Raw genomic sequence first — 118,985 nt, forward strand, 5'->3', positions numbered from 1 at the left:
TAAGTTCTGGTCAAAGTAAAATGAGTCTTCAAACCCAATCCTGAAGTTGAACCATAAATGCATTTAAGAGACTGACAAAAAAGGGGGTGGGCGGGAGGTTACAAAAATCCTGATCTAAATCTAGACAATATTCTAAAGCCATCAAAATTAAATAAAAAATATAAAAAGATGAATGACAATTTGATATGTGCCATAAGGAGAATAAAAAATATGATGCCAAACTTCTTTTTCTACCTTAATTCTTCTCCTTTCTAATTTTTCTACACTTTTAAACCTTTAGAACCCCACAAAAAGATCTTATAAATATCTTAGGATCATAATTCACAACCCCCACACCATCCCTACTTCGATGAAGGTGTAAAGACCCGGCAATTATGCATGAACACGACTGAATAGACAAAGATTCAGCAGTTGAAAACACTTAATCAGGTCAACATATCACTAGGAGTGAACGTTAAACATGATTTGTGCGTTATAGTTTCCTTATCACCATTATTGTACCATCACCTGAGTTTGGAAATGCAAGGCATGCCTGACATTTTCTTTTGGGAAAACATTTTCTTTTGCCTTACATAGAGTTAAGAGTCTTAAATAACAAAATGGTCTATTTTAAAAGTTCATTTTTCACTTTGGTTTAATTAAGTAAAATAATTACATATGCATCAATAACTAGTGTTTACGTCCAAAATGCCCTCCAAACACTTATTCCAAAATACTAAAAATTATTCTCCTTAAATCAAGTACTTTCTTAAAATAATTTGTTTGCTTGAAAATTTTAGGAAATCAAGATTTTTGCTTTAACTTTGCGCTGCTACTTTCATATATATATATATATAGGCACGAGAACTTATACAAATAATAAAAAAGATTCAATATAGTAAAAAATGGGACAATCAAAGGTTAGTCCCCAAAAAGAAAAATATAATTAAACTCAAGAATATATAAATCGTCTTTGCTGTGGTGAATGCCTTGCGATGATCATCAATATTTTGGCTCAATTAATTACACTTGTTTTATTAAAAAAAAATATATTGATTGCTGGTGTACCATTTATTTTTTTTTATGATCTCCCTCTCCATGCGTGTATACTGTGTGTGTGTGTGTGTCTATATTTTTTTTCTTTTCATAGGAAAGTTTTCACATTTGCAGGTTTATATTGGTATGAATTAGGAGATAAGGTTAAAGTTATGTGCACATAAAATTATATATATATAGGATGAATTTCCACTTACCGAAATAAAAAAATCTATATATAATGAATTTTCACTAAATTATTTGTATATTTCTAAATTGACATTTGCAGGTTTGAACCCATATAGATTAGGAGATACCGTTAAAGTTTTTTGCACAAAATGCATATAATATATATATAGATGTCGTTTTTATTTTATTTATTTTGGTAATATATACACCATATGCAAAAATGTCAAGTTGAAAGCCAACTCAAAAATCATATTTTTCTAAATTTCATGAATGAAAGAATTATTTGATTTAGGAAGGATATTTTGGTATTTTGAAATAAGAGCTTGGAGGGTATTTTGGACTTAAATAATAGTTTTTAATGCATATGTAATTATTTTACCTAACTCGATCAAATTGAAAAATTAAATTTAAAAGTAAACTGATTTGTTATTTAAGGCTCCTAAATCTAGTTAAGTGTAGTTTTCCCTTTTCTTTTAGTATAAAGAGCTTTAGAAACAAAGGGAAATTAAGGAACCTAAAGATTCTGAAAGAAACAGACAAATATACAAAAATCTTGGGCTAATAAAGGAAGACATACTCAAGTGTACTACACTTGTCTGGATCAAGAGGCAGTATCTAGAGGGCTTAAGGAGCTTGGTGGGTGATTAAAATAGGTCACAACGCTTTAAAAAATAACTGGTAATTCGAAACCATTCCTTGAATTTATACCAGAGACATCTAAAGGAATGTGGACCAAGCTGTAACCCAAGATCTCGATGTGATTCCCACGAGGTCAACTTATAAGATTATTTTTGTTATGAATGATGGACCTATGCTTTACAAGGGTCCACTGACAGAACCTTGATAATTACATTAGGACCCCATATTAATCTTTGGGCACTGTTATTCAGAGGTCATGATGGGATATGCATCGGATTATCATCCTTCAATTAAAAGGGATGATGTAAAATGTCAGTACATCACTATCATAAAGCCCTGGGTTATGTGCATCATCTCATTATTATTAATGCGTCATGATGTGAAATGCGTGCACATCATGATCGGGTTTGTCATCAGGTAGTAAATCCATTCATGGCCTACTGACGGGAATCAAGGGTTCATATGGCTTGGTGGCTTGGATCAAGGGTTCCAAAAACTGTGACCAGAAGACTAAGCATTGTGCATTAAAGAGATTGGGAATTTAGCCCACAAACTCAAGTCTCTCCCTATGGTCTTCTACCTTCCACAGGTCCTGAAATTTCCTTGTCTGGTATTAATTGTATTGCAACAAACTTCTCCTCCCAGTTGCACCTCCCATCCCCACGGATAAGAGAAACATTACAAGTTGTTGATTGCAATTTCAACAATTAAAGTAAAACTGTAGAATTGTGTTGTCCAACTCTGAATAAAATAATCTGAATACATACTTATACAATAACCACAATTATTATCTACATTAAGAGGAAAATCTTGACAACTATTTATCACAGTCATTTTATCAGTCAAACAAGACTGAATGAGCAAAATAAGCAAATTAATACCAAGGAACTGATCATATCTTTACTTATTAAAAAAAAAAAGAACTGATTATATCTTACAGGACAAATCAACAGCTGCAACATAAACAGGACGAGCCTCCACTGCTTCTTCCTCGGATCCTTCCACTAGAAAATTAAAAATAAATAAAATACATAATTGATCTAGAACACACAAACACAATAAAAAGAATAAGAAAAACTAAAAAACCCATAGTTCTGTTGAACAATGCCAACATAATTGAAAATCCTAAATCTACAAAACTTGTTATTTCAAGGCCAAGGTAAGCTACCAGTAACTTCCGCCCCCAATAAGAATTCAACTGGTTGGGATAATTTAATGTAGTTTTTTTTTCCTTCAGAAAGCAAATAATAATAGTAAAAGAAATATAAAATTCAAAGTTCACTTACTTTTTGCTTTCCTTGGTTCTCTCAGCAACCAAACAGAGCAAAATAAAACTATTTAGGTTTCAATTGATTTAAGTAATGGAAATTGTTTGGCAAATGGCAAGTGTGTATATACAGCAACCAACGCAAACACATACGCACAATTGCTATAAGCATACAAATTATAAAACCGTGGCGTTACCAGGCAATTCGAGATCTATGAAAGAGGACATGTTCTCGGGACAGGACTGAGGGAGAGAGTAGCGAGCGATGGCCTTAGAGGAGAGGCCGTTGAGTGTTCCGCAAAGAGAGCAAGACCAGGCCCACTGATCCTGATCGCAGTAGGTGTTGTAGTAGGCCCAGCAGTTCTCGCACCGCGGCAGCAGGTGGCCGTCCGATCCGTACACCGGGGTGTTGCCGTTCTCGTCCTTCGCCGCGAACGGCATCACCGTCACGCCCCAAGGCAGACCCGACGAATCCAACGCGTCGGGATCCAACGGGAACCGAGCGACCGTTGCCCTAACCGCCATTGATGAGGACTTTGCTCAGAATTTTGCAGAAATGGAGAATTTCGAGGTTTAGTGCAATTGTTTTTTCGCACATTACTGAAGAGGGGGTGTAGGTTAGGAGAGTCAGTCCTCAAGCGCACGTTAGAGGTCTGCTAGACGTGTTTCAGCATACGATGGACCAGTTGCGTTGTGCCACCTCAGCTTTTTAATTACCGGACTATTAACGAAAATGATAATACCGTCCATTTAAATGTGACAGCAAAAGATTACTGTGTAGGGGTTATATAGCATAAGTGAATTTGAGTAATTAAAATCTATATCTATGTTTATATCTAGGGTAAATTACCCTGATATCCCTTGAGGGGCTTCGGTCAATGCAAGTTAAAGATTTTTTTTATAATGATATCCCTGTGATTTCAAATATCATAATTGTCTCTAATTATTTTATTCAATTAACTTATAAAATATTAGTTTATTAATTGATAAAACTACCCTCATTATTAAACTTTTTTCTCTATTATAATCTCTAACTACTCTTCTTCTTCCTTTTTTCTTTTTTGCTTTTTTTTTTTTTTCAATTTTAGCACCTAACCGCCTACACTCGCTGTCTCCCACTTCCCAATCACGGGCATGGCTTTTTTTTATTAATTTTTTTCCTGTTGTGGTGGGTTTGGGCTGACCATGACTTTTTTTTTTTTTTTTTTACAATCTGGTGATGGTTGTTGGGGTATTGATTGGATGTGGTTGTTATTATGATGTCTAGGTTATTAGGGTGTTTTAATTTTTTTTTTTTATTTTTTTATTTTTTGCAATGGTGGTAGTGGTTATGTTAGCATTTGGGTGTGATGGTGGTGGTGGTGACGTGTAGGACGCATAAGTATGCATGGCTGTTTTCAATTTTTTTTTCTATTGTGTGGTGTTTGGGTGTGGTTGTTGTTACGGTGGTATACAATTATCTGACTATTTTAAAAAAATAACAATTTTCTTTTTTATTTTTATGTTGTGACTTGGTTACGGTGGTATAAATATAGGGGTGGCAATTTTTACCGACCCGTTCCGCCCCATTAATAACAGATATGGAAACAACTTTTATACCGTTGGGACATGCATGTATACAAATTTTGAACCCGTCACGGGTCATGGGGTAAGGACGGGTTCTGATACACATTCGCCCCACCCCGCCCTGCCGTAATTCTATTATATATATATATAAGTTATAAGTTACAACTCTAACTGAAGTGATACTATACTACAGCGAGCGGCGCATCAAAGTAATATGTCCTCTCTCTCACTTTCTCTCTCTCTCGTGACTTGTGGTTCTGATACTGTAATTGGTCACACAAAGATCACAATCTTTGTGGTTGCTCTCGCCTTAACACATTATTTGGTTGGCCGTGAAACAAAACACATGGAGTAAAATTAGGTAGTACTATTTAAGCAATCTTTCTTCATCTTCCAACGCTAAGTCCTAATTATATATCTTTTTGGCTTTCCAAGTTGCATTAATCTTCAAACTGTTCATTTATTTGTAATGTAAATTATTCATCTGTGATTCATTAATTTCATAGATGAAGATATGTTCTTATGATATATAACATTATGTATAAATTATGATGATGATTAGTCTGCAACGATCCGAAATTACAACGTTTTCTCTTAACACCGGTATGGTGCCTGCCAAACAACCTCCGATGGCTAAGTCAGTTTACAGAAGAAAATAAATTAAGCAATTGATGAAGTGGAGTTCAATATTGCTTGTACCTTATTGATTAATGGGAGTTTGTTTTTATAGCTAGCTGAGCTGAGTGTTTGTTGCAATATTTAAGGAGAGGTTTTGTCGATAATTTGAATTTCATATAATCAAATCAAAACAACTTTTCGAATTTTATTACCTCATCACCTTATCATCTTATCCGTTTGTTTAGCCTCTTTTGTTGATTTCCTCATCATATTGTTTTTCCTAATTTTTCTGCTTGTATTAAATATCAAATTTTATCAAAATCTACCTATCATTTTCTTTAAAAAAAAATTATAAATTTGTAAATCTTGAAATTTCATGTTTTATTTAGTAGATTTATTCATTAAAAAAATCATAAAGTTAGTGAAAAAATTTGTTAACGAGGGGCAAGCACGGGGCACAACATTCCCCAACGAGGTGGGGATGGATATGAAAATCCAACCTGTCGCGGGGCAGGGAGCGGGCATGGACTTGCCAATAATTAAATGAGGCATAGATAGATTTAGGTAAACCCGCTCCAATCCCGCCCCGTTGCCATCCTTATATGAGTATTATTATATATAAATTATATCTATACGTGTAGAAGAGATGAAGATGCTAATTTGGTCCATTAAATTTAGTTAATGTGTTAAATTTGTAATTGCATTATTTAAGTGGAGTTGTTGACAAGTCAAAGGGTTAAAAGATAATCTCATATGATTTAAAAGGTTTGAAGGGGCATATTGTTGAAACTTAAGGGGTGTTAATGTACAAAAAATGATTGATCGTTGAGTAACATTGACCAAAATCTCGAGATAGTCAGTCCAATTTACCCCTATATCTATGATGTAATAGAATTTTTTAACATTTTTTTTTTTTTTTTTGAAATAAAACTTTAGAGATATTTATTGTGTTGTGCGTTGGTCCATATTAGACAATTTTAAGATTTGTACATATAAAAAAGTCAACAATGCTACATATCATCAATTAATTATATTTTGTCATATAAATAAAAATAATATATTTATATTAATTCTATTTATTAAGTGTTAGTATTTTAGTTAGTATTCTATTAAAATTTAAAAGTGATTTTATCCAAAAATTAAAGAGAAGAAGAGTTTTGAGAGCATGCAAGAGATGGAGAGCTTCCCTGTTGGACTACCAATATTTTATTCTGAACAATTTTACATTTTCACCAGTCTAGTTCTTCTAAACATAAATATAATGATGTCCTACATTTATTTATTCACGTTGAAAAAGAAAATTATTATTATTATTATTACTTTGTCTTGACAAATAACTTTTGTACTCATGGTCAGATTTTAGCATATATCATTAAACTGCAAATTCTTAGGAATGAGAAATTATTATATCATCTACACCATTCAATTGCAATATGATATGTGTTGATGGTAGTTCGTGATGGTATGAGGAGATCGTTCCACGTCTGTCGGGAATGCTGAGATCAGAGGCTAAGTGGAGCTCCAAACTAGCACAAGGGATTCTCCGTAGAGGAGATTGAGAAAGAGAAGACAGATTTGTTTAACATCCTATGGTAGCTTGAGCCTTAGAGGACCATTCTTTATGGTTATGGTTGTGCATACGTATTTTTCCACCTCCCTAAATAGTGAGAGTTAAGCCCTATTTATATTACTTTTATTTGGGTAAGGACCCTTGGTCATAAGAGCCAACTCCCTCTTTATCCAATGGTCGTTTTACTTAGGTAAGGACCCTTGGTAACAAGGGTAGCTCAGTTATTATCCAATGGTAATTCTGTGAGATATATTTTTAATATATTATGTGGTCTCTATTACTCGAGCTCAACTATTGTGTATTAAACATTCTCTCCCACTTGTGTAGACTTCGGAGTGAGGCGATTCCTTGGAACTCAGCCACCTAACCACTGATACTAAGATTCCCGCAACTGGAGATAGGGAAAGGGCCTTCCTCTGGGTTCCGCCTTCTCGGCCCCGCAGGTTCTATCCTGGATCTGCACCTCGATGTCCTACAGTTAAAAGGGAGCTCAAGAAGAGAAAAATGGCTGAGGTTATGCCTGCAGGAAGCAACCTCGGAAAGGAAAGGAGGAGGGCCCATCCGATTGGAGCGGGGCGCCTCCACAGTAGGGGAAGGGTAGCGACCCCTTCCTCAGTTAGTAAATTCAGTTATATGATGAGTAGCTCGAGGATACCTAGTCCTTTCAGGAGCACGCCAGATAAGTACTGGCCAGGTGTGCTTATTTTCAGAGATGGTGCCACTCCAGCAGACGTCATGGCACGTATATCAACATTTTGCCCCCTGCTCGAGGTAGCGAGGAAAGAACTCGAGCAAAAGACTGTAGGTAAGAGGAAAATATTCGTGGAGATGATCTCAATCAACTCATTGAGGTTTATCCGTAGAGATGAACTCCTCATTCTTTTTCTTTTAGCCAGAACCAAGACTTATCAGTGCTCAGCTGTCAATTATTATTATTATTATTATTATTATAATATATGTTTGTGTGCTTAAAGTTCCTTCTGGATGGCATAGGGATCCCATGGAGCTTCGGCCTTTATTATATATAGGTGCACCCCGAGTCAGTGTACTAAGTGATGGTAAAATATATGCTACATGTAACATTTAAGATATAACAAACCTTATACTAATATGTCATGAGATAATTAACAATATGCTAAGAAATTATTAATTAAATATGCAACTCTATATTTAATTAAATATGCAAAATAAATTAATAAAATAATAATTATAAATAAAGAACCTGGATCAAGGCTAGTATTGGATATTATGTCCTTAAGACAGATTCGCCCCGCTATGGTGCTAACGAACTTAGTGGCGTCTATTTCCCAGGATACAACGGTCTACATCCACCAGTAGTAGCACTACAAACTCGTGGATACGGCGAACCTTCTCCGTGTAATACTCTTTCTGACTCAAAAATGTATCTATGCTATATAAATACTGAATTGGGTGCAATTCGAATCAAATGATTCGAACCAATCTTAATATGGCTCGATGAAATTGGATTAAGGTCTAAGTGGTTCGGACCACTTAACCTATGGTTTGAACCCACTTGGGTTGGGTTCAAGTCTAAAGAGGGAGATAGAAGAAAATGAAAATGAACAACTTGCAATTGATCCAAAGGGGGGTATTTATAGAAACAGAAATGCCTTTTCGGATTGGGTGTATTTCTTCATTATTGGACACAACCATTGCAATAGGTTGCAATGGTTCACATGGTGTTTGTTCACCACTAGACACATCTATTCCAATAGGTTGCAATGGTTCACATGGTGTCTGTTCATCAATAGACACATCCATTTCAATAGGTTGCAATGTGCCTTTTCGAGTGGGTGCAACCATAGGTTATGATGGTTCGGAAAAAGGTATAACCCATTGAAAAAACTAAAAAGTGGTTTTTTAATTTAAAAGGTGTAACCCTTTAGAAAAACTAAAATATGGTTTTTTAATTTAAAAGGCGTAACCTTTTAGAAAAACTAAAAAGTAATTTTTTTAATTCAAAAAACCAACCACCCAAAAAACCCACCCATTTGTGAAACCCATTTAAATTAGGCCCAATCCAAAATTCCAAAAAAGAATAATCTGGACTTTACAATTAGGCCCAAGCCCAAGCCCAAGCCCAAATCCTAAACTCAGCTTATTTAAATTTCAATTTGTTTCAACATTTTTTTATTCATGTGGGACAAACACTTCCCACATTTTGCATACCTATTTAAGTTTATCAAAACACCACACTTTAGAGCTAATTTCTCATTCACCCAAAAAACGAATTTGAGAAAGTAAATATACCACATTCATCTCCTTACGGAGAGAAATGCGCTCATCTAGAGATCCGCAAAAAATTATTAGTAAAATCTATTCCAAATATCATCCAAAGTTTATGTTTTTAATGCCCCTGTTTCCAACACTAAGTACATGTTATCCAAGTTGAGATGTTCCTTGCACAACAAAATCATATTGTTAGAAAATAGGTTGTAATGAAATGCAGTAATTAATAAAATAATTCTATCTTGATCCCAAGGTTATATGGTGTAATTTGCATCACCTAGTAAAGTCATGAAATATTGCGAGATGCAGTTTTTTATATCATTAATGTTAATTAGAATGAATTTTTATTATTATCATTTTTTTAAAACAAAATGAATTAATAATTGTAGCTCATAAACTTTGACTCCAAAATAAAGAGAAATAATTAAGAACATAAACATTATAATGCGGTAATAAAAACATGACATAATAAAGAAATAAAAAGAAAAAAGTAATTAACAGTGAGTCAAATTAAATAAAATAAAAGGAAGTATGGACATATTGGGACGCATTAGATGTGCCATGCAATGTTGACCCGATGCAAGTGAGAGATGTTGTCTTAAGATGCAAAGGCACTGAGCGAGAAGGTGCCGATTTGAAGTTGCACTCGAGGTACAAGGGGTACTCGAGTGAGAAATTTATTTTGTGAGGTGAACACTAGTATCGATCAAAAAAGAAAACAAGGATAATCAAACACCGAAAAGAAACGGTAATCAAACACCTCACTCGAAGGAAAAAAAATATTTGATCTCGTAATATTAAAGTAATTATAATTTATTTATTATTATTTTTTTGAAAAAAAGACCCTCAAAGAGATACATCAAGAAAAAAAAAAAAACATTCAAGGACAACACAGAATAGGTCTTAGTCCCTTGCTCCCCTTTGTCTGGTAGAAATGTTGGCACAACACTTCTAACAGACAAAAGGGATAAAATTATCTTAAGTAAAGAAAAATAGTTATGTGAAGGTGAGCTAATTGAAGGGAGCTCATTGAGGAGGTCAACTTTTGTGGAGGTGAGAGGTGGGAGCTCACTGGAAGATTAAATTTTGTGAGAGTGATCTTATAGAAGGAAATTATCTAGATAACCCGAAGTTTTGGCAAACACTAATAATTTGTTAAGGATTGAGCTCGTGGAGGCTGGAGCTCTAAGACTTGGAAATATATCTTGAGCATGAGCATAGCACGAGGCACATCTCTAATTCGTGAAGAGTTTACTTAGAAGATAAAGTAGCAGACATATAAGGTTCCAAGTTTAAGTGACCAAAAATAGATCAATAAAATTAAATTAATAAAAAGTTGATAGTAAGTGAATAGACCACTTAAAAAAATTATAATAAGTCGAGTCACCTGTTGGTGAATCATCGTAAAAAAATAAATAACATGTATATATATATATATATGATAGAAAGAGTCCTCTTTGATAAAGCTCACAAGATTATAAAAAGAAATATATTACTATTTTTGAAATAGCTTCTCTAGGAAGTGCTAGTCGCGGTGCTCAAGCAGCACAAGTTGATATGAAATAGCACTCGAGCTACGACAAAATGTTAATCTGAAGCATTGCTCGAGCCTTTATAGGAAGAGATTTTTTTTAAGGTCAAGCAACCTCGTGCAGAAGTCTCCAGAAATTGATGGGTCGAAATAGGGGTTAATATATTGGTGAAAGCTAGCTTAAAGAGATTTCAATCGAAGGGTAGGTTACCTAGTTCATATTAAGGATGGACCAACATTTTAAGACTCAATTCTAGAGGGGTCTATTGTATTTTTTTGATTTGTTACGACGCTTCCCGCGACGATTTAGAATGCATATATAGAGGGGATAGTTAAGGTGAGTGCTCTGGAAAAAGATCACCAAAAGTTGTGATTGCTCGAAGATTCAAAGGTCAAAAAGTGAATGACCGCTACCCAATAAATTAGCTGGAGGTCGATATACGTGGGTGGTAATGTTTGAGGGTACGAAGATGTACAAAGCTTGTGTTTGAAATAATTTGACCGGCGGTTCTTTGAGGGGAATCGATGGTGTGTCGTGCTCGAAGACATGCCAAACTCTAGGCTCGAGTTTGAAAGGAGTTGGGAGGTATTCTTAGAAAGTTGGCAGGCACACTTATTTGAGGCCGGATTCAAAGAGGTAACACATTCGAGCTTCAAAGGAGTAGGGCGAGGTTTTTTGTTTTGCCCTATGCAGTTTATTCGAGGTGCTACAAGAAGTTTAGTTGGACGTGCGGTGCAAGATCTCACCTCGAGAAGGGTGGTCGGGTGGCAGTCAGTGTTAGGTAGGTTCATTGTTATTTGTAGACAGAAGCAAGGAAAATAAATAAGTTTGCTTTGTTGGTTCAAATGGTTTCATGACCATGTTGATCTACATGGTGCCGAGCGAGGGGGGAAAAAGGGTTAGAAAGAAATAAAAAGAAGAATAATAAAAAAAAAATGGAAAGAGTCGTCGAATTATTGACAACATTCACAACTGATAACTCATGTTCAAGCCACAACAAAGTTTTGCCCGGGAGTAGCACTCGAGCTATGGAGCAAGTGTCCGAGTAACTACCAGGGACGCTGACCTGAAATGGGTCACTGTAGGATGAGTTTTTTTTTAATTTTATTTTATTACTGTAATATTATTATTTAAATGTAATAATATATTTCCATATAGCATGTTATCTCCCACTTTAGTATAGACTTAAAGATGAAGTCAGAATAAAGTTTCTGACTGAAGCAATGTTAGTATGTAAAAACTAAAAAGACAAAGATGTGATAACTCAATAACAAAGCTGACAAAATTGATGGTGCCTTGAAAACAACAATCAGAAAGAAGATTTGATGTGATAATGATACACAAATAAATAAATTAATTAAAAGTTATCTTTTATGTGCTCAAGATTATGACTTTGTCCTCTTGTAGACATAAGTGACATGTACTATCGCTACTACTAAAATATAGAGTCAAGTGAGTAATTATATATACATACATATATACTTAAGTATATATATATATTAACGATGAATTCTAATTAGACTTAACAATAATGGAACGGTTAAACTGAAAACAAATAAAGTCAGGTGCATAAATGGTAAAAGGAAAAAAAATGTTTCATCCCATAGCAAAGGCTGTAGAACAATAATAAAATTAAGAAAGAAATTTATTTTCACTTCTATTTTTATTTATTATACATTTAAAAAAAAAAAAAAAAAACTATTACGCTATAGTAACTATAAGGATGCAATAACTATAAGACTATCAACTTTGAATAAGGTGTGCACAACATTTGATATAACCAATTACATTGTATAATAACTTGCCTGGTCACCTCATGGTGTGACTATGTCGGCCTTTGGAACCGCATTGTCACCGAAAAAAGTAAAAAAACACTCAGTCTAGTGTAAGAATAGAGTGGGTAATGATGCTATCGGATTATCATACCTTTGAAATATCTACCACCCTATCATTATTATATTGATATATTTGTAGATATATATAACACATGCATATATGGTATATATACAAATCTTAAGATTACGGTTTTTTTTTATAATATATATAGATATATATACATATATACACACATATATAAGCATAGATCGTAGTTTAAAGCTCTTAGACTTTGTAGTGTAGGCAGTGAAATGAAAAATAAAGTTGCTTGTAAAAATAAATAAATAAATAAAATAATAATAATAATAATAACTAATAAAAGTGTACATGAACACCAAAGAAATGAAAGATTGATGGTAACCGTGTGAAAAACAATAGAGTATGATCAAAGTGGGTTAACTGTTTTAGTATGAAACTTGTACCATTATTAAAGTTCCTTATGCAAAAGGATACAGTGAAGAATGCATAAATGGCTGTGCGAGTTAACAAATGTCAGTGACTTAAAAAAGATAAAGCGTAATAGGTTGTAATTTATAGTGGAAAGTCAACGGAATAATAGGGTAGGTGGATATGGCAATGAAATATTCTATAAAATATTCCTAACAACAACTGGAGAAAAGTCAGGGGGTTTGAAGTTAACAAAGGAATTAAAGTGGGTCTCCTCGGCTTTCAAAACTAAATAGATCATGACATATCCATTCGAGGAAACAAAATAGGTCCGAGCAAGGGGACCACATCGAGGAACAAGAGAGGGTATCTCTCGACCCCATGTAATGGTGAGGTTTGAAGGACGAGGGGACATGAGTTGTCCATGCCGGGGGTAGCTAAACAAGTTTTCAGAGGACCCATTACAATAGTAAAGATGTTTGTAACTTTGAAATTGGTTGGAAACCTATTGTTTGGCAATAAAATGTTTGATTTTTTTTTTTTTTTTTTTTTTTTTTTTTTTTTTTAACTCTTGAAAAGCGTCAACTCAAGTGAGGAACTTGGGTTATATTTTAAGATAAATCTACACTAGAAAAGGCATTCAATGCATATAAGACACACTTTATGTTCTTGATCAGACCTGATCCATGAAGATGATATATGAATAATAAAGATCATCAATAGTAACTAACTATTCAGTATAAAGATGAGTATGAGTTTAGAGCGAGGTAGAAGGTCGATCTCATGCAAGCTCGACATTGATGGAATGCTCCTCCCCAACGGAGTCGCTAAAATGTTAATGGTAGTTCGTGATGGTATGAGGAGATCGTTCCACGTCTGTCAGGAATGCTGAGAGGAGCTCCAAGCTAGCACAAGGGATTTTTCGTAGAGCAGATTAAGAGAGAGATAGCAGATTTGTTTAACACCCTATGGTAGCTCGAGCCCCAGAGGACCATTTTCTATGGTTATAGTTGTGCATATGTATTTTTTCACCACCCTAAATGGTGAGAGTTAAACCTTATTTATACTACTTTCATTTAGGTAAGGACCCTTGGTCATAAGAGCCAACTCTCTTTTTATCCAATGGTCGCTTTACCTAGGTAAGGACCCTTGGTAACAAAGGTAGCTCATTCATTATCCAATGGTAATTCTGTGAGATATATTTTTAATATATTATGTGGTCTCTTTTACTCGAGCTCAGTTATTGGGTATTAAACATTCTTTCCCCCTTGTGTAGACCTCGAAGTGAGGCGATTCCTTAGAACTCAGCTACCTAACCATTAACACTCAGATTCCCGCAACTGGAGATAGGGAAAGAGCCTTCCTCGGGGTTCCGCCTTCTTGGCCCCGCGGGTTAAAAATGGATCTGCATCTCGATGTCCCTACAGTTAAAAAGGAGCTCGAGAAGAAAAAAATGCCCGAGGTAAAAAAAATGCCCGAGGTTACGCCTGTAGGAAGCAACCTCGGAAAGAAAAGGGATGAGGGGCCCATCCGACTGGAGTGGGGCGCCTCTACAGGAGAGGAAGGGTAGCGACCCCTTCCTCGGTCAGTAAATTCAGTTATAGGACGAGTAGCTCGAGGATACTTAGTTCTTTCAGGAGCACGCCTGATAAGTACTGGCCAGGTGTGCTTATTTTCAGAGATGGTGCCACTTGAGCAGATGTCGTGGCACGTATATCAACAATATGCAAATAAAAATTCGAACAAACCTAATATATTTATTTATATGTCAAGTTGTGATCGGTCATAAAATTCAGAACCGTGTAATTTCGAGCATCTAAAAATTTCTGATAGCAGGCCCAAAAAATTCGAGGGCTTATGTCCCACTTTGTTGGCACTTGAAAAACGTGTAAATTGTGATAAATGGGCTTCAAATTTGTTCCCAATACTGAACTAAGGGCTGGGCTGTTCAAGCTAAATAGGTAGGCTTACTTCACAAGTTGGGCTTGATTGGGCGATAGATTGGGCCTAACAAGTTATTTTGTTTTAGGCAACCGAATCGGTCCATTTGTCGAATCGAACAACTAGTAGCTTCCTTCTGCTCTGGGTAAAGTGAGCATTTAAAAGCCCCAAACCCTGTATAGAAAGCAACGTATTCCATTTCCTTATTCAATTTCTCTCTCTAGATTCTCTCTCTAGACGACATACTCTCTCTACACCTGCAAGCGTTCGTAAGCATTTTCGCTGAATTGAACCTCTTCGATTTAATATCTGCTTATATATACATATGAGTATACAGAATGCCTACTACATTAGGGTTTGTATACATATTAGTGACCTTAATGGTAATACAGTAGCTGTTTGTGTTCTTGTTGGCGATTTCAAGTTTTCTGAGGGCTTTTACAGATTTTCTTCAACATTTCTTGTATGGTTTCTCTTAGTTTGTGCTTTTAACGAAGAGAATTGTTCAATCTATGGAACAATCAATATATTATGCATATGTGTGTTTCTTTAAAAGTTTGTTCGAATTTTAGTGGTTTGCTTATCTGTGTATATATATAGAATGGCTATTAGCTGGTCCTACATTAGGGTTTGAATACATATTAGTGACCTCAATCGTAATACAGTAGCTGTTTTTGCTCTTTTTTGACTAGTACAAGTTTTGTGAGACCTTCTGCAGATTTCCTTTTAACATTTCTTGTATCGTTTCTTTTATTGTGTACTTTTAATGAAGTGAATAGCTCAATCTATGGAACAGTCCATATTTTAGGCAGATGCGTGTGTTTCTTTTAAAGTTTTGTTTGAATTTTAGTGATTTGGTTCGTTCCTATTTGATTTTGTGTGTGATTTGTTGATGAAGCTCGTAATACAGCAGTAGTTTTGTTCCTTGTTGACGAGTACAAGTTTTCTGAGTCCTTTTGCAGATTTTCTATAACATTTATTTTATCATCTATTTTAGTTTGTGCTTTTAATGAAGTGAATAGCTCAATCTATGGAACAATTCATATATTTTGCATATGTATGTGTTTCTTTGAAAGTTTTGTTCGAATTTTATTGGTTTGGTTCGTTCTTATATGTAGCCTATTGATTCAACAGAAGCATTCATCATCTTTGTAAATTCCTATCTATATTTATTTCTCATATGTATGTGTATTTACATTACTTACCTGTGTATCAACCTTTGGTGTGGATTTCCTTGCTGTTATTGCTGTATTTATAAAGATTTTTTTTATTGAGTTTAAAAGATATTTTGAACAGTGGAGATTTTGCTAGATTTTACCACGGTTCTAATGTAGAAAACCTGAAACTTGTTCAATGTGTTGTTTGATTATGGAGAACTCATAGGAAAAGGGAATAAAACTTGGAATGACCAGTGTTCATTTCCTTCCTACGTTTTATGAACCTTAAATGGTGTGTTAAGAAACAGTACCAGTCACTACTTAAGATGGATTTGATAAATCATTTAATCTCTCAAGGAAAATGTAGTACTATAATTTTGATGATCTAATTTGTCCTTGTTAAAGTTGGTATACTTTACCCAAATGCTCTGGGATGAAGTCTAATTTTCCAATATGATGTGTGATAAACTAAGTCATGACTATTCACTTATCCTGAAAGAAATATTTATGAAGAATGGCATCACGTTAATATCTGAGAGATGATGCAGATCTCTTCATTATCATGTATTTGACATTTGCTACCAATATTAATAATTATACATATCTTGCACATGCCTGAAGGGCCGGGACATAGGTGTGAGACAAAAGCTTCAGTGAGAGCTACTAAAACAGCACTTTGAAGGAGAAAAATCCTTCAGGAAGGAACAAACATGATAAAAGAAATGGTACAAAGGAATAATCTCCTTACAAGAGGATTGTTGCGATGTATTTTAAACAGAAAATTTATGTGCTTTTGTTTAATAGATGGAACATTCATGGATAGGCTAGTTTTTGTGCCTTTTAAATTAAGCTTTCATTTGTAATGATCTGTCATCATGTCTACCGACTGATCTGGTTAAATAAATTAATCCTGCAAATCGTTTTTCATTTTTTGACCATTTACCAAATCAAGTCTCTTGAAGCAAATAGATTTTCAAGAACATTATTGGTTGTTAGCCAGACGTACGATACAGAGGCGCATTTTCTTATGTTTAACTTGGATAGTTATTGCGTGCCAATATTTGTTGATAATAAGAGTCTCAAATATTATTAGTCCCAGAAATTTATAGTTTTAGCTTCATTAATCTTGATGAATGAGACTTTGTTTTTGCAGCTGGACTTATTTTTTTATTAAAAAAATCTAAGTTTTTATTGTAATTTTTAAGAAGTCTACTAGAAAACTAATTATAGAGAGAAACAATTAGAGAACATGATGAAGTCTCTCTATTTCCATGTTTATGTCTTTCTTCTCCACCGAGTTACTTGAAGTGGAGCATATAATCTTTTGAAGGGGATGAATTCTGCTAGTTTTGGACATCTAATAGCGCTCACCTCCCATTCAGAATCTCTGGCTAAAATATGCAGATATATTAGTGCACATTTGATCAGATTACAGAGTTCCCTTCCCCTTCTTCTGCTATTTCCCTTATTTAATTTTTATTAGTATTATTTCTTTTTGAAAATTTGAAGTTTTCTCTTTGAAAATTGGTGGAGTTGTAGTACTGTGGCTATGCATCTAACATGACGACCACGTATATCATCGAAAAGAATGAGCCACACTGGTAGAAGAATAATGGGTCATTTTCCTCCTTTGCTATTTAATAGCCGCCAAAGACGTTACAAATTTTTTGATTGTTTATGTGCACCTATTCAGGCTGAAACCACTTAAGTCTGCTTCTTTGCTTTAAAAAAAGTTTTATGGTCTCAGAATATAGTATCAACTTAGGGTTTCATGGACTTGTAAATGTTGTAGTGGCCACCAAAATCTACTTCTCTGTGGTGGCATTTGTCGACATATGTATTTAGAAGCCAGCAATTTGAATTGGTGACCCACCTATGTTCTGGGCTAGATCTGCTTATGTTTTGGCAATATTGAAATGCTTTTGCTTAGAATGATAATTCCCACATTTCGGGAAGTGCGCTTTTTCCCAATTATGGTGTTTTTGTATCATTGTATGAGATTTGCATGACATTGAATTTCTGCTTGTGGATATGTTATTGAGTCAAGTGAGTAGCTGTTGGTGGAATTTAATGATGAATTGTGTTTTGAAGGGAAAGTACTACTGCCATGGCAACGAGGATTGCTGCCAGATATGTCTCGCGTAGGCTCTCAAGTGGTGGCAAAATACTGAGTGAGGAGGAAAAGGCTGCTGAAAATGTCTACATTAAGGTAATCACTAAGTTTTTCCGTTGATATACTCTCCTGTTATTCTCTTTTTGTCAGTGTTGTTATTGCATTTCTGCTTTGCAATTTTGTTCATTTCATTCCAACTGGATGACGTTATCACTGTTTTAATATCGAGCTTGGGTTTTGGGTAAATATTGCATTGTTTTCTTTTTGCTCGGTTTTGAACTTATCTGCCTAGTGTTTATGGATGTCTTCTTTAGATGGTTCTTCCATTTCTTTTTTTCTTTGATTTGCAATTTTAATTGTTTGGTATTTAGGAAGTCATAGGTTAAAATGACATAGTAATATTTTCAATTTCATGGATATTGAGGTACAATAAAATTTTCTACAATTTCAATCATATTTGAAGTGAGAAGTGTCAAGATTACATTATATCTTTTTGTTAGTTACAAAAACACACAAGTCGTGTTTTATGTCGGTGCCAAATTCGTATTCTGGTTATGAAACTGTGAGGTGTTATCTTTGTTTCTGGTCAGCTATATATATATATATATATATATATATATATATATATATATATATAATATAAGTATTCTGATCAGCTATATTTGGTTGCTATCTGATGTAATTTTTTTTTTTTTAAATGTTGTAGAAACTCCAGTTGATTAGATTCAAATATTTGTGTGTTTCTATTTTTAATTTCTTGTCTATTGTTTTATATACATTCTCTATTCAGTTTCATTTAAAAGGTTGGTAGTATAATTCATATTGAGCACATTATATCTAAAAGTCTAAATAATAAATGTTCTTATGGTCCGTGCCTGTCTAAACTGCAAATAAGATCTTTGTCACGCAAAGCTGTGCTGTTCTGCATGTTTCCAAGTTTTATTGTGGTAGGCATGTTTGTTTCTTAATAAATAGGCATAGGAGAGTATTGTGTATATATATGTAAATGTGGCTGAAAATTTAAAGATCTATAGTACTGGGGAACTTGTTTCTCAGGTATGGGCTCTTCCAGCAGTTCATCTGTATCTCCTGAAAGAGTTCCCAATACATGAAGAAACACATGGGAAACACAACTTTGATTTACCAAAATAACCTAATACATGTACTTACATTTGTATGTTTATTTGTATTTTGATATTGACAGAGAATATGTATGTCAATTTAACGGTGGATTTACATGCTCCAAGTATATTTGTGTTTGTTAAAGGGATGGCATACAAGTCTATTTTGTTAAAGAAAAGGCGTACATGTCTATTTTATTTTGCTAATGTCGATGGATGGTAATATTACTTTTTGATTACCAAAGTTCTTTTATTTCCCTGTAATGATTTTGGAAGGGGGAAGAGATTGCCGTTTTGCTAGAAGATTATTTATCAGCGTCTAAGATGCATATATGTTCAGTTTGAACTGTTAGACGCTAATGTTGGTATGATGGTAATGTTACTGTCTGGTTCAGATATCATGTTTCTTATGTTTTTATGCACTTCCAGTAATTGAATTGCAGTCAAATTTTACATTGTATATCCACTGGTTGCAACTTGCAACAACAATATCAAACTTTTGGTCTGTGTGCGCGCTCCCACCCCTACCATTCCAATAAAAAGACCAAAAAAGGGAAGGAAAAAAAAAAAAAAAACTGAGTTGGTAACATTTCTACTCTTTGTAGGGGAGAATGGAGTGGGCATCAGGATCCCTTGGATATTAGTTGTTAATGTGTTAATGTCATCGACTTAGCCATTAAACAAATAAATCTTGGAAGAGTCTGGTTAATTTAATTTCATGCAGACATTAATTTATGACAGAAAGTTGTAGCTGTGATTTATATACTTTCAACGTAGGATTATTTTTTTTCCATATGCTAATCCTATAGCAGTATTATTTTTTCCCCGAAGTAGAAGTCTACAGTTGGGTCATGGGTTTATGTGTTGTGGATTAAGAAATCACAACTACAGTTTCCAAATTGGTATATCCAACAGAAGGGGATAGTGAAAAGAAGTAGCACCTTGTTAAGTTTTCTTAAATTACATGTGCCGCAGTTTCATTTTCTGAAGAATGTATGGTATGTGTATTGAACATTGCACCCCACATGACCACAGTGATTGATTTGAGAAAAAAACAAGGTGAGTGACACAGCATTTATCACCTCGGAAACCTTGCATATTACTATTTATAACTCCCTCGCTCTCTCTCTCTCTATATATATAATATGTCTCCATTCGTTATATCTCCATATGAATGTGTACATGTGAAGTGTTTCTGCTTTTTCATTACGTCTGTTGTGATAACTTTTAACTGTTGAAACTATATGTGTCGCAGAAAATTGAACAAGAGAAGTTGGAGAAGCTTGCCAGGAAGGTATGTTTTCCTCTCTCTTTTTGGGGTTGGTGTTTGCGAATTGTCATTAAGTGGTCTTCAGTCCTCCCCCTTTCTCCATGGCAGTTAGCCTAATTTTGGGTTGAGAGTACCAAGTCTGCGGTTACTGTATCACGTTAAGTTATGATACTGTGTTCATATAATATATTTTACGTTATATTACAGCTATAGTAACATATTTGATATATAACATTTGTTCAAGTTAATTACCTAACTATTCTTGGTTATAAGAGTTGCAAAGAACATACTTATCAAGTTGGCTCTATTTTGCTTGTGTTGTTGACTTAAGCTTAGAAGTTTAGTTTTCACTTTCTGCCTTATATTTTCTTGGTACGTAGGTGGGTTGAGTTGTTATATTAAAACCCGGCAAGTCGTGGTTGATTGTTTTTGATTGCTTTCAGGGCCCTAAACCAGAAGAAAAACCAGCAGCAAGCTCAGGGGGGACTACATCTGATGTTAAACCAAGTGCTCCCACCTCCTCCTCAACATCTGGAACTTCAACTGACAAGTACCGAAACTATGCAGTTGTTGGTGGTGTGTTGACTGGTTTTGCTGCTTTGGGATGGTACCTGCAATCACGCGGGAAGAAGGCTGAAGAAGTCCAGGATTGAGATTTCTAATATGCTAATGAACGATCAGGTGAACAGGTCGTCAATAGTTGCACTTACATAACTGGGTTTCCAGATGCTACTCGGATAAAAATAAATCAGACCCTTTTTTTATGAAATTCTATTGTTGTTGCATCATATTTTTTTTGTCCATATTAGATGGAGATACGAGAATTTTATCCACCGACTGAGTCACAGATTTGAGCTGTGTTTTCCTCACTGTTATATATACTTGTTTCTACTGTTCTTTTTTTGGAAAAGGTTTTGATTGTTTAGTGGATCAGCAATATTCCTTGGATGGAATAGGCAAATGATGATATTTTTACTAGCGCCTAACAGCAAAGAAAAGGCTGTTTGAGCTTACCAGGAAACTTGAAAAACAGGTAAATCAGAGACGGTAGCTGAACTATTTAACATGGAGATCTATTGTTATCGTGACAATTTTTTGGTTCTGACTCGTGAGTAATGGGGAATATAAATGAGTACCAGGGCACAATCCCAACTCTGTGTTTCATGATCTACTAGTGTTTAAGATTTGCATGTTTGTACACACGCACGCCATCGTTTTTCATTTTACATTTTTGAGCAAAATTATTCAGGCACAAAGAGAGAAGTCTGCTGTCATGTCATGAGTTCATCTTTGTTTATGTGCGGGCGTGCTCACATGCACAAACTAACGGTAAAAGAAACAAAGCTCCGTTGGTCCTATGTTTCTCACACATCATATCCTCTGTAGAGAGGAGACTTGAACCCTGGAGTTGTAACAGTAGTACAAAAAGCCTGGAATTATCATCTTAGATTCAACATATGAAAATTCACAATACACTATGGCCCTTCTCTACGGGTACATATTGGATGAGACGAGTATTCCATGTCATTGATTTGTCTACTCAATAAAAATGCATCATGTTGGTTTGTTAAAGAGCAATTTTAGTCCATAGGTAGGACAAAATTCGTTTTATGGTGCATTTCAATTGGGTGAGCATGTTAATAACGTTGTATGCCCGACTCTACTCATCCTCTGCACAATGCAAGTTCTTTGGGAGAGAGATCACTGTTTTGAAAGAGTAGTACCATTGTGTGTGTCATTTACCTTCCATTCATGTTGCAATATTACCATTATGACAGAACGACAGATCAATCTATTCAATGTGATTATCTAAATTAACTTAAAAAACTAGCATTGTAATGTAAACGAGTTTTGCAGCATACCATACCACAAATACCTCAAAAACACCACACACACACACACACACAAATTAAAATGTGCACATGGCATCACGCTCCCTTCAACTTCTTGACAATGGCAAATATGGCTCCAATCACTGCAACAACGATGCCAGAAATTATAACTGCCGATTTGAGGGTTTGATGATCATCTTTATCATCCTTCTTTGGAGCCTTGCCTTGTTCCTTCAACAAAAAGAAGGGGAAAAAAATACAATAAAAGAAATAACCTAACATTAAATTCAAAAGTATAATTGTAAAGCTTGTGATTCGTACTAGTAACTTGGGATCAAACTAATTGTTAAAGAAAGTATATGAGCATGCCATAGGTATGGTGTCAAACTAATTGTTAAAGAATCAGACGAGCATGCCATATGTATGGTGTCAGTAATAACTTCGTTTTTTATTTTTTATTTTATTTTTAGGTTGAAGCTTTCATAGATGAGCACCGATATTCTGTTGGACCTTTTTGTGCAGTGTCCTGAATAAATTGATAGTGCTCATGCTAGAAAAGCTTCAATTTTAACATAATTTGAAATATTGCATCAAGGAGTTGAGATCAGGTGCACTGCAGCACAAGTGTTGTACTGCATCCAACGATCCACATCACACACACATGTGACCGTGTGCGCACACATGTGAGTGATTAGGACCCTTGGATGCAGTACAACACTTATGCTGTAATGCAAATGATTCGGACTCGAGTAAATAATAACACCAATAAGAGTAGAAGTCTACGGTATTTCTCCATCTTCTACCACTCTACCCCAAGAATGAATATGTTATATTTCTCAAGAATTTCTTTTTTCCTTTAATTTTTCAAAACAAGAACCCACAAGTTGAAAACTGTTAAAAGTAACCTTTTCCCTTCTTTAAATTTTCTAGCTGAAAGGTCTAAATATAAGTTAAAGAACTCCTAATTAATCCCATGGACCTTCCTTTCAAAGGGAGAAGTATTCTATAAAGCTTTTACAATATATAATTTCAAAGGAGCTTTAAAAATTATTCAAGAAAGAAATAACACAAGTAATGTAAATTATGTTATTGTCATATCTCTAGATCCAACATGACCTCTTAGGTCACTTCTAGATGAACCGGGATCCCCTCCCCTCCAGTGCCACTTATCAGCCCATTATATCGTCTATACAACACATTGCATATGCTACAATTTTACATTGTTCAACAACATACCGCTTATGTAATAGCAACAATTTTATTTATATGTTACATGACAATATATTGTGTTGCACTAACAATCTACATGTATCACAAGACCAAGGCACATAATCCCCCACGAGGAAGGATTCGAGGGGCGCAGAGGAGGGATTCTGATTCCTACTAGATCTTGCACAAAAAAAAAAAAAAAAAAAAAAAAAAAAGATTCCTACTAGATCCATCACATAGGAATGCATATCCTATTTTGGGCTGTGCACACGATTGAAAGCAATAATTTTTGAGTTTTGTGATTGCTTTCAACCGAAGGTCGTTCTAGACTAGCCTTGGCTTAAAATTAGGTCAGTTTTAAGTAATTCAACTTAATACCTAGATTTTTCTAGACATCTGAATCTAATCAGGCCAATTTTAACCAGTTAATTAACCTAGGATTTTCTAGATATCCGAGTCTAATTAGGTTAGTTTTAACCAGTTGAGCCTAAAATCTAGATTTTCCTAGACAACCGAGTCCAATTAAGCTATTAATGGTGAACAATCACCTCAAAAATTGCAATTTGACACCTTATTTCACGCTATGAATGAACCTGCATTCCTAAAGTTTCTGCTTAAGAAAATTGAATATCCTTTTAATTTCAGGTTTTGAACTTTTAAATGTTTTAAAATCCGAGCTAAACCTCAAATTTTAGCCCACGACATCTAAGGTTCGCTCTAAATTCATAAGATAATCGGGATTAAGCTAAAAGAGGATGGGATACCATTAAGGCACGAGACCACAAGCCTTGGTCACAACTCACACACCTAGTACGGTGAGAGAATCATTTTTCTTATTTAAAATATTAGAATATGCATTTTTCATATATATTACACATCGAGTGACAAGTATGGGACGGTGAAAACATTACCTTGTGTTGTTTAGAAGCTGCATCCATCGGATAACCGGTGTCAAGTTTGGGGTCGGATTCTCCGTCAGCAAAAGCCTCCTCAGGCTGTGTCAGATCGGAGGCTGCCGGAGCTTGGTGTGGTGGTTGCTCCTTTTTCTTGACATGCACCTCACGTGTTGCTTCAAAGCTGGCCATTCTCTTCACCGGAAAAAAGTGGTCTGCTCACCTTTCTTTCTTCAAAGCATGCAATGGGTATTTTACAGAGTCGGAGAAACCACCATATGTAGTGGGGGACTAAAGTCAAGTAAACACGTGGGCTACACGTGGCATCCTTGTAGGGCACGTGTCATCTTCCTTGTCCAACACGTGCCTCGCAGAAGAAGGGTCCAATGACAGCTTAAAACGTAGGTTTGGATAACTAATAATAACATAAGATAATAAAAAAACAGAACAGACGAGTGTATTATTAATAAATAAAATAAACATAATTATTAGGCAAGCGACTGAAATTGAGTTTCCCAAAGGAATAGAACGAAACTGCAAATTTTTTCAAAACCAAAGATAGGAATTAAAAAAAAAACGTAAAATTACAAATTTTTAAAAAAAATATTATTTTGGAACAAAATATTTCTTTAAAAAGAGAAGAGAAATGCTAGGTAAAATGTAACAACCCATCATATTTCGAAACAATATTTTTTTATTTTTAGCTTGCCTGCATCATAGACTTCTAAAGGTCACTCATCCGGTACTACTCTAAGTTGAGTAGATTTAACTTTGAAATTTTGATGGGTTGTCATAAAAAGATGTTGAATCAACATATAACACCTGCTCTACCGAAATGATATAAAATTATGCATTAATAACTCGTCCGATGTGATAACCTACTGATATCATTTGTACGCACAAAGTGGCCACATAAAATAAAACAAATAAAATCTAGCCAGCTTTCTCCTCTTACGGAGAGATTGTGATTCTAAGAACTGAGCTTTGGTGGGGGGGCAAAAATAGTGGGTGTAAAATGGGAAAGAAGATATTAACATTTACTTGGTGGAGTGAAAGTGAATATATAAGGGGACAACTTTTCAATTTTGGTAAGATGACAAAAAAAATAATAATAATAATAATAAATAAATAAATAAAAGGGCGGCTTTTTACAACAAAAAGTTACTCAACACAAACCCCCTATTGATCCGGTTGCGCAGCCCGTGTCAAGTTTGTGCTTGTGGTGAGACAGACTGATAGTGTGTGAGCGCTCTTTTGGAATTTTGAGGGCATGGAGGGAAGGAAAGTGGTTGTCTCAGCTCTGCAATTCGCTTGCACCGACGATGTATCCACTAACGTCGATAAAGCCGAAAGGTTCATCTTCCTCTTCTTCTTCTTTTTCCATTTCTATGTCTATTTACTTATTAGTTCATGTAATCTGATATAAAAAATAAAAAAACAAACAAACAAACAAACAAAAGAAAAGTGAGACCACCCATTTCTTTACTTGTCCTTATCAATTAAATTTAGGGTCTTGCTATTGATTCAATAACAATTCAGTAACCCATCTGTTTGTGAATTTGATGTTGTGTTCTAATTCCGCAAAATCCTTTTGTGTAATCTAAACGTTTATATTATTTAACTGCTCTACTCTGTATGATTGACAATGAATTCTTAGTGGTGGAATCCAAAAAAAAATTCAGTATAAGATGATTTTTTTTTTTTTTTTTTTTCTTGTAATGTACCCATTGTTGGTCATTGAGGTTATATTTCTATTTTTTTTGGAATGAGCCTGTATAAAGGTTTTGATCCACTACCGAAAACAATAATTTATCTTCGTCAGAGTAGGGGATTTAGGCTTAGTTATCAACTTCTCATACAGTGACTTAACCTACAAACCACTTATTCCCTTTGTTATGAACTGATTTTTTGGTGTCTGAAGATTGTGAATTACTTATTTATGCAAGAATCAAGTTATCCTAATATAGGAACCACTAGGCCCATGGCTCCCAAAGTGGAGGTGAGGGTTCGAGCCCCATAGAGGGGCATTTGTGGGTGTGTGTGAGAGTATTTTTACCTAACGGAAAAAAAAAAAGGAAGAAGAAAAGTTAACCTATAGGACATACCTAATGATAATGAACCTAAAATAGGATATCCCTGATGATAATGAATTAGCAAAGTAATTTATCACTAGATTAACAAAAAAGAAACAATGATCTTGTAGTGAATAATCTGTTATATAAGATGATATACAATTTTCTCTGCATGTAGATTGTATGAAATTGACGTTTTATAGGCTTTGCTACCAGACCAAAACACATCTAGCATCCCGTAATTATGTGGTTTTTAGTGGCTTCTACTGGATTTTGTTATATAATTGTAGATGAATCAATATGAGTAATGGCTAATACATTGAATTTTAATTCGTTGGCAACAAATCAGTATATACTAGGCATGTCGGTAATTATTAAATAATTGCTACTAATAGGGATGGGAATTTCTCTTGATATTTTGTTTTTGTGGCACTGTATCCAGCATTTATAATTCTAATTAATGCAGGCTGGTTAGAGCTGCTCATGGGAAGGGTGCTAACATCATTCTTATTCAGGTTTTTGCTCTTGAAAATTCGAACATGTACTGTTTAAGCTGTTGTAGAATTATCGCATCATGCCCACTTTTCTTTTAGAACATTTTTTCAACACTTATTGTACCTTCTGTATGAATTTTTATGCTTATTATGACTTTAAACTTATCTGTACTTGTGAAGTTCTACCATTCTTGAAGATTGTTTTTAAACTTTTGCTCCAAAATAATTTATCCTTTCTGCAAATTAGAAAATTGAGGAGCCTGGAATTGGTGGACAAGAAGGATTTTTTTTTTTTTTTTTTTTTTAAGAGTTACAGCACATATGGCATGAAGGTCTCCTCTTCAAGCCGAATTCAGGCTGCTGTTATGCGAGAGATCCTAAGAGACTTGTGTGAATAGTTTGGTGGTGTTTTAGTGTCTTTCTTCTTTTTGCTTGCTCTTCTATCTTTTTTAGTGAAGTTTCTGTATGCACTTTGCTTGGATCTACTATAAAATGATGATATCCTAGTGAATTGTGTTTTGAAATGCATGTTCCAAAACTCGTGTACTTCTGTTCCAGGACACTAAATTTAGCAATCCAAAACATGTTTTCCCCTCTTTGCTTTCTGAATTTTCTTCGTATGATGAAACCCCAAAAAATATAGAATTGAGATCTAAAAGTACAGCAATTCATAGTTGAAGATCGAGGAAAGTGCCATAACACACATCAATAGCTCAGGTTTTATAGGATGCACTTGGTCTATATTCTTACATGATATTTTCCAATACAGCGAATTTCCACAAGTGAACAGGGAGTTTGTGGATTCTAATTGTGTTATACTGCAACAATCATGTACTTTTTAAAAGAAGAAATTCTTGCGTATAGCCATCAAAGTTTAACGACATTCTTTCCATCTCCTTTTTGTTCCACATGATGAAAAGATCTGCATTGCAAGTAACATTTATTGTGCTCTTCAATGTCCCATCTACTTCATCCACTTAGTGATTATTGCTACCTGACTTACTTATTCCTCTGTGAATCTTGATATCGTTAAGCATTTATTACTTATAAAAATACATTTTGTAAGCATTTATTGTTCTGCCCTCATGGGTGTGTTCAGGAACTATTTGAAGGTTATTACTTCTGTCAAGCACAAAGAGAGGATTTCTTTCAGCGGGCCAAGCCATATAAGGGTCACCCAACTATTTTGAGGTAGCTGTGCACATTGTAATTGGCTTATGGAGTTTGTTTAGCTAATTAAATGCTTCTGTCTTGTGTTCTAATGAGCCTGGGGTCATTTCCTATCAAAGCAAAAGGGTCATTACCCAAGTTTTGGTCCCCAGTAAATGAGGGTGTATGGGAGGGGTGGATTGGGCACTGACCTAGCTTTGGCACATTGCACTAAGAGGCTGCCTTTGGACTTGAACCAGCATTTTCATGCTTGGCTGCCTGAGCTGTTATCATTGTGTAAAGCAATGGACCTAGCTATTACCTTAGGAGCAAAAAGATGTCTTCACTACCAACTTGATAAACAATTTAATCCAGTAAAACATATTTATATGTCTGTCCATGCCATGCAGGATGCAGAAACTTGCAAAAGAGTTGGGGGTTGTGATACCAGTTAGCTTCTTTGAAGAGGCAAATAATGCCCACTACAATTCAATAGCCATAATTGATGCTGATGGGACTGATCTTGGTCTCTACAGAAAGTCCCATATTCCAGATGGACCAGGTTTATGAAACAAAGGGATATGTTAACTTGATTCTGATATGTTCTATTTAGTTTGATGACAAACTTCTTGTTCTTACCTTCAGGCTACCAGGAAAAATTTTACTTTAATCCAGGCGACACTGGCTTTAAGGTGAATGAAATAATTAAGATCCAAAATTCAAATATATTCTTTGGTGGTAATAAATTTACTTTGACTAGTGAACTTATAATAACTGTGCTGGTGTTGGTAAACAGGTGTTCCAAACTAAATTTGCAAAAATTGGAGTTGGTAAGATTTTTGTTGAATTGTATTTTCAAGGAACTGTTATTTATATTTTGCGCATAGCAATTGTAATATTATTTAGATGACTTGCTTGGCAATTCTTGTTTTTGCGCATAGCAATTGTAATATTATTTAGATGACTTGCTTGGCAATTCTTGTTTGTGCATTGGGTCTAATCATTGCAGTGTGATTATGTTGGCAAGACATGAATAACCGAAAGCTTGTGTTGTTTCATCATCTTACATGCGGAGGTGGTGAAGATAGGGAAGAATAATGCAACTTAAGCATATATTTTGTCTTTTTTGTCAGCAATTTGCTGGGATCAGTGGTTTCCAGAGGCAGCCCGAGCTATGGTTCTTCAAGGTGCAGAAATATTGTTTTACCCTACTGCTATCGGCTCTGAACCTCAAGATGAAGGACTTGATTCTTGTGATCACTGGAAGCGAGTGATGCAAGGGCATGCTGGTGCTAATTTGGTAATTTATAGATTCTGGGAATCTTATTTCAACCTTTGACTTGGTTAATTCTTAGGATTCGTGTCCTGATCCCGATTTACATATTCTTTTTGTATAGTGGATAATTTGCAGCCTGCTTTATTTATATACTTGCTTCCTAGAGCCGATATTTGTCCAACCAATGATCTACCAGTTTTCATTTAGCAACAAAACATTATTATGAAAGACATGGACATGCTTCCAAGCAATCTTTGTTCCCTGTTGTTAATTTGGGCGATTACAGCTACGGACTTGTCGTAGAGTGTGACATTTTCACAATATGACACTAATCGTTTATTTTTTAATATATTTAGGTGCCTCTAGTTGCTTGCAACCGGATAGGGAAGGAGATAATCCCGACAGAGCATGGAAACAGTGAGATCACATTCTATGGCAACTCCTTTATAGCAGGTATTCCATCAATCAAGTTACTGGTTTTGTTAGAGTCAATAGTATGTTCATATCATTATATGCATGTATTTCTATCCCTTAATAGATTTGTTTTGATGTTCATACTTTGATGAACAGGACCTTCCGGAGAAATTGTTGCTGCTGCTGATGATAAAAAGGAAGCTGTTCTTGTAGCAGAATTTGATCTAGCTAAAATCAAATCCAAAAGACATGGCTGGGGGGTATTTCGAGATCGGCGTCCAGATTTATACAAGGTGCTTCTGACATTAGATGGCAGCAACCCCTCACTATGATTCAATGTATCTTAACCTCTTTGTGTCATGCTGTTTAGGTGCTTAAGAGAAATCATTTTATAACATCCATCTCATGCTTTTCTCTTTCTCCTTTTAAAACAGAGGAAATGAAAATATTGACCTTCATAAATATTTTTTACATATAACTGAAGCAAAATTTGAATAAAATATTATTATGTTGTATGTCCGCCTCAAACCTGAAAAAAAGTCTATCAAGCATTATCACTCTTATATGCTGCATGTGGCATGTGTGTTGACTGACTTGCCACTAGGGGATCCCCATCTAGATAATCGCCTATTCCAAACAGCTATATGTATGAACGCATTTAGAACCATCTGATATTGAGATTTCTTGTCAAGTGAGAGCAGTATCAGATGGTCCAGAAATATCTGTCATCCTTGACCCTCTTAGTATATAAGTTAGCACTTAATTGATTTTGGCCCACCATTCTGTTTGTTTTAGTTTTAGAGAAATAATGAGAAGATGAAAACATTCCATGGTGTATGTTATTTGTGGATGACTTAGTTTTAATAGATACTTCTAAGGAAGCCTTAACAACAAACTTAGAAATATGGAGAAAGACATTACAAGCAAAAGGCTTAAAATTTAGTAAAACTAAGACAAAATATATGGTATGTAAATTTGATAAAGTAATAAATGTTGACAATATAAGTATTACAATTTAAGACCAAAGATTTACTCGAAATAACTTTTTTCGTTACCTAGGATCAATAATACAAAAGGAAGGGGAGATAGATGGAGATGTAGTAAGTAGGATTAGAGCAGGGTGGACAAATTGGAGGCAAGCTTGTTGTATCCTTTGTGACAAAAGAATACCAAATAAATTAGAAGGAAAATTCTATAAAACAGTTATTAGACCAGCTATATTATATGGATCGGAGTGTTGGGCGCTGAAAAAGACACAAGAACAATAGGATTAACTAGAAGAGAGAAGATTTATAATGAATGTGTGGGGGAAATACTAGGTATGGTGCCTATAAATGTTAAAATTAGAGGAAGTAGACTTAGTTGGTATGACCATATTCAATGTAGACCTGATGATGCACCTGTTAATAGTGGGAAAGTAGTTTGCCTAGAAGGTAAGCGACAAAGATGCAGACTACAACCAAAACTTACATGGGATGAAATAAATTTTTTTTTTTTTTTTGATAAGTGAAATAATAAATAATGACTAAAAAAATTAAATCTAAGAGAAGACATGGTATAGAATAGAAAATAATGGAAAAAGAGAATTCACGTGGCCGATTCCATCCACACGATGATGATGATGATGATTTTGTTTGCACTTTGCATGCAATTGTTGTAGATATTTGATGTGCAGTTCAGTTAGTGTGTTAGATTCCTTTTTCTTTCTTTTTTATTCAGCATCTTGAAGATTTATAGTACAGATATTTTGTGCTCGTCCACCAGGTAGGATTCATAAGATGAAACAATTAAGAAAAAAATACCGTTAGCATAGAGTTGCAATTTATGATTTAAAAATTTGTATATATGGTTACAGTACTTGATACCATGGATATACTCACTGATACCTTCCACCTAGCAGATGAACCACATGAAGTGGTTGGCATGCAATCTTGGGGATTGGGAGAGCCACATGAAAGCACTGTGGCCTCAGATTGCAACACGTAGAGTTTTTAGCACATTCAATATACTGGTGAAGGTAATAGGAAGTTTCTGATCTTTAGAAGATTTGGGAACTGTCTTGCCATGTGTCTGGTAGAGAATTCTTCTTTTTTCGTCCGTAAGATTATGATTTACTGATTTAGTAGAAGTATCTATACAAAAGTATCTGTCATTGTTTTGTGGTGGTGCTTTTCATGTGATACAGCTGCAAATCGAAGAATCTTTTATTGACCAGAATCAAGGGTTCTTTAGTCTCTGTGTTGGTCCATCCTGTTATGCCTACTTTTCTTATTTTAGCTTGGTAGGTATATTTCCTCATCTATGTTATAGGACGTCCTAGCAAAGCTTTTAGTCTGGAACAAAATTTATTCGTCTTCTTGAATTTTGAGTGGTTTTTTGAACTTCAGTTTAATTTACTCCCATTTAATGATTTTTAAATTGTCTTTTTCTTCTATTTGACGACAAATGGGTAGATCAGGACCACCATGACTGTGTTTTCGACTATTTACATGTGTGCTTTTTGGGCCACATCTAATGAGCCAAAGGCTGGAGCTATTAGTTCTTTCTCATTGGATAAAAAGGTCCTCCCCTGCTGCACATCATGATTTGGATTGTGTTTACTGATGTGTGTTTTTCCAGTATTGTTCACTTATTGGCTCTTTTTTCTCAATGCCAGGGTAAAAACATTCCAGTGTCAACTTCAGTTTCATTTCTTTTTGTGCATTTTTCAAACCCTAATTACTTCCTAGGAATTAGGAATTCCTGAAAGGTGTCTCATGGTGGTCGTCATCATCAGCATCGGCATGATGTATCCCAGCTGAATTTGTGCTTGATTGACGGAACAACCCTTCATTTCCCATCTGTTTTTACTTTTTAATTATTTCATGCTCTTCATGAATCATAACAATTACTGTTGTCCTCATCATCATCCTCTTAATCCTATATGAATGGAGTCGGTAACATGAATTCTTTGTCTCCATTCTTTTGTATTACACACGAATGCATGTGTCTAAACCATCTAGGTCTATTTACATATTCGAGCAGCAGACATGGCAACCAGGTTTTCAGTTTCATGCTCATTTCTAAGACCATGGTACCCTTATTGTTAGTTGATGGCAACACTTGAAGCATTGTCATTAGAGCATAGGCCATGCGACACACACATTCAGACACACATAACATAAGCATTTTCACCTCAACATGGGTCACAGTGGCACACAACAAACTAGTGGGTATGCAAAATGCATCGACTCAAAGAACATTCATGGTGTGCTTGAGGTTGGTTCATCTTTTGTTTTGTGAAGAACTGATATAGAAGGATAAAAAAAGAAAAAGAAGAAGAAGAAGAAGAAAGAAGAAGAAGAAGAAGAAGAAATTACTCAAGGTATATCAACTTGTTAGATTTAGGGTGACTGAATAATGTAAAAAACTCACACTTTTCGATGTATAAGGTTGATGACTCGTTGATTCAAGTTCCCATAGAAAGTTGGGGCGTGACCGATTGAAATGCCTAGGTTAACCGATTAAAATGCTGAGAAACAGAAAATTAAAAATGTGGAAATTCTCAAAAAGATTGAATTTCCATATTCCCGTGGAATGCCAATGCTTTCTTTTATTTGGATTTCATAAAAGAAAGTGAATTTAATGCCAAATGGTTTAAAAAGTGAAAAAGGAGCAAAAAGGAAAAATAAAAAAGAGACCACAAAAACGAAAAGGGTGAAAACCCTACCCAGCACTATTAAAAGGCACAAGAAGACAATGCTTTGTAAATACTATAAATTTAATCTGCTCTAAAACTACTTGGCAAAACGAAAGAAATTATTTGGAAGTGTTCTTAATTATTTGAGATTGTTCTAAAACATCAGAGTCAAATTCTTCTCCCTTTTTTTTTTTTTTTTTTTTTTTAAACTATTTTCTAATTGGAAAATGAAAACAAGAACTTGAAATCTTTTTGCAACTCAGGCATGCAAAATCAATCAAACCCTGATTTTTTTTTCTTCTTCCATTCTATTTGTCAAGAGTTGCCTCCAACGTCACACCTCTATTGATCTCAACAATCTCATTTTCCTTCTTCCCACTTTCCCTATAATCCTCGTCAATACTACCACCATCTATTTCTTCATTTCTTTGTTCCTCATCTTGCTCTTCTTCGTCTTCTTCCTCCTTATCTTCAAGAATCTCATCGTCCGAATGCACGAACCGCAGCTTCAACCGGCCATCTTCCCGGCATGCATGCAGGAACTCCTGTGTCGGGATCCTTACCTCCTTGAGCACGAACCGGCCCTCTTGCCGATAAGACTTGAAGCACACCCAAGGCTTCCCGGTCTTGCCAATACAAGAAATAGGTGGAGGAAATGCTCCTCCACTCATCCTTGACCTCCTCAACTCTCCACACAAATATTCGGATGGCGGCGGTGGCGGCGTATGCTTGGTGGTGGTGGTGGTGGCTCTTCTCTCCTCTTGATTAAGCCAATCATCATTCACGTCACTCTTCAAGTCCTCAACATCACCAGAGCTCTCGAACCCGAGACCTTCCGTGCATAGCTGCAAACTCTCCGAATTCATGGATGAATAGCTGTTGATGTTCCTGGGAGACCCCAGGTATTGTTTTTGATGGGTTGTTGGAGAATAATCAAATGATGGACTCTTGTTCCCTCCATTGTTGTTGTTGTTGTTATGATTGTTCTTGAGGAGGTTTTCGAGTCCGTTTGGTTGCGGGTTGAAATCTATGAGGAATGATGGAGAGGAAAGAGGAAGGGAAGAGGAGGATGAAGAGGAAGAGTGTGGTTTTTCTTTGAAATGCAGTTCACCAAAGATCTCTGTAAAAGAAGAGTCTTCAAGGGGTTTCATAGATTTAATCTGATTCCATGATGTGAGAGAATCAAGAAGTGTTGGATTCTCGGGCAATGGTTTCTCAAAGATGTGTTGAAGGCTTCCACAGGCTGCCATGGCTTGGCTGGCTCTCCTGTATTTTGTTGGATGACGATGATGATGATATTGTTGGAACACACAAAAAGAAAAGGAAAAAAAAAAAAAAAAAAAAAAAAAAAAAAAGAAAAAGAAAAAGAAAAAAAGGAGGCAAAAACAGGTGTTTTAGAGAGAGAAAGAGGAGAGAGAGGCTGAGGAGGATGAGATACACGAGATCGGCATGGATTGGTGATAAAGTCAAGGGAAGTTGCTATTTAATAGGGGATGGAGTTCTGTTTGTGTAATTTCTCTCAGTTGGGAAGTGTGAATAAGATGATGGGTGGTTACAAATCTTGCTATCAATTTTGGTGGTCATTATTTTTAGTGCATATATATAGCTTTATCTTTTAGTCATCATGTAAAAAGATGGCACAAACCCACACAACAATCTCTTATCAACAAAAGATATGTTTCACACCCACAACCTCACAGAAAGCAATGCCCACCCTTTTCTAGTTGCTCGTGGCCTCTATGACTTTATTAGGGTTTCACAAACCCTTTTTCTATGGTGCTGCATAAATATCAAATATTGGCAACTCCAAATTTCCTTCCTCATTCAGACTATTACGGGTCAATTTCGCGTGAAATTTGATCTTAATTTAATTTGTCTGCATCCGAAATTAGGGTTTACTCAATGAGTGAGGATTGACAGTGCCTATTTTAAGGATATTCACAATTTTGGCTTCCACTCCTGTACCTGTCAATGCCAGAGACGCAAGGATATTCTAATCTGATCCTTTTTTTGTTGTCCAGTCTTTTCTGGGAAAATGATTGGAAGCTATTTATCATTACCAATTGATTATCAAATTTTGATATAAAGTAACATCTGATGTGCACTTTCCTGGAAAGTAGCTAGTAACATTCTAGCCACAGGACTCCATTGCTGTGATGGTGTGTGGTACTGCATCAAAAAAAAAATCATATAGCTAACTATGTGGTCCTCATGGATAGGAAGGTACATACATATACTACCACCATTGGCAATTCTCTGAAAAATAAGAAAGACGCATCTTCCTACAATCTCCACAACAGTGCATGTATATGCTAGGCTCCACTTCAAAAAAAAAAGCAGTCGTTCATATCATATATAGGTTATGGGAGATGATATTTCATAGATTGTGGGGTAAAAATAAAACGCACGAAAACAAGTTGGGCGTGTATTTTCCGAAAACAGATTGTTAAAAGTGTTTGGTACCATGGAAATGTCACAACATTAACAGGTTAAAGAAAACAACATTGAAATAAAGAAAAGACTTTTCACAATTTCCAAATCAAACGGGATCTGCTTTGTCACCTTGTGGTAGAATCAATCAGGGCCGTCCTTCAACACCATGCTTCAATTCGCTCTGTACTTAAGTTTATACGGCTTAAATTGCTCATTTCTTTGCTCTTTTTAACTGGTCCGACTACCAGATCTACAGGTTGCTGCCCCTTAATTTTTCCAGCACCTGTGCTAAGATTTGGATTACTTGATGGGCCGATTTTGCTCACACTGATGTCCTCCTGAACCCTAGTTTTTGGACCATCAACCGTACCTGCTGCTTCTGTTTCATAAATGGTGGTTTCAACTTGCAAACAAGAATCACAATCTCCATATGGTTCCTCAACAGAAGTCGAATCACTATAAGCTTCACCATCAGTTATGCAATCAAGTTCATTCGAGTCAGAATCATTTTCTGGAACAGGTTCTTCAGCAATAAAGACCAGCTCTGTCTCTTCATTTTCTTGCGCAGTATTTTCTACACAGCGCTGTGAAGGACTCTGGTGTCCATTCTCATCAGAAGGCTCTGGGCAGGAAGCAGCTGGTTCTATCATGGAATCTTCTCTTTCTCGTAGTGTCTTCACAATGAGTGTCTTGAGGAAGTTCATCACTCGAACTGCATACATCAGTGCAGTCAATGGATCAGCCATCTGCAATCAATAAACAAGCCATAAAAAACTGTCAACAAACCAACCATTGGGTAGATCTGCATCTGCACTGCTGCCATATTTTCTCCAGAGTCAAGCAGAATATATGCCATGAACAGTTGAAAATCATTTGACAAAATCAGTTTGGTGAATCCCATTCGTTTAATCTGGTTTAAAGTACCGGTATACCTTTCTCATGGTGGTTTTCTAAGAAGCACGGACACGGGTACGATATGGCAAATTTTTAAAAAATAGGACACGGACACGGCATGGTTACGGCAATAAAATAATAATATAATTTTTTATTATATATATAAAAAATAAAATTTTGCTCAATTAATACACACACACACACACACATTAATACAGATAAGTCATTTAACTTAGGCCTAGTGCCCAAATTTCATTATAATACATAAATATATTTATATAATCTACAAAAGAAGATAAGGAAGCCCAACACACAATCTTTGTGGCCAAACACAATCTTGGCATGTAAGATGTGTGGCCAAACAATCCGCAAAAGAAGATAAAATGGAATCCTTCTCTCTCTTACTCTGTTTCTACACCATCTCTATGCTCCATTGCTCCCTCACTTCCGCCCACTTCTCCCTCCGCCCTCCATCTCTCTATTTCATCCCTTTCATCACTTTTCAGATCTGATCAGTGATTCTTTTTTGCTCTTCATTCTTTATTCCATCACTTTTCATATACCCACATGAACTATCAAAACCAATCTTCTACTTACTGATTAGATCTGGCTCCTCCTCCATCTTCTTCCTCTATATTTTAAAAACTAAAGTCCTCCAGCATGTCGCAGCGGTGTCAGCAGCGTGTCCAATGTATTAAATTTTAAAATAAAAAATTGGACACCGGTGAGGAGCATCAGACGCGCGTGTCCAACACTGGTATGGCTGCTTCATAGGTGGTTTTGGTCTTAACTCCCAAGCCCTAGGTCAATGTTTAGAGAGGAAAGAAAAAATCTGGTTTAAAGTAGAATTCCGCTGTTCGTACTATGTATGTCCTCCACATATTGTCGTCTACGTTTAGATAACTTGCAAAGTACTTAAGATGCCGTTCAGTGTATTGGTTTAAGATGTAAAAACGGATCCTTCTTTTATGACCCCTTTTCTTATACAAAAACAAGATTTTAGAAAGTGTTTTATTTATTTAAAAAAAAGAAGGGAAAACAAACATAGATTAATTAATAAAGAAGTACAGCAAGAATTTATAACCCACTCTGTCAAGATATGCAAGAGATGCAATTGGTGGAAAAACCTCATTTACCATTCTGGATTACAATAAAGATTGAATAAAAAAGGCTAAAAAAAGACTTGCAGAAGGAAACTTCGATCACAAAATAACACTGAGGTGTTTAGATGACCACACAAAATATTGAGTCCATCCACTGCATCTTACATAGCATTCAACATGAATGGGCTCTGTAAAATACAGTATCACTATCACTGTACCAACTAGAATATAGTTTACTTAATTGAAACTAATTGCCCATATTCAAAAGGTATGTTAAATGAAAATAGGATCTTTTAGATACAATGGACATGGTCCTTACAAACCCTATATGAGACGCATTGCAATTATTCGAATTCCATGAGATATAAAATGCCATAATTGTTTAATAATAAGAAAAGAAAACTACATTTTTTTTTTTTTAATTCTTTTTTTTTTTTTTTTTTTTATGGCTATAATGTCTCTTGGCACCAAAATTCTTTTCGAACTCACCTGTGTCATGTTCGGTGCAAACACAGTTGCAATGTTGTGTGCATTCATCTTGTTCAGATGTTCCCATTGGACAACATCAGCCATCAGATTGATGGCCCAATTAAATAGAGCAGCTTCTGTTGGGGGTAAACGCCTCACAAGTGCAGTACAATCATCTTCTGACTGGGACTGCATTACCTCCTCAGGCGAAAGAGAATCCAATATCCCAGTTGGGAGTTCTCTGAACCAAGCCTGCAGAATCAAATAAACTTTATGTTGAAATAGTACGCAAACCATTTTCTTCAAATATGCAAAATGCACCACGGGCATTCTAATAAAAGTGATGCATCGGAGATGTCTTAAAGCAGATAGTTGGGGGATCAAAGCCCAAGTTGTTTCCTAAAATATTTAACGTGTGTCAATCTTGATAATACAACCAAAAAAAAAAAAAATGCGCAAGGCAATTTGGTGTAAGAGTGTCTTCTTGTCATGTGTGCTATGTGAACCAATAATCCATAAGTAACTAGGATTATTAGAGGCAATCACTTGATCGCCACACAGTAACTATTGCAAGAAGACAAGTTAGTGTTCCTCCCAAGCATCATGGAATTGATGACCATACCATACATTCAGCACCAGATTCAGTAGATAAGAAGCATAATCTTGATGCATTTGGCTCATAGATTCTACAACAAAGATACTTCCCAAAGTTTGAGAAGAGGGAAAAAAAATCAAGCCTTTTTGTCATGCTTATTTACTATCATTTGAATTGCAATAGATTAATATGAAACTAGGCTTAATATATAGAAATAAATAAATCAATCACATTTACACCTTTTGTCTTCATTAAAATCAAGATAAGATGTCCTCAATTAGATAACTGGCCAATAATGATATTCTGCTCCAACAATTTACTGTACCACACCATCATCATCATCATCGCCTTTGTCCCATATGAATGGGATTGGCCACATGAATTCTCTTTTTCCATTCTTCCTATTACAAACCATGCCCCTTGCAATATTTAGCTTTTAAAAATCCTTTTTAACTACTTCCTCCCATATAAGTTTTTGCGGTCCTCTGTCTCTTATTTTCTAGGCACACAACCCTTCCTCTCCTAACCGGTGCATCTTCCGCTCTACGTTGTATATGACCATACCACCTAAGACTACTTTCTTTAATTTTATTACTAATAGGAGCTACTCCCAGCTTATCCCTCTCCTATTCGTTACTAATCCTCTCTCTTCTAGACTTATAGTTACTCGTATCATCCATTGTAGCATCCTCATTTCCGCTACATGATTGTTCTTGTTTCTTTTTGAACGCCCAACACACTTCTCCATACAACATAGCTGGCCTAATAACCGTCCTGTAGAGTTTTTCTTTCTATTTATTTGAGATTCGCTTGCCACATAAGATGCAACTAGCTTGCCTCCATTTTGTCCATTTTACTTTAATCCTACTTACTATATCACCATCTATCTCTACATCTTCTTGTAATATTGAACCCAAATAGCGAAAGTAATTATTTTGAGTAAATATTTGGTCTTGAATTTTAATATTTATATTATCTTCTTCAGTTGCTTTATCAAATTTCTCATATACTCTGTTTTAGTTTTACTAATTTTTAGACCTTTTGCTTCTAAAGTTTTTCTCCATGTTTCTAATTTGTTGCTAAAATGCAACAGATTGCATTATTAGTGCATGCGGCATCCACATATATCTGTATATAAATAAGAGTAAATACATATAAGAATACAAAAGGGGGTGCAACCAATGCACATGCAATATATATAACAGCAACCAAAAATACAATCATCCATTGAAAAGCTCAGAGTCAGTGAACTTTCCTAGGAGCAGAAGCTTTAACTAACAGATTTCAATTTACAGATAGACTGGCAACTCTACATTCTAAAAGTCATGACAGTTTCTTTCCTTCCAAGCACACCACATCAGACACAAGGTCATTATATCTTATTCTTGCCTAACTCTTTTCCACAGCCTTCCTACTAGTAACCAAATAAATCAACAACCAAGCACAGCATGGTCCAGAGAATGAAAAACAAAGAAAGCAGGAAACACCAAAGTCTAACCATCTCATACTAAATCAATAATTGATTAACAGTCTTCTCTGCTTTCTTATGCACCTAGAACCAATTTAGGAACCTTTTTTCCCCAAAGCCCGGAATATCAACAGTCAATATTCCCACCAAAGCTGCAGTAAAATGGAAAGAGACGATTGGAAAGGCAGTTGACACATCAAATGCCTTTCCAAGGAATCTTTGCATTCCACCACACACACAATAATACTTTATAAATTGTATAGACTACAGACTATTATAGATATAAGAAATATTTTACAGAATTAAATTTCTTTCTGCTTTTCCGACAGGACTTTTCTTTGTCCAAAGAGCGGACCCCCGCAAGATCCGAAGGAGTGATCTCACCAACTGATAATTATATAATAATAGTAGTCAGAGGGTAATTCATTGACAAAGCCTCTTTCGCGCATCGGTTGTTCAATCTGCATCAGCGTCAGTATTCGTAGGACGAATTGCCTACACTAGTCTATTCCTCGTGTGTGGGAATGTTAATCAATCATCTTGCTTGTTGGGTTGCCCGCTCTTTGGAATTTCTTCTTCAGGTCTGTCGGACCTCTTTTTCATACTTATTAGCAATCCTGTCTCCAACAGCGCCTCGGTCACAGGAATAGACAAATCACGAGCTACACTTAATTAACACTAACGATAGCCCAACAAATGTAGTAATAAATCCTTGAGCTGGCTTGGAACTCTTCACCTTTTATATTTGTACAGAAAAGTAGCATACACTTCTTGTTTTCTTTTTGATCTACATGCACCAACGTGTATATTTTTCAATCTCGCCAATATTATATGCTTGAATGAAACTGAAGTGTATCATCAAGTAATGTTAATTTTTAAGTGGTAGGTATGATCCTTTTATGCATAAAAACAATCCATATGATGGTTACCAGATGTATAAAATACACCTAATCATTTGGGATTAGTTTGCTGTCTGCACGATATCCCATTGACATTTTCCAAAAGGAAAAATCATTATTAATGATTGATAAACAATTTTCTCCAATCAAATGAAAAAGTGCAATACATTCCAAGGTTTAATTTATACTGGATTGCACATTTCCTTCACTTTCATATTATAATTAGATATGAAACAAATGGGTAGAAACAAGTATACAATGTAGGTTCATAAAATGCAACTGAATTGTACTAATCAAGAACCAACAAAAGGCACGCCCCCCCCCCCCCCCCCCCCAAAAAAAAAAATTTCATATATCATACACAATTGTAACCATAGTTTAGTACTTTAGTACATCCCTGTAGCTGAATTTAAATTTGTTGAAGCCAAGATTTAACAATAAGGAATTAAGGCTGAGCTCTGATTGATAATATAAATAGATAGCCAAACACCCTAAGTCAGTAATGACAGAGAAGATATATATACTTTAAAATAAATAAATACATAAAGAATTGAACTGTGATTGTATTGCAAAGATATACCTTGATAAGACCCGCCAAACAGTGTACATCAATTCCTTCTGGAACCACTCCCCTGTTTAATTGATCCCTGACACACTCTTCTTGGCTGTTTTCTGCATTGATTCTGAAAATCCCTTCCGCCTGCACATGTGAATTCAGAAGTTCAACAGAATTTATAAGGACATTGAACTCTATAACATAACCAAGATTCTAATTAACAAAGCTTTTAACCAAACAATCAGGGGTTACATGAATGATATCTCGCGATTTTCAGTACATTTCAATTTGAGAGAAATTTTCTATTTCTTTTTTATTGGGTGAGGAGGGGACGCACCTGTAGGCCACCTTGAGCATACAACTGTCTTTGCATCAGGAGAAGTATAGTTGGGACAATGTTCCCTATAGGGTCATAAGACAACTGCATGGATTCCGTGGAAACTCCAAAAACAGTAGCACTACAAATGAAAAATTAAGGTTAATAAAAATTCACACAAAACAGTTGGCAATATGCTAGTACAACAGTTGAATAATTACAAGCAAGGTGAAGTGCTGATGTGGAATGGTTACAAATCTTTTGCAACTCCAAGGCAACACATCATATAATACATCTTGATGACTGCATGAACTAAGTTAATGCGGGTTCCATAAAATTGAATGAATAACTTATTAGCTTGCTATTTGTTGGACTATCTATAAGCTTGCATCAGCCTGCCAGAGAAATGACAAAAAAAAACCCCATGGGTCTATCCTGGAATCAGATAATTGTCGAATATAGTGGCACAGTTCTGCATTCCAGTGGCAGAATTATGGCCCGAGCCTTTCAAATGCCATATCCCATTGTCAGAATTCTATATCAATTCTTCCACGAGCCTCGAAAAGCATTTCCACATGCAATGCCTTAAAATGTATAAGCATCATTCAACATTTACAACTTTTTTTAGGAATTTAACTAGGAACAACTTTATATTGCATAAACCATAAAACTTTAAAAAAAAAATTGAAACATCAAAAAGAAAAATCCTTTCCAAATTCTCTGCAACAAGAGCAACTTTCAACAGCATTCCCATGAATCAGTAAACAAAACCCAACAATCAAGTGCAACAAAACATTCACAATTTCAAAGACTGCGCAACACAATAGACTGGAACATCAAAAAAAGTAAAGCACATTCCGAAATTTCCACTAATCAGATTAACATCCATCAATCAACATTCCAAAAATCAACGCCAAAAAAAAAAAAAAAATTTAGAGCAAGAAATTCAGCATTTCAAGAATTGGGTTAGCCATAATAAAACATCAAAATCAAAACCCCATTCAGAATTTCCACAAAGAGTGAATGTACCTGGCACTAGGGGCCCTCCTGGGCACTTCAGGCTCAAACTCAACAGGCAAACCCAAGAACCCATCAAACCTATCGAACGTAACGTGCGCAACATGGCGCACATTAGTGGGCCACCCGATCTCCATAGCACAAATCTCCTCCCTATCAGTCTTGCAAGCAACCCAAAAGGACTTCCTGAAGAGGGTCACCAGAAGGGCCAACAGAGACAACTCCTGATCCCCGTTTTTGTTTGTCTCCTTCACTTCATCCCTTGTGTCACACTCCCTAACCCTAACCCTAGAATACCCCTCCTCTTCTTCATCTACGGACTGGGTTTCGAACCACGCGTCATTGTGTGTTGGTGTAGGTAAGGATAGGGAAGAAGAAGAAGAAGAGGGTGAGGAGTGGAGGACCTCTGTCATGGCTGTCAAACGAACTAGGGTTTCGTTTTCTTTTTTGTGAAAACTGATTAGAAAATTATTATTTGAGATTTTTCGGAGATTAAAGAATCAAAAAAGATGTTTGTGGAAGAGAGAGAGTGATTTGAGAAAAAATCAGAGGGAAAATTCGAAGGCGGCAGAGCGGGATTGGATGAAATATGATGAACGTGAGAATCATGAAGTTATACTAATATTATTTTTTGTGTTGCTGGTATGCACCGGCTTTTGTTGGGCATTGATGTAGATTTGGATGGGGCGTTGAAGGAGCAGTGGGGAGAGAGAGGGAGAGGGAGAGAGACAGAGACGAGAGAGCCTTCTCTCAGTTCTCTCTATTAATTTGTTTGGTTTTAAAATTTAACCAGTGCTAGCTGGAGGTTTGGCTCCAAATGAATTTTGTACTTTGCTACGGAGGCCCACGCTTGCCCAACATTTTAACCGATGTTGGTTTCACTTTTAATAAATTCCATGGCCAGGATGCATTAACTGAAATGCTTGATCCAAAAAGCATTTTTTTATTAACTTTTGCCTACCATAAAGTGTGTGGGGGCATTATTATTATTATTATTATTATCATCATCCTAATTCAATATAGATCGAGTCAGTTACATAAATTATTTTCTCCTATTACATTTCATTAAACTTTCTTATTATAAGTCAATTCACCTCCTATATTTTATCATTATTATTATTCTTGGCTTTATAGCTTATACCAACCAAACAAGTATAAAATTTAGTTATTTTTTATTTTATTTTTAAATTTATAAGAAAATTTCTATATAATGTCCCGCTAAAATTTAAATTTCTAAAATTATCTCCTAGAGTTTTCTTTCTTCTCTTTTTTGCTCTTAAAATTCATTTGATTTCCTTAAAAATAAAAAAAGATTAATTTTTTCTTCTTCAATCAAAGTCTAATTTTTTTTTTTTTTTTTCCTTTCAAAGTTTTCATTTTTCTTTCCTATTTTTGTTTTCCTACTTAAAATAATTATTTGACTTTCGAATGATATATAGTACCTAATATTTTATCTCGTATCCTTAATTAAATTTCTTACCCTAATTTATGAAGTTAATGGGTGGTATAATTTTCATGCATAACTTTCAAAACACAAAGACCTACAACTATATTCAATGAAAATATGAATTAATAAACAAAGTTCTAGTTCTTATATTAATCAAGTTCTTATCATTTGAACAATCTATATTTGCCATGTTTGTTGAATATATATATATATATTTAATCTTTTTTCATTATGACTCCGTTTATTTCGATATAAAATATCTTACTTAAAAAATATTTTCCTTTATGTTAGGTAAAATATTGTTTTTTATTTTTATTTTTTTATGTTTGACAGGTCTAGGTTGAGGTCGAGAGTCTATCAGGTGGGTAGTATAAAATAACTTGTTGAAAATTGATGGGTAAATTATTATTTTTAAGTTCTAATATTTTTTTCTTTGACAACTAACACAAAAAAATTTATAAATAAAATAAAAAAATAAAATATTTTACATCCAAACAAACATTGCTTGTAAGTCATATCTTCTACTCAATTAAATTCGGTCATCCTCTTTGTCTCTTATATGAAAATCATTCTTCCTCACCTCATGTGTTCATCTTCTATACATAAATGTTGAATATGCTCATATCGCTTAAGTCTACTCTCTCTTATTTTCTTGTCAATAGGTGTTGCACCTAATCTCCCCCCTAATCGTTTGATTATTGTGGGGGCAAAAATCTCCCCTTCCAATTAAGATAAGACACGTCAGCATATAAGGGGACCATCACAAGTATTGAGACTATACAACTTTCATATTGGGCTTCTACAAGAAGTTTGGGGCGGGTCAACTAATCACAATGGGCTGAACTCATTAAGAAGGTCCGAGATGATGAGACCCGAGCCCATATACGAGTATATTACTAAACTCATTTTAGTAATAGTTCTATTAGAAGAAGAATTATAATTTATGGAAACCAAATAATGTAAATTCTTGTTATAAGGAAAGTATGATGTAATTAAGATTCTTAAGGGACAAGCAATACGAGTCTTAAAAGGAATCCATTAAGGTTTTTGCTATATAAAAAGTGCTCAGGACCCTCAAGAGAGGAGGGAGAGAGAAAAAGGGCAAGACCCTAAGAATAGAGATCCAATTCTCATCAACAGAACTACGTTCCGGCCTGATTTTCAATATTATTATTTGAATTTTTGCACCTACAATTATTAATCCTATATTTCTAAGCTATTCCTACCATCCAATTTAACAACCACATTTTCCACATTCTGTACCATAAAACATAATCGATTTAATCAATAATCATTGTCCTATATACTTTCCCTTTTAATTTATTTGGCATCCGTTTTCCACTTGGTCTAATTAGCCGGTTCAATTCATTCTTCTACTTACATCGTTGTCAATCTCTCTACCGTGATGATAACCTCATCCCTTATTATTTTGGCCACCTTCTTTATTTAATTTCTATTATAACTAGTCTTCTACTAACAGATCAATAGATCTTAAATATATAAGTCAAAACCATCTAAGTTATTTTCTCGAATTGTCTCACCAATAAGTGTTACACCTAATTTTCCTCTATACTTTAATTAATGACTCTATCTCTTCTAATCATTCCACATCCACTTTTAACTTTCTCACTTATGTTTACATGAAAGGGTTGTTCTTTTATTTATTTATTTTTACTTTTTTATATTCTAATCATTCCCTGCATCCATTTTAACTCTCACTTCTGTTTACATGAAGGGGTTGTTCCTTTTTTTTTTTTTTTATTTTTTTTTTTTTTTTGGATTTTTTTATGGTACAAAACTCCGCTTCATAAAACATAGTTGATTTAATAGCAGTTCTATAAATTCTATAAATTTTCGTTTTATCCTATCTGTTATATCCGGATGCAAAAATAATTATCTCCAATTTATAGAATTCCATATCATACATGGTAGTTTTTCTGTATTTTATGGATGCAGGATGAACATATTTTAATGTAATGACATGAATATGTTATCCCTATTTTTAGGAGAAAAGGATAAAATTAGAACCAAATAAACACAATGAAGTTATGAACAAATAAATAGGTATAAATTATTACATCAGTTTTTATTCAAAGTATTGATCTACTCGTATGAAATAAGAACCACTAGATGGTGATTTTTATTTTATTTTATATACTAGTAGTACTTTTCTATTAAAATAACAATATTTTAATTCTCATTGGAGCATTTTCTTTTTATTTTTGACCAATCATTTGTATGGATCTAATCGATAAAATTAGAGTCAGAGTACTTATTTCTTTTCCAAATTATGGGAGTGAACTTGGTTACTATTTTATAAGTATCTCATCATTAGTCAGATAAGGAGAGATTGTGAAACCAGTGAGATTGTTGGCATTACAAAATATTGATCAACCATAACACATACACATTCTTGATTCAACCATAACAAAGTATTTTATTAGTACTACTGATTCAACCATAACACATTCTTGGGAGGGAACATACAATACACATACACTATACATTTCTTAAGCAATTAAAATATCCATCTCCGATTTATTTTCCTGATCTACCACATCAAGAAACACAGGATCAACAACGATGTGACTATCCACGTGGACCTTAAACTTGTGGTCCCACCACAACACCTTAGCCGCGCCCTCGATATCCACAGTGGCATCCAGAGCCATCTCTCGGCGGCGTAGGTCGGCGAGGAACTGGGCGGCGTGATGGGCCAGCCCGAGGCCGCTGAGCTTAGCCGGGAGGTGGAGGACCTGGCAGGAGCACGCTGGTTGGGAGCCGGCGCTGACGCAAGCGGAGCCGATGAGGGAGCCGGCGTAGAAGATAGACATCTCGGTGGACTGGTAGTGGATGGGGACGATGTTGGGGTTGGTGACGTGTACGGTGAGCATGAGCTCGGCCTCGGCGTCGAGAGCAGCAAGGTTCGGCTTGAAGGAAGTGAGGGTGATTGATATTACGTGGAACTTGGGGTCTCTCGGCTTACAAGTGATAATCGCCGTCGTAGCTGTGGCGGACGCCGCCCCGATTAGGGCGGAGGTCCAGCTCCATTTTACATTTTTACCCATGAGATCCAATCAAAATTGCGGCTGCTTCTGGATTGCAGAATTAAAAGAGGCGGCCTTGGTTATAGAATGGATGGTTGGAGAGAGACGATGTAAGAAGCGTGTGGACTTTGGTCTACTGAGGAGGTTGATGAGATGACGCTTATGTCCCTACCTTTTTAGTTTTGTATTTCTAATATCAGTAAATTACGGAGTATTTTTTTATCATCATTAGACAAATTACACGTAGATTATTCAACCTTAATTATTTTGACTTTTTTTTTTTGGAGGTTTGGGGTGTATGCTTAGTAACATTCTTTAGTATTTTTTTTCCGTCAAATTTGTTGGTCAAATTTTATAAAATGATAATTTTATTGTATAAAATATAATATAATATAATGATATAATTGTTTTTTCAATTATTTTTCATAGTTTGCCAACAAATTTAGGAAATGTCAACGTTCATATAGCCGTAACAATCCTCAGGACGGTTAGTTTACTTTATTCTAATATTGATGGTGGAGGAACCAGAAGGATTAAGAGCGACTTCCAATATTAATAATTAAAAAGCACTCTATTTTTTTATCCTAACTTAAAATTTTAAAACAAAATAGTAGCATTTTATAGTTTTTTTTATTTTTATTTTTTATTTTTTTATTTTTTAAATCCAAATAAAAAAATTGTTCTTTTAAAAATACTTCCATCACTTAAGCAAGTTGGATGTATCAAAATTATAACATTCTTAATTATAATCAGGTCATTTTGAGAAAATATGCTTCCGGTTGATATGTTTTCCTAAATTATGTTGTATGGCTGATAGCTCGACTATAAAGAACGTTTTCGTGAGCCCTATTTTGGGGCTTACATAAATTTTTGTGTGTACTTAAATTTGCAGATTGCCGTTTGAAATAACATAATTTTTTAAATAAGCATTGAATTGGGTGGAAATAAATTTGGAATTGCTAAAGCTATGCATGTAATGGTTGCAAAAATATTTTGGTTTCATTATTCTGCTAATGTGTTCGGTCTAAATATCATGCTTTAGTAAAATATAAACCCGCTTGACCAAAAAACAATAAATGTAATTGGATATGGTGTGTAAAATTTTTCTATTAAAAATCACTTTGGACTAGTTAGATTAAGTTTTTTTATTTTTATTTTTTATTTTTTTTCAAACTTAAAAAAATAAAATCAAGAAGCTTGGTTGTGGCATGTCTCTTTCTATCCTGCACTACCGTGGTACAATGACTTCAACGTGCAAGAGACATGAGTGCACGTTCCATGACAACCTCTTACAGTAGGTAGAATGAACCCCAATTACAGATGTTTCTGAACATCATTATTTTCAACTCCTCACTTCATTTTTCCTTATAAATAAGAGACAAAGATTTGAGCTCTTCCATGTTCAATATTCGATAAAAAGAGAAGTACTTGAAAATGTCGAAAACAGCTGCAGTGGCTCTAGTCCTTGGACTCATCTTCTTGAACCTCTCAGACCAGTGCTATGGCCAACTGCAAGTTGGGTTCTACAAGGGCAAATGTAGGACTGCCGATGTCGAGGCTCTTGTAGGCCGTGTTATTTTGGCAAGGTTCATCAAGGACCCGACCATCGTGGCCGCCCTCCTACGCATGCAATTCCATGATTGCTTTGTCAACGTAAGAAACTTTCGTACGCTTTTTTCTTTTTTCTTTTTGAAAGTTCAAACGAACACACATGCACCTACAATATATTCTTTAGCAGGCTCGAACACTTAACCTCTTTCTTTGATGATAACATATGGGCTAACGCTACTTTGGTTTGTAGGATAATATTTTTGGCCTAGATCATTGACCATCTTAACCTACTCTATATGATCATATCACTTTAATTGAATAAAGGTGTAGAATAATTTTTTTTTTCTTTTCTTTTTCAAGTAGGTACCATGAAAAAGATTAATTCTCATATAGCATTGTAGTAAATGTTATCAGTGCATATGAACTAATGCATGTCATTCTTATGATGAGAAGGGGTGTGATGCATCTATTCTACTAGATGGGAGCAATAGTGAGAAAACTGCACCTCCTAATCTAAGTGTGAGGGGCTATGATCTCATTGATGCTGCAAAGGCTGCTGTGGAAGCAGTCTGTCCCGGAGTAGTCTCTTGCGCTGATATCATCGCCATGGCCACCAGAGACACCGTCTTCTTGGTCAGTAATATATCCTTTTTCTCTCTTCATTGCATTGAATTATTATGAAAATATGTAATGGTGAAGCAAAGTAATGGGTGGTTCTATGTTAGTATTATGTAATGATAACGTGCTAAAAATGAGACTCATCATATAATCAGAGTGGAGGAGGTCGATACAATGTACAAACAGGGCGAAAAGATGGCTTTGTATCTCTTGCCAGCAACGTGAACCTCCCGGCTCCTTCAATCTCAGTGTCGGATTCCATAGCAGCATTTGCCAAGAAAGGACTCGGTGCCATTGACATGGTTTATCTTCTCGGTACTACTCATATAAGCCTCCTTTACTCATCCTCACAATTAAATCTTCAACTGTTTGATTTGAGTTTTTGTCACTCTTCAATACATAGGTGGTCACACTGTTGGTGTAGCACACTGTTCTCTCTTCAAAGACCGGCTCTACAATTTCCAGAACACTGGAAAACCTGACCCAACTATGAGTCCTTTGCTGCTAATGTCTTTGAGACTCAGGTGTCCTCAAAATGCAGCATCTGATGGCACTGCTAATCTGGACCAGAACCCTTTTAGTTCTCTCATTGTTGACAACTCTTATTACCGGCAAATAATGCTGCTTAAAGGGGTTCTTCAAATCGACCAGGAGTTGGCATTGGATCCGCTAACCAATGCCACAGTGGCAACGATAGCCAGGGGCTTCGACTTCTCCACAAGATTTGGTCAGGCCATGGTCAAGTTGGGTGCAGTTGAAGTCCTTACCGGCACACAAGGGGAGATTAGGACATCATGCAGAGCCATCAATAAACCAATGGTTAACAATTCTCAGAATGGTCCTCAGACCTAATAATCCAACCGAGAATGCTAGCTGAAGGATTTCTATCCCTTGGATGCATTGGATCGGCTAGCATTGTCCTAAACCAAATATTTAATGTGTTCTGGTCTTTCTTCTTTGTTTTATTTTCTATTCTTGATTGATGAGAGTTACTCTATTCAACTCGACGAAGCCTTGATCCTACCATTTGCATTCAGCTAAGAGAGAGTTTCAGAGTTTGTAATTTGCTTTTTCAGTTTAGTTTGTTTAATTTTGGTTTCTGTAGTTTTTTATCTTCAAATTCATTTTGATCGATGTTGAATTGTATGGGATAGTCACTGAAACTTCTGTTTCAATCCAAGACAATAAAGATGAAACTGTTAATTTTGTGCACATTGGGGTGTAACTTTTCATTAGGGTGGCTTGTGGATCTATACTGTTTTGTGATATTGAACAAAAGTACAACTGATAAATGTGAGTTTGTTTGTTGCTCTGGACATCAAACATTGGCCTCGTTCTGTCCTCGACCTCACACCACACCTTCATCTAAGTATATAAGTTGCTTAATCATAAAAAGTAATAAATTGAAATGAATTTTATTTGATCATGTACAAATTGTCACACAACTCGTACTCTCTCATTTCCTTCAGGTATTATTAGTGAAAAAATTAAAAATTCATAAATAGTTCTTAGTATTAAGTACTAGTAAATTAGAGAAATGAGAATGGAAATAATGGTAAAAATGCTTTGGACCGTGCTTTGAACTAAGCCTTGGGTGCGAGACCCGCCTTGATCTTCTGAATGGTAGTAACATCAGTTTTAAAGGACTTGGCCAGAATTCCATCATCAATGCCAGTGGCAAAGAGAGTGGCAGGAAGAGCAGCAGTCCCGGCATTTGCACTACCAAAGGCGGAGATGGCTATGGCTTGTACTTGGCCATCAGCATTGTATTGATAGTGAATTAGTCCTTTAGGGAACACAAACATGTCCCCCATTTGGAGCTTTTGAGTGAAGAGTTTGTTCGAGGTGTCAACGAATCCCACTTCAAGACTACCTACCACGACGAAAAGAAGATCTGCAGAGCGCGGATGGCTGTGAGGTGGGTTAACAGCACCAGCTGGGAACTGAAGCACGGCTTGTGAGACACTCTGCCCATTCAGAGCCGGGAACTCTGCCATGCTAGCTTTCGTTACCTTAAAGTATGGCGGGGCTGGGACTCCCGGCTCATCAAATATTCCGTGCATTCCTGTGAAGGTGAAGAAACTACCGTTAATGCTGTTGGAGTTTCCTGGGACTATGCTTGGACCATCCAGGATCCAACCACCATTGCTGAAAGGAACAGCAGAACATGTCTGAACAATATTGAGGCCATTGTTGGCTGTTTGATTAGAAGAAAATATTAGTACCGTGTAAAACTGTTTTTGATGATTTGCTTTAACTTGACAATCAATTTATAGCATTCGTATTTAGCTTTGTCCCAACATCAGACAACGCGCAGATACAGTGACCGGCATGGTTTGATATTCGCAAAGCTTGTCTTTTTTAATTTCTTCAATGGCGTGTGGACAACTGACTGGTTAACAAGTGCCACTTGATGTTATCGACCATGTGAACGCGTTAACCAAAGCTTAGAAATTGCTTGGAAGTTGACACTTAGAGCTTGGTACACAGACTAATTAAGCAATTATGGATTGTTGGCTAAGTAATGAATATGGAGTGACAAAAAAGTGTGTAAGTACAACATTTTAGCAATTAAAAGTTTTGGGAGACAAAATGGAGAACACAATGTAATGGGGCTTCCACATTGACGCATTTTTTAATGAATTTTGGCATTGTTTACTAGCCAAATTAAAAAATCAAACTGTGACAACAATGACATTGTCAACTACACATTTAGCTGTCACACAGCAGGCCTGCAGAGAACACAAACTTCATCATTTTTTAGATTCCACTCCCTATAAATAGTGCCTCCCTCTCAGCCTAAGAACCGTGCTCAGTAACTCAGGCATTTGTCTTGTGAACATACAAGTTATAAGCCTAAAAGCAAATCATGGCAAGTACTAAAATCTTCCTACTACTAGCAGCTTCACTCGCTGTTGTCCAAATTGCAGTGGCTGGTGATGCTGACATTAACACCGACTTCGTGGTGCCATCAAATGTGAGCAATGTTGATGGGAACTTCTTCACATTCACAGGCATGGGGGTACTAGTTGGGGGAGCCCCACCAACAGCCTTTCAGGTTCTGAAAGCAAGCATGGCCGAGTTCCCAGCTCTGAATGGGCAGAGTGTTTCTTATGCTGTCCTTCAGTTCCCATCTGGCACTGTCAACCCTCCTCACACCCATCCTCGCTCTGCAGAGCTACTCTTTCTTGTTGCTGGCACGCTGCAAGTGGGCGTTGTCGATACAACCAACAAGCTCTTCACCCAAACACTGAAAACTGGGGACATGTTTGTGTTCCCTAAGGGACTTGTCCACTTCCAGTACAATCCAGATTCCCAAAATGCTGCCTTGGCAATCTCCGCTTTCGGTAGTTCTAATGCAGGGACTGCATCAGTTCCTAACAATGTGTTCACACCTGGCATTGATGATATCATTTTGGCTAAGTCTTTCAAAACTGATGTTGCCACCATACAGAAAATCAAGGCTGGTCTTGCACCTAAGGTCTGAAAGGGAATAAGCTCACCACTAGCATATTTGTTCAGCTAATGCACATTAAGCCTTTATTCTTTGTAATGCTCTTCATTTTTCTGTTTCAGCATTGAATAATTATCATTCCTAATTGTAAGGATGCTTCATATATTAATAGTTGACAGTCTTTATTTATATTTATTATTATGGTCATAAAATTATACTCTCCTTTTAATTATGTTTTCTAAAGACAATGATACTGTGACAATTCGGATTTTTTTTTAAGATTTTAATTGATTTCATTATTTTTAGTTGTTATAATTAAATATTTAATTATGATTGAAGGTTTATCAATTGGAGACTGATTATTTGATTTGGTTATTATGCAATTGTATGTGTATATGTGTGTGTGTGTGTGTGTGTGTGTATATTGTGCAAATGTGATGCAAAGGAGTTGCACTGCCAGACGAAATTAGAAGAAAAGACTGGAATTGGTTATGTGGGAGGCGGGTCTTTGATTTTTGTTTTGTTATATATATATATATATATATATATGTATAATGTCTGTGATGATGGAAGGAGGTGCACCTGACCGATTTTAAAAAGGTGAGCAGATTTGTTATGTTATCAAATGAAGATAGGAATGGGAATGGGAATGGGATTTTTGCATGGGTCCCACTTGAATAACTTTTTGGCCACAATTCTTTGGGCTTCACGTGGGTTGGTCTGGTGAAGTGAAATTGTGTTGTTGTGTATGGAATGATAAAGATAGAGAAAAAGCATTAATAAAAAGGTAGCGGCGGGACTCACCATTAATTCAAATATGTAATGACCCAATTACAAACCATCAGTTCTTTCATCTCTCTCTCACGCAGGATCGATCTCTCTCCCCGTCGGCCTCCATTTTTTTATTTTTATTTTTTTATATTTTTCTTCCATAAAAGCTTAGATTAAAGCCACACCATTAAAAATTTGATAGTGCCGTTTGCGGCAAAACGAATAGTTCGGCGAGATCTAAGTGGGTGCAAACAATTTCAGTTTTGGTGCATCCTAAAATTTGCGAAATTAGGACACGAAATTAAGGATTTTTTTCATTTTGGAGGTAGGGGTGTTTAATCTACAATCTTTTGATTCTTGGTGAATTAATCTCTCTTAATTTGTAGTATAATATGTTAAAATTATGATTAATTCATACTAAATTGTCTTGATGTTATGTGTATGAGTTATAATTCCATATATATTTCATATTTAGTGATGTGTATGTTGATTGTTGATGAAAAATAATATAGACATGCTTAAATGATTATATTTTTAATTTAAATGTGTGATTGTTAGATTGTGCTAAGTGTAAGCATGTTAAGTTTTGTATAAAATTCCTTATTAAGCATGTAAGTTATTAAGGTTGAATTGTATAAGTTATGTGAATTTCATGCTTAAATGGTTTCCATAATTGTTTTGTTGAAGGGACATGACAAAGGCATGCTTAAATGATTATGTTCTTAATTTAAATATGTTGTTGTTGAAAATTGTACTAATTGTGAGTATGGGATGTGGTGTGTGAATTTTTTTATTAAGCATGCAAGGTTGTTAAAGTAGAATTATAAAATTTTATGATACATTCATGCATAAGCATTGGGAAGAAATGGGAAAATGATTTAAAAAGGAAAGAAAATAATTTTGAGAAAAAGGTTTTTGACGTAAGGTTTGCGAAAACCTGGCCGCCTAGGAGTTGCCTAGGGACTGTGAGGTTAATGTGACCTAGAGGGAATTAGGGAGATTGCCCTCGCATGGTTGAGTTAATTGGTCCCAAATGACGCCCTAGAGTTGCCTTTGTTGGGATTTATATGCCTTGGTATAGCAAATTCCTATTTGGATTAAAGTGACATAAGTTCCTGACGTTTCTGAAATATTTATGTTTTATACAATTGGTAAATTCAATGTATTATGTTTCGATTCATTATAGAATTGATAGTGTCCACTTGATTATAAAAGATATTTATATATGTATGTGATGGCGATCAATACATGAATATAAATAGTAATCATAAATGGTTCATAGTCGGTAATTATGGATGGATTCATAATTAATTAAGACTTGAACTGGATTCGCTTTAGGTTGAGATATATTGCGAGAGCCGTCGTATGCAATTGCTTTCTATCACCGTCATGACATTTGACTCTTAAATATGAGAAAAGTATAGACTCTTTTATTAATTAATAATTACTTTGATTTGTTCGGCGGATTCTTCGGGATCCTTAGACCGACACTTTGGGTAGTTATGTAATTAATAGTTAGAGGGTTATTGTAATACCCCGATATTGTAAAAATGATTTCTTAATTAAATTAATTTATATTATATTTATTTTTAAGTGATTTGTTTTATTTAATTAGGTGCTTGATAGTTGTGATTTGTTTTATTTAATTAAGTGCGTAGGTAAATTGTATTGTTTTAATTAAATTATATATTTTGTAATTTTATTTGTTAAATTTATACGGTGTTTGATTTGTGGAATGCTAGTTAGTGAAGTGTTTATTTGATTTGCGTGATTTTATGTTGGTGTACCTTTATTGTTAATTATTGGTAGCTATTAAATTTAATTTCATTATTTTAGGTGTTTAAGTTATTTGTATTGGGATTAAAGGAAGTTGGACCAACGGATGTGGTATTGGGCTTGAAGGAAGCCTTTTTGGGTTAATTGGTAAAGGCCCGTGGTTGTGAGGATATTTAATAATTATCTTTGCATAATGATACCTATATAATTACATGTGTATATTAATTCATTATTAAATCATGTGGAGGGGTATATATGTCAATATAATTATATATTGATATATATAGGTATATATAATTTATTTAACTAATGGTTATATATGGAAGGTAATATATATATGTTTATAGTAAAATATATGTATGTATATATATTATTTACAAGATAAATATTATTTATTTTATATGATAATCCTAATGGGAAAAGGATTTAGTTTTTGTATGTATATAAATAGACACATAGGACTCTAGGGTTAGGAGTTTTTCCACGTTAGAAAAATAAGAGAATTAGAGAGAGAAGAAGAAGGGCTAACGAAGAGGAGGCCGGATCAAAGAACGTAAGAGGAGACCGGATTTGGAAAGGAAAAGGCGAGTTCTTCTCTACTTCTCCTCTTAGAACTCATAAGCTTATCACCTTAATTATCGAAATTTTAATTTTAACTTATTAAATCAAATTGTTAATCAGTGTAGATCAGCATGTTTATTCTTTACAAAATTATAAATTTAAGCATGTGAATATATGTATGAATTGTTCTGAATATTTAAATATTGTATGTGGGGTTAGGTTAATTAAATTTTATTTCTGAAATTTTTTATAGTTTGCTTTAACCTTGTGTGGTATGATGAATTAAATTAAATAGATCTTAATTTAATTATATATGTTTAATTATGCCCAAAATAATAAATAAAGCTTTTGGGATTTTTTTAGGATTTTCTGGAAATTTTCTAGAATTAATTTATATTTTGAATGTTATTTTAGAAATTGTTTTATTATATACTGTTATATATATATAAAGATTTGTAGTATAAACAACATACTGGGGTTGGATTTGCAAATCGATGCATCATTGAAGGCGTAAAATCCAGTGTGTCGCGGTCCATGGTAGTATGGTGAGCCGCAGATCAGCACCATGGATGCTGCTCGATCTAAGGAAGATGAATCCAGTGTGTACGGCATATTATAAGGTTGTGTGAAAACTAATCCAGTGGCTGAGAAGAGTTGATGGAAGGGCGGTTGATTCAGTGCTTCGCGGCACATGATGGGCTGGTACACGTTAGCATCTGGACCATAGATATGGTCCAGCCAACTAAAAATGATCTGGTGCGAGCAAGTGCACCAGAACGCAGAAGGGTAACCAATAGGGACAAGCCACACACGCGCTGAGAGTATAACAGGCGCGTGAGGGCGCGTGCAGGCGCGTGGACGCGCCTGCCGGTAAGGGGAAGCGCGTGGAGGCGCGTGGGAGTAGTCTAGGGCTATGTGGCGGCGCGTGAAGGCGCGTGGGGATGCGTGTGAGGTCCTGGAAAGTTGCTTGAGACTCCGGTGAAGTTCCAGTATTTATCTTAAGCTTGTTAGGGTTAAAATTAATCATTAGAGGGTGTGTTCTTGATATTTTGAGAGCCTCAGAGTGTTACTAAGATACCTAGTAGCATTTAGTGGTATAAATATAATTAATTAAATATTTTTGCAATGAAAGGAGGTGTATATATGTGTATATATATGTAGATATGATTTTAAATAGTCAACGATTGGTATGGAATGTATGATACACACATATATATATATATATATTACAAAATATATGTGTATATATATATTATTTAAGATTATTAAATATTATAAATCTTGTTTGGTATGACTTGATTCGTGTATGGTATGGTTGATTTAAAATCGTAATAGATACACGGTTATTAAATTAAGGACATGCTTATTATATGCATGTGAAGTCTAGTATAATTATACTTAGAGTTAAGTTTAAAATTAATACATGGTTGAATTGTAGGCATGGATGAGTTGCCAAAGGCTTTGATATACTGCCTTATTGGTTATGGATAAATTTCATATATGGGAAGCATGGTTGAATTGCTAATTAATTGTAAAAGTAAATATATTGAAGGAAGCATGGTTGAATTGCTAGTATATAAATAAATATACTTATAAATGGTATGGTTGATTTGCCGGTGCATATTTAAATTGCTATATGTGTAGATGACTAAATTACTGTTTAGGATGGAGTTAAGGTGAGTGGAGTTTACTTTATGAGAAAATTATAAAAGGGGGGGCTTGGTCTAGGTATGACTAATAATTAATTATTGGTGAGTGGTTTTGACAATTTAATGCCCTATTAACAGATAGGATTCTTGTACTATATATATAAGTATTTATATATATTGGTAGCATCGTATATTAAAGTTAAAGCTTAATTAGGGATGGTTTTGGTAAAGATGATCTGTTTATTGGTTTTCAGAGGCTTGGTAGAGAGAACTTGCTCGTAGGGTTTAACCCGCGATTTATTTTTCAGGTTGTTAGAAGGTCAAGTCTCAAGGTTGAGGATCCGCAGCTGGAGGACTTATCCATTCCTTCTATTTGCTTAAAAGTAGGATATTAGTTTTGTTTCAGTTGATATTAGTATTTATTTGGTTGAAATTCTAAATAGTAACTTTTGGTTAAGGGGTCCTTGAGTTACGGGATTCCCGAGTTGTAACCATTTGGAAGTTATTAATGGATTTACTATTAATTGGATTTCTTCAGCGTTTTATTTTATTCTTTATTTCATTTTGTAATCCGTGCTTATTTAAATACTTTAATTGGTTTGATATCCCCTGATTTTGTGCGCGGACTTGATCAACCCGTGTTCCGAAATTAGGGGGTATTACAGTTATATTTTCAATATTTGCATCATTGTTACTTGTATTTATTTTGTATTGATTATGGTTGATCACAAAGTAAATTCGAAGGTTTTCGTGTGTTTTTAGACAAAATGATTTATTATATATTTATTTAAATTATTATTTTTGTCAAACAAATGTTTTATTGTGATCGAGCCAGAAAAAATCGAAGGTACCAAAATAAATATATTAATTTAGTAGTCGGATTGATGGCTTTATTTATCCGATAACTAATTATGTATAGAGGGGTCAAAGTGCGATATTGACTTAGAGGTTATTTATTATTTAATTGGAGTTCAATTAATTTCTTTTAGTGGAGTATGAATTAATTTATGAATTAATTGAATTGGGTCCATGGACCGGGCCAATTATTAATTCATTGTAGCCAATAAAATAATAGGCCCAATGGATTCTCACTCATAGCCTAACTTGATATTGGAATCATATTAGATTTGAGACATGTGAATTAGAGATTGAGAAGGATTAGTTGTTTTCTTTTCTTTACCTTTAAGTTGCCTATAAATATACATGGTTTATGTATATTTTAGGAGTGATTTTTAGTAGAAGGAAAAATAAATATATTTTCTCTCTCTAGAAAATTAGGGTTTATGTTCTCATCTAACGGAGGCTCCCACAAGCCTAGTTTTCCAAGGTCATTCATGGAGGCTTATGAGTGATTCTTAAAGGCAAAACAATTACCAAGAAGATGGAGATCCGAGGAGAAGGCATCTTGCTAAGGGATCTACAATAAGTGAGAACATTCACTTTAGAGGAAAGATTTACTCAAACCTTTGATATAAGTATTCAATCTGTTACTTGAATGATACATCATATTTTATTTTTACATAAAACTTGTCTCTACGTGATGAATCAAGATCTATGAATCAAAATCCTTCAAAATTTTTTTAAAACTTGCACGTTTCCCAACAGCCTTGTGGTCAGGGACAGTTAGCCAATCCTTTTTTCGCGCCGCTATGAAGCTACCATTGGACGAGTTGCATTAAAGGTTTGAAAATGATGACGGAAAAGGTTTTGAAAATGGGAAGTGACATTGCATTTCATAGCATGGCATGGTTTGTTTATGACTTGGATTATTATTGTTGATGTTGTGATTGTATTTTCCCGAAAATAGTATGATCCCGGTTCTTTTTCCTATTCCTTATATGGATTCACGGAGTCACAAGAGGTGTGTCTTAGGCACCATCTACTGAGCAATTTGCTCACCCCTTATATTTAACATTTTTTCAAGACACGAAAGGGAAGTGGCGAACGACGATCCTCCACAGGGTTCGATAGGTTAGTAGACTGTTTTGACATTCTTTGTAGCTATGATCTCATTTTATTATTTATTTATTTATTCTACTATTATTATTATTTTATAAATCATGGGATGACACGTATATTATGTATTAACATAGGAAAGGACGGCAGTGTCCTTCGTTGACCTCAGGTTCAGGTAAGGATCCGGTTAGCGATTCAGACCATTAGATTCGGATAGTTACAGACACTATGATTTGCAATTATTATTTAGTCAAATCAAATAATATCCATTTGTGATGAACTGAATATTTAACTGAACTTCATTTCTTAAGCCTGCAGTTGTCAGATAGGTGACTCACTTGCCAGAGCGCAACATCCGCAGACCGTGGAGTTGATTTGTGATGATTACTTAAATGAAACTGATGTTTTAGAAATGGAATCGGAGAAAAATTAATTTTAATTCTAATTTGGATCCATAGGCCAATTCCATGCTTATTGTTAATAAATTTCTAAAAATACCAAAAGTATGCAACAATTACTATTATTATTATTATTGTCCTAGCAATCAAGTTGTACATCACTTTAGAAGTAGAGGAAGTACCATTAGACAATAGGCCTTAGTCATACCAGTTCAGACTTAACAAAGTTTTTTATTTTTATTTTTTGACAGATAGGGATATTGAGGTAGTACTAAATATTTCTGATATAATTCAACAAACTTTTTTGGACTCGAGTAGACCCATTCTATATTGGAACCAACCTAATAATCAAAATCCACTAGTTGTAGTTAGTGGCCCAGTTTTTCAGCCAAATTTCATTGTTTAAGGCTCCAGAATTTGGTTTTTTCATTTTTAAATATTTAGGGGTTTTTTTATATTAGAAGTCTAAACAGATTTGAATTACTCTGATTTTTTACATTCACTAGTTTTTAGTGATTAGATTTCTTATTCTATTAGCTTCATAATATTTAGATAAAGTTACATTTTGAACTTATTTTTAGGTTTCCTTAGGTTGTTAGCATGGTTCAGTTCGTAACGATAATCCAGCCTCCGATACTGATGAATATCGAACATCAAATTAGAATCGGCCGGTTCTTGAAGAACAAGCAGATATTTTGACCTAAACAGTCATTATGGCCTTGAGTTGGCCGATTATACCTTAGAAATGACCGGTTACTTGAGCCGGTTGGTTCTGCCCGAGAAACGGCTGGTTCTATTGTAAAACCGGCATCTCCGGTAAGGAACTTGAAGTCTTCATCTTGGCTGGTTCTGCCCGAGAAACGGCCGGTTCGATTGCAAAATCGGTCTCTTCCGTAAGGAACTTGAAGTTGTTGGTTCTGCCTAAAAAACGGCCGGTTCGATTGCAAAACCGACATCTTTTGTAAGGAACTTGAAGTCTTCATCTTGGTCATTTTTTCTTTAGTTCTCAGACAAACAATCTCTTCTTCTCAGACACAAGAAGTAGAAGGGTAAATTACACTATCTTCCCCTGAAGTTTGGGAAAAATTACACAAGAATAGAGCGTTTGACCTTTATTACTTTGACCTCCCCTAAAAGTGTGAAATGTCTTCCATACCTTTATCTAATTTAATAATAGTTTAATACATAAAAAATTGTCAAAGCAGAAGACTCTATTACCCTTTCTTTACCCTTCTTGTAAACACTATATTAGAACAAATTTTTTTTTTTTTTGAATAAAAAAGAAAACTAATCAACTTCTAAAAAAAACCTAATCAAATGTCATTAGGAAAAAAAATATTATTATTTTTGTAAAATTTAATAATATTAAATCGGTATGAAAAATGATATTTTGCATTTCAATGACATTTCATGTTATTTTTGTCATTTTATGTCAAAATATAAAGTTGTTGCTATTTTTTAACACAAGGAAAGGGTAACTTAATCATTTTTTAATTTTTATTAATGACAGGGTGTGTCGTTGAGCACACACGCCAAATTTCTGAGAATGTCAACGCAATAAAGGTCAAACACTCTACCGGTAGGTAATAAAGATCAATCACCTACCTGTGTGTAATTTGCCGAAACTGAAGTCAGTGGAATTTACTCAAAGTTGAACTATATGGGTCTTGAGTACAATGCAAATGCAAGACAAAGAGGAGAAAATAAATTACAAAAAAGAAAAGTTGGAAAAAGAAAGAGAAGATACAGAGAGGAGAGAAAATTCAAAACTTATAAATAGAGTAAGAGGTGAGGGAGAGGCCGATACGGAATCGTGATAATTAATTTCATAATATTATACCGATATTGACCCGATTGCGTTAAACCATATCTTACATTCGTTTCTGCAATTGATCCTGTCAGGGACGGAAACAGTGTAGAATTTTTAATTTTTAATTTTTTATATTTTTTTACCACTAATTTTTCTATATTTCAATTATATATCTATCCCCCCCTGGCGGATCCGTCCCTGGATCCCGTGACTGCCAACATTAACTGTAAATGTTCAATAATTAATAATAATATTATTATATTTCTATTTACCTATACTTCGTAGATTCAAAGCGTGTATCGTTGAAACCTTCATAACTTTCGCACTGTTAGATATAATTTCTTTTGTGATAATTTGTGATAACTTTTCTAAACACACTGCAGCTCTAAATTAAAAAAATATCACAATACAAATTTAAGACATAAACTCTCAGCAATTTATAAGTGGAGCTTTTAAGTGTTGAGACTACTGATATATAAATTGAGCTTCCTTACTGTAACTTATTGTGTATCAAAATAAGTTTTTTTTTTGATGCATGTGCAACACACATTACATCAAGTACGCAACATATACAATTAGAAACCGACCAACACATGCAATACTAATTAAATCAAGAATGTAACTCCCGTTCCACTTTATTTTTTACGGGACACTTTTATAATAAAATCACGCAATACTATTTTTTAGTAGTATATAGAAATTCTATACGTAGACTAATTAAGCAATTATGGACAGTTGGCTAAATAATGAATATTGAGTTGCAAAAAAGTATGATAAGTACAACAATTTAGCAATTAAAAGTTTTGGGGGACAAAATACGCGGAGAACAAAATGAAATGGAGCTTCCACATTGACGCATTTTTGTGATTTTTGGCATTGTTTACTAGCCAAATAAGAAAATTCAAACAACTGTGACAACAATGACATTGTAAACTACACATTTAGCTGTCCACCCAAGGCCTGCAGAGAACACAAATTTGATCACTTATGAGGTTCCACTCCCTATAAATAGTGCCTCCCTCTCAGCCTAAGAACCATCCTCACATTTGTCTTGTGAACATACATACAAAGTTATAAGCTTATAAGATGGCAAGCGCTAAAATCTTCCTACCACTAGCAGAGCTTCACTCGCCGTTGTCCAAATTGCAGTGGCCGGTGATGCTGACATTAACACCGACTTCGTGGTGCCATCAAATGTGAGCAATGTTGATGGGAACTTCTTCACATTCACAGGCATGAGGGTACTTGTTGGGGGAGCCCCACCAACAGCCTTTAAGGTACTGAAAGCAAGCATGGCCGAGTTCCCGGCTCTGAATGGGCAGAGTGTTTCTTATGCTGTCCTTCAGTTCCCATCCGGCACTGTCAACCCCCCTCACACCCATCCTCGCTCAGCGGAGCTACTCTTCCTCATTGATGGCACGCTGCAAGTGGGCTTTGTAGATACAACCAACAAGCTCTTCACTCAGACACTCACAACTGGGGACATGTTTGTGTTCCCCAAGGGACTTGTTCAGTTCCAGTATAATCCCGATGCCCAAAATGCTGCCTTGGCAATTTCGGCTTTCGGGAGTTCTAATGCAGGCACTGCATCAGTTCCTAACAATGTGTTCACCACTGACATTGATGACACCATTTTGGCTAAGTCGTTCAAAACTGATGTTGCCACCATTCAAAGCATCAAGGCTGGTCTTGCACCTAAGGTCTGAATGGGAAAAGGCTCAACACCAGCATATTAGTTCAAATATTTATTCACTTCGATCATGCCTTTATTCTTCGTAATTTTGTGTATTTTTCTGTTTCAGCATTGAATAATTATCCTTCCTAATTGTAAGGGTGCTTCAAATATTAATAGTTGACAGTCTTCATTTATTAATTATTATGGTCTTTAAATTATATTTTCCTTTTGATTATGTGCTGTAAATGCGATGATTTGCAATTATTATTCAAGTCAAATCATATAATATCCATTTGTGATGCATTTTTTAGACCGTGTCTCGCTAGATCGAGCACAAACATCTCCTGATAATTAACCCCCACAATGTACTCGTGGAGTTTCAGACCCTTTACCCTTCACTTTGAAAGGACAGGAAGAACCATTGGGCCATAGGCCTTGGCCGAAGCAGTTTAGACTTGGACAAGTTTCTTGCTAGACGAGGATAAGCAATTTTTTTTTAGACTTGGAAATTGGCGCAGGACAAAAAATTTCTAATATAATTCAACGAAACTTTTTTCTACTCGAGTAGACCCATTCCCGATTGAAACTAACCCAATAATCAAATTTCGCCCGGTTTCTTAGCTGAATTCCACTGTTTAGGGCTCCAGAATTAGGTTTTTCCGTTTTTAAATATTTCAATTGTTATTTTTATTAAAAGTCTAAACATATTTGAATTAGTCTGATTTTTGGCATTCACTAGTTTTTAGTGATTACCGTTATTCTATTTTTTTCATAATTTTTAGATAAAGTTAACATTTTGAACTTGAAGTCTTATGAAGTTAGCATGGTTGGTTTCCAAATGGGGAACAGTAATCCAGCCTCCGGATACTGATAAGTATGGGAAAAGGCTCAACACTAGACTAGCTCAGTTATTTAACATTATGCCTTTGTTCTTGGTCATTCTGTGCATTTTATTTTATTTTATTTTATTTTTTGGTTAGCATTGAATAATTATCATTCTTGATTGAAAGGATGCTTCAAATTTTAACTGTTGACTGTCTTCATTTATTAATTAAAATGATCATAAAGTTATATTGTCCTTTAAACCATGTGTGGTAAAAGGCAATTAATTATATGATGATTTGCCATAATTATTGGACGAAATTATATAATTTCCATTTGTGATGAACTGAATTTCATAATCTTGTGCCTGCATTTGTTAAGACAGCTCATCACGTGCTACAACACAACATCCAAATAGTTGATTTTTAATGATCGGGGTGCCTTAAAATTAAAATTGAAAAAAAAATTAGTTAATTTTAATTTCAACGAGCCAGATTCCATATTTTTGAATCTTCAGTAGGAAGAATAATATGTTAATCACTTACACAACACAACATTCAAATAATTGATTTTTTATTTTTGGGTTAATTTCACTGACACCCCCTCAAATTTGGTCAAATATCTGTAATGTCTGTATAAGTGCATATGCGTATATATTCCTCTGTGTGTGTGGTGTACTTTAACAGCAAAAGAAAAAGAGAATAGAAAAGAAAAAAAAATGTGGGACCCACGCCCCTTTTAAGTGGATTGTGAGACTACATTTGGTCTCTGCCTTCTCACTTTCTCTTTCTCCCGTCTCTGTTTCCTGTCGGCATTTTTTTTGTTTTTTTTATTTTCCAAAGTCAATGCTTGATTTCTCCCCCAATTCTTAGTGTTTTTAAGTGTCGTTTGCGGCAAAACGAAGAGCACGACGAGCTCTACATGTGTGTACCAGCAATTTCAGTTTCAAGCAACCTAGGGAGTCCCAAAATCTTGACCCATTTTGAGGGTTTGTGTTGCAAATTGGGAGTTTTTGCATAACATAGAGGTAGGGGTCTCTAATTCCTACAATTTTGTTCCTTTGTGAATTAATTGTTCTTGATTAGTGTCCTAGCATGCTAAATTGTGATGATTGTTCCTTTGTGAATTAATTTTTCTTGATTAGTATCCTATTAGTATTCTAGCATGCTATATTGTGATAATTATTCCTTAAAGTGACTTGATTGTATATATAAAATATGTGAGAAGGTGTATTTAATTGAATTATAAGGTGTATTTAATTGAATTGTACGAAAATAATAATAATAAAATGAAATAAAATAAAATAAAAACATGCTTAATGTGTTAGTTTTCCATGCCAATTAATTTGTTAGAAATTTATGTGAAAGCTTGTTAATTGTGTGTTAAAAATTCTCTCCATTTCCATATATGCACATAAGCACTGGGCATGAAAGAAAAGGGAAAGTGTTTTGAAATGAAATTAAAATGAGGATTTTATTGGACTTGTCGGGTTGTTACAAATTTGGTATCAGAGCCTTGGTTCGAAAACTATTAGGACGACGGGTAGAGGCCTACATAGGGGTTGCATGGGAAGTCATTTGCATAGTTTATGTGATTAATTGTTAAAGTGTTTTGTTATGTGAAAAAGCATGCTTAACTGTTTACTTGTTTACATGCTTACGTGCTTATGTGCTTATATGCTTATATTAATGTATTCATTGCATAGTTTTGCATGCCAAGTGTTAGTATAGCATTCTTTTGTGTTGAGTTGTTCACGGTTAGACTTTAGTTTATCGTTATTGAATCGTTTTATTTGTTTTACAGAACGATGTCACGGCGTGAGGAACCCAGGGAAGTTGGCCCTAGGCCAACAAGGGGTGATGTTGGCGAGAGCTCGAGCTCCAATCCGGCGGAACCAGTTGATGAGGACACACTTTTTTGGGATTTAATTGCCCCAAGAGTTGTTCCTACAAGGAGGGATAATGTGGAAGCACTCGTTGAAGGGGGTGAAAGTCCGGCGGAACTAGTATTGAATCGCTTGTTGCAGAGGGCCTTGAGGGCCACCATTGCTACTCAGCCGCAGCCGATACCACAACCTGTAGTGTAAGTGGAAGAGACGCCAGCACAGAAGCGTCTCAAGATTATTAAAGGGTTTTCTCAGTTGATGCCGGTAATGTTTGAAGGCGGTGCAGATCCCATGGTAGCGGATGACTACATGGAGCAAGTTGAAACTCAATTGACTTCTATGGATGTGACGAAGGATCATTTGAAAATCATCCTAGCCACTTACAAGTTCACAAAGGATGCTAAGTTTTGGTGGAAATCGATCACAAATCAATATAAGATTGAAGAGATAAAGTATTTCCGTGCCTCCAATAGGTGGGAGTTAAAGAATCAGTTTATTGGCCTTATCCAAGGCAATATGTCAGTGACAGAATACGAGAACAAGTTCACGTCTCTTTCCCACTTTGCTTCAGAGATGGTGAGTAATGAAGTTGATAAGGTTCGGAAGTTTATCTTCGGACTTGACTACAAAATAAGGCCATTGTTAATAGCACAGGGCATCAAGGTTTATTCTGAGGCAGCGGAAAGAGCATTGATGCTAGAAGTGGAGGCCAAAGATAAAGATGCAAGAAGGGAACAGTGGAGACAAAAGAGGAATGTAGGACCATCTGCAGAGGGACCTTCAGGGAAAAGGAACAGGGGTGGTTTATTTCAGTTTTAGGGGTAGTAGTCTGCACGATCCGCTCCTACCACTCCTATACCAGCTAAATCTGATAGGAGTGCAATTGTTTGATTTCAGTGCCAGTAGCCTGGACATTACAAGTCCAATTGTCCTATGAGATCGTCTTCAGTTTCTTCAGCTCCGAGGGTTTGTTATGGGTATGGCCAGTAGGGCCACTTGATTCGAGATTGTGCTAATCAGGGAGCAGACACCGGTAGTGGCAGAGGGTCACAGCAGAGGCCGTCACAGTCGGCTACGGTTCAGTCAGGTTTCAGACCACCACCATCACAGTCTGCCATGTCCTCTTAGGGTTCACGGCCAGTTAGGAGGGATACTCCTACTATGTCAGTACAACAGTCAGGTGTTCAGGTTGGCAGTTCTCAGGCACAGGCACCACAGGGACGTGTTTTTGCACTTGCACCGACTGATGCATCTCCTGGATCGTCAGTTCTCCGAGGTATATTTCCAGTGTTTGGTTCTTGGGCCCGTGTTTTGTTTGACTCTGGTGCATCTCATTCTTTCATTTCATCATCATTTGCACTTACATCGGGGTTAGAGGTCAGTTTCATAGATCGGGCGTTGTATGTTGATACGCCAGTTGGGGTTTCAGTGTCATTGAGCCGAGTTATGCAAGATTGTTCCATTGTGATAGCCGGGTGGACTTTTGTGTTTGACCTTATCCTCCTAGAGATGAGTAACTTTGATGTCATTCTCGGGATGGATTGGTTAGCTTCATTTCATGCTATGATTGATTGTTACAGAGGAAGGGTTACAGTTTACACTCTCAAGGGAGACTGTTTCTTTTTCGTGGGAGATCGGAGTGATTCCCACATTTAATCGTTTTATGGAGTTCGTGGATGGAGTCGTGGTGATTACTTCTTGGCTAACCTTATAGCCGAAGAAGATGATGTTGTAGAAGAAAATTATCCTGCGGTTGTTCGTGATTTTCTAGATGTATTTCCGGAGGATCTGACAGAGTTGCCTCCACACCGAGAAGTGGAGTTCACTATTGAGCTAATGCTAGGTACCGCACTGATTTCTATGGCACCATATCGTATGGCACCAGTTGAATTGGAAGAATTAAAGAGGCAGCTTGATGATTTAAGGATGAAAGGTTTCATCCGACCAAGTGTGTCACCGTGGGGGCGCACCGGTCTTGTTTGTTAAGAAGAAAGATGGTTCTTTGGGGTTGTGCATTGATTACCGGAAGTTGAATCGTGCTACCATCAAGAATAAGTATCCTTTGCCAAGGATAGATGATTTGATCAGTTGAGAGGAGCCAGTTGTTTTTCGAAGATTGACTTGAGGTCAGGCTACTATCAGTTACGGGTTAGGGATGAGGATGTCCCAAAGACAGTGTTCCGTACACGGTATGGACACTATGAATTCCTTGTTGTGCCTTTTGGCTTGACTAATGCGTCAGCAGCATTTATGGACTTGATGAACCGCGTCTTTCACAATTACTTGGACCAGTTTGTGGTAGTTTTCGTGGATGACATTCTCGTGTATTCACGATCTCGGAAGGAGCACGAGGTCAATTTGAGATTGTTTTATAGATTTTACGGGAGCACCGATTGTATGCCAAATATGAGAAATGTGAGTTTTGGCTACAGGAGGTGAAATTTTTGGGGCATATTGTTTCAGAAGGTGGAGTGTCAGTAGATCTATCAAAGGTTGAAGCAGTTTTGAATTGGGAACAACCCAAGAATGTTTTTGAGATCCGGAGTTTCCTTGGCCTAGCGGGTTACTATAAGAGATTTGTGAAGGATTTCTCCCATTTAGCAGCGCTTATGACCCGTTTGACCCGGAAAAGGATCAAGTTTGTCTGGAATGAAGCATGGGAGTCATCTTTTCAGGAGTTGAAGACAAGATTGACTACAGCTCCAGTGTTGGTGATACCTGAGCGTGGCTTGGGTTATGTAATTTATTGTGATGCTTCACGTGATGGTTTGAGATGTGTGTTGATGCAGGATAGTAGAGTAGTGGCTTATGGGTCTCGACAGTTGAAGACTCACGAGCTTAACTACCCTACTCATGATTTGGAGTTAGCGGCAGTTGTATTTGCTTTGAAATGTTGAAGACATTACTTGTATGGTGAGAGATTCAAGGTGTACTTGGATTATAAAAGTCTTAAATACATTTTCTCTCAAAAGGACTTAAACAACAGACAGAGAAGATGGGTTAAATTCTTAGAGGACTACAACTTTGACTTGCAGTATCACCTGGGCAAGACAAATGTGGTAGCAGATGCCTTAAGTCCGAAATCTCGTGGAACTTTGGCTAGTTTGGCCATCCGAAAATGGAAGATGTTTGAAGATCTGACAGAAATGGGATTGCAGTGTTTTGATGACGATGCTTTCTGTGAGTCAGCATTCTTATTTAGTCTTGTTGCTTAGCCTACTCTTGTCAGGCGAGTGATTGAGTCGCAGAGATAGGATCCAGATTTGGATGCCCTTTACACCTTGATCTCTGGTGGTGAGATAGTGAAAGATTGGACCTTGCATGCAGATGAGGGTCTACGGTTCAGGGGTTTGTTGGTGGTTCCCATGGTTTGTCGTGAGGACGTCTTACGGGAGTTTCACACTTCCCGCTTTACAGTTCATCCAGGTGGTACCAAGATGTATCACAATTTGAGATGTCAGTATTGGTAGAACGGGATGAAGAAAGATGTTGCTCAATTTGTGGCTAAGTGTCTTACTTGTCAGCAGGTGAAGGCCGAGCATCAGAGACCAGCTGGTTTGTTGCAACCATTACCTGTAGGGCAGTGGAAATAGGAACATATTACTATGAATTTTGTGACAGGTTTTCCAAGGTCACGAATGGGCAATGAAATCGTATGGGTCATCGTTGACAGATTGATTAAAACGGCTCACTTTTTGCCTGTTAAGGCAACAAACGATGCAGAGAAGTTTGGTGTACTTTATGTGAAGGAGATTGTAAGGTTACATGGAGTTCCTGTAACTATTGTGTCAGATAGGGTTGCTAAGTTCACTTCGAAGTTCTGGGAAGGACTTTAAGCAGCGTTTGGTTCAGCGTTGCATCTTAGTATGGCATTCCATCCACAGACAGATGGCCAGTCGGAGCGTACTATCCAGATCTTAGAGGATATGCTTTGGGCATGTGTGCTTGACTTGGGTGGTAGTTGGGAAGATCATCTACCGCTTATTGAGTTTGCTTATAACAACAGTTATCAAGCGAGTATCCAGATGGCTTCATTTTAGGCATTGTATGGTAGACCTTGTAGGTTTCCTGTTTGTTGGACTGAGGTGGGTGAGACCACCGCTTTAGGACCCGACATAGTACTCGGGACTACTGAGAAGATTAAGCTGATTAGACATAGGTTACTTACAGCTCAGAGCCGACAGAAGAGTTATGCAGATAAGCGGAGACGACCGTTATCTTTCGAGGTTGGAGACTATGTTTTTCTACTGGTTTCTCCATGGAAAAAATTGATGAGATTTGGGAAAAGTGGCAAGTTGTCGCCACGATTCATTGGACCATTTGAGATTTTGGACCAAGTAGGAGAGTTTATCTACAGACTTGTTTTACCACCACAGTTAGACAAGGTTCACAATGTCTTTCATGTATCGATGCTACGGATGTACGAGCCAGATCCATCTCACATTTTGAGTTGGGTTGATGTAGACATTAATGAGGATGTTTCCTATGAAGAGGGACCAGTTCAAATCCTTGACACACAGCAGAAGGTGTTGAGGAACAAGACGATACCAATAGTGAAAGTTCTTTGGAGACACCACAGAGTCGAGAAGGCTACTTGGGAGCTTGAACAGGAGGTTCACTCCAAGTACCCAGCGTTGTTTTCTTCCTCAGGTATGTATTGATTTCGGGGAGGAAATCTTTTAAAGTTGGGGAGAATGTAATGTTTGTATAAGTGCATATGCGTATATATTTGTGTGTGTGTGGTGTACTTTACCAGCAAAAGAAAAAGAGAAAAGAAAAAAAAAATATAGGACCCACGCCCCTTTTAAGTGGATTGTGAGACCACGTTTGGTCTCTGCCTTCTCACTCTCTCTTTCTCCCGTCTCTGTCTCTCTGTTTCCTCTCGGTATTTTCTTTGTTTTTTTTTTATTTTCCAAAGTCAAGGCTTGATTTCTTCCTCAATTCTTAGTGTTTTTAAGTGCCGTTTGCGGCAAAACGGAGAGCACGGCGAGCTTTACACGTGTGTACCAGCAATTTCAGTTTTAAACAACCTAGGGAGTCCGAAAATCTTGACCCATTTTGAGGGTTTGGGGCGCAAATTAGGGGTTTTTGCATAACATAGAGGTTGGGGTCTCTAATTCCTACAATTTTGTTCTTTTGTGAATTAATTGTTCTTGATTAGTGTCCTAGCATGCTAAATTGTGATAATTGTTCCTTTGTGACTTAATTTTTCTTGATCAGTATCCTATTAGTATTCTAGCATGCTATATTGTGATAATTGTTCCTTAAAGTGACTTGATTGTATATATGAAATATGTGAGAATGTGTATTTAATTGAATTATAAGGTGTATTTAATTGAATTGTATGAAAAAAAATAATAATAATAATAAAATGAAATAAAATAAAATAAAAACATGCTTAATGTGTTAGTTTTCCATGCCAATTAATTTGTTAGAAATTTATGTGAAAGCTTGTTAATTATGTGTTAAAAATTCTCTCCATTTCCATATATGCACATAAGCACAGGGCATGACAGAAAAGGAAAAGTGTTTTGAAATGAAATTAAAATAAGGATTTTATTGGACTTGTCGGGTCGTGACAATATCACTCTAAAATAACTTTCGAAAATTATTTCTTGTTGGTTTTGGTGACATTGTGTTAGTATTGTTGTTTGTTCCATCTTTCATTCACATTCACACCCAATCGTTAACTCTAGACCTCTAACACCATGTAAAATGACTTAAATACCCTTTGACTTTGACAAAAAAATCTTTAACCCAAATAAATATACCAAAAGACTAAATTGTCCCTAAATATTTTACAAATTTACAATTGTGTGTGTGTGTGTATATATATATATATATACTCATATATATTTGAGGCTTTATTCCTGACGACGACCTCGACGACGGTAATACCCACTTCTACGCTTGTCGTACACACGTCCAGTTTGATGTCTTTGGTATTCTTACAGTTTTTTTGTCCCAACTCGTCGTCAATCTATTTTTGACTCCCTTTCGCCCCTTGAGTCGGCTCCTTTTGTTAATCCTTCTTGCCGACCCCAATAGCCCCGTCCCTTTCATTCAGTCGATGAATCCCATATATACCACTACCTCACCCCATAATCGCCTGCAGTTTCCGCTACCCCCACACCACACCATGATCTCCACCACCAGATCTCCGTCGGACGCACACCATCAACCCATCAATGGCGCTGATCTGTTGAGAACAAGTGGTGTGATTTGTTGTTAGGGAAGAGGTGAAAAGGGAATCAGAAAGAAATTCAGGTATCTCATTCTGTTTCTGATTGTTCCATGAAAAATTAAGGTTTGTGAATTCAATCGATAAAGAGAGCAAATTAGGGTTTGAAAAAATTTGGGTTTGGTTAATAAACTTGGTGGTCGAAAAACATAAAATTGGCAATTCCATGTTCTTCATCAGGTGAAGCAATCCAAAGGAAATGACCAAAACTGTCCGCTTGGGTTCCAGTTTGAAATATCTTGAAATTTTCATCAACAAATTGAATACGCATATGTGTATATATACACACGAATATATATATATATATATATATATATATATATATATATATATGATTCTACTTTCTCTGTACTTTCTCACTATTTCTCTTTCACTAGTTAGGTGATACTTTCAACAAATGGAAATTTCGTGTATAGCCTTCCAAGTTTTCTCAAATTTTCCTTTTCTTTCCAAATCCTTCTAAGGGGAAAAAAAAAAAAAAAAACCAAAAGAACTATTTATGAAAAAATTTGTAATAATTAAAAAAAAAAAAAAAAGTCATTGATGATTAAGAGCGACAACTAGAAGAGGTATATTAGCTAGTCAATTCATCATACTGGTGTGGTGGTGGGAGGTGGCCGATACATGAAGAAAGAGAGTGTGAATGACCTATGAGGGTGATGGGGTAATTTGGTCTTTATATAATTATGACATTTTAAATTAAAAGGTATTAAAAATGAGGGTATTTTACACTTATTTTGACGATGTCATTGACGGAAATATGATTTGGGGTGTGAGTGATAGGAATTTTTGAAAAATGTTTCAAGTGGATATTTGGCTAAACCTGAGGGGGTGTCAGTGAAATTAACTCTTTATTTTTTTGAAAGGTGCTTGCTTGCTTGCTCATTCTTGTGTGTCACTAAAAGCTTAACCCGCCCAAAGGCAGAAAAAGTAGCCCAAGGCTACATATACAAAATATACCCAACCCCAACCCAAAAAACAACTACCTGAAGAGATGAGTGAAATAAAAGAAGTGGGCCAGACTTTAGAATTCATTACACCGTCAAGGGTCTCTATCTTCAGAGTGCTCTCGTTTCATCAAGATTTTGAGTGTTTTGCTTGTTTGATTTCACTCTTTCGTGAGTGTGCCTGCTGCTTTATTGATCTGGAGCGTTGGTGACTGTTGTGTTTGTCAATTTTTGGTGTTGGTTGGGGGATTTGGCTACTATTTAACGGGGCCTCTTAGGGTTCCGTTTGGTAGAGTCTTGTGTCTTTTCAACGTTGTGGTTCTATTCACTCTGTTGCGACCACTCCGGCATCTGTTGTGATTGCTGATATTTTGTTTTGGAGTGTTTGGTGTTTGGATTTCTTTTCAATATTAGGGTTGGGTGTGGTGGGGAGAAAGTGGATGGATCCCCTTGTTTCTGAATGTTTTTAGCCCCGTTCCGACACCATTTTTCACTCTGATTGCCGGTGTTGTTGATCTTTGGTGATTCGCCTCTGGCAAAGTCTCGTGCTTATGTGGTTTGCTCTTTCTAGGGTTTTGTCATGGCTTCATTTCGTAAGTTTTCTCGCTCTCACCTACTTTTTTGTCAGTTTGTTATCTATTGGGTTGTTTGGTGGTGTATTGGCCCTTGCCCCTTTTTGTCATCTGTAATTCGGGGGGACGACTTGTTCTTTTTCCGGCGGTTGGTGGCTTGGTATGTTTTGACATGAGGGTGGTTGGGTGGAGGGAGATGTTCCTGGGGGTGGTGGTTGCTCTTGGTTTGTTGTTCTTTGATTTCCTTGTTGAATCTAGGGTGGCCGGCTTTGGATGGTGGTTCTTGTGCTGGCGATGGGGTTTTCTTTCTAGGTCAGTTTCTTCTTTTGGGGGTGTGGAAGTCGTCTCTATGTGACCTGATGTCATCCGTGACATCCTAAATGCTTCTCGATTTTGCAATAGTGGTGGGGTAGTCCACGTGACTTATTTTTACGTCTGATCATTACTCTTCTGATTTTACTAGGTACATTTTTCTATATTTTTTCCGCTATGTGTTGTGTTGGTCTGTGGCCGGGGTGTCTGACCATGTGTGTTACGCTTCTGCATTATGTCGTTGTTTCTTCTCGAGCTGTGCACAAGTGGCTTTTCAACTTCTGTCAGTGGTACTGCCATGACGGTGCATCTCTCATTATGATAATGGCTTTCTGGCTTTATATCTCTTTATGGGTTATATATTTGGGGTTTACAGAGTGTTTTCACGGCCTGTGCTCTTCAGACACTGTCACTTTTGTTTTGTACTTTTGGTGGGGCGTAACTATTTTTCCCATTTTTCTTTGTCTCCTGTTTTTGTTTGCAGGAAAGATAGACCAAGGTGTGCTGGAACAGTTTAATGGCTTGACCTTAACGCTTGCTGAGGAATAGCCAATTCAACTTTCGGAAAAGGATACTGCTAGGGGCGTCCAGGCTTGTAATGATAGTCTTTTTGCTAAGGTTTGGACTTCTAAATCTATTACTCTTGCAGGGGCAAAATTCACGTTTGGCAAACTTTTTTCTAAGCTTTGGCCAAAGGATAAAGCAAACTCCAGCATGTCCCAGCAGTTTCAAGTGTTTAAGGTGGCGAGGAATTTATTTCAATTAATCATCCCTAATGCTGGTGTCCGACAGAATGTTATTCACGGTTGTCCCTGGCTCTTTGATGGTCACCTTGTGGTTATCAAAGTTTGGGAGGAGGGACTCTTAAATTCTGACCTTTCCTTCCAGGTGTCCCCTTTTTGGATCCAAGTTTCTGATGTCAAGGCGAATTTGTTATCTAAAAATGTGGGCCAGCGGATTGCAAATTCGTTGGGCCACTACTTAAAAGTTGAGTTACGAAACAAAAATAATACTGATGGTACGGATAAAGTGCTTGCGGACACTCAGGTTTTGCGCATTAAAGTGGGGTTAGATGTCTTACAGCCCCTTCGTCACCATGTTGTTCTCACTAGTCCAACTGGTATGGAATCTTACGCTTAAGTACGGTACGAAAAACTTCCATCTTTCTGCTTTTCTGTGTGGCATTATTGGCCATCATTGGAAAGTTTGCACTATGGAACGGAGTTCCTTATTGTTGGATTTTAAGGAGTATGGTGGTTGGCTGGGGGTTGAAGGGTTTATTGGCCGAGATCTTTGGCAACCGGAGAAAGAAGTGGGTAAGGGTAGGGGAGATAATCTCACTAAAAAATGGCTTTATGTGGATGATAATGAATTTGATGGAGCGGAGGATTTGGTTCAACCCTTTTCTTCTTCTCTGGCTTGTCATTTTTTGGATTGGCCTAGTGAATCTCGTGGGATTTATGGGAGACCTTTGGGTCGTCCCTCCTTTAACCAGTCGCTTAATTTGCAACATGCAGTGGTTGCCTTGTCCAGTGTGGGTGATCCACATCGGTTTGTAGGCGGCGACGTCATGGGGAGGGGTCTACAGGGGATTTTGATCTTCCTATTTTGCTAACTATGGATAGCCAAGGGAAAGGTGTGGTGGTAGATTTTACTTTTGGTGGGGACCATCTTTTTGTTCCTGACGTGGGTCTGGTTAGGGGTTCTTCTTCTCAAAGTCATGATGCATCCATGCATGTAGATGATAAAGTCAATTATGATCCCGTTACGTCCCCCATTAAGGGTCGAATTTTACCTTCGGAACGGTGGGATCAAATGGCAAAAGGATAAAAGAAAGGAAAAGCGAAGTTAGCTCGAGGATTCAGGACTCAATCTGACTTATCCGCTACTTCAAATAGTTAGAGATGTACTCTGGTTAGGAGGGGCCGCAAACGTCGAAATATAGTCTCAGGTGGCCTGGCTAAGGCTCAAATTCAGGGGGATAAGCGGCTAAAGGGTGGTACAAGTGGTGGGGTGAGTCAGCTGGCTTCTTTGAGCCCGCCAAGTAGTCTGGCTGGTGTCAATTCTGTCTCATATGGGGGGATAGGGATGCACGTGAATGAATCTGTTACCTTTGATTCCTCAATCCTTTGCTACAAAAATTGCTATGTTGGTTGGTGCAAGGGCTTCTACTCCTACTGAAACTGTTTAAGCTAGGGTTCTCATGACCGTGGTCATATCTTAGCTTAGTGTTTAGTTTCTTTGGAGTTTTTGTTCTTGCTGTGTATGTGGTTCTTGTTAATTGTTGTTTGCTTCCTGGTTGTTTGTTGTTGATCTTGTAATGGCCGGTTGGCTCTTTGTTTGACAGGACAAATAAAAAGAAAAAACCCCAACCCAAGGCTACATATACAATTTTTTATTTTGGATAATTTCACTTACCTCCCCTGAGGTTAGGCCTAATTACAGGCGGTACCCCTAACGTTTGAAATATTACACCGACCTCCTTTCAATGTGACCGACGTTAGATTCCGATAAAAATTCATGTGAAAGTACTAATATACCCTCTATTATTATATTAATATAAAATATTATCAAATTATTTTAACAAATGACCATATGTACCCCTGAGCTTAGATTTTTTTTTTTTTTTCTTCGTAGAAAAAGAAACCAAACAACGAACAAAGCATAGAAAGAAACCAAACAAGAACAAAGCACAGAAAAAAAAAAAAAAAAAAAAAACCAGCCACTGGATCTCTCCTCTCTCTTTCTCTTTTTTTTCCAACTACTCTGGCAAAGAACAGGTGGTCCAAGCTGCTGGCCCTCTCTTCGCCATCCTCGGTTTCCTCTTCTTCCCCTTCACCTGGTTCGCACCGGGAGGCCCTCATCACCGCCGAGTTCGCCACCGCCTACCCCAACAACGACGGCTTCATCCTTTGGGCCTACCGTGCCTTTGTACCCTACGTCGGCTATCATGACGACCTGGAAATTTCTTTCCGTCTTTCCTCGCCGTGTCCCCATCATCTGCATCGACTACTGTGAGAAATCTTCCCCGTCTTCAGTGACCCAAGTAGAGACCCAAATCGCGAGTTTTAATTTAGTAGAATAAAATCCTAACCCAAATCATTTGCCATGTAAGCTTCGTCAGCGCTGTTTCAATTTGGGGGTTCATCGCGTTCTTTTTTTCGTGGATGGTTGTGCTTGTTGGTATACCACAGTCGCCAAGTGACTGTTATGGCGTCGCCCTTTGACTTTTTTGGTGGTTAGTTGTTGGTCGAGGCTTTGCCATTTGCCGTTTGTTTATTGGTCTCGCTTCACCGTTGTCGTGTTGTCGCTATGCTGCCTGGTCTCATCGTTGTGTATCACCGGTGGCTTGAACGATTGGGGCTTTCAGCACTGCCGATAGTTAAATCATCCACCCATACAATTCATTGTATTGTATCGTTTCTTCACATTAGCTATGGCCTTGTGGGTTTATTTGTTTCCTATTTTTTTTCTAGAAACTCCTATATATTGCCTTCCCTTTGACAAAATGTTTAATATGGTAATTACCAAAAAAAATAAAAAGTTTAATATTGTTTTCTTGAAATTCATTGTTTAAATTTTGTTGTTTGTTAATAAATAGAAAAACATATGATATTAGAGAGACCATTGTATAGAATTTTAGAGAGAAATTAAAGTTCAGAGAGACTCATACAGAGGAGAGAGGAGATGATATAGTATGTGTGTGTGTGTGTATATATATATATATAGATATAGAAGGTATTTTTGTCTTTATATTGAGGGTATTAAAGAATTTTAAATCAAGAGTGAGGGTGTAAATGTCTTTGCAACTTTTTTAAGGGCAAATGTGGTATTTCACACTGAGAAGAGGCTAACATCATCAAAAGACGGCGTTGACTACTAACGGGAGGGGCAGATTGTTATGACGGAGCTAACTTGGAGGGAGGGAGGTGTAATATTTGAAACATTAGGAGTACCACCTGTAATTAGGCCTAACTTCAGGGGAATTAAATGAAATTATCTCTTCTTTTTTTTTTTTCCTAGGCTACATATACAATCAACTAGCCGTTATTAGTTGAAATCAAATTGCAATTAGGTTTGCAGAACAATACGGTAGTCCAGCAGCCATCAACCATGGAGGCAAAGCCTCAAATCCTGGCGTCTCGGAGGATGTCGGAGGCAAGAAGCTGGCAAGTCCCAATTGTGAATGATACTTTCTGACTTGGACTGCTTAATACAACGCTTCTTGAAAGTAAGCAATACTTTAGACTTAACAAAGTATCTTATAGGAATTAATCTTTTCGTGATAATTTCTTATCAGGAACTTTTCTAAATACAATGCAGTCCTGACAATCTCATATTATTGATTCATAAGTTGAGCTTCCTTGCCATACTTTATTATGCTCCAAAATAAGTTGAAGGCTTGAAGCACACTCAATAGAGATTAATTAAAAATATACGGAGTAATATATTATATAAAAAAATATAACTCATGTAACATTATTTATTTTGAAAATGCAATATCATTAGTTCAAGAATCAAACATTTGAAGTATTGAATCCACAATTTTAAAAAAGTAATAATTCGTCTTATTAATAAAATGTACAGTGACATCCTATAGTTTTTTCGGAAGTTAGTAACATCCTATGGTCGTAAGTTTAATAACATACTGTCGCTTGCACAATTTCCCCAAAACGGAAATCTGTGGGCCACCTAAATCTTCATGTAGGTCACTTTTTTGGTCACTCTCTTTCCTAAAAAGGACCGACTTTCTCGCTTTTATCTGTTTGTACCCTACATTTTCTGAATTCTATCCTCCCTATCCTCCGCCACGTCATCCAACCCCTACCCTTTATCATACCACACTCCTCCCCCGACACTCTTCCCCCATCGTCCATCCCCCTCTTTCTCTCTCTAAAATCGGAATCTCTCTCTCTCATATATACACGCACACATAACACACACATGTAACGCTCAGGGACACTACCATCTGGTGAGAACGCTACGATATGGACCTAAGCGGTGCAGCCTCCCGATTCCGCATCGAGAAGACGACGTCGCACGATCGATTTCTCGGCGTTTTCACTCACTCCCGATTGGTAACTGACGTCTCCGGCTCCGGCGAAGAGCTTAACGAGGATGACATATTCTGGAACGGTGACTTGGCCGACAACAACCATTTCTCAACCGTTCCCTCCACGTCCGCCGATCGGAACCACCACAACCACGCCAAGGGTTACAGTCGAGCGGAGAATTTTGGTATTCTAGCCGCATTGCCGGTGTCGGAATCGGATCAGAGCCTCCAAACGCGCTCGGTGTTTAACCACAAGGCTTCGGTTTCTTCTTCCTCCTCATCGTCCACTTCCTCGTCACGAATGATTCCTACAATGCCGAAGAAGCCTCCTCTCGACCGGCAAAGTTCGGTGAAGTACCAATCGGCGCCGATGAATGTGCCCGTGCTTTCGGATGCGATGAGAAGGAACAGAGCCATTCGCGAATTCGACGACATTGATGATGATGACAACGAAGGGGACTTTGAGATGCTACCGCCTCACGAGATGGTCGCATCGAAGCACTCTCCAATGGTTTCTTGTTCTGTTCTTGAAGGCGTGGGAAGGACACTGAAGGGGAGAGATCTGCGTCAGGTTCGGAATGCTGTGTGGCGAAAGACAGGTTTTCTTGATTGATGATGAATTTAATTCGAATTATCTCTTTTTGGAAAAACTGTTCTTTTGTCAGTGAATTTGTAACTGTTTTGCTTTTTAGGGCAAATTGAATATATTCTGATCAGAATGCAGCTATTTTGCTTAATCTGCGATGTGATATTGAAATGATACAAAGAACTCCATAATGCTTTCATTAAATGGGATGATGACAGAATTGTTAAAAAATTCCGATAATGAGAGTAGTCTAGGGCTAAGTCACACAATCATTATAAATGGGTGCCCGCTCTTACTCCCACTCTGTATGACCTAGATTTTGCCCCTTAGGTCTAGGGGTGAAATAGCTCTACAATCTCTATCTTGTTAGCAGTAAGCTGCTTTTTTTTAATAGATTTTGGGTTTTAGGACTGAAATAGCTCTACAAATCTCACTAATTGGGGGTATGCTTTGCGAATTTGTCTTACAAGAATGGGTTTCCACTTCTGTTCGGATCTTTTTCTTTAGACTGAAATTCTTTCCTGCTGATGAAAAAGAAAATGCAAATCACTTTTTGCTTGCCATGGGCCAAGTAAAAAAGAAAACATTTTGAGAAGTTAGATAATATCTTATTTGTGAATATAATGCTAGGACTTCAACAACTGTTTGTTATTTGTTGGCTTGCCATTTAAGCCTAATAATACTTGAATTAAAATAAAATATGTCAAAGATACGATGAACTAATAATAGTGGTAGGTAAGGAGCTATTTGTTGGCTTGCCATTTAAGCCTAATAATACTTGAATTAAAATAAAATATGTCAAAGATACGATGAACTAATAATAGTGGTATCAGGTGGATATCATGAAAAATTACTCACGTGAATAACCTAGGTGAATTCTCTTGAGCAATTGTAACATATTTACTCACGTGAATAACCTAGGTGAGTTCTCTTGACTAATTGTAAGGTATTCCGAGCTGGTGCAAGTTCACGGTAACAATTATTATTATGCAAATACATGGTGTAATGAACACATGTATTTGAAATTTGGAACCATTAAATTTGGTTTTTGTCAAACATTACAATAATGTAGTGATATATGGTTCCAACCTCACAACCCGTCAATTTTCATAAATAAAAAAAAACCTCGCAACCCATCAATATGAGGGTTTTATGGTCATTACAAGTGTTTGCACCTTCTGTATGGGATAATAAAAGGGTGGAAAAGATATAAACCTAATTGTTGACATTGAACACATGTATTTGAAATTTGGAACCATTAAATTTGGTTTTTGTCAAACATTACAATAATGTAGTGATATATGGTTCCAACCTCACAACCCGTCAATTTTCATAAATAAAAAAAAAACCACGCAACCCATCAATATGAGGGTTTTATGGTCATTACAAGTGTTTGCACCTTCTGTATGGGATAATAAAAGGGTGGAAAAGATATAAACCTAATTGTTGACATTGTTTTGTGTAAACTGAATCAACTGATCACTTTTAAACTCGGACATGTGCCCTAATGTTTTTATGCAGAAGGTTTTCCCCATTGTAGAATGAAATGACACCTTTATATGGGTTTTTAATGGTTTTTAAGAATTTTGTTGAATTTTTAAATGTGATTATGTGGAAGTAGATCAGTAAACTATTCTAACTTCTAACTGTCACTGCTTCATGAGAGAAATATGTTTAAACACCAACTGTTATTAAAGCTCAGTGCAGTTGTAAAAGCTTTGTCCAGGAAGTATGAACACAAGTTCTAGGCTGAGGACAACCACTTGTTAGCTCTACAATTCGAATTCCTCTTTTTGGAAAAACTTGATCATTTGTCATTAACTTTGTGTGAAATTGTAACTGTTTTGCTTTTTAGGGCAAATTGAGTATATTCTGATCAGAATGCTGCTATTTTGTTTAATCTCCGTTGTGATATTGAATGATATAGAGAACTCCATAATGCTATCACTAATTGGGATCATGACAGTATTGATAAATATGAGAGTAGTCACTACAATTCTCTATCTTGTCAGCAGTAAGCTGCTTATTTTTATACTTTTTGGGTTTTAGGAGTGAAATAGCCCTACAATTCTCATTAATTGAGGGGTATGCTTTGCGAATTTGTCTTTCGAGAATGGGTTTCTGCTTCTGTTCCTATCTTTTTCTTTGGACTCTGAAATTCTTTCTTGCTGATCAAAAAGAAAATGCATATCACTATTTGCTTGCCATGGGCCAAGTACAAAGAAAACTTTCTGAGAAGCTAGATAGTATCTTATTTGTGAATATAATGCGAATTTGTTATTTATTTATTTTTTGATAAGTAAAGAAATGCGAATTTGTTATCACTGATTGTCGGGAACTATTTGTTTGTTTGCAATTTAAGCCTAAACTTAAGTTTTAATGTTTTGTTGGCATTGGAAAACATACTTGAATTAGAATTAAGTATGTCAAAGATATGATGAACCAATAATAGTAGTTATCCAGTAGAAGTCATGAAAAATTATTCATGTGAATACCTAGGTGAGTTCCTTTTGAATACCCATATAGATGGTGCAAGTTCACGGTAACAATTACTATTACGCTGATACATGGTGTAATGGACACATCTATAGAAAATTTGGAATCGTTAAACTTTCTTTTTGTCAAACAATGAAACACAACAATAATGTAGAGATAGAAGTCATGAAAAATTATTCATGTGAATACCTAGGTGAGTTCCTTTTGAATACCCATATAGATGGTGCAAGTTCACGGTAACAATTACTATTACGCTGATACATGGTGTAATGGACACATCTATAGAAAATTTGGAATCGGTAAACTTTCTTTTTGTCAAACAATGAAACACAACAATAATGTAGAGATACTTGGTTTTAACCCCCAACCTATCAATCTGAGGGTTTTATGGTCATTACAAGTGTTTGTCCCATCTATATGGGTATTGGATAATAAAAGGGGTGGACAAGATATAAACCAAATATTTGACATTGTTTTGTACAAAGTGATCACTTTTAATTTTAATCCAAAAACAAGTGATCGCTTTCCCATTGCCTCTATGTGGTGTCTAAGCTCTCTCCTTCAAACGGTTGATCTGCTGTTTTGATTGAGGATATCAGTCTATTTTTGTCTTCAAATCCATTGCTCTCTCTGTCTTGGACTCCCCGTCAATGCAATGTTGTGGCCCATCTGTTGAGCAAATGGGCGACGCGAGTGAAATATAGTGACCTTCAATGGTCGGTGTGGCCTTCGTGGTTACTTCAAGCCTTGAAGGTTGATTGTTCTTTCTCCTGTGCATGCTCTGTTCCTGCTCCATTTTAGTTCTGATTCCGTTTAGTTGGGGATAAAAAATGAAGAAGTTTTTCCCATGCAGGATGAAATGACACATTTATGTGGGTTTTTAATGATTTTAATTTATTTTGTTGAATTTTTAAATGTGATTATGTGAAAGTAGCTATTAGTAATCTGTTCTAATTTTTAACTTTCACTGCTTTTTATGAGAGAAATATGTTTTAACACCTACTGTCATTAAAGCTCAGTGCAGCTGTAAAATCTTTGTCCAGGAAGTATGAACATGAGTTCTAGTGTGTGGACAACCACTTTTTGCAGATGATGCCAGGTATGAAATCTTTATTCAGGGTATCCCTTGCACCTCCATTTGATAAATGGGGATTACATTGGTGATGGCATATAAGGAAAATATCAAAATTAAAGCATTTTCAAATGACATTATCTGAATGTTTCATAAGTACAAAATGAAATAAAGGATAGAGATCTAGATAGTTTGGAAATTGATTTATCAATGGAACTTGTAATCTAAATTCAAACAAGATATCTAGGTTAGAGTTGATAATTTCAATCTATGTAATCTTTGGAACTTATCATTCAAATGGAATACCCACGTGCTTTGATTAAGATGTAATAGTAATCGGAGATTTGATCAATAGTTATATAGTGTTTCCTTAGCACCTTAATCTCGAAAGCTTAAAATAAATTTTTTATATTTTTTTATAGAATTATAGCTGCTATGTGGTGGTCGCTATGGTGATTGCTGCTATGCCTATATTTTTTACATGACCTGTATACTAGTTGCCAATTTTTGTGACTAACAAATGTGTTTCTTATACATGTTCAGACAATCACTCACAATATGTTTAGCCTAGTTTGCAGTGCTGAGAAATTGCATGAAAGTGTTTAAATTTTTTTTAGCTCTATCACTGTTTCTTTAGTGACGCATAGTTGCAGTATTGTCACTTGTGTTTTTCTCTCATCATATCTTTTACTGGAAAAGGAAATTATTCTATTGTAAACATAAACACCCCTTAACCCCGAATAAAAAGACTTCTCTTACCTTTGATAGGAGAAGACAAAATCATATGAGGCTTAAGCTAACAGAAGCAAGCATTAGTAAGCATGACTAACTCTTAACTTATTATGGATGATAATTAAGATGAATTGATATATATTAATGAAGCTCAGAATTGAGTTATTTACATTGACAAATTGACATGTTGGTTGGCCATGGAAAATAACAGAGAATTGTACTAGAAACGTGCAGCTATAGAGAATAAAAACAAGAAAAGAAAAGAAAAAATAATGAGAAAAGAATAAGTTCTTGCAAGTAGTATAACCTATCGTTAATACGTGACTATATAACCTATATAATGCCCTAGTAAGTCCTGCAACATTCTTTACATATTCGTACTTTTGGGGGAGATCTTCCTGTTAGGCATGGGTGTTCAGTTTCACATTCTGCTCTCCTTAAGAAGGAGTGATCTCTGTATTTCTGCCTAAACTGGCTAGGAAATTCACAGCTTTTTATTTGTGAAAATTTCAACAAGATTTTGTTTCATGTGTTTCCACTAGAACTTCTGAAACTCCGGTCTTAACTTGATTTTGGTGGTCTTAGTGCTTTAATTTTGTTTTATGTTCTCTCTCATATCTCTCTGCGGTTCTCTTCAATTTTGCTAGTCGGTTCTGTTTTTTAGTAAACATACCAACGTTTTGTTAGGCGGTTCTCTTCTATTTGGTTAGAAAACATACCAACCACTATATTATGATTTTGCTGTTCCAATTTCAAACTCGTAGCCAATTATTAACTTGGTTTTACTCAATCTTATATTTCACATTTTTTTTATTATCTTTTTCATTATTTCGAGAGCATATACATTTTATATATAGTTTTCATTATTTCAAACAAGTAAGTAATTAATGACATTTTTTTAAGATAGGTAGGATAGTGATTTATCAATTTTTTTCATAAAAACAAATTCTTCTGAGGTTTTTCACTCCACTTTCTTCTTTTCAATCTTGTAACCATTCCCTTCTTTATTTACACATATATCACAATCTTGTAACCATTCCCTTCTTTATTTACACATATATCACATATATCATATATTGCATTACTTAATATTTATCATGGTATGATTTTTAGCCGTTGAATTTTACAACTTAAAAGATGATGGTAAATTCAACTTAAAAGATGATGGTGTATATATATATATATATATATATATATATATATATATATATATATAATGTAAGAGTACTGATCTCTTGCTTCCCGTCGAGCAAGAAATTTTTTTCGCACTTTTTATAGTGAAATCTAACGGTCACATTCTAAATCAACCTATATATTTTTCTTTTTAATACAAAACCACTATCACTATTTATAATTTCCAAATTTAATATTGACCACTACCACTAATTAAAATAATAAAAGGTAAGTACCAAAAAAATAAAAATAAAAATTTGTTCACCTTTGGAAATCATGTATCACCACCACTAATACGAAATTTTTGTTTTCTTTGAAAAAAAATAGTATAATAGTAATGATAATGATTAAAAAAGTGTTAGAAAATTGCATCTATCACTTAATAATGATAAAATTAAAAAATAAAAAAATAATTTTTTATGATAATGAAAAATAATAGTAATGATAATATAATAATAGCAATATTAAAAAAAACACTAAGAAAAAAAGAAAATTAATTTACAAAGGAAATATGAAATTTAATAGAATAATAGTATGTTTTGTAATCAATCGCCTCGTTACATCAATAAATTTTTGTTATTATAGTAGAACTAGAAACAGGATATTGTACGAGTTATTATGATATTGATGAGTAATTGAAATGTGTTTACAACTAGTTAAAATCTGAATAATAATAATAAGGAAGGTGAGACAATTTGTGACAAAGGGGTCTGAGAAAAATAAATTGAATTTCTAATTTTTAAATAGGATGTATTTAGGGAGGTATACAATCATTTTTTAACACTTATAATTCTTTTTTTTCAAAGAAAACAAAATCCTATTAGCGGTGAGACGTGATTTCCAAAAGTGAAGAGTGATAGTGGTTTTGTATTAAAAGGAAAGTGTCTAAAAAATTTGAAAATAATAAATAGTGGTAGTGGTTTTGTGTTAAAAGGAAAGCATATAGGTGGGTTTACTATAGAAAGTGCGGAAAAAATTTCTTACTCCACAGGAAGCAAAAGATGAATACTTTATAATGTAATATCATATTTAACTATATATTTTATATAAAAAAAAAATTATACTAGAAAGAGAAGGTTTCTACTAATCACATTGAAACACATTTCGAAAATTACTATTACTTAGGTCTAATTTAACTTTTTCGTCATTGACATCATTAAAAATGTGTAAAAATTCAACTTTACCCTAATTTTTTAATTCAAAATATCAACAAATTGAAAGGATAAAATTGCCCGTCTAGTACTTATAACACCAACCTACCACTCCTCAGAAGGTCTGCGATGTTTTCTCCTCCTTGTCATTGTCAACTTAATTTTGGTTTAGATTAGATAATGGCATTATGTAGATGTATTCTTCATTTATTCTCTCTATATGTTGCTTATAAGTTTTTTTCTCTGAAAATTAGTTTATACCATTTTTTGTTTAGAATAAGTCACATAAAAATTCTGGCTTTTTTTTTTTTCTTTTCTTTCTTTTCAACTTTGATAATTGTGTAATCTCATTTTAAAGTATAAAAAGTGATAGAAACTCTACTAGATTTTTTTTATCAATTATGTGACCGTCATTAAGATAAATGTTGTAAGCAAACGTATATTAAATAATTTAGTATGAGAAAATCTTTTAAAATAGATAAGTTTTACTTTGAGTGTACCCATGTATGAATGGAACTAGGAAACCAAAGTCAATTGGTAACTAAACATCTAACTATGGAAAGTCTATTTAAGTAGGTAAACTAATATGCTCTCTTTCCTCATTCAAGCTTTTTCTTCCAAAAACCTCTTTTTGGGTTTAATTTTGATCACTTGAAAAAGGTCTTATAAGGGTAGTTGTATCATTTTATATATAAAATAATATTTATATAGATCAATATAAAGTCAAAAGGGTAGTAATGCCATTTTATCTGCAAAAAGTACACTGACACCATTTTGTGAATAAAAAACAGACAAAACATTTATAATGTGAGTGATAATAATTTTCGAAAGATGTATCAATGTGATATTTGGCCAAACGTGGTATTAGTGAAATTAATCCTAAAAAATATTTTTTAAAAAATAAAATGGGTCATTGGGTCATAACGGGCTGATGATGTGTTCAGTTTATTACCACTCACAATAGCACGAATCTTTGTAAGATAATACTATATAGAGGGTGTCGATCCCACAAGGAAATGAGTGTTCTTTGATTTGTTCTTAACTAATCTAATTTATTTATTGGTTTACAAGTAACTGGTTGAATTGATTGGTTGCAATACACCGATATTTTAAAGGATTTATTAATTGAGATTAATTATTTTTATTTTATTTTATTTTTAAATGATTTATTTTATTTAATTGGGTGCTTAGATTAATAGTCTTATTTTAATTAGATTATATTTCATGGATATTTGTTAAATTGATATAGAGTTTTGCTTTGTGGAATGTTTTGATTGAATTGTTTATTTGATTTGTGTATATTTATGCTTGTATGAATTGTTTGTTAATTATTTCTAATTATTAGATTTAATATAATTATTTTAATTATTTTATTTTTATTGGATTGGGCTTAAAGGGGAGTGGACCAATGGTTGTGGTCTTGGGTTTGAACGAAGCATTGTTAGGTTAATTAATAAGGGTCCATGATTATAAAGATATTTAAATAATTATTTTTGCATAATTATATATATAATTATACATATATAAATGTAATTAATTAATAATTATTATGGAATGATATATATGTATATATTTATTGATTTATGTATATGTGTGTGTAGATATGATTTAATTAATTAATGACTAATTATAGAAAGTAATTTACATATATATATATATATATATATATATATATATATATATAATATGTGTGTATATATTTTATATTATTTGATAATAATTATTTATTTTATTTGGTAGTCCTACTAGGACTAGGATTTGGATTTTAATGTTTATAAATTATATACATAAGGTTTAGGGTTAAAATATTTTTACGTTAGAAAAATAAGAGAGAGAAGAAAAGAAGGCTGATAAGGAGAATGCCGGATCTAAGAAAGAGGATGCCGGAATTGGAAGAGATCATCAAAGCTTATAGCGTCGGTATCGTTTCGAAACCTTTAGGCGAGTTCTTCTCTAATTTTTCATAAGAATTTTACCTTGAGTATCAAAGCTTTAAATTTAATTTATTAATTTAAATTATGGTTAGAACGGATTTAATCAAAAGCATTAAGTTAATTTTATTTGATTAAATTAGGATTAAATCGTAGTACTAAAAACATGATTTATTATTATTTTATTTTTAGAATTGTTGGGTTTTAATTATATATATAGGTTGTATATATTTAAATTATGACCCAAGAGGGTTAATTAGGGTTTATAGAATTTTTGGTATTTTTCTAGAATTTTCTGGGCTTTGTCTATAATTTTTAGATTTGTAAAATTATATCTACTTTTGTAAACTCATGTTTTTCCCTGCAAAAATTCTCCGGTGAGAAAGTCATGAAGAGAATTGTTTTCTCCTTTTATATATTCAATGTCAAAGTCAAAAACAGAAAAAATAGTTTGCCATCGGGCAAAAATTTATTTTAGAGCTATGTTATGAACATCTTTTTTAAAAACAATTTTTGTAGATTGGCAATCAACACAAAAATTTTTGATTTAATAAATCACTTTGAAATTTTAAAATGCATAAAACTATAGATAAAATTTCTTTTTTGACTGTATAGTAATTATGCTGTGCTTGGTTCTATGGCGTATTTTAGTCCAGATGGGCCACAAGACCTAAACGCCAACTAGATCCTTATTTTCTTCTATAAAAGAAGGGTTAAGCATTGATAGAAGAGGTCCGAAATTTTAAGTCCTTTTTGTCGTGTGATTCAGAAGGTTAACTGTAATGGCTTTTAGGATTTCCACAACCTTAGATAGTGAAGATCATGAGAAGTGTCATTCGTGACTATGGAGACAACTCCACCACATCAGACGTATTTCTATTCATGTAATCTATTTAACTTATTTGATTTTAAAATAGTAAATTTTCAAATTTTAATTTTGTTTCGAGAACTAAAACAAAAATATCATTATAATTACCAAAAACATGAAGTTGTAATTACTAATATTTTTAAAAAATATATTTATGTTGAAAAAAAAAATCCATTGCTACACTATTTATTGAGATAATTTCAAATACTTTCCATTACCCTCAAAAATGTAAATAATACTAATAATAAATAAATTTGATAGTAGTGTAATATATTGTGCAATGACCGTTTGGTTTATGGGCTTTTAGAATAGGGAAAATTACATATAAATGGAGTTAAAGTTCCATATTTACTTAGAGACTGAGTCAAAGTTCCATATTTCTCTAAAATGGATTGCTGAGGTGGCACATGATTTTTTACTGTTTAGAAAATTGTGGTGCCTAAAATGCCCTTCCCTAACAAAAAAGTAGTACTTTCAGTTCAAAAAAGTAGTACCTTCAGTTTAAAAAAGTAATACCTTCGGAGAAAAAGTAGTACCTTCGCGGGTGTTTAAAAAACATGGTACCTGAACACCAAAAAGTAGTACTTTCAGTTCAAAAAAGTAGTACCTTCGAAGAAAAAGTAGTACCTTCGCTGAAGGGTATTTTAGGCACCACAATTTCTAAACAGTAAAAAACCATGTGCCACCTCAGCAATCCATTTTAGAGAAACATGGAACTTTGACTCAGCCTCTAAATAAATATGGAACTTTGACTCCATTTATATGTAATTTTTCCTTTAGAATAAGTGTGATGTATCATTTGTGGTAGCTTAATTGTTTGTATATACCGTAGTGCATTAGCGTTTATAATTATATTGTTTTTTTAGTTTAAATGGTGTTTGGCTAGAAACGAGTTCTATTATGCGAGTATGTGATGGACTGATGAAAATGTATTAGCGTAATAAAAGTGTATAAGACAAGACTGCACGTGATGTATACGTAATTTGAGAATGAACTCTTTAGAGTTGGAAGAACTATGGTGCAGTGGTAGATGTGAATTTACCTAAATAAAATAATAATAACAATAATAATAATAAAAGAAAAAAAAAAATTTGATAGCAAAAAGTGGCAAATGAAGGTTGAGGTGTTGGACGCTGAAGTCGTGACAAAATGACATTACTAATGTGTGATACTCTTTAATTTCAAAACACGGGTTGATCAAGTCCGCGCACAAAATCAGTAGATATCAAAACAGTATTTTAAACAAGCACATAAACAAAATAATAAATTACAACCAAGTCACACCATACTTCGGAATACGGGTTGGTCAAGTCTGCGCACAAAACCAATGGATATCAAAACAATTAAAGTATTTCAAACAAGCACATATACAAAATAATAAATTACAATTAAGTCACACCGTACCAATAAAATCAACACGCCAACAATTCAATCAATATAGTTAAGTATACATACAATAATCATTATATCAATAATTTACGAAATATAAATAAAATAAAACAATTAATCTAAGTACTCAATAGAACAAATCAATTAAAAATTAAAATAAACGCAATTAATTTAAATTAAATCAAATAAATCATTTAAAAATAAAATAAAAGTAGTTAATTTTAATTAATAAATCCTTTAAAATTTCGGGTATTACATAATGTACTCTGGGGGCTTATTTTTGTGGATGGCTATATCATTTTTGTAATTTCATTCTTGTCTTATGCCTTCATATGATTTTACCAGTTTTTGTGGCTCTGAAAATTAGTCCTTAAATGCAAATTAAATGTTTTAACTACTTTATCACACACTTATGACTCGCTTGGCAACAACCTTTCTTGGAGATTTGATGTGACTGACTGCATTACGAATGTTTTCAATTATGTTGAGATGTTGCAATAAACGATTACATTTTCAATTAACTAACAATCAATTGGTTTAAGAACTATGACAATTTGAAAGTGATTTATTGAATTTTTAATAATATTTTCATGAAATGCTTTTTTGAGCTTACAATTTTTACAGTATTGTATTTAGTGCGTCTGTGTGTCTGTATGTGTGTTTGTGTGTGTGTGTCTATGCACAAGGAGATGGAGAACAGAACATATATGAAATCAACAATGATTTCATTGTCTTTCATTAGAAATGGAGTTTGGCTTCAAAATAACCATGGTTTTGGAATTTTAGCAAGTTGAGAAGGAATTCTGGTTGTTATATAACATGCTTGGAATTGTCTTCTTAAAAGTTTTAAACATTAGAAAAGAAATAGAATTTAAAAAAAAAAAAAATTAAGTTTAAACATTCGCTTTATCCTTGATCTCCGATGAGCTTGTTTGGAAGTTAGACAATGAAGCGATGGATGGTGTTTATACATAATAATAATAATAATAATAATATATATATATATATATATATATATATATAAGAGAAGAAGAAAGAAACCTGTTGGTTTTAATTTTTTTCCCCCTTGCTACATGATTAATATTAAGCTAGGTTAAAAATTGAAAACTGTGGAGTTCTCTTCCTTGGCTGAAACTATCCAATTATTTTCTCATTAGTTTTGTTTTTTGTTTTCAGATTCTTATTTCTTGTAACTAATAAAATCATATGACATAGACTTCAATAAAATCATTTATATTAATATATTAAAAATGAAAAAGACCTTGGACCTTCGACCTATCCTGACCCATCCTGATCAACTGTCTGTATGAACTCCCTATTCAAGGACATGACATACATCATCTCTGCACCCTATATGAGACAGACACGGAGCTCTTTATAATTCTATTCTAATGAAAATGAAAGGCCAATACTTTCACCCACCTAAGACTACAAGCATTATCCCGTCACTTAGTTGGCTCAGCTCTTTAAATGAGTGTGTCTGTACTCGAGTTTTCCTATCCTAATTTACCAAAATGTATATAATTATATATATAAGCTTGTAAGTTGGTAGCATATATGCATAACAGTTTTGACCTAACAGTTGCAGGCTAGTATATATCAATCCATATAAGCATACTCATTATTAAATGATTTATCAGGCCACAACAATAAAAGAGTGCTTTCTTTCAATTGCTTCCCCTAATTTGTTGGCCTCAATCAATGTTATGTATATCTATCTATCTTGAGTTTGTATATATTGTCATTTGTCACTAGCCCTCTTATGGATGTATGTATGCATTGTCAGGTTACAAGTGGTTGTTAGGTTTTCTCTTTATGGCAATCAAAAATCAGTGAGGGCTCCTTAAATATTCCCTGTTATTGTGAATTTAATGCCCAAAAACTATATATTAAAGTCAAAATTAACTCACAGACTTTATATTTACTGGTTAAAGTTGTGAAATTGCATGTGCTCAATTGTTATTCTTGGGAAGCTTTGTTGATTGGGTTTTAGCAATTTTTTTTTTTAAATAAAACTTTCTTCTCCATGTTCTTGTAAAAAGAACAAATAGCAACCATTTTTGCACCCAAATAAATAAAAAAATAAAAAATAAAAAAAATAAAAAAAAAACACTCCAATTTCTCTTGGTGTCTAGGTACTTTTTTTGGGGGATATTTGTGTTTCTTTTTCTACTTAATTAGATTTCATTATGTGTATAGATATCATACTAATAAAGAACAGATTGTTGATGATTTCGGAGTCCGTTTGGATTGCCAAGGTCAAACGGACGAGCTGACACAGTTTTGTTGGGATAATTTTGATAAGTTCGTTTTGACTTAAAAAGATCCTAGTTTGTATCGGAAACGGCCTAACTCGCAAAAATTAGCAACTTTATTATTATTGGAGTAGGATGTAGTTAAATCGAATTCAGTATAAAGCAGATCTTTCAATCAATTTTATCAATAATATATTAAAATTCTTTGCTAGTTTTCTTTAACTTTGTGAATTCAAAGTTACTCTTATTTCTTATCTCTTGTGAACGTTTCATAACTTTCGTTACGTCACATACTGACTTGGTAAGCAGGGAATTCGACCACAACGCCTTCGTTGTGAGTTCAGTGAGAGAAAATGTTAAACATTTTTATCTCACGTCAATTTGGATGAAGAAGGACCGTTAAAAGTCAAAATCGAAATCCCTACATAAATCACTAATGGTATCAAATCTACATTTTTAATTTAGGATTAGAAAAGTACAAATTTTGACTTACATTTTCTCGGATTTCAAATTTAAAGTGTTGGTCCCAATCGTAACATGAGTAACAATAAGCAAAGTGGAACCTAGATCCTCTGTACGACATTGGATGATGAGATAAAATCACGGTGAATAGGATTCAATGGTATGATTTGGGCTGTGTACTACTATGGAGTAGAGTACAGTGTAAACCAGATAATCAATGTCAACACAGAGTATATACTACATGGAATATGTACACAGGGAACCTACCTCAAAACGTGTTACAAACTTAGCTTGTCACTTGCCACATGCCAAATGTATTGGAAACTAAAGGAGTAACTTTCATGTGGAATGTAGAATGTGGAATAATAAAGACGTATGGGTGTTCTTTTAATGTCTATAAATCCCAAACAGAATTCTTAAATTTAATCAGGAAAACAAAAAATTTTACATCCCATCTCTCTTTTCCTTTCCTTTCCTTTCTTTTTATTTTTTATTTGTTAGGAAAGTAATCAAATCACCCACTTATTTTACAAATTGTCTGCTATGGACTTGAATCTCTCACCTCTTTTTTAAGGATGAAGAAATTATACCTCTGAGCTATTGAATTTAAAATAATTATCATGTCACACCAACAATTAAACATGTAAGCGGATCAAATTCGGACTAGATCAGGCTTGATCCGATCCGAATCTGAATCCGACGATCTGATTCGATAATCCGACGGATATGTAAATTCGAATCCGATTTATTAATAAACAGATATTCCATCTGATAATCTGACCTAATAAATATGTAGTTTTTTTTATCAAAAAAAAAAAATTAATATAAATTAATGTCAAAAGAGAATTAAAAAAATAATGATTAAAAGAAAAAGATATAAAACTAAAGATAGGTAAAATATTTTAGGAATAGTAAAAAAAAAAAAAAGAAAAAAAAAAAGAAAAGAAAAGAAAAAGAAAAGATTATTTACTCTTTGTTAATAAATAAATACTGTGACATTATTAGTATGTATATTAGGAGATTTATTAACACGTGGATAAGAACAACACATTATTGTACATATAATATTATGATTTTTTTTTTTTGGTTACCTCTAATATAAATTTGACAGGAGTATATATATATATATATATATATATATATATATATATATATATAATTATTGAATAATTATATATATAATTTTATTCGAATCGAATGAGCATAATCTATATCCGATTTGTTAGGTTAATGAATTATGAAATTTTTTGTTCAATTCATATCTGATTAATCGGATCGAATTCAGATCAGGATCAGCTCCATTAACAAATCTACCAACAATTTAGCCGGAGAGATTCGTCGAATACATTAGCGTAAATGATATTAGCGCTCCTCTCTAAAGAAGATTTTAGGTGCTCAATCCCCATTAGGGACAATATTATGTATGCATTTAGTGGAACTTTAAAAATAAAATAAAAAATGGGTTTGTGGTCTCTTACCATTCAAATGGTGTAAAAATCAACTCAAAAGATTCTTACAAGCTAATTGCTTGATATTTTTCTGCAAAACCCTTTTTGAAAATTTTCAACCAACTTCATAATTCATCATCTTTTGAAAAAAAAAATCAAAAAAATCAAAAAAATAATACTCCAGTACAAAGGGGGCCTCTTCACAAGTACATACAACCTGCAAATATATATATAAATATATATATATATATATATATATATATGCATAATGATGCCATAAATGTGGTGTGTTGGGTTGGGAGGGAGGCCAACTACTAGCATGAATATTTTAAAATCCATTTAGTTTGTTGGATCATTTTACTGCCAATACACAATCACTCAAGGGGCAACTTAGTTGTTGGCTGCTTGGGCCAGGTAGATCTCTCCTATCAACCGCACACACTTTAATGAATTAGTAGTATATATATATAGTACTACAATATAATTATTTTTCTTGATTCCCTCCCATGTAGCACAAATACCTCCAACCACCATTCAAGACCCAAATAAATGTTCACAACCATCATCTTGCAAGACTTGTTATTATCTGCAAAAGATTGTATGGAGGTACTTATACAGAGTTATGTGTATATATATATGTGTGTGTGTGTGTGTGTGTGAGACATTGTGTTGATTATGATTGCTTGACTAGTAAGTCTGATCTGGACTAGCTAATGTGATGGTTTTAATTATTTTTAAGATAATAAATTATTATTATTATTATTATTATTATTATTATATATCCAAATGTCAAATGTGAGAAAGGGCTGTGGTCCATCTATTATTATTATTATTATTATTATTATTTTATATTTATATATGTATATATAGTGACAGAGTGGCTTTAAAGTTAGGTCACAATTCACTTGAGGCCTTTACTAAGACCACATGTAGAAAGCAAAGTCTCATTTAAGGGTTGTTTGACTAATGTTTTTTTGTTTTTTTTTTTAGCTTTTGTTAATATAAGTAAAAACACGAAATTTGTTTAGTAATGTTTGTTATTATTTGAGTAATATCTAAATGCTTTTAAAATTGAGGTCAAAATCGAAAATATAAAAATGATATTTTTGTTTACTTCCGCACTGTAATAAAGTATTGTTCAAATATATATATATATATATATATATATATATATATATATATATATATATATATATATATATTCTTCCTAAATTGACATTTTTAACTAGTTATTCAATTTTTTCAAACTTGTAACACTTTTTACCAAAAATGCTTTCATGTTTTTGCTTTTAAAAATCTTGTAGCAAATTTTCGTTACCAAACAAGCTTCGAAATAGTGTTGAACACACTGCAAAGCAAAAACAGGTCAAAGCAAAAAGCATGAAGCAAAAGCGGTTGCAAATACGCCCTTAGAGAATGTCTTATTGTCATTTCAATTTTTTTATCCACATTAAAAAATAAAAATAAAAACAAAAATAAAATTTTGTTACTTTGTATTTAATATTTTCAATATTTATTTATTTTAAATACACTAGATTTTAAAAAAGAATTATAAAGTTGATTAATGTAACTTATACTAACTATCTAAAGATCTCATTTCAAAAAAATTGTATTAAGCCTGAATTTGTATTGAGCATGCCTATATAATATATTGTGAACGTAAATTGAAGTATCAAGACAACTCATTTCATTCAAAAATGTTATCAAAGATAAGAGTCAAGTTTTATGCTCCTTTTGGTAGTAACGAAAGGAAGAAGAGTGGATGGAAGATAGGAAAGAATAAACAAATTTCTTTCATTTGGTAAAGAGGAGACAAGGAAATGAAAAAATATGATGAATGAGCCATCCTTTCTCCTTCACAAATTTTTATCCCTCCAAATATGGGCGAAAACTGTTTTTATGTTACGAAAATTTCCTTATAATTAGTCTTTTCTTCTATCGTAATAAATAAAGTAAGATATTGTATATTATTTTTTCTTTCATCCAACCAAATAAAAAGAGAGTATGACAAAATCTCTTCTCTAAAGATATTTCATTTATTTCTTCTTCTTTCCTTTCCATATAAATTTCTTCCATCCCACCAAATAGAACATTTATATTTTCCTCACACAGGCAAAATTCACACATAATTATTATTTTTTATTTTTAGTTGGTCTTTAACAGTTAGTAATAGTTTCCACATCTCTTGTTTTACACAGAAAACAACAATAATAATGTGAGAAAATTGTAGTTCACTGCAAAATTTCATAATTACAAGATAAAACAAGATTAATCTTTATAAGATTAATTAAAATTTCTTGACTCGGGTTACTTTATAAGATATTTTTTATTTACAAATTCATATGAGGGTATCATATATATATATATATATATTTGTCTCTCTTCTTTTTGTTTGAGATATTTGACCCTGTTTTGAGTAATACTTGCTTGCTTACCAAATATATATTATATATATATATATATATATATATATATATATTGGTTTTTGTACAGAGGATGAGGAGGTCATAGGTTAATAATGGTGAACTGAACTTAACACGTGACGTCTATTCATTTCTTGTGGTAGGCTAGACCTAAGTTGGTACAGCTGCAATTTATTGTGAACCAGATGATTATGAAGAAATTTGATGGACAAAAGACTCATCTTTTGGCGGGCAAAAAGGAAAAATAAAACCAACAAAATAAAGTGAAAAATTAGGTGGAATAATCAAAAACTAAAATGGGCAATTCACTGCACAAATTTCGGACTGCTCAGCCTTATCTCGGTCTAATTATTTTAAGCTCAGCACATAGGATCTCTTTGTGCTATTTAGTGGGGTTTATCATTATTTAAATTTAAAAAAATTGTTGAAACATAATAAACATCTTGAATGACACCAACTACCAAAATCAGGCTTTGGGCCCTTCATTAACTACGGACATGTTATGACTTTGCCAATTGCCATATTTATAAGTTAGCTTCAACATCTTCCTCTTCATGCTCAACTCAGTTTCTGTCAGTATCTGCAATTTGCATCCATGGCTCTTCATCAACTCATAGCATCACTTGCCTTTGCACTGCTTCTCATGAGGCTCCAGCTTTCGGCATGCCATCCCATGAAGGGCTCTGTAACTTGCCTCGACTGTAATCAGCACAGTCACGATCTCTCCGGTTTGTCCCAACTTTTTCCCACCCTTTTATTTTCACGCACTCACAATATCTCCTATTAGGTCGGACATTCAATCTCCTCTCTAACAGAAAAGATTATACCATCTGGTCTAATGTCTATTAATTTCATTTTTTGTAGCTTATCGCTAAAAAGCTTATGATAACTTATGTTGTTGCATGTTTAATCATTTTGTAGTCAAATAGGGATGTGCATGATGAGTTTTATGTGTAGCCATTTAAGTTCAAGTATGAGCCGAACCTAGATCTAAGTGTGTAAGCTGAATCAAGAATATTCACTAGGCTTAAACTAATTGGCTCGTTTATTGACTTTGGATTTCAGAGTCAAACTTGAAGTACTGGTCTATCTTTGTCTTGATAAATTTAAGCCTTAACTCCCAAGGTCAAGGTTTTGAGACCGAGTTAAAAAAAAAAAAAAAAAAAAAAAAAAAAGTTGTGAAACTAGAAAATTCAAGTTTGAGACTAGCGTTAACTACATGTTTAAGCATTGTGTAGTCAAATAGGGATGTGCATGATCAATAAACAGTTGTTTGCATGAGTTTTATGTGTTCCATCAATTATATAGCTACTCGTATTTAAGTTCGAGTCTGAGCCGAGCCTAGATCTAAGTATTTAAGCTTAAACTAATTTGCTCCTTTGGAGTTCAAAGTCAAACTTAAAGTACTGATCTACTCTTTATCTTGGTGGATTTGGGTCTTAACTCCCAAATTCTAGGTTGAGGTTTCGAGACTCAATTAGAAAAAGAAAAGAAAAATGGTCAAACTAGAAAAGTCAAGTTTGAGACAAAAATTGATAACGAAAAAATTTTCTTTATATGTAAACCTAAACAAATCCAAATAAAAATACCCGGCTACAACTCAAACATAATGTTTGATTTCACTAAGCTCTTATCAAGTTACGTCTAAATTGTTCATGAATAGTTTGTTAATTTTGAAGTCCTAAGCCTAATATCGACGAGAGCTAGGTAATGAATAGCTCTTTGCTTAGTATACACTCATTTTAATGAATTTCATCGCTATCTTAGTTCTTATACATATTTTTTCCAGATATTAAGGTTCTAGTGAAATGTAGCCAAGTGAAGAAGTTGGGTATGGCAAGCACAAAGAAAGATGGCTCCTTCGAGACAGAGCTTCCCGTGGACACATCTCTTCCTTCCACCAATTGCCTGGCGAAGGTCATAGGTGGTCCCACCCAGATCTACGCATCCAGGGAGAGCATGGTCTCCCAGATTGTGAAGTCCGGTGAACCAAACTCGTTCACCATATCGTCTCCTCTCAACTTCTACACATCATGCCCTATCAAGGGCGCCAAATGTGGGGCCCAGAACACTGAGTTCGGTTCATCCAAGACCGTTGATCTACCTATTCCGCGGGAATGGGGATTGGCGCCAACTAGCTATTATGTTCCTTTCTTGCCCATCATAGGCATACCTTAATTAAGTATGCTACTAATGTTCGTTCTCTAAGTTGTTAAGGAATTGAGTAGCTACTAGCTAGGAGAGAAGACTGATAGGTCTTGCTCTTGTATGCTCTCTGTATGTGTAGAATGTTTTATTTTCGAGTTCAAGTTGTTTCATGTCATTGTAGTAATCTAAGGTATAGTGAGTCACGTATATGTATGATATATTGGTCTTGCTCTTATATTATGGCCTTTGTGTGGAGAATATATATATATATAAGCTCAAATTAAGCTCGTCCTTTTTCTCTCTCTCTCTCTTTTACAGTTCTATTGCATTCATACAATTAATTTTTTATTTTATTTTATTTATTAGGTAAAGTACTCACACGACTCCAACCCCTTCCATTCTTTTTAAGAACGGAGAGGTTAATTTGGAAGGAAAAGTAATATATATTATATTGTGGTATTTATGTACACATTTACATTATCATGAGGTGATTTTTATTACTCACACAACATGGGATTTAAAATGTTGCTTGAACCCATTTTTGGAAAAAATGGGAACTATAAATCAAACCCAAAATATCAGAGTTGGGTTGTTGCAAAAACTATGGAATAATAAAGTCGAGGCAATTTTGTGTATTTATGAATAGCACATGTGAATCACCTGATCATTTACTCGCATAAGTTTAGAACTTGTTGAATTTAAAAATCATTGTGTACAACATAATATATATATATATATGTATGTATGTATGTATGTAAAGTCAACCATTTTATTGGCTTTGCCAAATTTATGGAGAAGCCCATTATACAATTGATTAATCAAGTGGGTTTTAATGATGACCATAATCAATATAACAGTAACAGATCCAGCCCAGTTTCCTATCTCACGGGCCAAGCCCATTAAAAAACTCAATGGGCCATCCTTGTAAAAAGAGTCTCATCACAAAAAGTAAAGGATTGAATTTGTATATGCGATTCACTTTAGAAGATTAACTAGAACTAAACAAATCATAGCGATTTTAACAAAATTGGAACCAAACCATTTAGTGGGAATCAAATATATATATATATAGAACTGTGTAAATTGAACCAATCTTATATTGTATAAGTTCAGTTTGAATTAGTACAATTTAAGAAATGAGCTTAGTTATCTAAACAATTAAGTTAGTTTAAACTAAATCTTGCTTGAATTCAACTTTTATGGCCTAGATATAATTTTCTTCTAGTTCCTCGTCAAAATCAAAAGTGGCATTTTATTTCTAATTTGTAAGATTAGTAAATAACACAATAATAATATAATATGTCTACAAAAATAGAATATGTAATTTTTTTATTTTTTTTTTCTTAGAGCACGTATATCAGCTCCACAACATATGCACCATTTAAGTAAGGAGTGCGATTCGAAAACGAGACTATGTGATTGGGACTAATTTCAGAATAAGCAATATATATAACTTTGATTTAATTTCTGACAATATGTCCCTAATTCAACATAAACTATACGGTTGTCGATTTTCCTTTGCCTTTATATGAATTAAAAAGTTTTTAAAATTTTATTACTAATTACAATGTGTTAAATGAAATTTAAAAATAAAAAATAAAAAATCGTGACCATCAAAAATGTAGTAGCAGTAGCAAATAATATATATATATATATGTTGAGAAGGTCAAATAAAACATTATTGACAACTCATTACGAAGCATAGAGTCCAATATGAGTTGTGACTTTCCATCGAGATCAAGAGACCTGGTCTTAGAGGGATTTGGATTTGGATTTGTGAATGTGATGGTTTTTTCCGTATTGTCTCGTTTACCGCTTCGTATGCGCGTAAAAGTTACTACCATGGATAGACATGTTGTTGATCGTTGTCCAGTCTGTCCTCCACACTATCATTGGATGGTCTCTTTTGTCTGGGAGTATCAATTCCTATCATTGGACACACTGAATTAACCCCCACAAGCTTTATTGACTCCGCCTTGACCCTAGCCCATTTCAAGTGTTCATGTCATCATCATCTAATTCGCCACCAAAAACCCACGTCATTCGATTATAGCAAGTGTCACAGGACACGAGTGACCTAATATTTAAGGGAATTTAAGGAACGAGTCCTGAAGTTTAACTTTGTCTTGTACTCCCTCTGAGTCATAATTTTTTAAGGCGTTATTTAAAATGGGATAAAGTACAAAAAAAATTCCCTTGATCTTTACTCTTTCTTGCAAAAAAATCCTTCTGAACTTCGTTTTTTTTTTTTTTTTAAGTAAACCCCCTAAACTATGACAATTTTTGTAAAAATCTCCAACCGTCAATGTTCCGTTAGTTTGTTCACCTGAAATTGGTCTATGACGTAAGCAAAATTAAAAATGACAAAGATACCCTTAGTACAATAAAGTTAATAAATGAATTTTTTAACCCCAAATCAATGGACAAAGAAGATTCACGGCCTCTCGCCGAACACCACCTTCTCCTCCTCCTCCGCCAATCTCACCTCGCCATGTGTCCATTCTCCGGCGACACACTTCGCTGCTTACGTCGCAATAAGGGTATCTTTTCAAGAAAAAAAAAAAAATCAACTCCATTCGCTGTAATCGATTCTATCTCAGTTGTTGTGATCTGCAATCGATTTACACACATATATATGAACGTATATAAGACGTTCGAATTTGTAAGACGTTCGAATTTGTGAGAAAATCAATTATTTAACTACTGGACTCTGACTCTCTCATTCATCTACCTCATCGTATTTTCCATCTTCTTTGTTCTTCCTCTATATCACCGTTAATGGAGAAAGACACACACCAAATCCAATCAACCCCCAGACTCAAGACCCAAGTCCTCTTCTGCAATCTTTAGTTTATCTCACAATTGTAGCATCCGTCAATGGAAAGAGACATTATCAATCAACTCCAACATCATTGTCAATAGAGAGACCCAACACGCACCAAATTCGATCAACCCCAATATACAGCCTGTTTAAATTGGAACACATTTTGATAGTGTAACCTTACAATTTCCTCTCAGTTTCTTCAATTGCTTGTCGGTGCCAGGGTTGTAGGTTGCGCTCCCTTTGCACCATAAAGTCTCTGTTCCTAATCTCGGACCACATCAACGCCATACCCTCCAAGAGTTGTCATTTTGCAATGAGTGATTTAGAATTTGCAGTGGGTGAGTTAGAGTGATTTCTGGCACAAGCGTTGATGGTGTTTGGCCCTAAAACGGGATAACAAAAGCAAGATGGTGATATTTTCTGTTAAGGATAAATTGGTAATTTATTGTGTACTTAATGGAAACTTCACATTTTGTCCTTAAATGCAATCAGCTAATAAATCAGGGGTTTTTTTTACACTTTACCCTTTAAAACGAGACTGAGGTAATAATAATTTTATTAGTTGCATGCATAGCCTCTTATTATACATAAATAAATATATAAGTATTTTGGATATAAGAAAATACAGCATGTTTGGTTTGTCATACCTTTTCAAAAATTAATAAAAGATATTTCTCTTAAAATGATTTTTTTATAACTGAGTTTTCAGAAAACTGAATAAAACAAAAAAGATTGTACAATATTTTGATTTCCCGAACTGAAAATTAAAAAATTATTTTATAAGTGACAAACCAAACAAATCCTAATATTTTTATATTTTTAAGACTATATGTGATTGTTTATGTAAAAAACCTAACTTTGATATACTTGCTTTAAAAATTTATACAAAATTTTTTTATAATAATTGAACAGTAGTTAAAAATAATAATAATAAAGAATATAAGGTATTGGATTCTTTTCAAATTTTAATACGAAGGAATACTATTAACTTCGTTTCAGCCACCCAAAATATCAAAAAAAAAAAATACTTATACTTAAAGAAGGGATCCATAACTTCTATTCAAGTAGTTTATGTACCTGCAGACGATTTGACCAACCTGGCTCCATTTGCACATTTAGAGATTACGCATTGAATTTTGGTTAATAGATCCATAATAAATAAATAAATAAATGCTTGTTATTATTTCAAAAGAAATGAAACAAAAGATAACGGTAGAGGTAAGATAGTCACATGATATGAGTGATTTTATTTCATGTCAAGTATATGTAATTTATACCTTAATAATAAATAAATAAATAGACTATCAAGTTTAAAAATAAATAAATTTTTAGAGTACTCTTCTTAAAATATATATATATATATATATATATATATATAATGGAAGGAACCGTAGAAGATTTTTCACAAATGTGAACTTGACGGAATTGTTGGACCATCTGCTGGACATTCCTTGACCCGGCCCTGAAGTCCCTCCTGTGTGTGTGTGTGACTGTGGGTATAGTAACGTGCACTTGAATTTTGGCTTTGGAGGCTTTAAAAACTACTAACTAAGTAACTAGTACATGTCAAAACGCATTCTTGATGTGTAGGACCCATATCATTGCACGTGCTTTGACACTTTTGGTTTCTCAACCCACCAACAAGTGCTACCTACACCCAATACTATTATACTATTATACTATCGATCTGGACCATCACATGGTACTGATTGCGATTGCCCAAATCATTTTTTTGTTTTTTTTAGTATAAAATGATCTGGATCGTCCAAAGTAGTACAACGAACCAGATTCTTTTCTCTTGTTATTTTTATATTGAGTTTGTTTTGTGTTTAAAAAGCATAATTTTACATTTTGAATGCAATAATATAATTATTATATAAATATATTAAAATTTTAATTTAATAATACTATAATGTTACAACGTTACGTAATAGTAATGTTATATTTTCCGTATATAAATATGTTGCAACTTGCGTCACTTATAAATATGTTGCGTAATCATATAAGGACGAGTGCACAGGATTCCTTGGAGATAAGGGAATCTGGATTCATTATAACACGCGGAGACTGTCGCCCCACAATAGTTAAACAGAGGTCCCACATATTCTGGCCCCACATAATTAAACCATTGAATTTTGGACTGGCCCATTAAAGACTTTATTCGTGCATGAGCCGTGTTGGCAATGAGGGTGCAGTGAACCAACCATGTGGTGGCATCACGGAGAATAGAAAACCAGTCTCTGACTTGTTCAAATATTGGATTATATTGAAATAAAACTAAAAGTAAAAACATTATCCGTGTAGGGGACAAAATAACAATTTTTTTCTTTGCACAACCGCGTGGAAGTCCCTACTCCCAAACCCTAACCCAACTTTTCTCCTTTCACTCGGCATCAACCTTCTTGCTCTCTCTCTCACACACACACGCACAAAAACGCACTATAAATATGTGGTTCATACTAAACTCGAAGACAATAACAAAACACAACCCCAGAACAAAAATCAGTAGCTCTTCTTTGTCGTGACCGAGTAAAAATTCAAATACATACTTTGTGTAAGAAGAAGAATGGAAGAACGCCCACCAGGCTTTCGATTCTACCCAACTGAAGAAGAACTGATTTCATTCTATCTGCACAACATGCTCCAAGGGAGGAGAAATGAAATCAACAGAGTCATCCCCGTCATCGACATTTACGAACTCGAACCATGGCATCTTCCAAGTCAGCATATTTCCTTCTCAATCTTTTACTTTCGTTTCCGCTTCAATTACTTCAGAAATGGTCGCGGACTTTTAGTGCTCGATGTATTGATTTTGATTTTGTGATTTTTTTTTTTTTTTTGCAGAGCTCGCAGGAGAGTCGTGCCGTGGAGATACAGAGCAGTGGTTTTTCTTTACACCGAGACAAGAGAGGGAGGCCAGAGGAGGCAAGCCTAATAGAATTACAGCTACAGGGTACTGGAAGGCCACTGGCTCTCCTAGCCATGTTTATTCTTCCGATAATCGAGTGATTGGAGTGAAGAAAACAATGGTTTTCTACAAAGGGAAAGCTCCTGCGGGAAGAAAAACCAAATGGAAGATGAATGAGTATAGAGCCATTGAACAAGAAGCTGCTACTTCATCTGGCTTTGCTGTTCCAAAGGTACATACTCTTTTTTTCATTTATTTTCTTTTCTTTATTACCAAAGTTCAAATAAATGCATACATAATTACAATATTATCCTAACGCATACATAATTACAATATTGTCCTAGCAAGACTTGAACAGTGAATCATTTGCAAGCATTACCTAAGCTAGGTTCAGAACACGATATGGCTCATGCCTATTGATTCCAAAGGAGCATAGTAATAACAAAAAAGAAAGATCATGACCCAATAGGGCCAATACACATATATTGACTTTTTTTTCTTCTTTTTTTTTTTTTTTTTAAGTTAAAGCAATTACATACACACTTTATTTCTATCTATCGAGGTTCGAATCTCCGACCTCCCTTTAAGAAAAAAAGGAGTGATACCCCTGAGCCATTTTGTCCTTTAGTTACATATATTGACTTGTATTAGGAGGACGAAGACTGATTATATTGTTTTCCAAGTTTGTTCATTATTTTTCAAAGTTTTAATCAGCTAATCATTTACCTTTTTTGTGTGCAGCTAAGGGTTGAGCTGACTTTGTGTCGAGTGTACGTGGTGTCGGGAAGTTTTCGAGCTTTTGATCGACGTCCATTAGGGACAGAAAGGAGAGAGACAATAACCCAATATGTGGTCCATGAAGAAGGGGATGCGACATCTTCTCGGGATAATCCAACGACTGAGAAAACAAGCTCACTTGATACTTCATACTCGGAAGAAGACCATGTAGAACCCGGAGAGATAACCAATTGTGACATGGTTAAAGATCAAGAACCTTTATGGGAGTGGGAACAATTTTGGCTCTAATTAGAAACTGTCACATATTGCAGTTCAGTCAAATTTGTATACATTTTGTAAATAAGTATGAGTAAGCAAGCATAACCAGAGCTTATCTCCAGAATTAGACAAAGTCTTTTTTTTTGGCAAGTAATTTTTGAGGTGGGACAAGACCATGTTTAACTAGGGAAATGTCTGTATTGCCCGTAGGGCTCTTTCTTGTAAAAGCAATGAAGGCATTCGGAGTGTTTGGCCTCAGTGGCTGCTTCAAGCTACAGATGTTGAACTCTCCAACTTGCATTTGTAATCTTCCTTTTATGTATCTATTAAAAAAAAAAAAAAAATTAAAAAAAAAAAAACAACCTAAACAAGGGAAATGTCAAACTTGTCGAGATGTAAAATTGATGACTTTTATATTGTGAAATAATAACATAATTTTATTAATATTTGGGAGAATATACTGCTTGTTGAAGTTTTTTTGGCTTTGGTTAAATGTAATGTTTCTCTTGACCATTTTCTTATCATAGCGGTTGGGTTGCTCTCCCTATCAATCCGATTTCGAAATGTTGCACCTCTAATTTATAATCTAACATTTTTGCCATGGAAAAAAAAAAAAAAAAAAAAATTTGCTATATCCCTCTTTTCCTCCTCTTCCCACCAAACCATTTTATGAAATTTAAGAACTTTCTTTTTTGGGGAAGAATTAACGCAGATACTTTGAATTCTCAAATGGCTTGCCAATTTCATATTTGTAGAATCATTTGCAAATTACACATATTATTTAAGTTTGAATATATTTGTATTTATCAAATTCAATATGACTGAATTTACTATTCCTCCGACCCATCATTAACTGAATCACCGTAGGATTCGTCTGCCCATTACCACTGGGTCACCGTATGATCTGTTGGGAAACGTGCAAGTTTTAAAAACTTTTCGAGGGATTTTGATTCATAGATCTTGATTCATCACATAGAGACAAGTTTTATGCAAAAATAAAAATATGATGTATCATTCAATTAATGGATTGAATACTTACATCAAAGGTCTGAGTAAACCTTTAAAACTTTCCTCTAAAGTGAATGTTCTCACTTATTGTAGATCCCTTAGCAAGATGCCTTCTCCTTGGATCTCCATCTTCTTGGTAATTATTTTGCCTTTAGAAATCACTCATAAGCCTCCATGAATTACCTTGGAAAACTAGGCTTGTGGGAGCCTCTATTAGATGAGACCATAAACCCTAATTTTCTAGAGAGAGAAAATTTATTCCTTTTTCCTTCTCATAAAAATCACCCACTAAAATATACATAGACCATGTATATTTATAGGCAACATAAAAATAAAGAAAAGGAAATAACAAATCTTTCTCCATCTCTAATTCATATGTCTCAAATCTAATATGATTCCAATATCAAGTTGGGCTATGAGTGAGAATCCATTGGGCCTATTATTTTATTGGCTACAATGAATTAATAATTGGCCCGGTCCATGGACCCAATTCAATTAATTCATAAATTAATTTCTACTCCACTAAAAGAAATTAATTGAACTCCAATTAAATAATAAATAACCTCTAAGTCAATATTGCACTTTGACCCCTCTATGCATAATTAGTTATCAGATAAATATAGCCATCAATCCGACTACTTAATTAATATATTTATTTTGGTACCTTTGATTATTTCTGACTCGATCACAATAAAACATTTGTTTGACAAAAATAATAATTTAAATAAATAAATATATAATAAATCATTTTGTCTAAAAACACACGAAGGCCTTCAAATTTACTTTGTGATCAACCATAATCAATACAAAATAAATACAAGTAGCAATGATGCAAATATTGAAAATATAACCCTCTAACTATTAATTACATAACTACCCGAAGTGTCGGTCTAAGGATCCCGAAGAATCTGCCGAACAAATCAAAGTAATTATTAATTAATAAAAGAGTCTATACTTTTCTCATGCTTAAGAGTCAAATGCCATGACGGTGATAGGGAGTAATTGCATACGACGGCTCTCGCAATATATCTCAACCTAACGCGGATCCAGTTCAAGTCTTAATTAATTATGAGTCCATCCATAATTACCGACTATGAACAATTTATAATTACTATTTATATATCATGCATTGATTGCCATCACATACATATACATAAATATTTCTTGTAATTACATGGACACTATCAATTTCATAGTGAATCGAAATATAATACATTGAATTCACCAATTGTATAAAACATAAATATTTCAGAAACGTCAGGAACATATGTCAATTAATCCAAACAGGAATTTGCTATGCCAGGGCATATAAATCCCAACAGCTCCCACTTGCCCTCATAGCCAATTCAAATTGCACCTAATTCCAATGTTATCCAGATGATGACCAAAATTATTGATCAATGACACCTTTGATAATGGATCAACAAAGTTGTATTCCAATGCAATGTTCTAGCTACAAGTACATTTTCTTGCCGAATAATATCATGTAGAACATGATACTTCCTATCAGTGTATTTTGTTCATCTATGGAACCTTGGGTCATTGGTTTGGACTACTTCTGCACTATTGTCGCAATATAGCTCGATAGGCAGGCTAGTATGCTCCACAACCTCTAAATCAGTGAGATCAAATCAATAGGCTTATATTGCCACCTTTAAGGCTGCAATATATTCCACCTGCAGGTTTGAGTCAACAGTTGAAATCTGCTTGACAATCTACCAACTGATTTCCCTTCCATTAAGTGAACATACACTAAGTCATGAACCTCATAGTATCTACTTCTGATTAAAAATCAGAACTAGTATACCTGACTAGGACCATATCATCATATCCATAAATGAGTATGATATCATTGATTCTCCTTAGGTACTTAATGATATTTTTCACAATAGACCAGTTGTCAAGTCCAGTATTGGACTGATCTCTACTGACTATCCCTACTATGTAGCGGATGTCCTGTTTGGTATAGACCATGGCATATATGAGATTCTCATATGCCGAAACATATTGTTCCAGTCTCATTTGTTCAATCTCCTCTGCTAGTCTTGAAAAACTACTTACTAGAGAGAGCGATCCATATCAATAAAGCAAGAACTCATTCTTTGAGTTATGCATACCAAACCTGGTCAAAACTTTATCAATGTAGGATTATTAAGATAAGCCTATTTTCCTTTTAACCTGATCTTGCAAAAGCTTGATCCTAGGAATATAGCTTACATCTTGAAAATCCTTCATTTAAAAGTAATTGAACAACTACCTTTTAATTGATGACAAAACTTCCACGTCATTATAAATGAGTAGGATGTCATCAATATATAGAATTAAGAAAAATAATGACATTCCCTTGTACACTCATGATTTATTCACTAAGAAATCTTCTGGTATCTTTTTGTAGATTAACTTGCCTTCCATAGGAATCACCCTACTAGAAAGTTCTACAAGATCCCAGAATTTATTAGAATACATAGATTCCAACTCTGATTTCATAGTAACTCACCAAAACGATCTGTATCCATATCGGTTCACGCTTCCGTGTAGCTTACTGGGTCCAACTCATGTTTAACAGGGATGTCCATAATGGTCTCACCTAAAAACATGATTCTGTCGAATTGGATGATAATCCTCCCACTACATCAATGTACCGATGCAAGAATCTGTGTAGTAGATGATGCTAACGCATCAATAGGGAATTCATATATTATTCTCAATCTCTATAATAAGTGTGTTCACATGTGGTACATCTGGTACTCATACCAAATTCTCTAACATTATGCTACTAGGTATGTGATTCATAATATGATTCTCCTATAGATAAACAGTGAGTGAAAACAATCAACTTTTATCTTTGAGATCATAAAATAATCCATCCTAGTGACATTTAGAGTAGCTATCAAATCTAGCATGCCTATGATCTGATTCCAACTTACTTGTCCATATCAAACGCACATGTGCAAGACTACCCCATATGTGCATATGATTCAAACTAATATTTAGTCAAAAACACAGCTCAACGGTATCCTTGAGACAGACTAAGATGGAATGCAGTTCATAATGCGCATCGATGTCATTAACACTAAACTCTTAAATGAAAGAGATAACGTGGCATTCCTGATCATAGATCTAACCATGTTAAGTGGAATTCTGTTATTCCTATTTGACACCTAAATTAATTTAGCGTCAATTGCGGAAAACTGGTACACAACACCCTCATTGACCATATAGTCTTTGCACTATCCCAAGAAATACTCAAATACTCGATCAGATCGAAGTGTCTTGATAAGTTTACTTAATCTGTGCTCCACATCAGTCTTGACCCTCTCGGAATATACCAAAAGTATAAGACTTGTGTCGCAACAGGTAAATTTATCCAAAACGTGAGTAATCTTGATTGGATGTTCATAAGACTACACGTGTACGTGTGTACCGACTCCAATTGTTCTTTATGTCTATTTCATTTGGCTGATTAAGCCCTTAGAGTTATCTATCCTTCAAAACAAGATTCACAAGTTTGGTTTAGGCTCCTCTGCCTCACTAGGTAATAAACCTTCTTTAACCAATCTTTAAATCTCATTTTGATTGATTACAACCCAAAAATAGACACCAAAAATACAATGAGTCAGGAATAACAAATTTTCTCTTAACATTCAATCTAGAAGATGCAACATTAGTTTCTACATCCTGCAAATCTTAAGAGCTTGTGATTATAGTATATTAACCATTTTTCAATGCACCAGAAGCAATCGCATATCTATTCAATTTTATAAAACCAGTTTTACAAAATAACGATCTAGTTTTTATAAGCCAAAAGTGAAATAAGAATGAGATTGCGTTTCACTTCTGTGCATAAAGATAGTTCTCTAATACTAATATCCTCATACTCTCTAATTTCAGATGTAATACTCCCACTGACTTAACTACAACCTTGGCATCAGATCAAAAGATAAATATATATCCATATCATCAAGGCTTCTGGATTCCTGAAATCCTTACAATAAATTGCAAACATGTTTAGTGGCTCCAGAATCTATCCATCAGGAATCAATAGATACAACCACATAACATGGCTCAATGATTAAATATATATTTTCCTATGCCACGTCATTGCTTAGACAGTTTGTCCTTTAGTGTCTTAGTTAACGGTAAAAGAAACAGTTTCATTCGCCCTCAACATACACTGCCTTATTCCCTTGAACCTTTTAGATACCTATGTTTTGTGCTAGCCTAGTCCTATTATCATCCTTCTTCTTTGCTTTGCCCGTCCACTTGGGCCTAGAAGAAGATGGTATAGACTAGGTTAGATTGATAGGAACGCCCATACTCTTGATTATCCCTTCATCTGTTACCAATTCTATAAGAATATCAGCGAGTGTGAACTCAAACTAATTCCTTATTTAGTTCACTATAACAGAATCGAACGAGTTTGGTAACAAGACAATAATCATGTCAACTTGAAACTTACCACCCAAGTCAGCCCTATTGATCTCCAGCTAATTTTAAATAATAAACAATCATTTTCCAAAATTTGATTTCAAACTGGAGTTCATGAGGCTATCTTGATGGTATTTAAATTTGACACAGTACTTAGGCATATGCTCTATCTAATCTCACCAAAATATCTCATTGACATTTAATATGATTCTTGAAGAAAATAAAATAATACAAATGTTAGCTTTGGAGTATATTCAAGCTAAACTCTAGAATATTGCACCAAGTCATATCATTTGTCTTATCTAATTTATTAAAAGCATTAATGTCAAATTTGGTATCTCAAAGTAAAAGAGATAGGTATAGGAGTAATAAACACATTTTGTACCCTTACGTTGTGAATAAAATATCTAAGTTCATTTTCCAGTCATTATAAATAAGGTACAATATCATAGAATATGTAAGCAAGCAGATAAACTGGATTAGACATAATTAATCTGAATATAAATGCATTCATACAATATGCAAGGTGAACTATTAATAATGTCATGCATATTTAAAATTAAAATGAGCTTGTTAACCACATAATACAATAAATCTCAATCGAACAAGAGATCATTATCATTATTGGTGAACAATCCCTTTTAATTAATGCGGGTCCCTCAACTCTGTAGCATGATAAATCAACTAATCAATATGTCAATAACTTATCCTGTTGGAGGAGTTCATTATTACTATTATTGAGATTTATTTGCTATTAAGCGAGCACTTCCATTAAAATAATAATATGTGGGTCTCTTAACCACTGCATGAAAAATCGAATAACCAATACGCCAATAACTTATTCGGTTGGCGAAGTTCATTATTGCTATTGGCGGTCAAATCCCATCACTTCCATATCTCTTAAGACAATGCCTTGTCTATCATATGAAATGATTCCCGATTTAATTTAGCCTTTCTAAAATCACCTAGTATAGACCACTTCGTTGGGAAGCTAACACTATTGATTTTAGATTGAGTGTATAACGTTATTAAAACTCTAACGAAAAATTAAACATTAAATATGTTGTCATTATAATCTAGACTCTTTAAATCATGCGTAGGGCCTTATTTTTAAAGATCTAATTACAATGAACATTTAATATTTGTATTTTCATGAGACAACCATTCTTGTAATATTAAGACTCTTCAAATCATGCGTGGGGCCTTATTTTTGAAGATCTAATTACAATGGTGTTAATAACGAAGGCCATGGGGCAATGTATAAAAATCCCCGCTCCCACTCAATTTTTAATCATTCATAATTAGGGTTTTCATTTTATTCATTTACATGATATAATGCATGCAAAACGTCTTGATTTTAATCCAATTAAATTTAGAAAATATTTGGACTTTAAACGATTCACTAATATTTAATTTGAAGCACACTTTAAAAATAATTTACAAAAAAAATAATTTTGCGTTTCCCAATAAGTGCCCTCAAATTAATTAGTAATCAAATCCAATTAATTTTCATAACTTAATTAATATAAATCAAGCCATTTAAATAAATATCATGGATCCAATGCATGAATAATAATTAATTAACAATTATATATTTCATGCATTTCATACATCGCATAAATAAACAAATAACAGATAAAGCAAATAAAATGGCCAATGGAATCAGCTTTTAACATTTAACCACTCTAAGTATTGCGCGAGGATCATCCATCGGCTTGCAAACACTCACATAAGGCTGGTACGCACCGGGAGAAGCAAAACACCGCTTGGAACGCGCCTGGAGGGCCCCACACGCGCTTACACGCGCCTGGGGCATGCTGCAGGTGAAGGCACGCGCCCCCACGCGCCCACGCGCGTGGGGCGCGTGGGACGCGCCTCCACGCGCCTGCACGCGCGTGGAGGCCATACCACCTTGGCTGGCGCGTGCAATGCACGCGCCAGCATATGTCTCCTCCTGGCGCGTGTTCCTTACGCGCCAGGCTCACCCCACCTGCACCACATCTGATCCCAGCCTTCTCCGACGCTTCTTCTCGCCGCCGGCGATGCTCCGGCCACCGGAAAAACGCCGAAAAATTTCAGAAAAATCAGAAAAATTCCCAGAAAATTAAATTAAGCCTCAAACAATTCCAGAAAAATTTCAAAAAATTCGGAAAAATTCCAGAAAATTACTGAAGCATAATTTAACCCTTTTGGACCTTCTTGAAGCTTCATAGCATCCTTTGACGAAGATTACATGGCTTTAAAAATATTTACAATTTGAAATACAATGGAAAAAAAATTAAATTACATCATTGAACTTTCAAACGGCTAAATCAAAGCCTTAATTACATTCATCCAAAGATAAAATTACATCAATTTAATCTATAAGCTTCATCCATGGCCCAACCATACATCATCATTCATTCACAATCATTCATACATCATTATGTATCAATATATATCAACATATTAAATCATACATCAACATACATCAATAAAAATATATATGAATATAATTTTGGATCCATGAATGATGATTTTCATAAAATCATGATCTCTAGTAATGAATCAAACCATGCTCTGATACCACTGTTGGGAAACGTGCAAGTTTTAAAAACTTTTCGAGGGATTTTGATTCATAAATCTTGATTCATCACATAGAGACAAGTTTTGTGCAAAAATAAAAATATGATGTATCATTCAATTAATGGATTGAATACTTACATCAAAGGTCTGAGTAAACCTTTAAAACTTTCCTCTAAAGTGAATGTTCTCACTTATTGTAGATCCCTTAGCAAGATGCCTTCTCCTTGGATCTCCATCTTCTTGGTAATTATTTTGCCTTTAGAAATCACTCATAAGCCTCCATGAATTACCTTGGAAAACTAGGCTTGTGGGAGCCTCTATTAGATGAGACCATAAACCCTAATTTTCTAGAGAGAGAAAATTTATTCCTTTTTCCTTCTCATAAAAATCACCCACTAAAATATACATAGACCATGTATATTTATAGGCAACATAAAAATAAAGAAAAGGAAATAACAAATCTTTCTCCATCTCTAATTCATATGTCTCAAATCTAATATGATTCCAATATCAAGTTGGGCTATGAGTGAGAATCCATTGGGCCTATTATTTTATTGGCTACAATGAATTAATAATTGGCCCGGTCCATGGACCCAATTCAATTAATTCATAAATTAATTTCTACTCCACTAAAAGAAATTAATTGAACTCCAATTAAATAATAAATAACCTCTAAGTCAATATTGCACTTTGACCCCTCTATGCATAATTAGTTATCGGATAAATATAGCCATCAATCCGACTACTTAATTAATATATTTATTTTGGTACCTTTGATTATTTCTGACTCGATCACAATAAAACATTTGTTTGACAAAAATAATAATTTAAATAAATAAATATATAATAAATCATTTTGTCTAAAAACACACGAAGGCCTTCAAATTTACTTTGTGATCAACCATAATCAATACAAAATAAATACAAGTAGCAATGATGCAAATATTGAAAATATAACCCTCTAACTATTAATTACATAACTACCCGAAGTGTCGGTCTAAGGATCCCGAAGAATCCGCCGTACAAATCAAAGTAATTATTAATTAATAAAAGAGTCTATACTTTTCTCATGCTTAAGAGTCAAATGCCATGACGGTGATAGGGAGTAATTGCATACGACGGCTCTCGCAATATATCTCAACCTAACGCGGATCCAGTTCAAGTCTTAATTAATTATGAGTCCATCCATAATTACCGACTATGAACAATTTATAATTACTATTTATATATCATGCATTGATTGCCATCACATACATATACATAAATATTTCTTGTAATTACATGGACACTATCAATTTCATAGTGAATCGAAATATAATACATTGAATTCACCAATTGTATAAAACATAAATATTTCAGAAACGTCAGGAACATATGTCAATTAATCCAAACAAGAATTTGCTATGCCAGGGCATATAAATCCCAACACCATACAGGTTAATTTAAGAGCTAAACTTGGAAATTATAATCGGAAGAAACAGAGCACTTTAATTATAATTGATATGGACTATAATAAACACTATATTGACTTTTATACATTAATAATCTCTTTTATAAGTCAACAATTAAACTAAGCTATTTGAAGTATGACTTTTTTTCTTTTTTTTTTGACACGAAGTATGACCTGCAATTACGGATGCAAGTACGATTGCAGTGATATGATTATATCTATCAGAAAACAGATACTTCAATTGAAAGATCTATTAATAGCTCATATTAACATACCATAACATATATATATATATATATAGAGTATAATAGGTGGAAGTGTGCAACATTCAATGGACTTTTGTGGACTTATGAAGCAAAAAAGAATAGGTCAGACAAAGCAATCCAATGGTAATATTTTAAAAACTATATTTCCGTGCCAATACAAAATTTCGTACACCTAATTCTTTTTTGATTCTATAATAACGAAAATTTCGTGCACTATATTTCATATTTAGGTAGGTGTCGATCTGATTTTAAACAGCTCCAATCTTGGCGGCAGTACTCTTCACTGAGTAGCCCCTCCATGGGATGAACCTAATGATGACAGGAAGCGGTACTTATTGGTTGGGAGTCCATTTCCAATTTTGAAATTAGAATGTGGATGCGAGACTGTGCTATGACATAAAGCAGCAATTTAAACAGCAATCCAATGGTCATTTACTTAGGTAAAAGTTCTAACAAATCAATGCACCAGGGACGTAACAGTGATGGCAGACATCCGTATTCAGCGTTTGGATATGGATTCAATTTTCCTTCAGTCTACAAGTTTCTAACTTAAATGCTACACGGACTGTGATGTCAGGTTACATAGTGGAGTTTACTTAGAAATTACGAGTCCAAAGGGCTTGGGACAGCAAAGGTTGGACATTCCAACACATGAATACAAGAAAAGTTGAAAGAGACACATAAGTAAGTATATAAATAATAGTTTTTTAATTATTAAAATCATAAAATCCCATACCATTCATAATCGTTCATATAACCCTGTGTACTTGAAAAAAAACTTCTTACAAACTTCATTACATTTTAAAAAAGGCAAAGTGCAATAAAACCCTCCTCAATTATTCGTATTTTGTTATAAACCCTTTTGACTAATTTTATAACAACACTATGCCAAATGAGTTTGTATTAATTTTAAGGCAAAAGTGTAAAATACTCCCATGAAATTTACTCCATTGAGCGAGCAAAATACTTCCTGAAGTAAAAAAGTGAGCAACTCAGTCACAGTAGTTCTGAAATGGAGCATATTGCCTCCCTGCAGCCTCTTTCCAGTGATATATATAAGTACAATTACATATATGCTCTGTATAATTATTATTTTAGAAAGAATAAAAAAACGTGAAAATATAAAATGTCGTTTATACCCTTACTAGTTGTAAAGTCTTATTTGACGAGATAGTTCAATTGCCCATGACGGAAGATCACCAAACCTCATAGCCTGCAGCAGAAGGAATATACAAGTTCAAAAACCTCAACAAAGAAGTACATTGAAGACAAATTAGAGAACGGAAAGACTTGTGTGCAAGGCATAAAAATGTAATTATAATAAAAATGTATTATGAGTAGCACCATGCGAAATGTAATTATAATAAAAATGTATCATGAGTAGCCCCATGAAAAATGTAGAAAGCTCTACCAAACATGTCAAGTTTAGACTATGTCAAACCTGATTCTGAGAAGCTTCAGTAAACCATCCATCTGCAGCCACAAGTAAAAAATTCAAGAAAAATATATGAGCGCTCAAAAATATAATCAGTTTGCATCAAGGAAGGTAACGTTTTCTTTTCTTCTTTCTTATTTTTTTACCCTTTTTGAGAGGGCGCATGGTATTGGCAATACACTTTCGTACACTTGGGAGTCCAATTTTTAATAATGAAATGACAAAATTACCCCTGAAAAGTGGGGTGTGATAATACTTTTTTGTGGTGATTGTGGAGAGGGAGAGGGAGAGGGAGAGTGATTTTGAAATCAACGTTGTGACTGAGAAAGGGCTTATATTAGCGTTATGAGTTAGAAGTCTAATATTGCTCATCCCACATGATTTCTTACAAGATCTACATAAATATTTCAATGCTGACTCTTCATCAGTAAATGGGTAAACTGAGTCAATTATCAAACAATGAGAAAATAAGTTCACAAGCCAAGAAAATAATGAATTAGAACAGCAATATACATATTTTAGTGTGTCTTAATTATGCAATTAAACAAAAAGGAAATATGCATAGAAAGAGAGGGATGGGTTACTTTTTTCTATTGCTGAGATGAGCGAAGATTGTTTCTCTGGAGATAGAAAGTCTGTGCATAGCCATAAGCCATTGATTTGGCTGATTCGTTCCCATGACGGAGATCGACTTCCATTGTTCAAATCTTGGAACTGAACTTGGTGGATTTGCTCTTTGTCTTCTTCGCTCTCTGATGATTCGCCAAACACGTCCCTCAGAATCGTTTGGTGATCATCCATTTCTTGACAAACTCCTGGTATGGTTACGGACCCTCAGATTGCCTTCTCTACTACTATCCAGACTCCATACACTGTTTTTAATAAGATACCCCTAATTAACTTTTAGACCCACTCTAATTATGCGGCGGCTTTTGGATCCACCCAAGTTAATGTGACTTTTTTCTTTTTCTTAAATTTTACAAATGGGTGAAGAATTTGTAAAAATGTATGTGTGTATTTACGTAATCAAAAAATAGTAATTAACTAAATTTTAATTTAATTTGAGCTCTCAAAGTTGAAATGGTCTAAATTGCCATCTCTCTCTCTCCATACGGTACCAATGAAGTAGAACTTCATTGTGTTGGGATCA

The 118,985-nt window shown here is 34.7% G+C and overlaps 14 protein-coding genes across 14 annotated transcripts in view; 8 read left to right on the forward strand and 6 right to left on the reverse strand.

Moving 5' to 3' along the window:
* LOC132270475 (protein transport protein SEC23 D) overlaps window positions 1–3,723 on the reverse strand; it is a 14,075-nt gene extending 10,352 nt beyond the window's left edge. Inside the window, exons 1-2 of the mRNA XM_059771655.1 lie at window positions 3,307–3,723; window positions 2,781–2,846 (exon numbers count right to left, since the gene is read on the reverse strand). Of these exons, the coding sequence (XP_059627638.1) occupies window positions 2,781–2,846; window positions 3,307–3,634 (394 nt within the window). The 5' untranslated portion in view covers window positions 3,635–3,723. The remainder of the gene's footprint in view (window positions 1–2,780; window positions 2,847–3,306) is intronic.
* An 11,253-nt stretch (window positions 3,724–14,976) lies between these two features.
* LOC132270478 (uncharacterized protein At2g27730, mitochondrial) lies at window positions 14,977–21,406 on the forward strand. Its single transcript, XM_059771660.1, has 4 exons — window positions 14,977–15,117; window positions 18,097–18,214; window positions 20,495–20,533; window positions 20,953–21,406. The coding sequence occupies exons 2-4, from the start codon at window positions 18,113–18,115 to the stop codon at window positions 21,160–21,162; spliced, it is 351 nt and encodes a 116-aa protein (XP_059627643.1). The 5' UTR covers window positions 14,977–15,117; window positions 18,097–18,112; the 3' UTR covers window positions 21,163–21,406.
* An 812-nt stretch (window positions 21,407–22,218) lies between these two features.
* LOC132270480 (uncharacterized) lies at window positions 22,219–24,691 on the reverse strand. Its single transcript, XM_059771662.1, has 2 exons — window positions 24,462–24,691; window positions 22,219–22,572 (listed from the first exon to the last, which is right to left on the reverse strand). The coding sequence occupies exons 1-2, from the start codon at window positions 24,633–24,635 to the stop codon at window positions 22,438–22,440; spliced, it is 309 nt and encodes a 102-aa protein (XP_059627645.1). The 5' UTR covers window positions 24,636–24,691; the 3' UTR covers window positions 22,219–22,437.
* A 916-nt stretch (window positions 24,692–25,607) lies between these two features.
* On the forward strand, window positions 25,608–33,730 carry LOC132270484 (N-carbamoylputrescine amidase). Its single transcript, XM_059771666.1, has 9 exons — window positions 25,608–25,796; window positions 26,982–27,030; window positions 28,109–28,200; window positions 28,569–28,720; window positions 28,804–28,850; window positions 28,955–28,988; window positions 29,292–29,458; window positions 29,791–29,887; window positions 30,005–33,730. Exons 1-9 carry the CDS (start codon window positions 25,714–25,716, stop codon window positions 30,178–30,180), a joined length of 897 nt encoding a protein of 298 aa, XP_059627649.1. The 5' UTR covers window positions 25,608–25,713; the 3' UTR covers window positions 30,181–33,730.
* Window positions 33,533–34,975, reverse strand: LOC132270483 (protein FANTASTIC FOUR 2). The gene has a single exon (XM_059771665.1). The coding sequence runs from the start codon at window positions 34,775–34,777 to the stop codon at window positions 33,836–33,838; it is 942 nt and encodes a 313-aa protein (XP_059627648.1). The 5' UTR covers window positions 34,778–34,975; the 3' UTR covers window positions 33,533–33,835.
* A 944-nt stretch (window positions 34,976–35,919) lies between these two features.
* LOC132270482 (rho GTPase-activating protein 5-like) lies at window positions 35,920–44,074 on the reverse strand. Its single transcript, XM_059771664.1, has 5 exons — window positions 43,289–44,074; window positions 42,281–42,401; window positions 41,968–42,087; window positions 38,447–38,677; window positions 35,920–36,706 (listed from the first exon to the last, which is right to left on the reverse strand). The coding sequence occupies exons 1-5, from the start codon at window positions 43,687–43,689 to the stop codon at window positions 36,119–36,121; spliced, it is 1,461 nt and encodes a 486-aa protein (XP_059627647.1). The 5' UTR covers window positions 43,690–44,074; the 3' UTR covers window positions 35,920–36,118.
* Window positions 44,075–47,133: 3,059 nt separating this feature from the next.
* LOC132270486 (uncharacterized) lies at window positions 47,134–47,916 on the reverse strand. Its single transcript, XM_059771668.1, has one exon. The coding sequence runs from the start codon at window positions 47,789–47,791 to the stop codon at window positions 47,234–47,236; it is 558 nt and encodes a 185-aa protein (XP_059627651.1). The 5' UTR covers window positions 47,792–47,916; the 3' UTR covers window positions 47,134–47,233.
* Window positions 47,917–49,204: 1,288 nt separating this feature from the next.
* LOC132269806 (peroxidase 60) lies at window positions 49,205–50,791 on the forward strand. The gene is made up of 4 exons (XM_059771047.1): window positions 49,205–49,423; window positions 49,775–49,954; window positions 50,095–50,254; window positions 50,343–50,791. Exons 1-4 carry the CDS (start codon window positions 49,205–49,207, stop codon window positions 50,789–50,791), a joined length of 1,008 nt encoding a protein of 335 aa, XP_059627030.1.
* Window positions 50,792–51,522: 731 nt separating this feature from the next.
* LOC132269807 (putative germin-like protein 9-2) lies at window positions 51,523–52,272 on the reverse strand. Its single transcript, XM_059771048.1, has 2 exons — window positions 52,248–52,272; window positions 51,523–52,136 (listed from the first exon to the last, which is right to left on the reverse strand). The coding sequence occupies exons 1-2, from the start codon at window positions 52,270–52,272 to the stop codon at window positions 51,523–51,525; spliced, it is 639 nt and encodes a 212-aa protein (XP_059627031.1).
* A 536-nt stretch (window positions 52,273–52,808) lies between these two features.
* On the forward strand, window positions 52,809–53,521 carry LOC132269808 (germin-like protein 9-3). The gene is made up of 2 exons (XM_059771049.1): window positions 52,809–53,420; window positions 53,516–53,521. Exons 1-2 carry the CDS (start codon window positions 52,809–52,811, stop codon window positions 53,519–53,521), a joined length of 618 nt encoding a protein of 205 aa, XP_059627032.1.
* Window positions 53,522–59,842: 6,321 nt separating this feature from the next.
* On the forward strand, window positions 59,843–64,122 carry LOC132269809 (germin-like protein 9-3). The gene is made up of 3 exons (XM_059771051.1): window positions 59,843–59,898; window positions 63,432–64,014; window positions 64,117–64,122. The coding sequence occupies exons 1-3, from the start codon at window positions 59,843–59,845 to the stop codon at window positions 64,120–64,122; spliced, it is 645 nt and encodes a 214-aa protein (XP_059627034.1).
* A 15,634-nt stretch (window positions 64,123–79,756) lies between these two features.
* Window positions 79,757–80,434, forward strand: LOC132269810 (protein S40-7-like). Its single transcript, XM_059771052.1, has one exon. It carries the CDS (start codon window positions 79,757–79,759, stop codon window positions 80,432–80,434), a length of 678 nt encoding a protein of 225 aa, XP_059627035.1.
* Window positions 80,435–98,351: 17,917 nt separating this feature from the next.
* On the forward strand, window positions 98,352–100,242 carry LOC132270523 (uncharacterized). Its single transcript, XM_059771699.1, has 2 exons — window positions 98,352–98,535; window positions 99,597–100,242. Exons 1-2 carry the CDS (start codon window positions 98,403–98,405, stop codon window positions 99,983–99,985), a joined length of 522 nt encoding a protein of 173 aa, XP_059627682.1. The 5' UTR covers window positions 98,352–98,402; the 3' UTR covers window positions 99,986–100,242.
* A 4,893-nt stretch (window positions 100,243–105,135) lies between these two features.
* On the forward strand, window positions 105,136–107,141 carry LOC132270525 (NAC domain-containing protein 90-like). The gene is made up of 3 exons (XM_059771701.1): window positions 105,136–105,499; window positions 105,624–105,919; window positions 106,429–107,141. The coding sequence occupies exons 1-3, from the start codon at window positions 105,346–105,348 to the stop codon at window positions 106,711–106,713; spliced, it is 735 nt and encodes a 244-aa protein (XP_059627684.1). The 5' UTR covers window positions 105,136–105,345; the 3' UTR covers window positions 106,714–107,141.
* The last annotated feature ends 11,844 nt before the right edge of the window (window positions 107,142–118,985 follow it).

This window comes from Cornus florida, unplaced genomic scaffold (assembly GCF_030987335.1).
Source record: "Cornus florida cultivar Cherokee Brave unplaced genomic scaffold, ASM3098733v1 CherokeeBrave_3.0.0_Hap2_Chr08, whole genome shotgun sequence".
NCBI classification, from domain to species: Eukaryota; Viridiplantae; Streptophyta; class Magnoliopsida; order Cornales; family Cornaceae; genus Cornus; species Cornus florida.

What these genes read in the sequence shown, in the direction of transcription:
- LOC132270478 (XM_059771660.1), top strand. Translation starts at nt 18,113, where the DNA reads ATGGCAACGAGGATTGCTGCCAGATATGTCTCGCGTAGGCTCTCAAGT. An exon ending in CTGAAAATGTCTACATTAAG is followed by an intron (nt 18,215 to 20,494) that starts GTAATCACTAAG and finishes TATGTGTCGCAG; the next exon opens with AAAATTGAACAAGAGAAGTT. An exon ending in TGGAGAAGCTTGCCAGGAAG is followed by an intron (nt 20,534 to 20,952) that starts GTATGTTTTCCT and finishes GATTGCTTTCAG; the next exon opens with GGCCCTAAACCAGAAGAAAA.
- LOC132270480 (XM_059771662.1), bottom strand. Translation starts at nt 24,635, where the DNA reads ATGGCCAGCTTTGAAGCAACACGTGAGGTGCATGTCAAGAAAAAGGAG. An exon ending in CAGCTTCTAAACAACACAAG is followed by an intron (nt 22,573 to 24,461) that starts GTAATGTTTTCA and finishes TTTTTGTTGAAG; the next exon opens with GAACAAGGCAAGGCTCCAAA.
- LOC132270484 (XM_059771666.1), top strand. Translation starts at nt 25,714, where the DNA reads ATGGAGGGAAGGAAAGTGGTTGTCTCAGCTCTGCAATTCGCTTGCACC. An exon ending in AACGTCGATAAAGCCGAAAG is followed by an intron (nt 25,797 to 26,981) that starts GTTCATCTTCCT and finishes TAATTAATGCAG; the next exon opens with GCTGGTTAGAGCTGCTCATG. An exon ending in CTAACATCATTCTTATTCAG is followed by an intron (nt 27,031 to 28,108) that starts GTTTTTGCTCTT and finishes GGGTGTGTTCAG; the next exon opens with GAACTATTTGAAGGTTATTA.
- LOC132270483 (XM_059771665.1), bottom strand. Translation starts at nt 34,777, where the DNA reads ATGGCAGCCTGTGGAAGCCTTCAACACATCTTTGAGAAACCATTGCCC.
- LOC132270482 (XM_059771664.1), bottom strand. Translation starts at nt 43,689, where the DNA reads ATGACAGAGGTCCTCCACTCCTCACCCTCTTCTTCTTCTTCTTCCCTA. An exon ending in ATGCTCAAGGTGGCCTACAG is followed by an intron (nt 42,088 to 42,280) that starts GTGCGTCCCCTC and finishes TCACATGTGCAG; the next exon opens with GCGGAAGGGATTTTCAGAAT. An exon ending in TTGCACCGAACATGACACAG is followed by an intron (nt 36,707 to 38,446) that starts GTGAGTTCGAAA and finishes TATTGATTGCAG; the next exon opens with ATGGCTGATCCATTGACTGC.
- LOC132270486 (XM_059771668.1), bottom strand. Translation starts at nt 47,791, where the DNA reads ATGGGTAAAAATGTAAAATGGAGCTGGACCTCCGCCCTAATCGGGGCG.
- LOC132269806 (XM_059771047.1), top strand. Translation starts at nt 49,205, where the DNA reads ATGTCGAAAACAGCTGCAGTGGCTCTAGTCCTTGGACTCATCTTCTTG. An exon ending in TCCATGATTGCTTTGTCAAC is followed by an intron (nt 49,424 to 49,774) that starts GTAAGAAACTTT and finishes TATGATGAGAAG; the next exon opens with GGGTGTGATGCATCTATTCT. An exon ending in CCAGAGACACCGTCTTCTTG is followed by an intron (nt 49,955 to 50,094) that starts GTCAGTAATATA and finishes TCATATAATCAG; the next exon opens with AGTGGAGGAGGTCGATACAA.
- LOC132269807 (XM_059771048.1), bottom strand. Translation starts at nt 52,272, where the DNA reads ATGCCGGTCACTGTATCTGCGCGTT. An exon ending in GGTCACTGTATCTGCGCGTT is followed by an intron (nt 52,137 to 52,247) that starts GTCTGATGTTGG and finishes CTAATCAAACAG; the next exon opens with CCAACAATGGCCTCAATATT.
- LOC132269808 (XM_059771049.1), top strand. Translation starts at nt 52,809, where the DNA reads ATGGCAAGTACTAAAATCTTCCTACTACTAGCAGCTTCACTCGCTGTT.
- LOC132269809 (XM_059771051.1), top strand. Translation starts at nt 59,843, where the DNA reads ATGACGGAAAAGGTTTTGAAAATGGGAAGTGACATTGCATTTCATAGC. An exon ending in GCATTTCATAGCATGGCATG is followed by an intron (nt 59,899 to 63,431) that starts GTTTGTTTATGA and finishes TCCTACCACTAG; the next exon opens with CAGAGCTTCACTCGCCGTTG.
- LOC132269810 (XM_059771052.1), top strand. Translation starts at nt 79,757, where the DNA reads ATGGACCTAAGCGGTGCAGCCTCCCGATTCCGCATCGAGAAGACGACG.
- LOC132270523 (XM_059771699.1), top strand. Translation starts at nt 98,403, where the DNA reads ATGGCTCTTCATCAACTCATAGCATCACTTGCCTTTGCACTGCTTCTC. An exon ending in GCACAGTCACGATCTCTCCG is followed by an intron (nt 98,536 to 99,596) that starts GTTTGTCCCAAC and finishes TATTTTTTCCAG; the next exon opens with ATATTAAGGTTCTAGTGAAA.
- LOC132270525 (XM_059771701.1), top strand. Translation starts at nt 105,346, where the DNA reads ATGGAAGAACGCCCACCAGGCTTTCGATTCTACCCAACTGAAGAAGAA. An exon ending in CGAACCATGGCATCTTCCAA is followed by an intron (nt 105,500 to 105,623) that starts GTCAGCATATTT and finishes TTTTTTTTGCAG; the next exon opens with AGCTCGCAGGAGAGTCGTGC. An exon ending in CTGGCTTTGCTGTTCCAAAG is followed by an intron (nt 105,920 to 106,428) that starts GTACATACTCTT and finishes TTTTGTGTGCAG; the next exon opens with CTAAGGGTTGAGCTGACTTT.